At 37.5% G+C, this 144,179-nt stretch overlaps 6 protein-coding genes across 10 annotated transcripts in view; all 6 read right to left on the reverse strand.

Annotated features, from left to right (window-relative positions):
- Positions 1-12,796: 12,796 nt before the first annotated feature.
- Positions 12,797-23,720, reverse strand: LOC149831516 (E3 ubiquitin protein ligase DRIP2-like). 3 transcript variants are annotated; one of them, XM_090013932.1, is made up of 8 exons: positions 23,456-23,720; positions 22,099-22,198; positions 20,877-21,105; positions 19,893-20,326; positions 19,696-19,746; positions 17,250-17,322; positions 13,070-13,247; positions 12,797-13,002 (listed from the first exon to the last, which is right to left on the reverse strand). In XM_090013932.1, the coding sequence occupies exons 1-7, from the start codon at positions 23,568-23,570 to the stop codon at positions 13,074-13,076; spliced, it is 1,176 nt and encodes a 391-aa protein (XP_089870058.1). In that variant the 5' UTR covers positions 23,571-23,720; the 3' UTR covers positions 12,797-13,002; positions 13,070-13,073. The 3 variants fall into 3 exon arrangements, with proteins under 3 accessions (XP_089870058.1, XP_089870057.1, XP_089870056.1); XM_090013931.1 differs by having other exon boundaries at positions 19,893-20,323; positions 20,877-21,207; XM_090013930.1 differs by having other exon boundaries at positions 20,877-21,207.
- A 13,653-nt stretch (positions 23,721-37,373) lies between these two features.
- LOC149831517 (protein transport protein SEC23 G-like) lies at positions 37,374-47,311 on the reverse strand. Its single transcript, XM_090013933.1, has 2 exons — positions 46,178-47,311; positions 37,374-39,308 (listed from the first exon to the last, which is right to left on the reverse strand). The coding sequence occupies exons 1-2, from the start codon at positions 46,832-46,834 to the stop codon at positions 37,641-37,643; spliced, it is 2,325 nt and encodes a 774-aa protein (XP_089870059.1). The 5' UTR covers positions 46,835-47,311; the 3' UTR covers positions 37,374-37,640.
- A 3,416-nt stretch (positions 47,312-50,727) lies between these two features.
- LOC149831518 (photosystem II reaction center W protein, chloroplastic-like) lies at positions 50,728-52,086 on the reverse strand. The gene is made up of 2 exons (XM_090013935.1): positions 51,875-52,086; positions 50,728-51,166 (listed from the first exon to the last, which is right to left on the reverse strand). Exons 1-2 carry the CDS (start codon positions 51,975-51,977, stop codon positions 50,865-50,867), a joined length of 405 nt encoding a protein of 134 aa, XP_089870061.1. The 5' UTR covers positions 51,978-52,086; the 3' UTR covers positions 50,728-50,864.
- A 1,385-nt stretch (positions 52,087-53,471) lies between these two features.
- Positions 53,472-87,887, reverse strand: LOC149831519 (putative galacturonosyltransferase 6). The gene is made up of 9 exons (XM_090013936.1): positions 87,596-87,887; positions 87,430-87,464; positions 87,286-87,327; positions 87,098-87,176; positions 86,957-87,024; positions 56,022-56,251; positions 55,561-55,918; positions 54,787-55,332; positions 53,472-54,176 (listed from the first exon to the last, which is right to left on the reverse strand). The coding sequence occupies exons 1-9, from the start codon at positions 87,744-87,746 to the stop codon at positions 53,901-53,903; spliced, it is 1,785 nt and encodes a 594-aa protein (XP_089870062.1). The 5' UTR covers positions 87,747-87,887; the 3' UTR covers positions 53,472-53,900.
- Positions 87,888-101,793: 13,906 nt separating this feature from the next.
- On the reverse strand, positions 101,794-110,371 carry LOC149831520 (putative NAD(P)H dehydrogenase (quinone) FQR1-like 2). Of its 2 annotated transcripts, none has more exons than XM_090013938.1 (4): positions 110,255-110,371; positions 109,046-110,130; positions 107,062-107,421; positions 101,794-102,355 (listed from the first exon to the last, which is right to left on the reverse strand). In XM_090013938.1, the coding sequence occupies exons 2-4, from the start codon at positions 109,243-109,245 to the stop codon at positions 102,127-102,129; spliced, it is 789 nt and encodes a 262-aa protein (XP_089870064.1). In that variant the 5' UTR covers positions 109,246-110,130; positions 110,255-110,371; the 3' UTR covers positions 101,794-102,126. The 2 variants fall into 2 exon arrangements, with proteins under 2 accessions (XP_089870064.1, XP_089870063.1); XM_090013937.1 differs by having other exon boundaries at positions 109,046-110,135; positions 110,255-110,360.
- A 12,890-nt stretch (positions 110,372-123,261) lies between these two features.
- LOC149831521 (glutathione reductase, chloroplastic-like) overlaps positions 123,262-144,179 on the reverse strand; it is a 21,433-nt gene continuing 515 nt past the window's right edge. The window contains exons 2-10 of one of the 2 annotated variants that reach the window (XM_090012109.1): positions 143,110-143,335; positions 142,722-143,000; positions 142,455-142,631; positions 142,286-142,339; positions 142,037-142,185; positions 124,033-124,096; positions 123,785-123,955; positions 123,556-123,702; positions 123,262-123,363 (exon numbers count right to left, since the gene is read on the reverse strand). In XM_090012109.1, the coding sequence (XP_089868235.1) occupies positions 123,571-123,702; positions 123,785-123,955; positions 124,033-124,096; positions 142,037-142,185; positions 142,286-142,339; positions 142,455-142,631; positions 142,722-143,000; positions 143,110-143,335 (1,252 nt within the window). In that variant the 3' untranslated portion in view covers positions 123,262-123,363; positions 123,556-123,570. Of the gene's footprint in view, positions 123,364-123,431; positions 123,703-123,784; positions 123,956-124,032; positions 124,097-142,036; positions 142,186-142,285; positions 142,340-142,454; positions 142,632-142,721; positions 143,001-143,109; positions 143,336-144,179 lie in introns of those variants that run through there. The other variant, XM_090012108.1, reaches the window with a different exon arrangement.

Consider the following 144,179-nt stretch of genomic DNA (forward strand, 5'->3'; position numbering starts at 1 on the left):
ATATGCACCATGTCATATGCACACCTGCAATTGTGTTTGTATCTCTTTCATTCATTTATGGTTTGACATATGCATCTATTTATTCATGTATTTTCCATTGCTCATGTTTTATGATACAAATGCACAATTGGATATAAATTCACAACATACATGAAACATGAACAACAACCAATTAACACAATTATCAGCCCATTGGCATGCTTATTGTAATTAATCTCAAATAAGATATGTAATTAACAATTAAATAACCCATACATGACAATCTGTAATTTGAGTCACTTTTAATCAGATTTTAAAAAAACCATCGAGACTCACAGGGATCTGATTTAACTGTCAAAATTTAACAAGGGTTGCTCCAACATGTAAAGGATACAACTCAGGAAAAAGAATATTAAAATTAGTTTTAATAAAAAAAAAAAAAAAACTCTATGACTGAACCCTGTTCAAGAAATTTTATAGACCCAATAATCTATTGAAAATCCTCCAAATTTGAGAATTTTCTAGGACCTACTATTAACTCGTTTTGGAAAACCCTTTTTACTAAGTCTTTCTCTGTATGTGGACTCTCACCCAGTTTTTTTCATAAAATTAAATAAGTATTTTGAACTGGTTTATTGACTATCAAAATAATTGGTCAGAACAACCCTGTAATCAAAGCTAGAAAATAATACTCTATTACAGAGGGCATAACTCCCTCAAAACAGACTCAATCAGGATAAATTTAAAAACTAAAGTCAAGCCTAGGATGTGTAGAATATTCCACTATTTGTATTTTCTTTTTCTGATTCATATTCTAGGAGATATGATTTTTTTCTAAAACTTGATAAGTTAAAAAATTCGACAGTATCACAGTCAGTCCTGCTATTAGGGTAGAAAACTTATGTTCTATGGTAGAGGTTGTTTTGACCTCAAATAAAATAAATAAGTGCTCTAAAATCAAGCCTCAAATGTGTAAAATATGATAGTTTCTCTATTTTTATTTTGTGGACTCGTATTCACTGAGTTATCAAATTTTTGCCAAAATATATCATGTCTAAAAATGCGAACTACATAACAGAGATTTAAATACACAAATCCTTCATTAATCAATGTTAAGCATGGCACAAAAACTAATTTGACATGCTTATTAATTAAACTAACATGATCACAATACAATACAATAATTAATCATAGATTTTTTATGCTAAACTATATTAATTTGAGCACTGCTCATACATGATTAATGTAAATAGCACATAGGATTCAATTCAGGCATGCTCTCTTAACAAAATCCTAATCAAACAAGAACCATTAACATATTAACATGATTTGTAGCATGAATTTACAGATCTAAACAACCTAAATATGCTCTTTTTACATGGATCAAAATACACAGTCAAACACATAAACCGATTTTATTAAAACCTTTTTTCTAAAAATTGGTTTTTCATAAAAATACTTTGGTGATGTATTTTTTTAAAAAACGTTTTCTAAAACTTATGGAAACCAAAATTTTCAATCACTCTAAGGTTTGATCCACCATAGATAATTTATTTCATGCATTGGAATCAATTTACACTTATGTGATAGGTGAACCTACCTCTTTCGGGTTTTTGAATCGATGAAATCCTTCGTCTCCCGTCTTAGATTCGCAAAAATGTCTTCAAGCTTAGCTGCAACTCTAGTGGCTGCTGGACTAGCCTCCACCAAGAGGAAGAATAAAGAGAAGAAAAGAAACAAGGAAATAAAAGTGATTTTTTTTTAGAAGATAGAGGGGAAAAGAAAGGGTTTTTAAAAGAGAGGCAATGATTTTGGAAACAAGAGAGAGAGGGCAATGGGGGCTGGATGTCCCCTTTTGTTTCTCTCTTCCTTGGGTTTCCAAACAAAAAGGTCTTCTTGACTTTTTCACTCTTTCCTTTTTACAAAAAAAACTTCCTTTTTTTTCTTTTAAAATCTTTTGAATCATTTGTTGACTTTTTGAATTACGAAAACCTAGCCATTATCTTACTGTTTTCATGAAGGTGAAGGAGGATGGTGGGACATCCTACCAAGTTCTTCCTTATTCTTTTTCACTCTATGAATAGCTTATAATATACATTATATTATTTATGTATATCATATACTATACTTAGGATATTTTTATTGTTTTCTTAATTTCTTTCTACTTAGGGTTCTAGATGGCTCCATAGTTTAGGAAATAGTATTTTTCAGCCAAGAGGGATGGTCCCACCTGCATGGGATGTCCCCCCCTTGTGGTCTCAACCATTTATAAAATTTACTTTAGTTCAATTTTTATTCCACAATTAATTAATTTACTAATTAACATTTATTTATATTTTAGAATTTAAATACATAAGATTGTCTTCTAATTTATTGGAGTTACATTACATGCAAGTCTAATTAAATCTAAATTCATTTGAAATAAATTTCAAATCTAAATTCAAATTCTATTTAAGTCCTAATTTACATGAAATTATCCCTGAATTAAATTCGAATTTCATTTTAACTTTTTTAGTTAAAATTCTAATTCACTTGAGATTTATTTTTGAATTAGAAAACATGAGTAATTTTAATCTCAATACACATTCGAGTATCTAGAAATTCGTAATTGACATGAAATTTTATTATTATTTATTAAAATAACTATCGAAAACTTTTGGGTATTACAGTTCTTTATTCGCGCTTTCAACTACGTTAGATAAGAACTAAAAAAATACTCAAAAATATTGATTTAATGAATAATACTCTTCTCTCATATTCAAAATACATATCTCATAGGTATATATATATAGAGAGTTGTGAGGCTTTCCTATACACTTTTTATGTATAAATGATAACTTTTGACATCTCCTTTATGAGTCACGTCTCTAACTATGATTTTTTATCTTAATGACTGACTAATGACTACTAATGTGCACCATTGGAACCACTATATGCCTTAACACACATAACTCGACTCATATAACCTTCCTCTTGACTCTTCACACGACATATCGATGGCTCTACACTCACATGTCCCACTATATTACTTGAGAATTTCCCACTATGTGCATGGGTAACCTACACCTTAACACTATTTCCATAATCATGCTGCCCATATGACATTACGAGAATGCCAACTTTTCTAATGAAATCTCTATACACCATACTTTGACAAAACTATATGCAACTCCTAATTAAGTAACAAATTCAATACTTGACTTTGACTCCCAACCCAAAATGAGTTTACACTTTCAACAAATATCACTCATCAATGTAGTGCTAGAGAGTACCAAGAAGCAGTGTTGGGTTAGTAATGAAGTTTTCTTTTTACAACGATGAGCCTTTAGTGCAGTGAGGGAAGACCCCTGGTGGGGCTCCACAGGACCACAAGCCCACTACCTTATGTGGCCCACCTCTAAAAGCTACAGACACACTCGGGCACCAATGGGTTTTTTTCTGGCATCTTCAACTCAACCCTTCACAACCACCCCACTGGCCACGCGGGCGACATCAGCGGTGGTGGCCTAGTAATTAGGGTTTCAAACGAGTCAGATTCAAGAAGCAAAATTTGGCCTTCCTGGATCCAAATCGATCTGACTTCCCAATGTATTTTGGGATCCGAGATCCAATGCATTTGCAACCCTATTAGTAATGAAGTTAACTTTCTCATTGTCTAGTTTTATTCACCTGTTAGATTTATGATAATAAGGGTTACTTGTTTCATAACATTTTGTGGAAAATGTCCTTCTCAGGAAATGGGTTTTTTTCTGACGGTGAAACAAACATTCCCATGAGAAAAGTGTAGTGGGACATTTGTTTAATGCTCTTTCCTATTAAAATGGGTTCACACCTCCTCCCATGGGGTAGCACTTTGCCTCTTAGCTATTCCTTTCAAGGTTAATAGCTTCGCTTGGATGAAGGTGTGAAAAAACTATTCACTCACCAGCATTTTACGAATGTGGTTTCCCTTTTACCTTAATGGGGGTGATGATTCACCTCCCGTTAGTCTACATAATATGATCTTATGATCTTATTATCCATTTAATAAATTTTTTCCTTCGAGAGAGAGAGAGAGAGAGAGAGAGAGAGAGAGAGAGAGAGAGAGAGAGAGAGAGAGTACCATCAAAGGGAAGGTTCAGTTCAGAAATCAATTTCTAAAGAGCTGGACCAGCCATACGACATTTGATTTGTATAACAGATGATTATGAATAGTTAAACAAGTTTCTATTACGAATCCAGTGCATGATTTTGGAGAAACAAATTTCCAAAATAATTTTAATTTAGTGCAATTTATTGGCATTTACAAGGTTGTATCCAGAGGCGGAGCTGGGGGGGGGACTGGGCTGTAGCCCAAGTCCTGCCTCCCGAAACAGTTAAATTTTTTATTTTTTTTTAAAAGCCCAGTCCTAGCCCAGCCCTGACTGCAGCAAATAGTTTGATTTGTCCATATGAAATAGATTTTTATTAATAATTGCAGCCATTTTTTATTTTATCTAAAATTTTTTTTTTTGGGAGCGCTGCCCCCGAACCCCCGACTATCACACCAAATTTTTTTTTTTTTGCTACACCCCTGTTTGCCCCCCCCCCTGGCTGTATCACAACCATGACATTATATAGCAAGCCAATTCATTCAGTAATAATATATGGGTATGCTGTTACATATAAACGTCCCCTGCTAACCCAAACCCATATCCTATTGCAGCGAAAATCTTTAGGTATACCTGTATCTTCTTTAACAATAATGGCCTTCACATTAGGGTTCTCCCTCAATGGTGGTTGCTGTAATTTGCCCATACTCACCTACAGATGGTGTAAACCATCTGTATCAGGTATGTATGGCCATCCTTTTACAGATGGTGTAAACTACCCATGTATGTATCTGCAGTCCCCTCACCCTAGAGGAAAGTGGGGCCCCTGTCCCAAGCCATGTGGCTGCCACCTGGAGTGAATGGGCCCAACTCAGGCCACGTGGCAGCTACTTGGGGACGTTGGACACAACCTTTTAGGAATTACGGTAGCCACTTTTTGATACATAAATACATGGAAAAAAACACCCTGTATGGTAAAATAATGAAACTAATTAATCATAAAATCGAGAACCACTTTAGAAATAGAACAAAACATTTTATTATATGTATACAGGGGCGGCTCAAAAGAAGTTGAGGTCCTAGGCATATTTCATTAAAGGCCCTGTATATATATATATATATATATTATAACCTGACCAATTTGTTTGGGCTTGGGGTGCCTTTTGAAAGGCAGCCCAAGTCCGATAAATTTCATGCCAAGCTTGGCCCAACTAGTAAACTGACCAAGTTTTGAGTAGATGCAAAATGAGAAGACAGTGGAGCCCGGCTCTTTCAGCCTATGTCATACTGGCATGCCTAAATGGGCTACTGTCACGGATGACACGCTCAAACATGAAGTCCGACATGTTTTAGTGTGAGACACACTGATGACACACCAAAAATGTGTCAAACTCGTGTCTCAAGCATTGCAGTTAAAAACTAAACTTGTTGAAAAAGAAAGTTTGTTGTAGTCTCACTTAGGGATGGGAGTTGACCGGGGCAGGTGCGAGGACAAGGCCTCCACCCCCACCCTGTCTCAAAATTTTGCCATTCATTTTTGCACGGGTTTTGATTTTAATCTCCATCCCCGGTTCATTCTCCGTTCATGTCCTCCATCTTTCGTCCAAACGAGGCGAGGTGGAGCTCTGTTTCCCCATTCCTTTCACCGTTAGAGGAAGAAGAAGAAGAACAAGAGAGAAATGGAAGCTCACACGGCTCATTAAAGCAAAAATAAATTTAGAGATTCGAGAAAGGGTTTTATGTTAGGGTTCAATATATATATATATATATATATATATATATATATATAGAGAGAGAGAGAGAGAGAGAGAGAGTAATGTGCTCCTTAGGCCCCTTTTTTCATTAGGTCTCGTTAGGCCCCTTCAAAAATCATAATTTTAACTATTTTTCTCACGTCTAACACCGTAGATATGATCTATAGGTTTTGTTTAGTGGGAACCGACTTTTGGATCGCCGAAATCTGACCTATATACATGATTTTTCGGTGAACCAAAATCAATGGCTATGAAAGTACCAGTTTTTCCCGGCTTATAAAAATATATTTTTTGTAACGCCCCAATTTTGCATCAAAAAGTTTTGAGAATTATTATTTTTAAACAGAGCAAAATCAGATAAGTGAAAATCAATACATCATTGAGCAAGTTACAGTAATGCAAACTCATACATTGAGTTTAAAGCACTTAATTAAAGAAATTAACAAAATTCAATCCTTAATTAAAAGCAGAGTTCACACTACATATAAAAATCCAACTCAAGCAAAACACTCTAATAAAAAACTGGTTTTCCCTAGGAAAAAAGAAAGATGATGATCCATCTGATGTCACCGAGCAACTTGCCATCATTTCAGCTCATGCATTATCTGAAAAATATTAAAGTAGAGGCATTAATCCACAACCTCAGTAGGTTATATCAAAACACATGAACACAAATATAATCCAATTACAAAAGATAAACATTGACACATTTTCAAATAAACGACTAGATCATACAACACAACATATTAGAATAAGCATAATTTACAATTACATAATCAATCATGCTTATATTCAGATTTTCAGAACATATATGCTACAATGCATCATTCCAAAGTAATAACAATTTATGCACAAACTGAAATAATGCAATGATTCCATTCTTGATCCTTTGTTTTTATTTTTCTGTTGTTAAGGTATACTCTCAGGTTCCTAACTCTGATTCAACAAATTCAATGAGGTGTTTGTTATGCCAAGTATTTTATTAACCCCATTTATTAGAAAAATCTCTGAACTTTCACAGAGTTTCCACTGGAGCGATCCGCGTTTGAAAGAATCTCCTAGTAGTCTATACGAAATTGATTTTTACTAGGCACTAACACATGTCATATTGTATAGTTTAGATCCCTATTAATGAGATTTTGAAAAACTCATCAAAAATTACACGAGCCAAATTTGGCTCTAAAAATTTAATTGGGATTTCTCCAACTTCTCAGAAACACAGTCCAAGAAATGGAACTGCAAAAACAGTTATAACAAAATTACTAAAATTTTGACTTAACCCTATTAAGAAAAAATATAAGACAAATCCTGTCAACTACAAAAATTCATCCAGGATTGAAGAATTTCTCAAGATTTACAGAGAAATCTTTTGACAAAAACCTTTTTACAGGATTTTATACGTGTTACCTTTCCTTCAGATTTTTCATAATTTATTTTGATAAGTTTTAATTAAGTTTTTATAACTTTTAAAATCTCTGGTCAAAATAGTCCTGCTGATAAGGCAGAAAACCTGTGCTCTATAATAATAGACGTTTCAACTTCAAAACTGACTCAAACGGAACAAAACAAGATTCTAATTTCCACAAAGATATCAATTTTGTTATGAAACTAGTCAGAACAAAAAATGAAAATAGAATATCTAAGAGTTCATAGTCATCAAATATCGATTAAGCAAGATTAAGAATCATGTTATAATCTATTGAATCACAATTTTTACTGCTCTAAACGTATTTACAACATTATACAACACATCTTTAAACATATTTATGTTAAACTTTGTTAAAACATTAACTCCCATCATTCAAGAATCACATTAACTTTATGGAATATTTTAAATAAAATTCCATCTACAAAAAAATCACAAGAAACCTTAAACAACACCAATTCATAGTTTATTTATGCAATAACATGCTGATTAATCACACTAAATATGAACTAAACTACCATACATACTCAAATTAACCTTTCTTTATCATAAAACATTAAACCCTAAAACGTTTTTGCCAAACCCTTCTTCAAAAATGATTTTGCGTATAAAAACATAGATTTAAGCATATATCAAATTTTTAAAACTTTTAAATTTTATATTTTATCAATATTATCTAATATTAATATCTAATCATGCTAAAACAAATAACCTCTAACAAATAACAAGAAAATAACTCTTTCTAAATCATTTTTCATATTAGAAATAAAAAATAGTCTCGTTTTGATTTTTTTTATTCCATAGTGACATGGATCCACTAAAAATGAGTTTTCTAAATTAAAAACCAGTATTAAAAAGATGTTTTTAGGTCTGAACCTCATTTATTCAAATCTAAAAATTGATCCTACGCAGATCTCATTGTTTGGACAAATCTATGTCTACATGATTGATGCACCTACCTTAATCGAGTTCTCAAATAACTATGGCTTTTGTCTCCTGTCTTTAAACCTTAGAGTAGCTTGAGTGGCTACTGAAAAAGCTCCAAAAAGAAGGAAAAAGAAGATGAAATAAGAAAGAAGAAGCTACAAGAAGTTTAGTGGAATTGAGAGAGAGAAGACTTAAACGGCCACAATAGGAGAGACGCCCCCTCCTATTGGTTCTCATAATCCCTATTAGAAATAGAAGTCTATCTCAACCAACTCTTATGTGGGCCCCACTAGGTGGGACGTTCCACCTAGAAGGCTCTTTCATGAGACTTATAGCATTAGATAACAACCTCCTCTAAAAGACTTTTAATTTTCTAAGGTCTCTTAAGAGTCCTCCTGAAATACAATTCTAACCAAACCAACTAACTATGGAGTCTAATAGGGGGCATCCCACCCTCTCAAGAACCCTTCATAATTAGTTAAAACCCACACGTGTCAAAATCCAATACTTCAAGAGTTGATCCCTATAAAATCAAGTACATAGATCACATCTTTATGGTCAAATTTTAAAAATAAAATGAAAACCCTTGAAAAACTCATTTAGCACGGATCATTTTACATCTACCTATTACTTTATATATATATATATTATAGGAAAATGGATATGTGATAAACCAATTTGGTGCTAAACTGCATGCTAAATGGGGTTTTTGGGCTTCTCGGATGCTTTTTATGCGGTTCCGGCCCCATAAATGTGTTGGGCATAGTCAATTTACTAAGAATCCACACCTGGATCATGTGTTTTCTAATGTTTACAAGGATTTTGGACCCTTGATTTTTTGAACTTTATTAAAACCTACCCATGTATTGAAATCAAATGTTTCAAGAGCTGATCCCTATAAAATCAAGTATATAGATCACATTCAGAATTTAAAAATACAATGAAAAAGGCTCAAAAAACTTATTTAGCATGCGGTTTAGCACCAAATTGGTTTAGCACCGACCCATTACTATATATATATATATATATATATATATATATATATATATATATATATATATATATAAAGAGAAACAGAAAATGGTGAAGTCATATACTTTGGTGCTTTATTAATTGTGAATCATGTCACAAATCTCTTCAAAAAATATCGGTGAGGGAAAATCCCACAATGCCATAAGTTTAAAATAGGTGTTATTTTGAAATTTTCACATTTTTCTGGTATAAAATTGGCCTTTGAAAATATCGTGCTAAAATTACAATATTTTTTAAATATTGGTAATATTTATGACTACGGTATGACCTTCTAATGGTACTAGATGATCATAAACCTGGATGTGGTTACGAAAGAGCGGCTTTCAACCATCATGTCTGGATTACTTAGTTTTCTCATGGACCCCATAAAATTTTCAAAGCGATACATGTCATAGATAGATGGCATATAGAGCAATGTTTTCAGAATCGGCCTCTTCAGATCGAATCGGCCCAATTCAACCAACAATTTTTTTAATATTTTTTAAAAGAGTTAAACTTTTTTTAAATATTTTATTTTTAATGACACGTGTCATCCAATGATGAAAAAGTACTGATTCGTTAACGGTTCGATTCTATTCGATTCAGAGAAACCAATTCAACTAATGAACCGATTTTAACAACATTGATATAGAGCAACTCCAATGGATGGCTAAAAAAAGCAAAGGCTAAATCAAAGGTGATTGGTTGCCGTTTATTGCATGGATGAATTGCATCTGAGGGACACCTAACATTATAATACTGTTATGGATACCTCTTAATTACCTGATATACATGGATGAATTTAGGTCTGATTCCATTCGATTCTGATAACATTGATTATAACTGATGAATGTAGCCGTTACCTTCATTTCAGATGCACAGGTGTATGTGCGTGCGTGGATTAAGGCCAAGTCTGATTTTTTTTTTTCATGAAACTAACCTTACAGATGTGGGGATCTACATGGTTTATTTAGTTGAAAAAAGCACTTTGAAAGTTCGATTACAACACATAGGCATCATTTTATGAGTCTTAAAAAATCAATGGCCTACAATATGTGAAAATTTCTCCACTCATAAAATTGCATTTTTCTCCAAAAAAAATTGATTCAAAAGCCGGCTCCTAGCATTTGGATCATGTTGAATCCATCTATGATATATATATATATCGGGTTTATATTTGGTACAATCGATTGCACCTACAATCTAGTTTGAATCTCAAGATGTGAGTTGTTTTGACACAATCAAATCCTCCTCCATGTGTTCAGCATGCTCAATTTAATAGGAAACTATTCTTGGATCGTGTTTTTTGGATGAAAAAATATGTTTTTATGAGTCAAAAAGATTGATGTCTTCATAGCCGTTGATTTTTGGATCACCAGAAAAACCTATATACAAGTCGAACTCCGAAGATCCAAAAAGTCGGTTTCCACTAACCAAATCATGTAAATCACATCTATTGTGTTAGATGTGAGAAAAAAAAAAAAAACTGCACCTAAGGTAGAAGATAGAACCCGTCTACAACCACCAGTGGACATCCAATATGGATCTCAAACTACAGGCAACCAATACGGTCAGACAGAAACCGAGAAGAACAGTCCCTGCAAGAACCAAGACCCACTCAAATCCCGTTGAAGTGATGGAATTCGATTCACCAACCAGTAAGGATATCCCTGGCTTCCTCCCTGTACCCACGTCTGAACATCCTGAGTCACAAGAGCAGGTAGGTAACTATCCACCTTCTCACGACCACCAACAATTGGGCCAAATGCCAACTGGTGTCAAGGCCAATGCCACGACAATCGGCCACGCTGATGCCACCGAGTCGCCTTCGGTTGGATGGTGCAGGAGAAAATCGTGGCCGACAGTCTCAGCCAGGGTTCTCCTTTTCTACATGTGCCCATGCGATGAAAGAAAACGCTGTACAGGTTGGGACTTTGTTGACCAAAACCGCAGTGCAACCTTGCAGCCAGTGCCGTTACAAGTCCGATGATTTTGAAGGCATTAGACTTCCCCAGTGAGATCAGGTCGATCTGAATGTCTGCAAAAGCGTCGTGCAACGAGTCTGGCCTCTCCCTCTGTCAATGTGAATGTAAAATTTGTATGTATTTTCTGCTAATAAACATGTAGGGGTGCACCTAACCCCATCGTAAATAAAAAATAAAAAATTTGCACCTCGACTTTAGCAAAATGAATCATTTTATTTATTAGACTTCTGATGTTTTTTTTAACCACACTTGGATCATGCATTTTGGATGAAAAAAATGGCATTTGGAGCTTCAAAGATTTCATATGAAAATTGTAGGCCGTTTATTTTTGAAACCTTATAAAAAACTATCCATGCAATGTAATCAAATGCTCCAAGAACTTATTCCTATAAAAAAAAATCATATAGATCATACATGTATGGTCAGAATTTTAAAAAAAATCCAAAAATCCAATGGCATGTTTCATTTAATAACACACCCGAAAACGGGGCACGGTGCTGAATAAAACATGCTATTTGATTTTCGGTGTTTTTTTTAAATTTTTTACCATATAGATGTGATCTACATGATTGTTTGCATAGGCATCGTTCCGATGCATGGATAGATTTTTATAAGGTTTAAAAACTCAATCACCTATATTTTTCATAAAATTTTGAGGCTCCAAATACCATTTCTTTTCATCCAAAATGCATGATCCAAGAGTCAATTTCTAGTAAGTCAATCATGTTGGGATCAGAATTTTGAATAAAAAAACAAAAAAACCTTTAGCATGTTTCATTTAACACCGTGCCTATTTTGTATGTTTTCATTTCCCGTATAGGTAAATGAAAACACATATATGTATATTAACTAGAAACACGTGAACCGGAGTATGAGCAAAGATTTTCATGGATTTTTTATTTTTTTTAAATTCCACCGTATAGATATGATTTAGAAGCTTGGTTTTATAAAAACCGACTTTTAAATAATCAGATTATGATGCACAAGGATCTTTTGAGGATTGAAAATCAACAGCTCAAAATTTTCTTAAATATTAAAACAAAAAATTACTTTATTTTCATCGAAATGCATGATCCAACAATCAAACCCTAATAAATGGACTATGTCGAATACATCGGTAAGATTGGATTTGCAAAAAAAGTGTCAAAAATGCTTATAGTTCACATTGATTTACATATTCTAGTGGCCACACACACACACACATATATATATATGTGTGTGTGTGTGCACACGTTAAATAAAACATGATAAATGGGTTTTTTAAGTTTTTTTGTTTTATTTTTAAATTTTGACCGTACTTATGTGATCTATGTACTTGATTTTATAGGGATCAACTCTAAGAGTTCGATTCTGACACATGGGTGGGTTTTATAAGGCTCAAAAAAATCAACCTTCCAGAATCTTTGTAAATTTTTTAGGCTCCAAATATCATTTTTTCCTTCGAAAATACATGATCCAGGTGCAGATTCCTAGTAAATCGACCCTGACCAACACATTTATGGGGTCGGAACTGCGAACTAAAATTACCAAAAAAGCTGAAAAAACCATTTAGCATATTTCATTTAGCACGGATATATATATATATATATATATATATATATATATATAGAGAGAGAGAGAGAGATTCCCTACCAAAAGGAAGAATAACAGTAGGAAAGCTATTCATTGATAATACAATAGAAATTGACAGACATGAAGTGGGTGCGCGTGTATACAAGCACCAAGTAAACAGAGTATGCATGTGCCCCAAAAGGATTATTTGCCAGAGGTACAACATACATGTCTAAAGGCACAAGCATGCTCACGATATAATAACCATCAACAATAACCAGCAGCAGCATGAAATATCTCTGCAAGACAACAGGTGCAACCAATCAGAAACAAGGTAAGATTCATGGAGCGTATTAGAGGACAAACCTTTTCAAGATGCTGAGGACTTCCTAGCGTAGGCAAGCACCATGACCAAGCCCTTGGCTGAGGAACCTGAAGCAGCTGCTATCTTCTTTGAAGTGGATGATGTTTGTAGCCACATATCTACAAGGTTGTGCATTGTTAAGCTTTGGAGAACTGTTTGACCACAACATGTGATCTCCACCTGTTAGGAAAATTTAAAGCATCTCAATCAACCAATCAAATCATGTCCAACTTACGCTAAATAGCAATGATCTGCACAGGTAGCTAGATTAGAATGGTGAGATGGTTGTCTTGTCAATGGGGAATTAAGGGTTTTCCTTTTTTGTTTATTAAATGGAGAAACAGCGACCAGGACCAAAGACCTGGCCGTACCAGTCTAGCCTGCTGTACCTATGGTCGCCATCTTGGCAGTGTAAAATTTTGTGGGTGCCTCTCTCAACATTTCGGAAGCCTCTTGGTTCACCTTGTGGAAGGGGGTGACCACACACGGACTCGAACTCGGGGTATGGGGTGATCCAGACCATGTCGGTGACCCCTTCGGGTCAAGGTTGATAAAAGATTTAGTGGGAACAAATTATATCTGGATTAATTCTGTTACTAGAACAATTATGTTATGCATCAGTGAGACATTTACCTCATGGAGATAAACAAATAAAAAAGGAAAACCACTGTTAGCTCCACTAAGGAGTAGTGTTGCTTTCTAAGAATCCACCGAGGATAGCCTCATGCTGCATATGTGACATACATGTAAGATATTCAGCATGAGAGCCTCTCTTGTCTATGTTGCATAAACCCTAATTGGGCAGTTTTTGAATACTCATTTTGGTGTCGCAGCTGTTGCTGAAAATGGCAAGTGAAATAGATCTCAGAATCTTCATCAAACTCTAAAAAGGCATTACAATGAAGGACTAAAATTGCATCAGAACAATACCTATTCCAACAGCAGAGACAGGTAAACCATAATGTACATGCTGTAGTCTATACACTTGCAAGATATTGATTTTATAAGAGATTATTTGCCTATGGGCTCCCTGGTTAATATGCAATACCGTTAAGTGAAAAGTGGGAAAGCCACAAATATCAAAAGACGTATCAGAATCAGAATCAGGATTACTTAACCAGATAAATATAGATGAGAAACATATCTTAAGGGCCAGACACAGAGAAACATGCAAAATAGAGGGGAAGATTAATGATATTGGCCATCCATGAGACCAAAAATTGCCATTTATGACTTATGACAATCATGATATGATCCCATAAAAGTTGAGAATATGGAGAAAATAAATGTGTTTTGTTTGACAAGATTTTTGCAGCTACTCAAATTACAATGCCACCACCAGTACTAGTCTGTCACTGCAATGAGATATTGTGGAAATATAAAGAGTGCATACAAGCACTTACAACAATGAATAAAATAGACAATATCACAAGTCCACAAAGGGACAATACAAGCACAAGCCTTTAATAAGGCAACAATATAAAAAGCCCCTTATTGAGAAGAGAGAAAGCTCTCAAGAATAAGAAATATACAAGGGGTTCACCCCTATTTATACAAGAGGGAGATGAGCAAAGGGATGGCCAAAAGGCCTCAAAAGGAGAGCCAAAAGGGGGCTCCCATAGAGTCGTTAAGAGCCCCCAACGGTCACATTTGTGACCGTTGGGGGCTCCAACGACTCTAAGGTTGGAGCCCCTTTTAACCCTCAAAAGAAATAAAAAAAGAAATAAAAAAATAAGAAAATAAAATTACATTTTATCAAAAAACGAAAATAGTTGTTTTCTAAAACAACTATGTGAAATTACAAAAATACCCTTATCGGGTATTGATGTAATTTCACATAGTTGTTTTAGAAAACAACTATGTGAAATTACATCAATACCCTTATCGGGTATTGATGTAATATATATATATATATATATATATATATATATATATATATATATATATATATATATATATTAGATACATTTTAACAGTCACATGGGTGCGGGTGCGGGTGCGGCGCAATTTTAAAAATTTTGGACACGGGGACTCGGCTATATATATATATATATCCTGTGTGCATATATGTGGATATTGTCCTCTAAAGTTTGGCACCAGTACGAGTGTTTTTATAAACTTTGCAAATTGTATTTTTTTTCTGGGGCTTATGTTAGAGACTCATGCCATATATATATTTAAAAAAAAACATATAAAAAGATCATTTTTTTGGGTTTTTTACCCTAAAAATTGACATTTTTTGACTCAGTCAACATTGACCGAGTCCAAAACAAGGACGGACTCGGCCTTGACTCGTTGACCAAGTTCTACTCGGCATTGACCGAGTCCGGCTCGGCGTTGACCGAGTCCGGCCCATGTCCGCACACGTGTCGGGGCGTATTGACTCGGGTGCGGCGCCTCCCTAGCCGAGTCCGTGTGACATAGGTACTAGTCATTCACTCCAACAGCAATTTGGAAACCTCTATAACAATCAATAAGGCTATGATTGGAAGCCTTGCATTGGAATGGAAACATGGTTTCCATGTTTTGCCAAAATATGGATTTGGAATTGATGGTATGGTCAACTCCAACCAGATGTTTGGGAGCTCATCCAGTGATTTTGACACTTCCATGAATTGGTGTTGGCTCCCAAATAGGTGTGCATTTTTGTACAAACTACAGACAGAGAGGGGGGTGGAAAGAGAGTCACATTAATCTCCTTGTTTTATAAGAAAGAAAATGCATCTTCTCCAACTGGGCAGTAGTGGAGATGCATAGGAAAATCCAGACACTGGAAGCAGTGACACATTATGGTATGCCAACGAAAGTAATGGCGGTGGCGATGATAGAAATATACGATAGTGGAGGCGATTGAAACAGAGCTGGTGGTAGTGGCGAGTTATATAAGATTGGTGGTGGATAATGTGCCATTGATGATGATGATGGTGATGGCGAATAAACCAGCCAAACTGCTGGCAGGTGCTGGAAGGTTGTAGGCCTCAGGTGGTGGTGACATCACTGATGATGGAGGAGCATGGTGGTGCTCACTCTTCCCTTTAGGTGTGGGTTGTGGCAGTGGAAGGTAATGGGGAGGCAGAGTGTGGTGGGGATGGACCTTTGATTGGTTGGGTTGTGGTCGTGCAAGGTTGTAGGCCTCAGGTGGTGACGACATTGCTGATGATGCTCACTCTTCCCTTTAGGTGTGGGTGGTGGCAGTGGAAGGTAATGGGGAGGTGAAGCATGGTGAGAATGGACGTCTAATTGGTTGGGTTGTGGTGGTCGTGGTGGAAGGTGTGTAGATGGTGTTGGGTTAGGTAATAAGGACTTCAATGGAGAGAAGGCATTGTTGCATATGGTTAGGGAAGCAGCGGGGCATTATGTAGGGCTTCAAGGTGGTCATCCATTCTTGGATTCCACAAAAACCACCTCCGAAGGTGGGTGACAAAATTGTGTATTGGGGAGAGTTTTGAAGCTGCCAAAACCCTCCTCATTACCAATGTTTTGGTAAAACAATATTCCCAAACACAGCTGGGCATCACGGATTCAGCAACCCAGTCTCAATGCAGCATTCCCAAACACAGCCTTAATTATAACATAGGAAAGTTATGCCCGACAATTAACCTCCAACATTTTTCATAAAGATCTTCAGATCACAGGTTTGCAACTGAAAACCCATGTATAAATAGTTGTTAAAGTACACGGCCTTTAGTGAAAAGCCCAATAGAAACTGAACCTGGTACTCATCCAGCACGGGATCAAGCTGAGCTTGAGCTTCAGTGCAAGCTTTTCTAAAATGGCTGGCAAGTCCATAATGAATTTCACAGGCTTGGCCCAACCCAAGGCCCACTCCGACTGGAAAAGCCAATTTCAAACAGGGTAAGCTAGCAAACCAGGCATGCTGAGCCAACCTTGAGTACGCTCTTCCCTAGCTCTGACAGGCCTTTATTCCAACCCCAGGTGGGCCTGATCTGAAGTTCAACCCCTTCATAGGTCTAAGAGAGTAGTGAAGAAAATAATAACAGTGAGACTTGAGATGGTCCCCAACTCCTTGTATTTCTCACACAGTTTTGAAAATTTTGAAGCAAAACAAGAAAATGAGACTACCTCTCCATGGGTTTGTATTAGAAATTTAGAAGAGTAGAGTGTTGCAATAAGCTTCTTCTCAAGCTGCACTAGCTGGTGAAAAGAGTTGGAAAAACTCACCTCAGCTTCACTATTAAGGTCAAGTTTCTTGACCAGGTATTTCTTTATAACTGATACTGGAATATTTCCATCTCTGTCATAGGCAGACAAACACGTGATAAGCACCTTATAGCTAAAACTAAGAAATTGAACTTTCACAAAATATGTAGCAGAATCTCAAAGTTTGTGACTGATAGTAACAAAGATAAATAGTTTCCATTGCTTATTAACTTATCAGCACTAGAAAAATGTCTTAATTGGCTCTATCCCTGCTAGCCTTCTCCAGTAAAGGTTGCATAGATGATAGATATATCAAAGAAAATAAACTGGAAAAAATCATTAACCAAAAAACATCTTTCAGGAAAAAGTTCATGAAGACATTGCTACATCAGCTTAAAACAAAAAGCAAGTGCTTCAGAAGGTGATGAAAAGGAATAATAAGAATATGCTACGCTTTGCAATAAAAAATTTGTATTAGCACATCCTACAGAATTGAAATCCCTATGAGAAAAAAAGTAGCTGTTTAGAAAGGCAATGGCATGGAAGTGTCTGATAAACTAACATGCACACACATATCATTTATATTGATGAATATACATGTTTGGATAGTCAAAAATGAATACTGCTACTAAACTCAACCTTGCTGTCAACATGGTGTACCAATTATAAGTTCAGCACTCCAACCTCGACCTGGTGATCAAAATCTAGTGTCATGTATTGATTCTTATAATCTCCATGCCGTCCATTATCAAGTAAATCTTTAGGTCAACATAATGTTTTGTTTTATATTCAGCAACAGATTTTCCTGCTCCAATAAGCACTTTCAGTGCAATATGATATGAGAATCAGTTCCTTATTTGGGTCCTCTGATGTTCAGGAAGTAGGTGACGCATACTCAAGTTTAGATTGTATCTAGATACTGTATTTTCCAGAGTTGCCAATTGGAGAAGCATGAGCGGGAAGCAAAGCACTTCCAAAATTTTACGGAGCGGGAAGCGTGGGACGATTTAGAAGCGAACCAGGAATTGTCTCGGAAGCAAGAAGAGAAGTGACCTAGAAAGTGAACCGGAAGCAACCTACGAAGTGAGGTGGAAGCGAAAAAAAGGGGAAGCGAGCTTCCCAATTTTTTTGGCGCTTCCCAGCACATTTCGGAAGCACCATGTTTCGCGCTTTGGGAAAGTGCGCTTCCCCAAGTCCTATGGCGCTTTCGGTAATTCTGGTATTTTCTAAGGAAAAGTTTAACTAAAAATAAATGATAAAAATTTGTTGCTAAAATTAGTACTTTAGCCTGAAGTTGTATGGATTAGAAGACTATTAAGAGGTTGAGGCTATCAACCTGAAGTACCTGCCATTAATTGTGATAAAAAGAGTGTCTTAGCACTTGCACCCAATCCACTGGCTTATTGATGACTCAGAACATATTTTTATTTTTCTGACGAAAAAGTTGAAGCAAAAGAAGTAGAGACAAACTTTGCATGAATCAAAGTACAAGTTGTAGATGTGCCCACCAAAACACATTGCCTAGAGTAAGGTTCAAATCTTAAAAATTACGCTGTAAACAAATTAAACATGAAGCACAACCTGAGAGGGAGTATTGTAAGATATTATGAAATAAAATACTGTAATTTGGCAGAATTTTATGATTTACTATTGGTATAGCATTCCTCAAATATTTTTGTGTAATATGCATTTTGATTTTGTATTAAACTTGTTCTTTTGAGAGGATATTTGAACTATCATTCACATTAGCTGCTTGCCACACTTAAGGTCATCAAGTGCCAAGATCAGCATGTCACAAGGCTACAGCTTTGAGTTACATTTCTAGCAAATGACATGACAGGATGATATGGCATGTGACACCATGATGTGTCAGACACCACAGGAGTATTTTTTTGCCATTTTATATCATATTATTTTTTCACAAATACTTGAAAATTTTAAACCTTACCGAGTGATAAATATCTCTCTATATATAAAAATTAGTAGATGGCGTCTTTTTAATCAAGTATCTAAACATATATGTGCCTCATGTTCTTATTTTCATAAACATGAATTGCATGTGTCTAAATAGTACTCATGTATGTATCCATGCCCGTATGACAAAGATGACTAACTTTTTTAATAAATGAATTGTGACTAGAACCTTGTGCTTCAGTCAACAATTTGACAATATACTTAGTGAAAAGTTTTGTATGTTAACATTCCTTATGTCAAATATGCAATGGATCCGTTTATTAAATAAGAGAATTAGACCATATCTTCAGATCTGCGTAATAAAATTTTCCTAGTAAGCAATGATCTAGAAGATGGTTGAGATACTACTTTCTAGATGCTGCATCAATAATTCAATGAACAAAAAGAGAAAATAAAATGGAGCCATCTCTAAAACATGACAAATAACGCAAAACAAAGCAATTATAAGAGGCACTTTAGTAGAGCACATAAATGATGAATCCAACAAACTCACTTTATTCGTAAATAACAAGCAGAGATCTGTGGCAAAGCTTCATGACCTTCCCTGTATCAAACATTGACCAGCATCACTAAAAAGATAGACCATACAGGAATTATAAGGCTTTTAATCATAACACAACTTAAAGAAAGTTTCTCAATATTATTTCTTAAAATTTGAGTACTATTTCAGAAATTAGACAACTTCCTTACTGGTTATCAGATGCCACAAGGGAGAACCAAACAGGACTACTTCTTTCATGTTTTAAGTGGGCAGCAGTAAGAATGATTTGGCCTGTCTCCCTTGACATGGATGGTTGCTTCCGACTAATTCCATGAAGTCTTCTAGCTTTACCTAATCTTGAACAGGCAGGATTATTCCCTTTCTTATCATCATGGAACCTTGATTTTCGTGCATGCTCCTTAATCTTAGTCTTTTGAACATGCAGATTGGTATCAAGATTATCAGGTTTCTCTGCCTTGATAGCAGAAGTCTGAAAGGATGACTTAAAAGACTTTGGCCTAGTTGCAGCTTCAAATAGACAATTTAACGGTTTCCAAAGGCCAGCTTTACCAAGTCGATGTTCTGTTTCATTCTCCGTATTGCCATTATAAATATGATATGATTGCTCTCCACTGGATGGCTTCTGCCAAAAGGTTCACAAGTTAATTGATAAATTCCAATAATGTTACATATACACACTAAGAAAATATTCGCGTTTTGAATAATTGTGGAAATTTGCAAGAATTTATCCTTTCCTAAGAAGTAAATTTAAGGGCATTTTGCTCAATTGAAAAAATGAAAACACACAAAAACAAACAGAGTAAAGCCGCAACTTTCCTAAATTATTTCAATTGTGGGGATTGCTCTCCAATAAATCCTGTTTTTTCTATGTTACTAGCATTTTCTAGGAACAATTTCCATCACCATGGAGAAAGCTCCTTGAGAAAACTGTACAAGAGAAACTTCCCATTCTATTTTTGATTGCACAAACGCATCACATTTTGGGAAACTATTACACTAAACAAATGATGAACTTTTGAGCAGAGCAAAGAAAGGATAAACCCATGTGTACTATAATAGTTCAAACATGATATACTCGAGATTAAGCAACAAATCAATGCATATAACATCTATCAACTTACACAATCACATGTTAACCAACCCTGGTACATCATTAGTTCCTTACTGCTTACCTGCTTCTTACTTTGTGTAATCTCAGGAGTCTTGTGGGGACATGAGCTATCATGATTGTCTTCAGCATTCTCTACCTCACTTTTGATGGGTTGGTCAGTGACAAAATTGGGTCCACGTAAAGAAGCAGCCTTTCTAGCAACAAATTTAGTTCTCCTCCCAGTCAAGCCAGTTTGAGTTGTTACACGAGGAGTGCTGATAACCAACGAAGATAGAGACCTTTCCTTTCTCCTGACAGGTAATGTAATGGAAGGCATATTATCTGCTTCCTTAGCCTTTCTCTTTTTGAAAGGAAATATTTTGGCCCTTACATCTTGTAAATTATGATCTGGCCTGAAATAACAATGCATGTGCAGTGCAAAGCTAAGAAACAGGATTATAATCACCCAGCAGCAATGCATGAATAAGCCCACATGCTCTAATAGAAAAACTTCATATTCCATGAAGAAAGATGTAAGCAAGTGATGCAATGGTCTACCCAGATTCAAATTATTAACCAATCACATGTGCTAAAAACCTGAGAAAGATGTGACTGACTTCTCGTAAAAAATCCTTCCCAACAATGTTAAAAACCAGTGGGAGATTTGGTCTTGCTGTAAAACCCTCATCAAATATGCACCAGTCCTTCCATTAACTGAAACTACAATAGAAGCTGAGGAGAATATTTCATAATCCAACATCTCCATTTAATGTTAAACCCACATCATCCAAATAAAAATCCAAAATCCCATCCAATCAAGTCGGAGGCTTTCTCAAGATCAACTTTAAGAGAAAATCTCCTTATATACATGAATATCAAATATCAACAGTTCTTCAAAAAATACTCTTACAACTTATGACTATAATGCAAAAATATAAAGATTTGATATCAACTGCATTGCTGTGGTTACTGCCTCTCTAAGTATATTTTCCAACAGCAAGACAAATGTGCAGCTTCTAAGGATCACAATTGTAAAGGGAAATGTTGTCAAACATGAAATTCTTGAAAGAAAAAAAAGCCCAATTCACATCATTGGAATAAATCTGCCTAAGAAGCAAAGGTCTTCCTTAAAAACTGCTTATTAGTCTATGAATATTTTCACCTATAAAGTATCAAGAATTTGATTGCATGCAACAAGGTAGGAAATAGTATGGAATGAAACAGCAACACCAGCTAAAAAGAAAGGCATTGATAAAAAAATGAAAAAATATTGTAAAAATAGGAGTCAAATGAGGAAGGCCTACCTGAGCTTCTCCACAGGAACACAACCCAGATCCATATTGCAATTAGGGCAACAATCTACCTCCTCATTGGTGAGCTTTTCATAAATGCACCTCCTACAAACTAGATTAAATTGAAACAAGACCGCATCAGAAACAAACTATAAATCATTTCTATGTCGCAAAAATGCCTAAAAACGAAAAATAAGTGTCACAGAAACAAATAAGTTTTATTACTCAATACCAACAAAAGTATAGCAAGCATAATGCCCAAATTGCAATTACAAATGATCAACGTAAGAAAGTGCATACACCTTACTTCATTAAGTTGTAATGTCCAACTGTAACTGTTAGCAACTGTTCTGCTAAATAGCTACCATGGTACATGATCTTTAACAACCAAGATGACCAAAAGATAACAGGTGAGATTGTTAAGATCTGTCTTGGTGGAGACTTATTGCACTGCAATTTGGATCCTAGACGTTGATAATTCAAAAAGAGTTATTCTTTCCAAGTTATCAGTCAGATACTAAGATGGAATAGGATGTGCAAATGCATAGAAAGATCATTGAGTCCAATTATATTTTTGTAGAATAAATAAGTCATCCTCATATTCGTATAGCGTGATTTGGCAAACGGGCAAGTCCAAAAAATGTGGAGAGATGATTCCTCATCCGTGTGGCATAGAGAACATCTTCGTCTAAAATTGAAGCACATAGGTAAAAGTTTTTACTTGTCTCTGCTCATCAAAGAGTAGATAAAGAAACATTAATCTTGTGGTAGAGACTATTGGGCTCATACATAGGTGTCACAGCTGATAAGTTGATGTTACATAGTTTTCAATAACCTATTACATATTGAAGACCAAAATTAAATCTATATGCAACTGGATTATAGGAGACCAAAACATAACCTTCTTCCATGATAGGGTGAGAAGAAGCATTTGGTATGTCATTTGTGACTTGTGATGGTGGACCTAAGCCTCCACGCATACCATACAATGACACCATGAACAAATGCATATAAATACTTCTACGCACCCTCAAACTGCCCAAATTAATAAATCTACTTTCTTTCCACATTAATGGTTAAGTAAATCGTTAAACTGATAGCCTTCCTTTTCTACTATCATGTTCATTTAGCATGCTTTATTATTAATTATCTCCATTAGTTTCCGACCTTATTGAACTCGAGAAATTAAAATAAAATAAAAGGCCTCAATTTCTGAAGGTTGGTGCAAAGATCTAATTTGCTTATGAGCCATAAGCGTGCATAAAATGTGTATCTATAACACAAACACACGCACACGCACACGCACACACACACACACACTGTAAAAAACTACGTTCATGCAAGGAGCAGGAGAGAGCCAAAATCTCACAGGTGTGCAGGCACTCAGATATGGTGGTAGCTTCCCTCAGCAGCTTCTTGCAGAGAGGGCATGTCATGCAAGCAGCGAGGGTGGCCCTTGGAACCTTCACCACCTGGGCTGCCATCTCTACGCACAACCAACTTCAGAACCCACAAGGGACTCATCTTCTCCTACGTCCCTGAGACCATCTCTCTCGACGGGAAGATGGGCTATCCTCCCTCTTCATCTTACGCTAAGATTCAAGCTTACCTCCCACCATTTGGCAGTCAATAGGAGAAGAAAGAAGCGACTCAAAAGAGGGTAACTAGGGGTTGTAATACGAGAGAGAGAGAGAGGGAACAAGGCCCCCCCAATTCAGAAATGCATTTTGTACTTGAGTTGAGGGGCCGACTAATTTGGTGTAAATTGCAAGAGACTAAGCTGGGCAAGAGAGAGAGAGAGAGAGAGAGAGAGAGACTATTACTGAAGAAGCAAGAGGATGAAGGAAACAGTTAATGTTGTAGTTGAGAGGTAAAGGCTACTTTATTGTGAAATTACAAAAGGTTACTTAGGGTTAGGGGTGAGCAACCGGCCCATGGGCTGGGTTTGGGTCAGGCCCATTAGGTATCGGGCTAAAACCCAGCCCGTTATATACGTAAGCCGAGTTTGGGCCAGCCCGTTGGCCACTGGTGGTGGTAGGATGGGCATGAGTTATTTATTATTTTTTTAATAATATAAAAAGTTTAAAATTTAATTATTCCAGAATAACTATTATTATTTACTTAATTAATTGCATGAGAACTTACTATTTGTTAATCATTATTATTTATTTAATTAGTTGCACTAATTAGAAATTAATTGCATGAGAACTTGTTATTTTCTCATTAACTTATAATTTCAGTCAAGCAGTTTATGCATTTTAAGATTGGGACAGGCCGGGCCAGGTCAGATCCAACCCACTTCACATTGGCCCGTTGGACCAATGGGCTGGGCCATGTGCTTCTCTTCAAATCCGAGCCCGTTAAAAACCAGGCTAAAATCTGGCCTGGTCTTCCCGGTCCAGCAGGACGGGCTGGCCCGATGCCCAGCCCTATACTTAGGGATGTTCACATGATTACATTAATTATACGCAATGTGGTAAACATTTAAAATGGGAAAATAACGGCAGCATAATTCTGGTGAGAAATTGAACTTTTAAATCTCTCACTTTTATTCACAAAACCTTGGCAAAAATAAATTAATTAGATAATTCTAAAAGTTTGTAAGAAGAAACAAAAACAAAAATACATAGAAATCGAATCACATTTTATTAACTAGAAATAGTCATTAGAAACATAAATATTACCATATTTTAGCCATTTAAAATGGTGGCCAAGTATGGCCCACATTTGTCTCACTTCTTATAGGTGCCTGTTCTACGGGCACGTTTGGAAGTGGGAAAATAATAGAAAAAGTAAAGGTAGGAAAGAAAAAGTTGTAACTTTTATAATAGTTTCAAACAAGAGGAATTTTTTTAAAGACAAGGTTTTCTAAAAAGTCTGTTTTTTATAGGAAAAAAAGCTCCCTAGACGGTGAAAAATTTTCTTATCAACTTTTTTTTTTTTTTTGCATTAGGGCAACCATTCACGTACAACAAATCTCATTTCATGGGCTGCCATATAAAAAACATTCTTCGGTCTTCCGCCCACTCACCACCATTTTCAGCTCTCTCTCTCTTTCTCATTTTTCTCATGCTACGCCAACTAGAAAAAAAGTCATTTAGAAAAGTTATCATATCAAAACTTGTGGTAGGCTAGGGATGGCGGGGGATGGAGACCTTGTCCCCCGCCCCGTCTCAAAAAAGTTAACGTCCATCCCTGTGGCGGGGGAGGGGGGCTTTGGACCTCCACCCCCACCCTATCTCAAACTATTTATCCCCATTCCCATCCCCACCCCCGCCCCCGCCCATAATTGAACACTAATTCCTCAATCAACTCATTAAATTCTAAATAGGAATTAAGATTTTTCATTTTCTTAATCTAAAAATTTACAAAACATTTAAAAACAAAAAATACAAAATGAGAAACATCAAACATAGAATCTCAAAAGACCTGAACACCAAAATTTTAAAAAAATCTTCTTAATGCCAACAGTTTAATGGAAAAGACACAAGATTTCTACGCAAAACCATTCCGCATGATTTACAAAAAACTTGTGGAAGTTGCCCATTTTTATTACCTAGTACAGACAAGGATTATACGAAAAGAATAAAGATACTAGCAAAATCCAATGGTAATAACCATCTTTTACAAAACCTCTACATTGATTCAATCACAAAAAACATAAAAGTACAACAAACATAACTCTACATGACACATACATCTAAGGAAGAAAATTCTGGTGTCCTTGGTTCTACTGTCAAGGCAGCTTTCCCTTTGAAAATGGAATGTCCAACGAACAATCTTGCTAGTGAACCTATAAGAAAAAAAGAAAATTAAATAAAAAATAGTGGCATTGTTAATTAACCGTCATTAACAAAACTAAAAGAAAAAAAATGGAGGATAAATGTCGCATGATACAGCATAAGAATGGCAAATTCATTTTGCAATCTACATTCAAGAGAAATGAAAAAAAACAGTTCCAAATCAAATGGATAAATACAAAACTAACTAAACCAGACCAATTTAACATTAAAAGAATCCAAAAGAACAGATAATTCTCTTATAAATTCCACTAAGTAAATCAACTATCAACAAGACAATCACCATCCAGAAGTAGAAAACTAGATGGAGCTACCCAAGATGGTAACCAACGGTGATGAAAAACATTCATCGCCATTGGTGGACGAATCTGGCACCGACGATGATGGTCGCCGATGGTGGACAGAGAGAGAGGGCTAAGGGCCGACGAACATGGTGATGCAGCAGCTGCACGATTTAGGGTTAGCAAGTTAGTATATATTACTGTTGTTTTTTTATAATTTTATTAGTTAGGTTTAAGTATTTTAGTAATATTATTAATGGGGATGGGGTGGGGTGGGGGAAAGTGTAAGTTCATCCCCACACAGGAATGAATTTTGACCTTCATCCCCACCTCCATCCCCGTTTCATGCTCTTCATCCCCAGTCCATAGTCCATACGGGGCGAGGCAGGACGGGGCCCCGTGTTCCCCCGGTCCACTGCCATCCCTATGGTAGGCAAAAAAAAAATCTCATGAAATTTTTTCTTGCTTCCAAACGTGTCCTACAAGACTTATTGACTTGGTAGAACAGTAGAATCAAACAAAATAGTCCAAGGGCTTAGTGGGCCGTAAAGCTAAATGATTTCATAGCCTGAATCATGTCTTTTTCTCAAGACATGGCTAGCACACTCATCTAAACCAAGCTGGTAAGTTGCACTCTTGATGAGCCTGTGGCTTTTTCAAATATAATTAGCGTAGACGCTTCTGTCTTCGTTGAAGCAAAAACCCGTTAAGTTGCACAAGTAATCGTTTTTCTAGGTGTAACCAGCACTCAGATGTGGGTCTCCTCCCACCTAGCTAGGTGGTTGGGCTTAAAGCGTTCAAGCTGAAGGATGTCACGAGTTCCATACCCAAGATGTGAATCCCCTCGGACAAGGCCGAAGCTGCAGCAGGCCTTTTTCATGGATGAAAGTGGGACCAAAATGTTTTAACCGCTTAATGCTGGGTCGTAAGGCAGGGTATCATTCTCATCAGAGCCTATCATGTGGATTGGGGTTTGTAGGTATGATTCGTTTATGAATTAAGGGAACACTTGTTACACTTAGGGATGGCAGTGGACCCGGGGAAAACGGGGTCCCCCCCCCCCCCCCGTTTGGACTGGGGATGGAGGTTAAAATCAAAACCCGTGCGAGAACGGAGGTGGGGATGGACTTACGCTTCGCCTGCCCCGTCCTGTCTCCGATCCCTGTTAGTAAAATGCTAAAATATTCTTTAGGGATGACAGTGGACTGAAGGAAAACAGGGCCCCATCCTGCCTCACCCCGTTTAGACCGGAGATGAAGGACATCAAACAGTGATGAAGGTGGGGATGAAGTTTAAAATCAACACCCGTGCGGGGATGGAGGCAGGAATGGAGGGCAGAATTTTGAGATGGGGCGGACCCGCCTTGATCCACTGCCATTCCTAGTTACGGCAAGAGAAGTCTCTTTCCTTTGAAAGGGTCACTTTGGAGAAAAGTGGTTCTTCAGATAAGAGAGAAGAGAGAAGAGATATATATGAACCAAATTTGATAGGAAAATTATGTTTTTTTCCATTTACTAAGTGGGTCCCGCTATATGTTTGTCATAGATACCTTTGTTTCACTCTTTGTAGGAAAGAGGAGCATCAACATGAAACAAACAACCCCTTTAGATTTAAAAAAAAAAGTTCATGAGCTATACAGGGGTGCTAATTTACACACACATATATATATATATAGGGGGAGAGAGAGAAATGCTTTTAGATAAGATGCTTTTGCCTAAAATTGGACAAACCTAATTTTGCCACCCACCTTTTGCTTCAAAATGCATGCCAACTTCACATGTATGAGCTGTGAAGAACTTGTCAAACAGGTAAAACTTGCACAACATGGTAATCTTATATATGTGTCATCTATTGCATTTAGGCTGTCCAACAAAACTTCGTCTTTTTCTTTTTTTCTTTGAAAAGCACAAATAGTGGAGCTTATAAATTTTGAATTCCAATGATGTCAAAATTCACTTGAGTTGTAAATGGGTAAAAATTCACGTGATGACAACCTTACCTAAAACTTTGATGGGGTTGGTACAAAATTACAACCTTGCTTCTAAATGCGATAACCGACTCTTGTGGTTACCACTTGCCATCTGATTCCTCATGGGTTGGCCCTTACGTTTCCAATTAGTCATTCTATAATAAGGCGGACTGATGATGAATGGGACCAACTTCGGTTGAAAATGAGTTTCTTGCATTGACAATTGTCATGATTAAAGGTTTTTGTTGACGGAACAGACAGAGTGATCTCTCTCTCTCTCTCTCTCTCTCTCTCTCTCTCTCTCTCTCTCTCTCTATATATATATATATATATATATATATATATATATATATATATATATATATATATATATATATGGATAAATATTGACTACTAATGAAGGCAAGAAACCAGAAATCACTCTTTTTCTTCAAAAAAATTTATTTTTTTATAAATCAAATGTTACGGATGTGATCTACATGGTTTGTTTAGTAGGAAACTAGTTTTGAATCATGTTATTCGGCTGACAAGTAATTAAGTTTTCAAAAGAGTCTAAAAATCAACTCCACGCCCACAATGTGCTAAAACTTCATAACTCAAAAGATCATATTTTTATATTAGAAAAGCACAATCCAAGGCATGATCTTAGCAAACGAGCCATGTCAAACACATCGGTGTAAGATTGAGTCAATACAACTTGCACCTATAATTTCTAGCTCTTTAGTTCCTTTCCTTATTAGTAACAAATATTTTTCCTATATATATGAGGTAAATTATTTGTTATTATTGAAAGTATAGAACTATTGAGTATAAATCACTCTTTTCTTCAAAAAAAAAGAATTAAGTTTTTTTATATCAAATGATAGATATGATCTATATGGTTTGTTTAGTGATTAAGACCAGTAAGTTTTTAAAGGGATTCAAAAATCAATGGCCCACAAGGTGCCAAAACTTCATAATTCAAAAAATCATTCTTTTAGGTCAAAAGAACAATTCAAGGCTTAATCTTTAGCAAACAAACCATGTCGAACACATCTATATGGTTAGATTGAGTTGATACAACTTGCTCTTATGATTTCTAGCTTAATAGTTCTTTACCTTAATTAGTACCATATATATATATAGAGAGAGAGAGAGAGAGGTAGGTACTTGACGCTTTTTTGTGCCTACCGCATGTCTGTGGAGCTTTGAAAAAATTGTTTCTATTTTTTCTAAAATCTAACCATGTAGATGTGATTTACATGCTTGATTTTGTAGGAATTGAAGGTTTTTATAAGATTAAAAAATTAACAATCTACAATTTCAAAGATTACTCAATGCTTAAAAAATCATTTTTTTTCTCAAAAAAACATGATCCAAGTGTGATTTTCTAGTAAATGGATCATGCAGAACACATCTGTAGAGTCATTTAAAAAAAAAAACCTGAAAACCCCTATCGAAGCTCGATAGGCATGCAGTAGGCACAAAAAAGGTCAGGCACTTACCCTTTTTCCTATATATATGAGAACCAAAAATATGAGAAGTAAAGCGTGAATTGAGGATTTCATGTTTTTTTTATCCTTTAATTTGACCTACCCATGCAATCTATATACTTCGTTTTAAAGGCACTTGCTCTTGAATTATCTGATTGTGATGTATAAGTAGGATCTTTTAAGGCTTAAAAATAGATGGCTCAAAAATTTTGTAAATATTTAAGCATCCAAAAATCATATTTTTTTGTCAAAAAAACATGATCGACCATTCGATTCCTAGCAAATGGACTATGTTGAACACATCTGCAATATCAGATTTACAAAGGAAATTTTATATATATATATATATATATGGTTGTTTTTATTGTGGTACTACACCATATGGTGGTACACACTTGATTTACAAATATCTAAGATCTAAATGCAAAATCAAACCTTTGGATCATATTTAACATGTTTTATTTACTATTTTTTGTGTTAAAATGAACTAAAATATACTATTTTATACCATTTCTAAACCAATCTTATTTTCATGAATTGTGAACCCATCATTTTCATAGTCATATAAATTAAATCATGATGTATTAGACATGACAAAGCCTTCTAATTAATATAGTAAATACACCATGCTAAACACAATTTATGTCAAATATTATGTCTCGGTTTTTAACAGGTTTGAAATATCAAATGAGCATAAAAAGTTATAAAACTTTTCAGATATAAACTAGACACATAGAGGAAAAAAACCCTTTTTACAGATTTGGAAAATGATCTTCCGTTGGGGAGATATGACTCATACAAAATGAACTAAAAACCTATGTCACTCAAATAAGGCAGACTGATAGGGGTCTGGTTTTAGATCCAAACGGGGTATCAAATGACCATAGAAATCACTGACAATTTATAGGAATAAACTAGACTTCATAATGAAAACACCACTTTTTACGGATTTGAAATCCGATCTCTGGTTAGGGAGATATGACCCTGACAAGTTGGTCCTGATTCGGATAGCGATTTGTATAACAAATCGCTGTAGTGTTTAGCGAGAAACACTACAAATCGCTATAGCAAGATCCAGCAACACTATAAATCGTTGTGGGTCTCTTTAGAGACCCGAAAATACTATAAATAATAGTTAAAAGATCGAAAAACACTACAAATCGCTGTGGGGTTCGTTGGAGACCCCAAAGCACTATAAATCATAGTTAAAAGACCAGACAATACTATAAATCATTGTGAGGCTCGTTGGAGACCCAAAAATACTACAAATCATAGCAGAGACTCATTAGAGACCCAAAAAAATCATAACAACGATTTGCTGAAGAATATTGCCAATCAAATAACGATTTCTTGAAGAAGTGCTACAACAGTCATGATATGGGGGCCAAAATCAGAACATTTATAAAATTTGGATACAAGGTTCTTGTATTTAATCAAAATAAAATAGTAATTGACCATGAAAAATTTTGAAAATTTACAGGGATGAACTAAACACATAAACGAAGAGAACCCATTTTACAGAATTGAAAAATGATCTTCCATTACGGAATTACAATTCAAACAAAATGGATCAAAATCTGAGCCGTTAAAATAACACAGGGTGACAGGGTTATGGTTTTTGACCCAAAAAGTGTATGAAAACACCATAAAAATTGCTGAAATTTGGTATGACTAAACTAAATTCAATTTAAAAAACAACCCTTTTTACGGATTGGAAAGATCATCTCTAGTTAGGGAGAAATCAATCCCGCAAGTTGGTCGTGATTCTGCTAAAATCCTGATGGTGCAAAATAACAGGTTCTGAATCTCGATTTTTAAAGTGAGTCAAACAAACTCAGAATGGTCTGATTTTTGGTGAAGAGCATGAAGACATATGCATGAAGTTGCAGTAAAAAATTCAGATTAAAATGAGCTCTGGTTATATATAAATCGATAGATCTAAAATGCACCAGAATTCAAAGTATAATCTAGAAAACAACTGAACATGATGAAAACAAACTGACATGCGTGGATGTTCAAATATGAGATCTAATGCCTTAAAACATGAATGGGTAAAAACTTTGAATCAGACTCCACAACTCTTCAAGTTGAATGATGCTACCCACGCTGGGAGGAGCCCCTAAACCCCCCTCCTGTAAGGGAAAAAACTCTAAATCAGGCTCTACAACTCATCAAGTTGAACGATGCTACAGTCCGTGTGCAGGTCAGTTGGTGTTTGATGGAGAAATGTAGGATCGTTTGTTGGATGTACACAGAAGTAGAGAGAGAAGGAAGAGAGAGTGAGATGGTTGATGTTCATGGCCTTCTTCAGGGAGAACTCTTTGCCTCCCTTAATTTCTTCTCTAGAGAGAGAGAAGGTTTTATAGTGTTTTACGGAGAAGGAAGAAGAAGAAGATGACGATGAAAAGTTCAAACAAACATTTTTTATGGCTCAGGTTTGTTTCGTCGGATGACCATCGGGAGGAGCCCCCAAACCCTTCTCCTGTAAGGGCAAAAACTCTGAATCAGACTCCACAACAAATCAAGTTGAACGATGCTATCCACATTGAAAGGAGCCCCCAAACCCTCCTCCTATAAGGGTAAAAACTGTGAATCAGACTCCACAACTCATCAAGTTGAATGATGCTACCCACGTTGGGAGGAGCCCCCAAACCCTCCTCCTATAAGGGTAAAAACTCTGAATCAGGATCTACAACTCATTTAGTTGAATGATGCTACCCACGCTGGGAGGAGCCCTCAAACCCTCCTCCTGTAAAGGTAAAAACTCTGAATCAAACTCCACAACAGTCAATGTGCAGGTCAGCCGGTGCTTGATGAAGCAATGTAAGATCTTCTGTTGGATGTGCATAGAAGCAGAAATAGAAGGGAGAGAGAGAGTGAGAGGGTTGATGTTCATGGCCTCCTCCAGGGGAGATTTCTTTCTCAGATAATCCTGCAGTGCAGAGACTGGGTCTTAAATAATCATCTTCGGGGCACTTAAGTCTTTACAACCACTTCTTTTCAAGAATCGTCATTTTTTTTTGCACCAATGGAGGAGAGGGTACTTAAGTCTTTGCAATCGCATCAAACTCCAACGCTAATTAATGCTGACAAACATGGGGATACAAGACACACATGCTTACATACGTGGTGCTCTTTGGGACCCCCGAACATGAGATGTAGCTAACTGCCCTGTTCGGAGGGGGGGAACATATAACCTGCTTTGTGTTCCTACTGATGTGGTGTAATGTTAGATTACCATTTCCCTCTTGCACAAGTTTTTTTTACAGTTAAGTTAGAGAATAACCTGCCTCAAAGGGGTTTGGACCTAGGCCGCTAGGCAAGTAGTCTAGGTTCAAATCCCATGGGCGTCATCTCTTGTGCAAGCCAAAGCATGACAATTCCCTAGGGGCAAAGGTTAAGCCCGCAGAGGTTTACTCTGCCATGACAGTGGTATGGCAGGCAAAGCCAGTGTGGCTAGGTCTTTAATTTTGAGGGTGGTTTTTCCATGTAAATATCAAAAAAAAAAGTTAGAGAATAACCAACCATGGGATTCGACCCGGAAACCCTCGGAGTGCAACCTAGCCATCCGGCTTTGGATATCTTGACGTCATTGTGCTCATAGGCTTTGGATTGGTTGGTTGCTATATCACACGGACCTTCAATTTGATTCCTATTTCTTGTTCTCTTATATATTAGTTATATTGAAAACTTTATATTAATGGTTGTATCCCCCATATCCATAGCTGTATCCATGTGATATATGTTAGTTGATCAACTTTATGATTTTGGTTGCATGGACCCAAACAGATCCAGTCCTTGGTTCAAATAAATTAACTAAACATGAATCTCATAGATAATTTGTGTGAAGTTAGGAACTCGTTTCTAATTTGAACTGTAGATTTTTTTTTCTTGTTGACAATGCAAAGAGCCTATGATTAACTTTTGGACAACTTTCTAAATGAACAATTCCAATAAAAGATAGGCAAGCTGAGAACCCGAGACCTCTTGGTCATGATAGCATGACCTAACCATCCAGCTATGGCATTCGACCCCAATCTTGAGTATGGATAAAGCTTAGCAAGTCTTTTTGCCTGAATGAGTAAATAAATAAAATTTACAAGAAGCTAAATGGTCTTTTCGAAAAAAACATTAAAGGTGCATTTTATACCAAAAAAAACTCTTTTTTATGACGAGGAGCCCTCACTGAAGCGAGAAAAAACCTGGGTGGGGCCCCACAACCACACCCTGCCTTACGTGGCCCACCTGTGAGGGGCACTGTTTAGATCTAAGACCTAAGGGGGTGTTTGATTGTGCACCACCATGCACCCGAAGCAAGCATTGGACATGTGGAATGCCTGAACATAGGGGTGAGCAACACGCCGGGTGGCCCGATGGGCCAAGCCAACCTGGGCCGCCATGGGCTAGGTTTAGGCCAAGGTTTTAGGCTGGGGCCTATTAGGTACTAGGTTGAAACCCGGTATGTTATATACGTGAGTCGTGGCTGGGTGGACCCATGGGCTACCGGCCTCGCCCGATGGGCTTGAGTTATTTATTAATTTTTTAACAATATAAAAAATTGAAAAACAACTATTGCATAATAACTTGATAACCATTACTATTTACCTATTTAGTTACATTAATTTTATGAAAACTAGAAAGATAATTCGTTGGGTGCATGGGAAGTTGAAAACTTATTAATTATTACTATTTACAAATAGATTTGGGTCAGGCTGGGCTGAACCCATTGCACTTCACATTGGTCCATTGGACCAATTGGCTAGGCCATGGGTTGCGCTTTAAACCTGAGCCCGTTAAGAAACCTAAGTTTGTCGGTTGCAAGCCGGGAGCTCAAGAACTCAATCGGTAGCTAGCCGAAGAGTCAGGGTGACTATATCTGCCCCAATGTATCTCAAGGAGCTATACCTACCTCCAAGGTGTCTCAATGAGCTATATTCGCCCCCAAGGTTTTGTGGTTCATGCTACATTCTACATGTTTCTAGTAGGCAATGTTTTAACTCTTAAGGGTCACCTAGGAACGTCTAAGATATTCCCAAGTTACTCACGAGGCACACACCTCAACATTGCCTCAGACCATGCCTCTTAGTAGAGTTCTTCATCATGTTCTGTGTGGTCATCTTATATACAACTTTTTCTCAACATTCGCATCTTGAAGCCAGTGCGTTATACAATCATCAATGTATATCCACTAACTATTTTTTAACACATGTTCACATGTCTAAACTATTAAGGATGGCAACCCACCACAGATTAATTCACGACACTTATAATACTCCTCCAAAGGCATAAGTGTGACATTCTCCAGTGTAATACCTACCCTATGACTCTGAAACTCTACCCTCATTTTTTACATAACACATCAATCTCATACATGCAATCATGTCATGCCACATTTATTTCATAACTCAAAAAATATGTATGATCAGGTTTAAGCATCATACTTTAACTTTATAAGCATGCAAAACAATGTCTATTCACAATAAACAAAATTAACATACTTGAAGCACTTAAAATCACATTGAAGAATGCCTAAACAAACTAGTATGTGTTTTAATCAACTAAATAGGAATTTGCAAATGGCCTTTTTGCTCTTTCAACCACTGAACATTCTTGGATTTTGGACTAAACTCTACTAAGTCCACTTAATTTTGAATCCACTTGGGTGTTCGTGATCCGACTTGAGTTTTGGGTCTAAATTGGGATCCAAATTTGGATCTAATTTGTAATGAAAAAATTGAGGTCTTCGCTATCTCGATTTTTCTACCGCACTTGATCAATCATGCGCACACATATCTTTATATACCTCACAAGTCTGATTTATCTCAGTCTGGACACGCTCAGACTGAGCCCACCCGATCTGCCTTGACCCAGCTCAGTCTGGGTCGTTCAAACCGATGGCTGACTTTGTTTGCCGAAAATTCATACCGAGTCTGCCATCACCATGATCAATAGTTCTGGAAACCCCCCGTTGTTGGACTATTGCAGGTTTCTGCAAGTGGGGGTGGCACCGCTTGCGATCTTTGATCGTTGACGGGTGCCGACCCCCCTCTTTTTTAAGTGGCAATAGCAGAGAAAAATCCCTCTGCTACTCCATTTTTTTCAACCGGTAGAGCAGAGACAGGTTTCTCCCTATTTCTGTTCTAAGACAACTGATCGACAACTGTGAGGTTGTAAGCGACCCTCATATTAAAACAAAAGAGAGAGAGAGAGAGAAGGGGACTTACCTGTCGTCGGCGGGTCGCCTCTTCTCTCGCTCTCTCTCTACTCTCTCTCTCTCTCTCTCTCTCTGGGGAAGGGAAGGAGTCCTCCCATGGCTTTTATAGCTATGAGGAGTCAGTTACTCCCCCCATGGTCGCCCCATTTTCAAAATAATGGGGGAAATCGTTCCCCCTCCCCCTTTCCTCTCCCACGATCGAGTTCGTGGGAAAGGGAGGGGTGGCGGTTCCCCCTTCTCCCATAACCGCCCCATGATGGGGACGGTGTTACAAACCCCCACCAGCCATGCAGGTCTGACGAGTAGAGGTGTCAGACCACCTCATCGAGGCCCGCCCTCGCGATCGCGCTGGATTTGAGGTCAGCCACAAATTGGGCGACCATCCACCGACGAAGACCTTGGAAGAGGAGAAGCCCATGGCACGGAGAAGAGTCAGCTTTCGTCGGCATGGATGTCACCTTCGTGGAAGAGGTGGAAGGTAGGATCGTAAGGGTGCTTCTAGAGGACGCCGCAGCGCGAGAGTGAGAGCGAGAGGAGCAAGACAGGAGAGCGAGAGGAAGGCGAGAGAGTGACACAGGGTTTAGGGTATTCATATAGGGTAGACATGGACCGTCTGATCATAAACTGATCAGCATCATTGGGAAGGTTTTAATTTCTATATATATAATGAAATTTGCCTGCCAAAACGGAATCTTGCATCCCTTAAAGTTATCGGCATGTGAAAGTGGTGAATTTTGCAAAATTTTCATGATTTTCGCATCGAACACCAATGCAAAGCACTACGAAATTCACACGTAAGAGATTTTTTCAGACATTATCGTGATTTTCGTGGGGCTTTTGCGAAAGTGAAGAGTAGCCATTTTCGCAGCATGTATTGTATGAAAAATCATGATTTTCGCAAAAATATTATACAAATTTCATTGTTAGTAATATTTAGCGAGATTTGGAGAATGTTACAATGTAACACATGAAAATCCAAAGATCCGCTCGTGCTAAGAGTAAAAAGATACTTAAAAAGTAAAGAACCTGACAAATTGGACATACAATAGATTTCAAAATTAGCATTTGAGAAAACAGGCAAAATTTACCAGAGCCATCATCTGCTCCATCCGGCTGTACCATGTTAGGTTCATACATTACACTTTAAACCTATACGTTTTTATCTACCCAAGCTCATCCAAGCTGAACACCCTTTGTTACCCTTTGTTCATGCCCAACTCGTTTAAATTAAATGTGATGATCATCACTTGATTCACTAACTACAAGAACAAATTCATGACGAGCCAAACAGACTCGAGCCATTAACTGCCAGTTCATTTCCTAGCCCTACCTGGGTGCAAAATAATTTTTGGGCCCTTTAATGATAAAAATATTCATCTCATGCCCTTTAAAAATGAATCATTAATAAGAGAGAATAGAGGAAAGATCCTGTGCGCGGGCGTGTGTGCGGCTTTTAACTAACATCATTTTTGAATTATTGAAACCAAATAAATGGCAATCAATCCACCAGATACCTCACATAGATCCCACACAATTAAGAGCATCTAAAAGATATCAAGAATATTGTTGAAACACCATTAATAAGAAACCACTGCCTTCAGTTACTAACTTTTTCACAGAGAGAAATTGCTGGCCATGAAAACATCGAGAGAATTTTGAAAATACATAATCTTGTACATGCTTAGACTTCGAGCACCCTGCTGTATATTCCACAACTTGATTTCAGCTTCTAATGAGCCTTCGTAGATCAAAGATGATAGAAATAAGAACAAAAATGAACACCTCTCATTCAAAACTCCTTTACAGTGACTATTTTCATCAGAATTCAACAGCCAACTTCTGCAAATGATCTATGAAAACTTGAAGACTCACATCATCTGTGAATATAACCTCAGAACTATTACTGGCATGCAATGTATCATGTGTAACTGAAGGGTTCAGCTTGGCAAGCAGAAATCTGGCTTGGCTCCCGTGTTGATCGCATTTTATGAGCTTCGGGACTGGTATCCGATCAGCCAGCAGCGCCTCTGCATCGTGCACTGGTGCCTCCAATAGCTTCTTCAAATTCTCATGGTTTGGATCTTTATGATACCCAACCTTCCGCCACTGAGCAATCTGAGACCCATAGTGGATCACCACATAAAAGAACGAGTCAAAGAGCAGGATGCAATCTGGTGAGATTGAGCTAACATCCAAAAGAACTGGCACAGGGGGACCATCAAATGAGTACCGGAAAAGTGTTGGCTGGATCATGATCAAAGATCCGACCACTCCTTCCCGGTTAAGCATTAGTCGAAAAAATGCAGTCTCATCAGGGCTGCTGTTGAACACATCTATGAACTGTGACCTTCGGAAATAATACATGAACTGTGGGTAAAGCGAGAAGGTCGATGAGAGACGAAAAGATGTAGGATCTTCCTTTACATAATCGCCAAACTTAGCTGCAAAGCAGACAAGCATCTTATCAAGCCATCGGATAACATCATCAGTTTGATGATGTCCTCTCTCTATTTTGTCAATAGCAAGTCTTGCCATAACAGCTGCTGCTGCTTCCTGATCAAAACTAGCTGTGATCTCCGGAGATCGTGAACTCTCAGCCCATCTTCTGGCAGCTGTAGTCACCCGTAGCCGCACCCCCCCATCACCATGCTGGTAACGAGTCATGAATTGAATAAAAAACACAGGACCTGACTGAGATTTTTGTTCATCACCCACCTCAAAAAAGAATGCAGTGCACGTCTTGCTGGTGAGAGTGCCCAACTTCCAGGAGCTGGTGCCACCAAACCCAACCTCAGTCTCACTCACAGAACTATTCTTTCTCTGAAGTGACACACAAGGTCCAAGAGCGCCACAGATCTTCACCTCCTTTCCTGTCACTATGTCAATTGTCGCATCAAAGTTCATCTTTAGGTGGCCATGGTCATCCAGCTGAAAGATATGCTGCAAACATTTCTTGAACTGATCAGATGAAAAGGTTTCAGCAAAAACCATCAAGCCTCCTGAACTCTCCACAGCTGCTTGGAGCTCTGCAGCACCAACCTGATCCAGAGAGCTTGCAAAAACATCCAGAACTATAGATGCATCACACAGTCTCCGTGACAACCGTTTGTAGAAGTCGCATGACTTCTTGTAGTAGGGGGCCCGGTCCTTGAGTAGATCGCGGTGGGTGCGGATCATTTGACTAAGGTTTGTCCCAACGATCATCCCAGGACCCAGAGTTGCAGGACCAGATAGAAAAACCATTATTCTTGAGCCTACGTTTGGCAAGCTTGCTTCAACAAGCCCTGTTGCAACAGATATAGCAGCACCAGTAGACCTCAGGGACCGGTGGCCAGGGGCAGGTGGAGGTGATGGGATGAGTTCTTCAATTGCAGCAGTGAAACTAAACTCACACTCAGATATAGGCAAAAGAAACTTGAGTGCCTGTGTAGATGCCTTGCTGAATTGCCGGTGCTGCAAACGAGGCATACCTAGAAACTGCTGAAGCTGTGAACAATATAGCATGTGATTTTCAGTTGCAGAAATCATTATAGAGCAAGAACAAATAACTGAATTCAGTGTGTAGATTCCTGTCCATTTGAACCAGCCATGAACATATTATTCTGCAGATGAATGTCAACTCTCTCTCTCTCTCTCTCTCTCTCTCTCTCTCTCTCTCTCTCTCTCTCTCTCTCTCTCTCTTCTTTTAGTAGACTCTATAGATGTACATATAGAAGGAAGTTATTATAGTAGACACTATAGAGGTACATATAGAAGGAAGGTATTATAGTTAACTTGGAAAGCCAGAGAGAGAGTTTATGATGTTAACAACAAATAGAAAGAAAAAAATTTAACACAAAAGAATTACTAGCACCTTGCTTACACATTCTAAGCAATTTATCAAAAAACATGTGTTATCCTTATGTGTAAAATATATGGACTACAATCATGTGCCTACTACTAGAAAAGAACAATCAGATGCATGAGTTATAGAAGAAAACCACAAGACTAAAGATCTAGTGTAAAACAATTCAGCCATGATTAAATTGTCAACACGGAAGACTTCATTTACTTTCCTGACAAAATAGGCACTGAGAACGTAAACCTCAAGAATGTGATCATTCCTAGAAAAATAGAGATCAGCCAGATCTAGCACCTAACATAAGTCAACCCTTTCTAGGCTAGGCATGTCAAGTACATTTTCCAACCACAGATTCACTCTGTGCCTCCGGTATATGCAGACATCAAGAACTTCCCCAGCAAAGATCATTTTGATACAATAAATCATCATAAAGCAATGCTATAAGTTTGTCAATTTATTGTCACTTGCAAATGAGATAACCCACTATAAATATAAGTACAGTGTTCAATAACTCTGTCTTGATAGAAAATAACTTTTTGTGCCTTCAATATATGTACAGATATAAAGAACTGAAACTAGTTTTCTCACAACTCATAATGTAACAGTTCTCTGAAGTGTGCCAATTTTTTGTCACATTCAACCAAAATAACTCACCACAATGTAAGCAGGTCATACGTTCTCCACTTCCTACAAAAAGCCACTAGCATATCCTTGTTATTTTTCTTTGGGCAATTTTCCCCATGGATTAGCATGACATTCCACATCATCTTGTAATGTTTTGATATTCAAAGCTTTCTTTTCATCCCAAGCCCAAGGCTTCTTCACAGGGTTAAAGAACCTATTAAGAGAGTAAAGTACCACAACCATGCAAAATTGCTGCAAAAGGGTTAGCAACGTCCTTAACTCTGAAATCAATGTCATTCATGATTGTGAGGATTCATGGTTAGTTAAGTGACTCTTTAAAGCAGTTCCTATAGCACTTTCGTCTGAAGTGGCCATTGTACCATCAGCAGGTTCTCAGTATATCTGAATAAAATTCTTCAATGGATTTGTTTCCTTGGCACATACTTCTCAACTCTTGAGTGAGTTGATAATGCATTGCCTAATTCTCTTGTCTATAGACTTGTCTAAGGTACGCCCAAGTTTATTTTGCCTCATGAAATTTAGAAATATTCATGGTAATTTTGTGTTCCATAAACTCGAGAATCCATGCCTTGATTCTCGCATTGTTCATGACCCATTCCTTTATAAACTTATCAAAACCCTTATCAGAGACCTTGGGTTTTACCTTTGAACCATTCAAGTAACCTACCAAACCTTTTTCCACAACCACTCTCCTTTCAAGAAATCAGCCCAATATAAATAATTAGTTTCATTCAACTTTATTGGAATAATTTGAATCCTTTCCTTCTCCATAATCACTCAAACAACCAATATCATAAAACTACAAGTAAATTAGCCCAACAAAATCACACCAAAATCCAAATTAGGATCACAAAGCACCCCTTACAAAGATGGGTGATAAATTTGGTAGTAGAGGTAGTGGTAAGACTGGAGGACGAGGAGATTTGGGATTTGGTAAAAGAAGTAATCTTAGTTTTGTTCAGTGTCATTATTGTAAGAACTTTGGGCATATTTAAAATTATTGTCACATTCTCAAGAAAAAGAAAGGTGAGGCATATGCATTTTCTTCTGAAAGTGAGGGTGTAATGTCCAAGGATGAGCAGTCAATTGGCCTATCACCTTCTAACAGTGAAGTGATAGGTGTTGGGTAACTTTGAGGTTAGAACAAGCTCAGCATGAGATTCAACAACTGTAGCTTCTTACTCAGTCAATCAATGTTCCTGCTTCTGCCACTCATACCACCTTCTCTGGTACTGCTTTCTCAGGTATTTCAAGTCATTCTTCTGGTTGGCTAATAGACTCTGGAGGTTCCTGTCATATGACACCTCATGAATCTGTCCTCACTATATGTGTCTCCAAAGTAGGTTCAATTACTTGTGATCCTTATCCTAGTAGTAAATTCAATCTCCCTCAAGTTTATCATGTTGCATCCCTTGCTATGAATCTTATTTTTGTTGGTTAAACTATCAAACTTAACTGTAATGTTATCTTTTTTTCTGTCGGTTTGTTGTGTCAGATCAGTTGTCAGAGAAAAAAATTTGGGATTGGCCATAGAAAATGAGATCTATACTACTTGGACTGGATTGATATGAGGAAATAAAAGAAAACTGAAATCGAATATGGAACTTCAATTATAGATGAGTCTTTTTTGTGGCACCAGAGACTCTAGCATATTTTCAGCTCTAGGTTGCAAAAGTTAGTGTCCTCAGGAAGTTTTGAAAAATCCAAGTTAGTTGTATCAAATCATGTCAAAGATTGTGTGAGTTATAGATTGGCTAAGAGTCATGCTTTGGCCTTCAGGTCTAGTGATAGGGAATCAGGGAGTCCTTTTGATTTGATGCATTCAGATGTGTGGGGTCCTTCTCCTGTTGTGTCAAAAGGAGGATCATCATATTTTATAACTTTCATAGATGATTGTGCAAGATTTACATGGATATACTTTATAAAAAATAGAAACGACCTTTTTGAAATCTTTAAGAGCTTTTGTACCATGATTGAGAATCAATTTGCAACCAAGATTAAAACTCTTTGAACTGACTCTGGTGGTGAATATATCAGTTATATATTTGACAGGTTACTGTAAGAAAAAGGTGTGGTTTATCAAAAATCTTGTCCCTACACTCCTGAGCAAAATAGTATAGCTGAAAGGAAAAACAAACATATCTTAGAGACAGCAAGAGCTCTTATGTTTAGAGGAGGAGTACCCAAAGTATTCTAATCAGATGCAGTTCAACTGAGCATTTATCAGATAAATTGTATGCCTTATGGAGTACTTAAGGGCATATCCCCTTTTCAAAAGTTATAGGGAAAAGCTCCAAACTATGATGTGTTGAAGGTGTTTGGTTGTGTATGTTTTGTCTTGTTAGCTAACAGATACAGAGATAAGTTACCTGCTAAGGTTGTAAGTGTTGTTTTTTTTGTTTCACTAATGGTCAAAAAGGGTACAAATGCTATGATCTTGTTGGAAAGAAAGTGTGGGTATCTCGGCAAGTTGTTTTTAATGAGAATGTGTTATACTTTAGTTAGTATAGAGAAAAGGCAAAAAATGAGACTGACTTGTTCTTTTTTGTTCACTTTGAAGAAAAAGGTGAAAGAAAGGGAATGGAGTGGCATGGGGAGCAAGTCCTGGCTAGAGAAAATAGGTTTGGTTAAGCCTACTCAAGAAGACATGAAGATGTGATTGAAATTCTATTTTTAAATCAAGTGGAAGAGCAGGGAAGTGAAGAGGTCAATCCTGATCTCATTCCTGCAACAGATGATCTAAGACAACAACAAAACTTAGAGTTATCATTTTCTTCCACATCTTCTCAGGTACGTAAAAGTTCTAGACCCTCTGTGCTTCAGTCTTGTTTTGTGTCCTATGAGTCTTTTGTACCTTATCATTGTGCTTTCTTAGAATGTTGAGCTTGAGTCCTATACAGAGGCAACATGAAAGGAGGAGTGGCAAAGAGTCATGGTTGTTGAAATGAATGCACTTGAAAGGATGCAGGCATGATAATTAGTAAAACCTCTTCCACAAAAAAATATTATTGGAAGCAAATGGGTGGACAAGGCAAAGACAAAGGCAGATGGGTTTGTGTAGAGGTATAAAGCCAGGTTAGTAGCTAAAGGATACGGTCAACGATTTGGAATTGATTTTGCTAAAACATTCGCGTATGTGGCTCATATGACCATAATTCATACACTACTAGCATTGGCTGCCATACAACAGTGGGATCTTTGGCAGTTAGATGTCAAGAATGCATTCTTGAATGGATATTTGCAAGAGGAAGTATATATGAAACTACCTCAAGGATACTCAGATCCATAAGGTAGAGTTTGCAGAATTCGCAAAACATTATATGGACTCAAACAAGCACCTCGAGCTTCGTTTGAGAAGTTTAGTTTAGCAGTGAGATCACTTGGTTTTGAGCAGAGTCACCATGATCCTGCTTTGTTTGTGTATTTCTCTGCACTTGGAAGATGTATATTGCTTCTTTATGTAGATGATATAATTCTCATTGGAGATGACACAAAGAAGATTGAAGACACCAAAAAGAAACTGGCCAACATGTTTGAGAAGAAAGACTTAAGGTGTTTAAAGTATTTTCTTGAGCTTGAGATAGCTTACTCTCCAAAGGGACGGTACTTGTGTCAACATAAGTATGCTACAAATTTGGTCATGAAACCAAGATTAGTTGGTGACTCAAAATAAGTAAATTCCCCCATGAAGGTAAATTTGAAGATGGTCACTGATGGTGTTGAGGTAGAAGATCTTGTAGTATACATGCAATTAGTTGGGAGCCTTATATACTTGACTATATTCAAGCCAGATATAACCCATGCATTTTACATAATTAGTCAATTTATGAGTGCTCCCAGATCAGTTCACTTGGTAGATGTACTCAAAATCATTAGTATGTTTTTCTCGTCTTCATCTGGCACAGAGTTAAGAGTCTTTTGGAGGATCCACTAGATATAGACTTTCCACTTAAGGGATTTTTCTTGGAAGCTCTCTAATTTCATGGAAGAGCAAGAAACACCGGAGGATTGCTTTGTCTAATGCAAAAGCAGAATACAGAGCTATGGCTCAAGTTGTTGCTAAGATTATTTGGATTAGATGGCTATTAAATGAATTAAAAATTTTATGTGAAAAGAAAACTCAGCTATATTATTACAATATGAGTGCTATTCATATTACCAAGAATCCAGAGTTTCATGAGCGCACCAAGCACATTGAAATAGACTGACATTATACAAGAAGAGCTTATAAAGATGAGGATTATAGCTTTGGAGCAAGTTAGCTAGGGATGGCAATGGACCGACGTCAGGCCGGGGGGACAAGGTCTCTATCCCTACCCCGTCTCAAAATTTTGCACTTCATCCCCACCTTCATCCCCGCATGGGTTTTGATTTTAATCTCCATCCCAAGTCCATTCCCTGTTTCATGTCTTCCATCTCCGGTCCAAACAGGGCGAGGCGGGACGAGGCTCGTTTCCTCAGTCCTTCCGACGTTGTTTCCTTCCGCCCTTAGAGGAAGGAGAGGAGAGAAATGAGAGCTTATGCGGCTTGTTAGAGGAAGGAGAGAGGAGAGATTCGAGAAAGGGTTTTATATTAGGGTTAGTAATATATATATATATATATATATATATATATATATATATATATATATAGGATTTTATAATATGTATAAGGGTATAATAGTAATTTTCTTAACAAAAATCGGGAACGGGGCAGGCACAAGAGTAAGTCCATCCCCACACAGGTTTTGATTTTAACCTCCATCCTCGGTTCATGCCCCCGTTTCATGTTCTCCATCCCCGGTCCAAACGAGGCGAGGCAGGGCGGGGCACCGTTTCCCCCAGTCCACTGTTTACGAAAAGTCTTTCCCCCTCTCACTTCACTACTTTCCTTTCCAAACTTGGAATGATTCCTTTGCATCCTTCTAAGTTTGAAGGGGAGTATTCAGAACTATGCAACTATGTAATATAGTGTTTTACATTTTTGTGTAATACCTTTTGTATTAGGACTTATTGTAAATTACCTAATACTAGGAGGTATTTTAGACTTTTCCTTTTTCTTTATTGTACACTAAGTGGGGTCGACCTTTTTTTTATGTAAGGAGGCAAGCCCTCTCACGATATGTGAAAATAGCAAGCATATTTCTCTTGCTTCTCTCTTTGGTGTTCTCATTAAAACCCTAGTTCTTCTCCCTCTCTATTCTCTCTATTATCTTTATTCTCTCATATTTCAACAGTTCTCATATCAAAGAAGTAAGATTTTTGAAATCCTCAAGAAAATTCGGAAGTTTCACGAGAGACGTGGCACATTGAGTGTGTCAAAGTCGATCAAACATACTAGCCTTAATCATCAGAGGAGTCTATCTTGAACAAGTCTTGTAAATGTTCTGAAACTGCCAATCCTTTGAATTTTGCATAATATTTCTAACGTGCAAAACCTACATGAAGAAAAACTCTTAGCATATGGTACTCTTCAAAAGCAAGTTTGTCCATTATATTACATAATGAGGACCAAGTTCTATTGCCAACTAAGCATCGTTCAAATACCTCTACCAGAATAACATAATGCCAAATCCATCAATCATAAAATTCAAACTACCCATCAACTCCATGTAAAACTAGAGCAACAAACTAAAGTTTCCTCCACCATTCACAGATAACCAATTCAGATCAATATTTCAAACTTCCAAAGATAGTCAATAGCTCTTCTTGAAAACCATCAATTCAACTCAAGTGGATAATTCAAACAGCATTCTTCCCCTGTACTTCCTAATATCCAATCTATTAGCTATAAAAGCATTCAAACTAATTCAGAAACCAGACGCGAACATCAACTCACACTCCAAAGCATTCAAAGAACACTAATTTATTCAGAAAAACACAAAAATCACCTGATCTGAGGACAACTCCCGCTCGCCGTGGAACACAACCACCCTCGAGCAATCGACGTCCCCAAGAACATGAACGTGCACCATCGACCCAAAACTAACCAATCCCACCAAACAATTGTCCGGCAACTGAGTTACCACATGCAATATCTCCCTCTTCAAAACCTGAAATTCCTCCTCTGCTGTCGCCGTGTCCACAACGAACACGAAAGCAGGCCCTCCAAACCTCGAACTAAACTCGCTGCCCGAGTACAGAGAGGAGAACGAAGAGGAGGAAGATGGAAACTGCCCACTACTCCAATTGGGCCTTCCCCGATTGAGCCGATACTCGACCGTGCTGTACGTGGGGAAGAGCTCGGCCGGGAGATTGTTCTCGCTGATGCCGGCGTAGGAACTCGGGAATGGGTTCTTCTGGTAGCAGAAGGGGCAAGCCCAGAGGCGGGTCTGGTAGTCCACCCGTGCGTAGGGGTTCAGCACGGCTCTGCACCGCTTGCAAACTAGGGGCTCGTAAGAAAGGATGGGCAAATCGGCTATTTCCATTAACGGCGTGTGCATGATGCTAAGAGGGATAACCAGAGAGGCCGCCTCCCCCTTCGTCTTTGGCCATGAGTTCCACGACCAACGCAAGCCCTCGACGGCCTCGAGCTCGATAAAATCCATCGGAGACCAACAGAAAGACCTTGGCTTTGTGATCCTACATCAAATTCCTGAGATGGGTATCACGAATCCTTGAAGAAGGAAGGGAAGATGGGTGGGATGCGGGGTTTGGGGAGGCGTGTAGAGAGAGAAAGAAGGGGAATGAGGGAATGAGAGAGAAAGGAAGAAAGGGTGGGTGTGTGAAGGGAGAAATATGGTGGGAAGCATGTGGAGTCATGGCATGGAATGGGGGAAGAATCATGCTTGCTTCTTTGTGTAAGAAGGGAAAGGAGGTGGAAGCAGTTGTTTTATGTGTCAAAACAGGGTTTGTTGTGCTCTCTTTGGTACACAAAAAGAGTTGGTGGAGATGCCAATCCAATGTTGCTTTGGTACAGCCTTTGGTTGGATATCTGATTGATCCAATTCAGTTATTTGGGTTTTGGTGAGCTTCTGTAAAGTCTAGGTCTGGTTATCAAATTGGCAAGAAACTGTTGAAAGGCCTTCAGACTCAAATCTAATGAATAGCATAAAGAAAAGTCTTGAATTGTTTTTACATGTAAGTCTAGATTTAACAAGAGTAGGGAAGTGACAGGATTCTGAGTTTCTAGCTCTTGAATTTTGATGATTCCATCGGTAGAGGAATCCACTCATATTCGATGCAATGAGATTGACTTTTGTTATAGTTGGATCTTAATACTCAAGAGACATTTTTATATCGGCCTGAATCAGCCAATTCTTATGGTATCGGGCAGAATTGAAATGGTGCAAGACTGATTCGACTTATTTTTTTTAAATTAAAAAATAATTTAAATATTTTTAATAATTTTAAATATTTTTAATATTTTTAAATATTATTAAATTTGTATTTTAATTTTTTGTAATGCACATCATTTTTTGGTTGAAAGTTGGCCGATTCAATTCAATTGAGCTCCAAATCGTCGAACAATTCACCTGAATCGTTTTTTTTTTCTATATTTAGACAAAGAAACCATCTTAAGGATCAGAGACCTAGCCACGCTTGCTTTGCTTGCCGTACTTACGGTCGCTGTCCTGGCACTGTAAAACTCCATGGGCTTTACCCCTTGCCCCCAAGGAGTCACCACACTTAAGCTTGTGCAAAGGGTGATGGGCATGAGATTTGAACCTAGACCACCTACCTAGCGACCTAGGTCTCATCCCACTACGCCAAACCCCTTTGGAGCTACTTGTAAGTAGGGGTGGGCAACAGGCTGGGTGACCTGATGGGCCAAACCGACCTGGACCATGATGGGCCGGGTTTGGGTTAAGATTTTAGGCCCGAGCTTAAACATAACCTGTTATATACATGGGCCGGGCCTGGGTCGGCCCACGGCCTAAACTGGTGAGCCTGAGCTATCTAATTACTTTTTAGTAATATAAACATTTAAAAAATAATTAATTACATAGTAACTTGATAACTACTACTATTTAGCTAATTAGTTGTATTAATTTTATGAAAATTAGAAAGATAATTAGTTGGGTACCTATAAACTTGTTAATTAGTACTATTTACCTAACTAGTTGTACTAATTTTATGAGAAAGAGAAAGATCATTTTATGGGATTGGGTTTATTTAGGAATTAGGTTTTCTAAAAAAAAATCTCCATTACCTTCACTGTGCAAACTGCAAGTCATGCATAATGGGTTAAACCATATAAGTGGATTGAAGAATCCATGTTGTGTTTCATAAGACTAGAATTCAAGTTAGTGCTTTATGTTATTTTGCAAAATTGATGTTGATTTACTAGATCAAATGCTATGTCATGGAAAAAATATTTTGCTATAAACTTTTTATTTGGATACTTTGAACATTATCAAATATGAAATTTTGAATTTTATGTTTTTTTATTTAATTCATTTTTTGTATTCTAAGAATTAATTGATTAATTCTATTAAAAAATAATTTATTAGTATTTACCAAATTAGTTGCAAAGAGGTAACAAATACATGCAATTCTTTCCTATACCATGAGTGAAACCAACATCAAATTATCATGGTGGAAAAGTGTCATGCTGGCATAAGTTGATCTCAGTTTTTCCTACCATTCATATCTCCTTCTTACGAGAGCTTTAACATGAACAGAGCTGGCAAGAATTTTTAAAAATATGTACCCGTTATCATGTAAAGTCTTTCCTTTAGCATGTCCATGCATGCGAGTACAGTTCATGTTTTCAAATTTTAAGTAGCATTACTTGTTTTAAGTTGCTTGGAGGATACAAGAGCAATTTAGCATGGGATGGTTAAGTTCATTAGTTCCATAGAAGCCAAGGTGGTTTGGCAAAGAATTTATAAGTAGCTAAATAATTTTAAAGTTTTGGTTTAAGAAAACAAATATAGATGTTGCCCTTGGCACTAAACTCTATGCAGTTTTGCTCACTATGTTACACTAATATCAACTCAATGAATGTTATATTTGAAACCACCGTAAGCCTCGTGTGGCCAGCAGGGTGGCTGTGAGGGTGCTGAGATGAAGGTTTTGTATCAAATCCGCTGGTACATAGGTGTATCTGTATCCGTAGCTTTCAGAGGTGGGCCATGTAAGGAAGGGTGGTCATGGGCCCCTACCAGGGTTTTCCTGGTTTCGGAGAGAGTTTCTGGTCATTAGTTTTTTACCTTCATTAGTAGCCAATATATATATATATAGAGAGAGATATATGAAATAACTAATATCGAATCTAAACCAAAATAATGAAAATAAGAGGGCTGGATTGGTACAGATAAGGAGTCTTGGGTTTTTTGCCCATTAGCTTAGAACAGGAATTGTGATCATCAATGAATATGGCCTCTATCTCAGCGTTTGAGCCTGAATCTAGGCATGCACATGACCCGAGTTCGAGCTGAGCTTGGGCTCTTCGAACTTGGATCACCTCAAAATGTATGTGTTCAAGCTCGGCTTGAGCTTGAACAACATTGTTCAGATTTGGCTTGGTTTTAAGCTCGAGCTCTAGCCAAGCTGAGCTTGACTATTGTTCCAAAAAGACTTTAATCCCATTTGAGATTTACTCAAATGGGATCCTAGATCCTTGATCCTCATCTAAGATCCCTGTTTCCCTTTCAAAATCATGGGCTTCTGGGCCGACTTGAGGGTGTCGACCCAGAGATTCATGATCTGAGAACTGAGATTCTCAGATCGTGGGTTTCAAAGTATACCCGGTACTCAAATGGGAACCCTGTGTTTACCTTAAAACTGTCAGTTTTTTTTTCTTTTATAACAATTGAAAAGTTTGCCCATGCGCTCATCTGGTAGGAGTAACTTGTGAATGTTACCAAGTTGAAGGGATGTCACGAGTTTGAAACCTACAGAGTGCATCCCTTGCCGCTAAGCCAAGCTAAGTATAACCCTTGTAGGTAAGGGAGGCTTGTAGTTTTACACTAATGAGCTCGCTGGTGAGTGAGGTGGTTTTTTTCCTATTGTATAAAAAAATTGAAAAGTTTGATGAATCTTATTACAAAGGGCTACAAGAAGGTTGAGGATAAATCATTGAAAATGTTGACAATTATATTATTAGAAAATTCAAATTATTCAAAAAAGTGAATACACAAGATTTTAGTCTTCATTATGATAACAACTATCCCATTAGTCTATGATTATCATCATACTTGATTTTTCTAAGCTTGAGATAGATGCTTGGTTATAAAAGTGCATAGCACCACATTCTCTTGATGATGATTATGATGCTTGGTTATAATGTTGTGATTAATGATGATGGATGCCTTAGTCTCCCAGCTTGATTGTCAAAAAAAATAAAAAATAAAAGGTCTTGCTTATACATAATCGAAGAAATGGGAGAAGATAGAATGAGATAGATGGATGGTTAGGTCACACTATCATAACTAAGGGATCTCGGGTTCGATTCACACGGAGCTATCCCCGAGCTTCTATCAAAAGAAGAAAGAAGAAATGGGAAATAGAGAATAACATTACATCAACAATGAAAGATTCTACATATGAAGGTTCTCATGCATCATACATGTCAATCAAAAGCTCTAATCCTTTTTGAACAACAGTTACACTATTTACTTGTAAGAGATGCACTCAAAGTGATAGGCTAGACTCCTCATCCTCTTCAAGAGTGGAAGTGTAGACAAAGTAGAGGGCCCAAATGAGGGCAAACACACCAATCAGGACCCACCCAAGGAGGTTGTTGCTCAAGCCCAGGCTCAGGCCTGTCCCCTCTGTGCTCATCCTCTCATCTACAAGCGCCAGTGCTGGGCTCGAGGTGGCGGCCACATAAACGGAAGCCATTAAAGATGCTCCCAGGCCCATGCCATTGCACGCAACCGGATTCTCCTCCACTGAGCATTGAACCTTACCCCTCCTTGAGATTGCTGGTAGACCTGAGAATGGGATCAACATAATTCATATCTATGTCACAAACATTGAAGATATTTTGAAAATATCATGATTTTATCATGATATTTTCAAATACCAACCCTATACAAAAAAACAAGGTGACCTATTTTAAAAAAAATATAGTATCTATCATGATATTAATACCATAAAACATCTTCGTAGTAGTTTTATATTGCTATTTATATTTATCTGAATTTTTATGTTTTTGTGTTTCTACATATTCCAATAATCTTAAGATTAAAAAAAAAACATATTTTTTTCCAATAATCTTAACATTTTAACCATCCATTGGATCACTGGGCATCCAAGTTTTAGATTGCAAAAGATGCAATGTTTCTCTAATAAGCCTTGGAGAAAATTAGCATCAAATGGATCTTCCTTTCACATGGCATATACATGGCCACAGCCACAGCTAAAGAGCATAAGTTTGGCATCATTTCAAATTTTTTTTTTCATTTCAAAAACTTTGGCGTCCCATGAATCTGCAAAAAATCAATTCTAATAGTAAGCATAAAAAGTTCTCTTCCAATAGAATGATAGATAAAAAGTTCCACAATTCAAGTATGGATCATATATAGGATTTTCAAGGCAGTTACTCAGTGAATGAAGGAATGGGCATGAACATGTAGATAGATGCCTCATGAAATATCAATTTGACTGAAAGGATCCAATTCAAAGAAGAAACATATTACCTAGAACAGGAGATGATGGAGATGCAAGCCCAACATAGCTTCTAGGGGCTAGGCTGGCACGTGCAAAGAATGAAGCTGTGGTGCTTGCAGTGAGGGAGGCCATGGTGAAGAAACGAAGAAAGAAGAGGTGAGTCTGAAGTTTGTGTGCACTACAGTTAGGCAGTGTATAGAGAAATGATGTTTTTGTAATTCAGGAGCTTTTTCTCCATCCACCACACAAACATGGATAGCTGGGTACCCACCCAAATCCTCTATCTTTATCCCCTCCAATGACTATGATCCACGTGTCAAGTCTGAGTTTCTCGATAAATCCACAAGATGCCCATGGCCTTGCAGGAAATAACATTGAGCATTTGGTTGGTCTCCCTTAGATTGCAAAAATATCCCTTAAACACGTCACTTTTATTTGTTTTATTGTTTTTTTTTTATGACCGGAAGCAGAGTCAGGATCGGGTGCAATATGATTGCACAAAAAATGTGCATTAAGCATCCGATCGCCCTCCATCAGGTCTTGCGTCCCACACCTTACAGGCCCAGTCCCCAAGATGGAGGGTGATCAGGTGCTTAATGCACAAATATTTGTTGTGCAATCATATTGCACCTAGCCCCACGATCACCCTGCCTTAAGTGGCCCACCTCTGAAAACTAGATACACCCTTGTGTCTCAGAGGGATTTGATCCAGTGTCTTCATCTCAGTACCATGGTGGTTGTTGCCACCGGTCGTTGAGTATTACTTTTTTCTTTACTCGGAGAAACCACTCCAAAATCATAGACCTAGTCGCGCTGGCTCTGTCTGCCTAACTTACAATCGTCCCTGACAGCATAAAACTCCAAGGGCTTACCTCTAGCCCCAAAGTAACACACCTTACCGAACAATCAACCAAGAAGCATTAAAACTTAGTGGGTTTTTCAATAATCGTCCATATTCATCCCTGCCTTTTTACACTTCGCAAAAAGACACTGACCTTTTTCAACATTAGGATGTTACTTATGTCCTTCAATGATGCTTTTGGAAATGGTCATGAAAAAAATAGGGGGTTTCTTGAAAATACAAAAAGGTCGGATGAATTTGTCTATAACCCTATAAGTCAGGGATAATTTGTGGAAATACCCAAAATTAGTTTCATCATGTAGCATTTGTTTGGCTCGTGGCATATGCGAAATATATTCTTTAAAATTGCAAAAGGCCTCAAGTTGCCTTTGCTTAGTTTGACGAGTAAAAGAATGTAAAAGCTATCTTCACAATGACACGCTCATATGACTCACGCATAAGGACGATGCTTTAATATATTTAATAGTTCTTAAACAATTTTTAATAATATTTCAATAAAAATTATATTTTTATATTGAAATATTAAAGGACTGCAGTTTTTTCTATTGATTAGAAAATTAAAAATTTGTGTCCATGTTCCATTTGTCAAAAAACTTTGAACTTGTGTGGTCGGGTTGTGTCCGTGCCCGTGTCCTTGTGAAAAAGTGGTAGAGCATTTTTTTAAGGAATATTTATGCTGCAGATCATGTTAAAATTGTGGATTTCTACTTTCCATTAAACAAACCAACATGACCATAAGGACAACTCACATGATAAACAACCTTTAAACCAATGCCAAAATGCGCATCTTTATACAATAATGGTCTTTTCCATATCAAAAAACACATGTTCACTGCTAAATTGTACATTTAAGAAAAATACGAAACAAGAATAACTGCCACTTAACAATATGAAGAAAAGCTGTACAGAACAATAACTCTTACAGTAATTAGTAAAATTGACAAAGCTTCTAAAGATCATATAGCCAAAATATCAGGAAAATTGAATACACAAAGAAATTGTGGAAGGAAAATTCCATCTGCAATGGCAGATGACAGGTTAGCATCATGCAAATTGCCGCCATGATCCAGCATGTCTGAATATTCTATGGTTTGCAGGAATGAGCATGTTCCTAACGCACACTGGGGTCGCTGGGCACTTGGCTGCCACAGCTCTCAGCCGGTGACCCGAGATAATGGTGAGTATGAATGAGGCTATTCATGGATGTTGCACTGTAGCAAGTAAGGATGATCATATTTCAGAAATTTGGACCAGTACCCTCTAAACTTGGGTATGCTGATCTGAAGCCATGGTTTTAAGTTTCCATCATAGTGAATCACCGCTGCGTGCTCAATCTCTCTTCTACTCTTGCTTGAATCATAGCCAAGGCCAAGGACATGCCAGCTCCGGTCTAGCTTAGCCGTCAAGTTATAGAAAGTGACCAGTCCCACAGGCAAGCTTCCCAACTTCCATAACTGCCTTTCCTGGGCCTGCAGTGTTGAAACATGGTGAAGAAAACATTAGAAAAAAATAAACACCACATATTACATATTCATTTTCATGAACATCTCTTGATATTCACTTAGATCCCTATCTGGAGTGGAGTTTCCTGATGAAGGGTAAGGCGCAAGTAGGTCAGATAACTGAACAGGTCTGACCAAGATTTGGACCAATGGCTAGAGTCAGTTGCACGCTTGAGGGGCAAACTCAGCTCTACCTTGTCCAGATCCAGACTTGCATCTGGATCAGTGTGTTCGATGTCGTCATAATCAGACTTGACCCTTTTAATTTTTCCTCGAAAATGTCTTCCTTTCCCGGATCTTTACCAACTTCAGACTCAAATTTATTCGGCTTAGTAATACCATGCAGCAGTCATGGCTGAGTCTGCATTCTGGATACAGATTCTGGGCTGCTCTTCCAAGAGCCGGAGCCAGATATGGATCAGCTGTGGTCAAGCCCAGATCCAACACTGTCACACATTTCCATGGGAAAATAAACATACTAGTTCTACAGGTCTCATGGATCTCAACAACCCACAAAAACCTATTCACCTATGGCTAGAGATATAAGATCAAACAATCGCAGATATGCTTTTCTTACCAATACTTGCCATTTATGATACAGTGCTGTCATGTTCTGGTGTCTCCACTCACGCAGGTCGAACACATTCATACCAAATGCCCATGAACATGCACTGGCATTGAATGAACTCACCACCATTGGATCAGAGAAGTTGAGAAACATGCCAAGATGGTGCCGCAATTCAAGGTCGCCACATGTTTCCACAGCTCCAATTACCTTCCCATGCATGTCAAAGCTCCACAACCTGCTCAAATCTCTCTGCACTACCACATCATGGTCAAGGAGAACAATCCTATCCAGTGCTGGAAACAAGTCTGGTAGGAAAAAACGAAGGTGGTTAAGCACAGATGCATATTTTGGATTTTTATTCCTGGAGATCGAAGAGCTTGAGTACTCTGCATCCAAGTGTTGCAACAAGGAACGATATCTTGATGGCAGTTTGAGATCATCTATGCTCAAAATATCAATAGTCCCCTGGCCAGGTGGATTTGCAATGAACCACATCACCATGGCTGGATAGTTCAGTGCATCAGTCACCACATGGAACACTATCTTTTCTTGATTCTGAAAAAGTTTAGTTTGCAAGATTATAACTTATCAGAATCTCTCTCAAAATGCATAATGCAGACATTAATCAGTTGGAGCATATTTCTGCTCATAATCAATGTAACTGCCAAATACAAGGTGCATGCATATAAACTGCTAAAACCTGGTGGTAGAATGCATTATGTGAATTATACTTCTTTAGGTGCCCTTTGCAAACTGTTATAATTTCATTGTTCATGTCATTACCATTGAACTGGAGATGGTGGAATTGACAACCACTGCACAAGCAAGAACATTGTCCGAGAAAACAGCATAGTGATAAAGCTCAGGCAGCAACAATTTCTGTTTGCTGGGAAACTCCCGCTGATTGGGATGCAATGCAAAGTAGTCAATTGTAAGTTGCATTGAGAGGCAGTGAAGCCCCCTATGAAGAGTGCCTGCCACAAGCTTTGTGAGATACAAAGCCTGTTTATTTTGTGTGCGGACTTGTTCTTCACTGTTATATGCCATGGCTCGGAGCACAGTTGCCATAGCTGAGCAGTTGGAATATATTTCACTAGCTTTTGATAAGGTAGCATTCATGGCTCTCATCCGCCTCATTGCCCTGTTGCATGTCAGGATGAGTAGCATATAGTTTCTTTTCCACTTCTTCAGTTGATAGGTAAACGATTATTTCATCCAGGGCAAATACAGAGTGGTATCATTACCTCCTGGGGAGATCTGAATCCTTCATGGCTTCACCAACAACTCGTTCAACCTCTGGTATCCGCACTCTTAATTCTGTAACCAAATGAGAGTTGCTACCTGGTGGGAAAAAGGTCAAGTATGCCTTTGCTCTGATAACCTGGTCTTTCATCAATCTCACTGTTTCATCAGTTGGTTGTCTGGGGGTAGGGACTTGTCTATTTCTGGATCCAGGATGCCCCTTAGAATGATTCTGAAAGTACATACAAAAACTTTAGCATAACAAAAATGTAACCCATGAACTATAGTCTAAAGGTGGACATGATGAGACGAATAAGAAGGCACAGGAAATTTATGGGGACGTGAGGGTATGAACATAAATGCATATGCATGTGCTGCAGGATTTAATGGAAAGATAAAAGACAACTGATCTTTCTTACTCGAGGAAAGCACATAAGGCAAGCAACTAAATTCAGAAGAACAAAACACATTTTAATTCAAAGAAGCCTTTAAGAAACACATTTATTCCTCCCAATTATAACAATTCACAAAGGTTAGAGATCCAGAAAGCAAGGTTGTAAGTACTGTATCATTACCCATATTAGTCGGGCCCAAAGTAACACCATATCATATTGTATCATAAAATATTATGAATTCTTAATAAAAAATTCTAAAAAATCAAGAAAAATTAGCAAAAAATCTTAAAAAATTATAACACAAGAAACAAACCATGCACTTGATAACTGACAATGTAAATAAAAGGAAACTATATAATTTAAACACAACTAAAACCTTAACAATATTAAATTCACATTCAAGTCATACTAAAATGTCATAAGTTATAATTAAACTATTGAGAGTTCATAATAACTAAAACCACTACATTTAACCAATGTCTTATCTGCTAATCTTGTCTAAATTGTAAAGATCCTATCCTTTTATAGGCCAAGAATTAGGATAGAAAATCTTCATTGTTGCATCAAACTGTCGCGCCACAACCTTTTAATATTCACGCTCTTTTTTGAAAAGTAGGTCATCATCATCATCATCTTCAGAATTTAGAACAATGGTTGAAAGTCTTTCTTCGTTGTGTTTTTGCAACTTTTTCTTTCAATTGATTCTAGTTCAACAATAACATCAGCACGAAAAGTGGCAGGAATACATGAAGAATCACATGGACGTACTTTTTGACGAAGACATACAATATGTTTAAATCTATGCTGTAACGCCCCAAAATTTCAACTTTCGAACCTTTCATAAAACAGGCAAGAGACTAAAAGAATCTCTTTATTTCAGAGTTGGTTTAAGAAATAAGCGGAAGACCATCCTTTTGTTAATTTTAGAAAAGCAAGTTGACCACTTTGGGCACGTTAGCTGAAAAACCAAAACATACAACCCATGCCACTTGAAAAAGGCACTTTCATTAAAAGAAGGTTTCAAAAGTACAAAATTCGGATGTCCAAAGGAAAATCCGTTACAAGACCCAAAAACATCAGGACGCGAGCTAAGAGCAGGAAGAAGAAAGTCTTGAAGCCATCTTGCCATCGCGCCATCGCCCGTGAAGTACCTATTCATCACCTGTACCCATAGAATGGGTTAGTTTCGCAAAAAAAACTAGTAGGTGCACAAGAGAGACTACAAGGAAACTGAATTATGTACCTTTAATTCAGTAGGTTACGCAGTTTAAAGCAGATATGCAGTTAAACAGGTAAGCAATGCAAGTAGGTACATAGTGCAAACGCGTAAGTAGTGCAAACGAATAGGTAGTGCAAGCGAGTGCAAGCGAGTCAGTGGTGCAAGCGAATCAGTTGTGCAAGCGAGTCAGTGGTGCAAGCGAGTCAGTGGTGCAAGCGAATCAGTGGTGCAAGCGAGTCAGTGGTGCAAGCGAGTCAGTGGTGCAAGTGAGTCTCACTACTCAACAACCAGTGTGAACAGACTTTATGTTTCGATATTACTGGCCTGCGGGTACGCGCAGGCAAAACGTAGAAACAACTGAGACTAGTTCGGGCGTCTGTTATTCTATGTATTTTGAATAACCCGAATAGCTAGTTGAGTCCGCTCCAGAGGGACGGCTTTAGCCGAGAGAGGATTCCCCAAAGGAGGCAGTGCCACGGATGCATCCAACTTCTGCAGAAGTGTTGAGCTAACTATTGTAGCCCCTTTCCCCTAACTCCAATGACTGGGGAGGCCGGATCATTGCCCGTAGGGTGGTTGTTAACAACCTGTCCATTGGAGTTTGTACCGCTCTGTCCTCTCCCTTGACAGACCATTAGAAACGAATAGGTACGTTAGGGGTTGCTTAACTAACGACCCACTCTATGCTGTGGTCTTTAAACCACTCGAGCATCTTGCCTGTGAAGGCGAATGTGAGGCCATTTATGTGATTCCAGCATTGTGCATTTCGCACTGTTCGAGGTCGCACGACCGTCTCATCCGATCATCGCAGTACTAGACGTGTCGTGCACGACTACAAGTACTCTAGGATGAAGGGGGTATAGCTCCTCAAAAGAAGCATCAACAGGAGTGTTTCACAAAGATGTAAAGTTTATCAACTTTACTATATCCTTTGAAACAGCAGTACCTTGTGCCAACATTATGCCTGCGATTTTCTAGAACCTCATCCGCTATCGGGGTATCTACATGCCTCGCATGACTCGACACCGGCCTCGATAGACGGGAAAACATGTTTCTCAACATAAACTCCAACTCGTCTGCAGGACTGCATACTCAAGGAGTCAGGATCCTTGCAAGGTATCCCCCTCCTTAGACGGGGATGTTACGCTAGCTCCTATCTCAACTCTCGTCGCGAGAGAGAGAGAGGTGAATGCCTGAGGATGCCTTTAAGGCATATGCAAAGAGCAAAAACCTGCGCGGCATCTGCAATAGCAAAGCAGTAATAATACATACAAAAACAAGAGTCTAGGCGCAAAACGCGACGACAAGGTAAAGGCGGTAAGCAGAAGTGCAACGCTGAACCTCGCCACGATGCGTGACGGCACATACAAATCATAAGCAAGAATACAACACGAGATCTCGATGTGATACACGATGGCAAGGATAGACTGACATAAGGAAAAGGGCAAGGATCGCGAAACCGCGTCCTTGAGTTAAGTGCATACTCGTATAAATATATATATATATATATATATATATATTCATTTATTGATCATTTTTTAGTTTACTTGAACTTAATTCAATTATCCAAGTCTTCCGTACAATCTTCCCCTACCTTGGAGGGTTACGAGCTTGCTGACGTCTGCGGACGTACACAATTGACGGCTCGGGTCGCGGAGCGCGAGTGAGATCCGTCGTAGCTGCAAATATGCGATATTAACATGCAAGCCCAGACAAAAGCAAAAGCAAGGCAAAGACTCAACTTCTCCAATACATAGAGCTGGGACCAACCGTCCCAAATGACTCAAAAAAAAAAGATGGGGCAGGGCCAAATGAGCCTTGCCGCCCAAAGAGGGATGTAGTCAATGTGAGCAGATGACTCACGTTCACTAGGAATTCCTCGCTGGAGATCAACATTTGTAATGATCTGTCCCCATTACGATGTAGCTTGCAAAGATTCCCCGGGTCTGTCGACCAAGGGTATAGGCTCGCGCACAAAGGAGCAGGGGGGATCGGCCCCTGCTGGCAAACAAAAAGGCAGGGGCCGATGACCCCTGTTAGCAAACAAAAAGGCAGGGGCCAAGGGCCCCTGCTGGCACACAGAAAGGCAGGGGCCTATGCCCCTGCTGACAAAAGAAAGGCAGGGGCCATAGCCCCCTGCTGGCAAACGAAAGGCAGGGGCCTATGCCCCTGCTGACAAAAGAAAGGCAGGGGCCATAGGCCCCTGCTGGCAAACGAATGGCAGGGGCCAATGGCCCCTGCTGGCGTAAAAGAAAGGCAGGGGCCATAGGCCCCTGCTGGCAAACGAAAGGCAGGGGCCATAGGCCCCTGCTGGCAAACGAATGGCAGGGGCCCATGGCCCCTGCTGGCGTAAAAGAAAGGCAGGGGCCATAGGCCCCTGCTGGCGCAACAAAAAGGGGCAGGGAGGAGGGGCTCGACCCCTCCCCTGCCGTAGCAGAGAGCAGGGAAGAGGGGCCCGGCCCCTCCCCTGCCGTACGGAAGTAGGGAGGGGGCTCCGCCCCTCGCCTGTCGTACGAAAGCAAGGAGGAGGCTCAGCCCTCCCCTCCCTGTGTAACGAAGAAACGAGGGGGAAGGATCGGAGAGAGAGACGGAAAGAAGGAGAAGAAGAGGAGGAAGAACGTACCTGGTGGTCGGCGGCGGAGAGGGGTCGCAAGTGGCGGCTGCAGACGAGCGAGGGAGAGTCGGGAGGCGGTGAGGGAGAGAGACAGCGAGGGGGGGGGGTTCGTATTTGAAACCCCCTGCCTTATTTTCTAAAGAAGGCACGAGGGAGGCGGTGCCTCAATTGGGTCCGGGTCCGACCCGAATCCTAACCCTTTTTTTTTTTTTTTACGGGTTATTACATATGCAGCCTACCTCTAATAATATCACCACAAAACACACATCTCAATGATGACCCTAGTCATAGTACATCATCTATACTTCTGCAGCATCGCCATGCAGGATTATCTTTATGTGAAGACAACATCAAAATATCTAAAATAAAACATAACCAATTAATCACCAAATAAAAATATAGGCATACATACAAATATTCGGTAACAAGTTTACACACACAAAACAAACTTAAGTCCTAATAGTACGAATGTCAACAACCGCAACGTTCGCTTGCTCGACTAAATGTTGAGAAGTCATAACAGTACGACACTCGCCTGCTCAACTATGTTTCGTTATGCTCATCATTGTAATGAAATAGTTTTTTCGTTTAAAGAAAAAAGACCACCCAGCCACCAGCCTATGAGAACTCCCTCCTCCTCCTCTTTCTCCTAGCACCATCCATATTTTTCCCAAAAAAACTCAATAAGAAGCAAAAAATAGAGATTTTTTACCTTAACTCACTTCCTTGAGTGGAAAAAGGGTGAAAATGCACTCTTGCTTGAGAAAATCGTAAAAGCCCACTCCCTTGCGCACGGATTGGCCCCCAAATTGCTCTCACGGCTCTTAGGGTGTTTGTGTTCCCCTCTAATAGCCTCTACACAAATGAGGGAGTCGGTGAGGTCTTTAAAACCCAAAACTGTAAAATTATGATTCAGACCCTTTTTAAGTGTGTCGAGCCTGTATCGTACGATACGGTACAATACCCGCTTGTATCATGATACGAGTGTGTATCATATCATTTTCCTACATAGTAACAATATGTATCATACCATATCGTACAATACGGTATGATACTTACAACACATGCCGGAAAGGATACAAGAGAAATTAAACTGTGTATTGTACTTTTCTTGTGTTGATAATATTTTCTTGGAGTGAATGTCTTTATGTGTGTATATGGAGAGAGAGATGGATGTCAACAAGTTAACGGAATTGTCTTAAGTCTTAACCCTAGTGAATTCTGAAATACCATCATGGCTACTTACATTTATAGCCACTATGAAAAGCATTTCAGTAAATTTAAAAGGAAAATCCAAGATACAGGCAAAAAATGTGCCTTTACCTTTTATAAAATCACTTAATTACACATATTGATTAGAGCTAACATGTGGAACCAGTATGGAATCTCAAATTTCACATGGGTAAAAAGAAAATATGGTGAAATTACTAAAGACTGCAGCTCTTAATAACAGTGTGTGTATACATTTGTGTACATGCATGCACGTACATTGTGTGTGCCTTATTTGATTTAGTTCCCATTGAAATTCAACTCTACTCACAGACAAACATATTACAAATGTTTCAGCATTTAATTGTATGGTCAGATCACGAGTCACAAAGCTCACCAATTAAGACGAATCAGTCTGCTAGATACCCATCATGTGCTTGAGATCATGAACTGAAAATAGCAAAACCAGCACCTTGAAGAAGACCCCTTTCCTATGATTCTAGTTATTTCATTAAAAGTTGCTGTAACAATGCAATCTTTCCATAGTATTGAAAATCAAATGTCTCAAAACTGTCAAGATGGACTCATATTTACAAACATATTCAGAAACATGAGCTTCGACCTCAGCATGAAAAGAGGGACCAATGGCTAGGCTGCATGATGATTTTAGTGCAGATTCTCCTTGTGACTACATGGTAAAAAAAGTTTGGAGCTTAATCATATTCCTGATCCTTAGCTTCATTGATCCCTCAAACTAAATACCAAGGAACCTTTTATTTCTTTGACAGTGTGGTAGAGAGCTTTCTCCATCCTTGAAAGAGAGGACACTTTGTTAAAATACATTATACATATACATGTATATATATAATGTATATATATACTTGATATACGCATAATTATACAATATAAGTATATTAAGGGTATTTTGGTCATTTTATATACTGTAATAAATACAGTACAATAGGGACTGTACTGTCCTATAGTTTTTTTATTTTCTTTTTATTTTTTTAATGTAATCTTTTTGAACTGTTGGGAAGCAGTCCAACTAGTAGTTGGACTGCTCCTAACGGTCATATTTCTGACTATTGGAGGCAGTCCAATATCCTCCTTTTTGGCTGTATTCTCGGCTCTATAAATAGAGTCCCTTGTAACATGCTTAGATATGTTTTTAAGCATATTTGTTAAGAATACAAAGAACATTTATTTTTTACATTGTGTTCTTATGAAGTTCGTATTTTTTATCTCTTTTATGAGATTGTATTCAGTCCATTAGAGACTATATTGTGATTGTGCACTTGTGTAGCCCTTTGTTGGCATTGTGATTGTGCACTTCTTGTAGTGTTGAAAATTATCTTGGGTGTGCTCTCTTTGTGATGGTGGTCTTCAAGCTTTGTTCTTCAACCACGAGTCAATTTCTTCAATATGGGTGAAAGAGAATCTGCCTCCGTCACTCCTACCAGCTCAACAAAAACAACTACTTAATGTGGGCTACCGCAATGAAAAACTATATCAAGGGGAAAAAGCTTTGGGGTTTTGTTAGTGGAATCACTAATGAACCCCAACTAAAGCTAACGAGAAGAGAAGGAGATCAAATCAAAGCTTTCTCCGAAGAAGAAAAAGAGAAGGCTTTGCAAGAATATGAAGATAAAATAGAGGATTGAGAAGCTAACGCTCAAATACTCTCATGGTTCATGAATACCATAGACTTCAAGATTGCAACTAACATCATCAAGTTCAAAAAAGCTTGTGATGTATGGATCTTCCTAAAAAGTACATTCATTCAAAAGGAAATGGCTAGACTATATTACCTCCAAGACAAGGTACATACTACCAAACAAGGGGATAAAAGCGTAAGAGATTTTTATAGTCTCTTATCTCCTATTTAGAATGACTTGGCTATGTTGGAACCAAAATGGGAAGGTTCAATAATTGAGATAAGAAGACAAGTGAAAAGAGAAATTTTCTTTTCTTTTCTATATGGTCTTCGACCAAAATTTGAGTAAGTTAGGTTCTCTTTACTACGTAGGCATCGATGCCCTTTATAAGTGAGGCATTTGCTCAAATATGTCAAGAAATTAGAGTTAGGTGAATCCATGGAAGGTCATCATTGAGTAGCTTTCCATCCAAATAAATAATAAAATAATGCTTTGAATTTCAAAGAGTCGCTTTTTCTTTTTGAATTGATTTAAATAAAAAATTAAGTAAGCCCATGAATCTTATTCCAATAATTAATTCATGGGTAGCTCAAGATACCTGCTTGAGGAACATGATTGATATAAATATATTTATTTATGATATGTATGATATAGAGTAGGAAGAAAACAAGAGCAAGAGATATATATGTACGATATTAATATTTATTATATTACGTATTACACTACGGAATTGTAAAAAAGGGGGGGATTCAAAGTTTTTCCTAAGATCCCCTTTTGTCCTATTCATGTCATACATCTCCTTTATTTGCCCAGTCAATTACGACGATTCATAATTGGGGTAATAATTGTTACCCGTTTGGGGCGTGCGACGAAACAACAAGAACTATGTTCTGCGGAACCGTTGCTATTTCATTCCATTCTATTCAATAATTGACCAAAATTGGAATTAATTGCAATTGGATCAATCAATCATCAAATCTTGATATGGGATGATTCGCTTTGATGAATCTCTTCGTTTGTATCCATGTGAGATAATGATAAAGACAAGAAAGAGTTCACGAATAAGATTAAAAATCAAGTAGGTTAGGTGGGTCGAGCTACATAGCCGTAGCTACATATTATATGTGAACTCCGGTGTATGCTTAGAAGAATGATTCCAGGGTCCGATCCGATTCAATAGAAATAAGATGGCGATGGTTTACATTATGGAAGAAACACATGTATATGTGATAGTAGATATTCAATAGTTATATATGGACTACCCATGTATATTATTTCATTCCCCATATTACTACCGACTTTATATAGATATAGATTCAACTTTCTTTATATGGATTACGATATAAGCTCTTCCTTTTTCGTCTGTGACTGTATGTGTGGATTGAATATGAAGTCAAGCCTATGAATGCATATAAAGAAGATGAAGGAGAGAAGAATTGAAAGAATGGGTTCGGAACAAAGAAATAGAAGAACTATATTATATGGATTTACAAAGACTTGGGTAGGGAATAAAAACAAAAACGAGATATTGAAGTAGTTCTGATGATTCAGTAATATCAAATATCATCACTTCTCAAATTAGGTTCGGAGTTCTTAGTTTAGTTGTATGGATCTTAGTGATGGAATATGAAATAATAAGTAATGTAACTAATTAATATTATAAATATATAAATAACATTAATTAAGTAATAAATTAAGTAATATATAATAATTCATTGGTTTATTTGATTATATCATTAACCATTTCTTCATTTTTTGTTGTGAGGAGCTTACTATGAATCCCCTAATTTCTGCTGCTTCCGTTATTGCTGCTGGATTGGCCGTAGGACTTGCTTCTATTGGACCCGGAGTCGGTCAAGGTACTGCTGCGGGCCAAGCCGTAGAAGGTATCGCTAGACAACCAGAAGCAGAGGGTAAAATACGAGGTACTTTATTGCTTAGTCTGGCTTTTATAGAAGCTTTAACAATTTACGGGCTGGTCGTGGCATTAGCACTATTATTTGCTAATCCCTTTGTGTAATCCTAGAAACGTGAAAACGTGAAAAATACGTACTTCTTTTATTGCTTTGGCCCTGCCACTTCGCTTCTTTAAATTATATCAACTCAACACTTCACTCCTACAATCACTTCTTCCTTGATCCAATACTCCAGGAAAGTACTGATTTGAGGAATTAGTGGATCCGCTTCCGCTCGCTTTCTTCTTTCCCGCCCTTAGTCCAATGGGCATTTTCCCTTTTTTGTATGTCGCAATTGACACGAGACTTGGGACTTAATAAGTGTCTTATCGGGAATCTAAATAAGGAGTGAAGTGATACAAAAAAAGGAAATCTTTTTTTATTTATTTTGTTAGTCCTATTCCTATCCATAAGATAAGAGGAGAGCATATGAAAAATCTAACCGATTCTTTCGTTTTTTTGGGTCACTAGCCATCCGCCGGGAGTTTCGGGTTTAATATCGATATTTTAGCAACAAATCTAATAAATCTAAGTGTAGTGCTTGGTGTATTGATCTTTTTCGGAAAGGGAGTGTGTGCGAGTTGTGTATTTCAAGAATAGGCTGGAGCCAACCAGCTGCACTTTATATTTTGCTATTGTAATCTAAATAGATAATAGGGAAAGGTGCACGATCTCAACGAATTACTTCTGAATGAATCAATAAATCCTATGTAAGAACCATAGCATTTCGTAACTCATTGGTAATTTTGATTTTCTATTAACCAATAATGTGAGACCATTTAGTTAACATGGTTAAAAATGAACTGTTTGAAGTCTAATGCACAAGTCTAGTGATGAGGTGCTTGCTATATCTAGACCCAAAAGTTTTGTGAAAACTTATAAACCTCCTCACTTTAAGAAAAAATTCAATGGAGGACATAATGAGAGAGGATACAAGGGAAGATATAAGAGAGGCAAAATTACTTGTCACTATTGTAAAGAACTGGGACACATAAGACCGGATTGTTCCAAACTCAAAAAAGTGGCCGCAGTAAGTGAACAGCCGCAAGAAACTTCAATGATTTGACAATTGCTGCCCAAATTGCGGAGGCCGTTTCATAAATACTAAAAGCTACTCCCTCTACATCCGATGTCGTCGTCTTTTCTTCTTCTCATCTACATAAGTCCTCATGGATTTTGGATTTGGGAGCTTCTTTTCATATGACTCATAATGAGTTCCTACTTTCTGATTGTACTAATTCACATTTTTCATGTGTGTTAATCGTCGATGATACTTCTTTAAAGGTTAAAAGTATAGAAAATCTTAATAATGATTCAAAAAAATTCTTTGTTTCAAATGTTAGGGTTATTCAAAAACTTGATTTAAACCATTTTTCGGTTTCTCAAATTTTTTATTATAGGTGTAAAGTATTTTTCTCATCTAAAGCTTGTTGGATGCAGAATCTCCTGTCAGGGAAGCTGATTGGGCAAGGCCATAGAAGATGAGACATTTACTATATGGACTCTTTGTGTCTACCTAAAGATTTTTTTTATAACCATATCCAAGAAATTCATTTGGATCTTTGAAATAAAGATTAGGTCATCTAAGTATATCCAAACTATCTCTTCTTTCATTTTTTAAAAAGTTTTGTAAGGAAAAAAAATTGTATGTGAAGATTGTATACTTGAAAAAATGCAAATGATAACTTTTGAATCTAGAACTTCCTTGACTATGCAAATGATAATTTTATTTCAAGAATTAGGGATTTGATAAGACTTGGAACTTCAGATCGTTCTTTTATTAAAAAAAAAAACCATGATAACTTAGAGAAATCATCAACAATAACAAGATAATAAGTCCTAGTAGGAATCTTACTAGGACCCCATACATCTGCATGAAGAAGTTCAAACAATTTATTACTAGACTGACTCTGACTAGAAGGGAATGAACTTCGATGATGCTTGCCCAACTGACATGCTTCACACTGAAATGATGTGGTGGAAGGAATCTGAGGAAAGACCGACCGAAGTTTTGACAATGAAGGATGACCAAGACGACGATGCCACTGAACAGGACTGAGTGAATGTTCCACTGCAGCATTAACAGAACCCATTGGATGATGTAGGTAGTAAATTCCATTTTCTTCATAGCCTCCACCAATCTTCTTCCCCGTTAGCAAATCCTGAAAATGACAACCCATTTGATCAAAAATCACTCTACAGTTTTTTTCTTTTATAAGGCAACTAACAGAGAGTAAACTTTGAGGAAAGTTTGGGGCATGAAGAACATTATTCAACTGTAATGAGGAGGATATAGAAATATTTCCCTGACCAGCAACCGGGGAGGAGCTCCCATCGGCTAAGGAGACTCCAAGCTGAGCCTTAACATCCTTAAGATCTGAAAAAACATGTGAATTTCCACACAAATGTTTGGAAGCACCAGAGTCAATAACCCACTTACTATCAGTCGGATGAAGATGATTTCCGGTTGAATATGCAACACCAGCTACAGGAGGTCGAAGAGCTATCAGCTCATCATATTCTGCACGACTAAGGGTGATACTACTTTCATTTTTAGCGATATTCTCTTGTACATTTGTTGCCTCGAGAGTAGTCACATTTGTTTTAGGAGTATATGACTTTGATGAAGAAGATGTTGGCCGACCATGCTTATCCCAGCAACGATCTTCTAAATGTCCAGATTTTCCACAGAATGTACATTGAAGCTTTCCTCTGCCTCCCATACCACGTCCACGTCCTCGTCCTCTGATATTCTGAATATTTCCACGCCCATAACTAGATGGGACAACAAGAGCAGATGATTGAGTTATAGGCTGAGACTGTGGCAGAGAGATCGCAAGTCTACTCAGACGATTATAAGCATCAGCAAGAGTGGGAACATCTGATCCAGTCAACATTTGAACTTTTGCAACAGAAAAATCTGAAGAAAGCCCTATAAGAAAACGAGCAACCATGGTTTGTTCTTGATGATCCTTTTGCTTCGAGCAACAAAGAGGCCTGTGAGCATTAAGTCTTTCAAACGCAGCTTTGACAGAAGCATAATACTGGGCCAAGGTCTGATTTTCCTGTTGTAAATTATATATTTCTTGTTCGACTTGCAGGATACGACTCACATTCGTTTCTTGTGAGTATGTATCACGAAGATTGTCCCACATCAGTTTTGCTGAATTATAGTAGATCAATCCATCTGCAATATGGGGTTCAACACTATTCATGATCCATGACATAACTATGTCATTATCTTCATCCCAAGTAACATATTTTCCCAACTTTTCAGTGGGTTCGCCTTCCAACAAAATGTGTTTTCGACGATGTCCAGATACCGACATCATAAAAGTTCTGGACCATCGGGCATAGTTGGTTTCATTCAACCTAACGGAAGAGCCATATGAGAAGGGGTTGGCAAAAGCCTTATACTCCCCAATCTGTTCCATTTTCGAATCATATTTCGAACTTTCAGCCATACTGTTCTCTAGAACAACAAGTATTTAAGTAGAGTTTTCCACCACTATAAGGAAGCAGCCCTGCTGTTTCCACAAAACAGTCCACAACCAGCAGGTAATCACTCCTGCTGCTTCCACGACAAATGTATAGCTGAAACTAATACAGCACGAAACACAACTCACCCCAGCAGGGAGTTAAGACCATTGCTGCACCCAAACACACCACGACCAACAATACTATTCAGTTGCAAAGCATACGAATACGACAATTGCTGGTTCAAAAACATATAGAGCATAACTGACAATCAGTCTTCAAACAATTAAATAGATCAATCATATCTCGATGACACGCAGCAAAAAAAAAATCAGAATCACGGTAGTCACGCAATCAGCAAAGAAAAATATGACACTCTCGGCTGGCACGCAATATCACAAACACTTGCTGCGTGGCAGGAACAACCCGGAACAGCCAACAACTCTCGGCTGCGATACAGCAGCACAGAAGCCTGCTGCGTTACCCAAATAGCAGCACGTCAATCACAGCATGCACGCATCAGCAGGAACTCATCATGCTCCAGAAAATCACGCCAGGCGATAAAAAATCCAAAAAAAAACAGATAAAATTTGTTTACAGCTCCAGGAGATCACGACAGATCTGGGTAAGATCCATCCTTAGATCTGACGACAGATCTGGGTGACATCCCAGATCTGTTATCAGATCTTCCCACTAGTGCAACAGCAAACCTGATATAATTTTTTTCGCAGTCTGAATTTTTTTTTCTTCGTTGGTGACGATCAGTCCTCTTCGAAATCACGCTCCCGAGATCGCAAGCTCTGATACCATGTAGACAGGGGCAGCCACCTGTGTAGAGAGAGAGAGAGAGAGAGACGGCTGCACAGAAAACTCAATGACTTAATCTTGATTAGGGCTTCTCTCTATATTAAATAGAGAGAGGCAAAAAAGAGAAATTACATCTAAATCCTTATAAGAGTAAAATTTCAAAAAGACTCTAATATAAGAGTACTTAACATAAAACCACCTATTACTTAACATAAAACCACCTATTCTCAACAGTTTCAATAATATGGCGATGTTTTCTTTTGAAAATTTCATTTTGTTGAAGGGTCTTCGGACAAGATCATTGGTGCAAAATACCATTGGTTTTTAGATAGGATTCGAAATCATTTGAAAAAAAACTCTCCCCCTGAGTAAGAGTGTAATATCTTAATATTTGTTTTAAATGGATTTTTAACAAGATTATAAAAAAAAATTTAAATACGAAAAAACTTCAAATTTGAGTCTAAGGAAGTAGAACCAAGTGTGTCTAATAAAATCATCTATGAATGTAACATAATATGGATAACCACTTTTTACCATAACGGGAGCAGGACCTTATACATCCGAATGCACTAATTCTAAATTTTCACAAAAGAAATTCCAAAAAAAGTTTTGGGCCAAAGCCGCCCTCACCGCGGTGTATTTAATAAATAGAATGCATTCTCAAATTTTAGAAAACAAATCTCCAATTGAAATACTCTTTAAGATTTCACCGGATTTGAAAAGATTAAGGGTTTTCAGATGTAAATTATAACGCTTGTAAATTTTATCACATAAATGACTTAAATTTCATGGCCAAAATGTGATACGAGAGTCTTTTAATTTTAATTTGATTTATATTGAATCCCGAGTATTTTTCGGATCTTCGATATCGGATTCTAGAAACCATGTTTGGATATCCAATACTAGATCCAAAATGCATTGTTTGGATCTTTGACATCGGATTTCTGATATCTTAATGTAGATTTTACATCGAAATTGTAATGGTCCAATTAGAATTCTGATATTGGATCCATAGTATTTCATTTGGAACCATATCGAAGGTTTGGATCTTAAAATTTAATACAAGAAGATTTGGATCTTTGGGATAGACCCGAAAAAACTTATTATGGATCCGATATGTAATGGATCTTGGGTCTTCGTGAAGTAGATCCAATAAATATATATGTTGACGTCGGTTGGGTTCCTGGCAAAACAGTACCAGAGAGAGAAAAAAAGAGAGTACTTGTTATTAAGCATTAAGCCCTAATCCCTTCTTAAAGGAATTAGTTAATAATAAGTTACAAAAGTACTCTATCTATTTTCCACTAATTACGTACTACTACCCAAACTGAAAAGATATTCCCTTTTTCTTTTTAACACTCCCCCTCAAGCTGGAGCATATATATCTATCATGCTCAGCTTGTCACAACATCTAAGGAAGCCCACACTAGCAAGAGGTTTAGTAAACACATCAGCAACTTGATCCTCTAATAGATCTCTTATGTAGTGACAATCAACTTCAATGTGTTTTGTCCTCTCGTGAAACACTGGATTATTTGCGATATAGGTTGTAATACCCACGATTTTTATCAGATAAATAAACTTAGATTTTAAGTCATTAAGGTGATACAAGAATATTTTATTGTTTTAATTATTTATTCGTAATTGGATCTTGGATAACCTATTTGGATCTTCAATGTTGGATCCCAAATATCCTGTTTTAGAACTCCGATATTCCATTCGGATCTTAGATATCGGACCACGAACCTTAAATTGAATATTTAATAATGGATTTCGGTCAAATGGATTGTATTTCTGGTAATGGATCCTCATTATCGGGATCAAATTTGATATTGGATCCAGGATGAATGAAGCGGATCAACGAAGTTTAAATCAAAATTTTAATGGTAAAATTTCTATATTGGGTCTACAACACTTTAGTGGGATTGGTATAGCCTAGGTGATGTTCGGATCCATAACATTTCATTTGGATCTTCGTCGGAACTTCAATATTAATCTGAATCCTTGTATGGAAACCGTAAGGATCAATGTATATTTAGTTGGATCCATAAGAATTCATGTGGATCCATAGTTCCAAATCATATAATTAAAACTCTAGATTTCTGGATCCAAATTTATTAAAAAGATTTACGAAGCACAATGGATCCTGGATCCATATTAAGTTATGTCAATTTTTGATTAACGTAAACGGATCCATATCAATTGGGGGGGGGGGGGGGTACATATATATAATATCATACATACGTATTAGAAAATAAAATAAAATAATAAATAATAAAATATATTTGGATCCACAGTTAGATCCATATGGATCCAACCTGCAGACCCAAACGATGGTTGGGTCACAGATCCAAATCGCTACCGGATCCAGCGTCGCGGATCACGGTTCGGACCCGGACCCGGCCCACACCCTGCAAAAAGAAAAAAAAATTAAGGGTTAAAAGGGCAACCCGATATGGGTTGCCCGATAAAAACATATGGGAAGGGGGAAAACCCCCCTCTCCCGATAAATCGTGTTAGGGTTCAATTGAACCCTAACACATCAAGAGATGGAGAGGGAGGGGGAAACACAGCGCAGCCGCTGGGAATTGGTGGGGTTTCCTTCCTTTTCGGGAGGCCACCCTCCTACAAAGGGGGACCCCCGAACCCCTCTTCCATCCCTCTCTCGCTATCTCTTTTCCCTCTCTCTGTCGATGTCGTCGCCAACAACCTCCCAACAACCAAGCCGTGGTCCCTTGCAACTTTTCCCCTTTGCGAGCTCCGGTGACATCACCGCCACCTTCGCTTCCCCTTTCTCCGGCAGCACCACCCAACGACGACCTCCTCTCGTTCCCTTCCATTCTCACACTCGTCGGTGAACATGAGTTCGGCTGCACCCATATTCACGACAGAAAGAGGGGAAATCATCAAACAAGGTAGGATTTGTTGTGTGTTCCTTGTTTGGTATATCATAGTTCGAGCATGCTATGTGGGTGGCCAAAATCCCTAACAGGAAAAAGAGGATTTCAGGTTTATGGTGCCGAAAATCCCAAATCGATTGAGTTGGGGATTTCGGATATCAGAAAGAGGGGTTCAATCGGGCTAATGCCTTCCATGTTGAGATTTTATGTGTAAGTCAATAATATGATAGATGTCACCATGTATTAAATCATTGCTAGGTTTAGATTAATCATGTATTTTGGTATGTGGTAATCTGTGTTGAAACCCTAGTCCTTTGAATTTGATTGGGTATAATTGCATTGTACGTTTGATATCATTTTTCTGTTTAAATGTTGTTACCTGTGAGCATGACCAGTTTGTATCACTATATGCCTTGTAGATTCAACCTTTACATGCTCTAGTTTTGGATGCAGGTTAGCTCTACCATTTACTAATATGTATGCTTAACAGGGAAATTCGGGCATGGTATTGTCTCAGTTCTAATAGGGTAGGGGAGAGTGTTGCTATTAATATTAGGGGTTGAACTGGCATCGTTCTATACATAGTAACTTATACAGATTGCTCCTGACAGAAAAATCATTGGTTATTATATTATACTTTATGCTGTGAAAAGAAGAAGAAGAAGGGATTAGTCATTTGCATAGCTTGTCTGCGATATTCAAATATAGATATATATATTTATATATACCTCTGCATACTGAATTCTGCTAATAAAAAGGGAATTTACTTTGGAAGGATTACCAGTGGGACATATTGTGGTTATTCGTTGCTAATTAGTTCGATGTATAATTTGTTGCAATTCCGATGAACCATAGTGGTGCAATATTTCTATTTAAATGTCATTATAGCTCAGAATGTTGTTGCCTTTTTTGTGTAATTAGACAACAATAGGTTCTTTGATATATGTGTGCTAAGTGTGGCTCTGAAAATGTAGACTTCTTTTAATTGTTGATTCCTGTAAAATGGTCATACTAGCTAAACTATCATTGGATCTCAAAGGAGGATCAATGTTAATCTATGTTGTTGTTTCATCATAGGATTCTGAAAAATTTAGTTTGACTAGCCCTGTATGTGATATCAGTGATCTCTGTTAAATGAAATCTATAGGTTCACAACATCATGTGATAGGATTAGGAATCAACATGCTTATTTTATGGGATCGTTAAAATTGTTTGGAAACGGATTGAAACAATTGCTATTTCTGAATATACATACTTGGTAATCTGTTGTGGGAGAAATCTTGGAAGCAAGTATACATGAGAATCTAGTTGGATTCATGTTAAGTTGAATTTAAGTTAACATTTACATGCATATTCAGTTGATATGCAAATTCCTATTTAGATGCTTATAGGTGGATGCTCGGGTCCATATGAAGTTGCATATTAGTTAGATGCTCAATGCTTATGTAACTGCATAGTAAGTGTATGTTCAATTTCGTACAAAGTTGCATATTCAGTTGATATTCAATGCAAACTTAACTGCATATTAGGTTGTTATTCACTGTTACATGAAATTGTATATTAAACTAATGCTCAAATGCTTATTGAGTTGCATGGTAAAATGATATTCAATTTTATATACTAAGCTGCATAATTTAGCATGTTAAACTGCATATTTCTTAAAATAGGCAAAATGCCATTAAGTGTATATCATCTAGAAGGTTCAATTAACCATGAAGATGTTTATTTTCCAATGTTCATATGCTTGTTAAACTGTATATTTTTCTGAAATAATATTGCTTAACACTACATATTTGTTGAAAGTATCAAATGCCAACTAAGCTGTATATCTTGTGGAATGTTCAAATGAGAAGGTGTTTGGAAAAATGTATATAGTTGTATTACCAAATTTCTAAGATTACCCTGCATGCTCAATAAGGGACACCAATAGTGTTTTTGCTTGTTGGCAGAGCTTTTAATGCATGCCATTTTTTTTTATACATGGAGGCGTTGTGGCAATTTTCTATTAAAGAATAAATAAATAATAATGATGATGAATGATGATTTGATAACCGAACCTATGGGTCGGTTTGTTGTGAACATATGAATGTCGAGCCAGTGTGTTGAGGGTCATGCATAGACCATCGAAGTTATGATGTGAATCCACATGAAAATGGAAATATAATATGGTTGCCCGACTGGTTTAAAGGCACCGGGGCATTCGTGCTTGACTGGTTTAAAGGCACCGGAGCACTTTGGGTGGGTTATGCAATCAATATGACAAAGGATTGGGACTGGTTTATATACCTTGGTAAAATGACTAAGGTTGGGAATTCTACTGCTATGATAGTAGAAGGAAGTTGGGGAAATGCCCCATACTTCGGGAACATAACTAAATTAAAAAGATTAACCCACTCAGATTCGGGCTTACCTTGGAGATGGTAGGTGGTACAAAACTCCGGGGGCATGTGTTTTACTGTTTCGAGCTAAAGTGACTCGATGGTCCCCAGTCCTCGGAGTTGAGGGGACCCGGACTACCAATATGTCCTAGGTGGTAGCTCTTTGTTCTTCTGCAGAAGTTAGGGATGCATCCTGTTTTGGTTTTGGCCTTTGGGAGGTTCTCTCGGTCACTGGCCGCTCCCTTGGGATTTCAGTCACAGTTAGAATGTTTGGGTTAATAAAACAACTCGGAATAATATACCCCCGAATGTTCTCTTCTGTGATGGTTGTCTTGGCCCGTGTGTACCCACGGGATAAGATAAGATAAAATAATCATTTTTTTTAGAACAGTTAGGTATCACAGTGAGTGGAATCATTAAAGAGACATTTGCATATTTTTTTAGCATGCTTTATATTGTGAAATTGTAATGATCTGAAATCCTAAAATGGGTAAATACGAGGTGATTGAACTATTACGTGAAAGTTATGCATGTTATTGTTATTGCTGTTGCATCGCCTACCTCACTTGCTTATTAATGTTGCATATTATGCCTTACCTGCTCAGTTATTGTTATTGCGTAATTGTTTACCTGCTCAGTTTGTATATGATTGTTGATTTATGTTGTTGCTTACTTGCTTATATATATGTTGAAAATCACCCATGACACCCACATCTCATACTGGACTCATGATATACCTGCATTAAGAGTGACAGTTTTCCTACTTAGACGTGGTAGTCTAATTCCAATCAATTTACTATTTTTCAGGTAAAGAATAGGGTTTATGAGCGGCTGCGGGATGAGGCATCGGATCGAGATTTTTGGATTTATTGTTCCAGAGATCGCTTTGGTTCCTTTTATGATTTGAACTCTGATTATTTTCATTGATATTGAAATGAAATAAATGTGTTGGGTTTTCTCTCCACCGTAATGTCTCGAAATACTTAACCCTATATTCTTTCTTGTTTCTGCTGTTAAAAAAAAAAATCCTCTTAAATTTGGGTAAAAATTTTGGGGCGTTACATAGGTGGTTGCTCTGTTATCACATCTCATCACCATTGGCGTTGAGGTTTGTACATGTAGATCTCTGAGAACTTATCTAACCCATATCATTTCGGCTGCAGTTTGAGCCATGGCTCTATATTCTGACTCAGCACTCGATCGGGCTACTACGGTCTGTTTTTTGCTTCTCCAGCTTATTAAATTTTTGCCTATAAACACAAAACCCCGTAGTGGAATTTTTATCCCTAATGTCTCCTGCATAGTCAGCATCCGAATAGGCAACTATATCAAGAACGGATCTTGATTTGTATAGTAGTCCTTTACCTGGAGAAGACTTCAAGTACCTGAGAATCATCATTTCAGCCTGCCAATGTACTTGGGTTGGTTTATCCATGAACTAGCTAATCTTGCTCACGGCTAAGGAAATATCTGGTCTTGTCACTGTAACATACAAGAGTTTACCAACCAGAGACCCGAAACTTCTACTGTCAACAGGTTATGCTTCTTCAAACATGTGAAGTTTAGGATCCATTGGAATGTTGAAAGGTTTGGCTCCTAACATTCTTGTTTCCCGTAACAAATCAAGTACATATTTCCTCTGTGATAGGACTAACCCTTCACAGTTTCGAGCCACCTCTATACCCAAGAAGTATCTAAGAGGACCAAGATGTTTGGTAATGAAGTGCTTCTGTAGATGAGCTTTGGTATCTGAGATATCCTTGTTATTGCTTCTTGTGAGTATAATATTATCCACGTACACAACCATAACCACAACCCCCGTGGGAGTTTTCTTAACAAATAATGAGTGGTCTAATGCCGACCTGTTAAAACCAAATGCAGACACGCTCTCAAACAACTTTTGAAACCATGCACGTAGACTTTGCTTTAAACCATATATCGCTTTCTTTAACTTGCACACCTGGTAACACTCCCCCCTGAACATCGAAACCCGGAGGTTGCTGCATATACACAGTCTCAGACAAATCACCATACAAAAAGGTGTTCTTCGCATCCAACTAGCATAGGCTCCATCCATTATGGACTAGTGCCAAGATGTGCCACATGAGAAAAGGTTTCAAAGAAGTCTACCCCATACGTTTGTGTGTACCCTTTTGCCACCAATCTGGCTTTGTACCGTTCAATTGTGTCATCCGAATTGCACTTAATGGTGTAGATCCACTTACACCCAACAATATCTGCATAATAGGTGGAGTAACCAATTCCCAGGTATTCCGTGAAACTAAGGCATCCATCTCATCTTGCATAGCAGCCTTCCATTTGGAGTCTAAGACTGTCTGATGGTGATGCAGTGGTAGAGATTCAGCAGATAGAGCTATGATGAACTTCTTCATGTGACTCCCAAGTCTCGCTTCTGTAACAAACTTAGAAATGGGGTGTAAGGTGCATTGCCTTTGACCTTTCCTGATAGCGATTGGCAAATTATCATCCACAATAAAAGCTTCAGTCGTGGCTGAAGGACTTACTTCTGAAGAAGAAGGTAGTGTAGGTTCTGATTCCAGAGGAGATCTACGAGCATATACCAGAGGGGGGTCATGATACCGTGACTGAGTGTGAGAGGTAGGAAAGCTTGTAGGAATTGACTCCAAAGGAAGAGGGGTATAGGTAATGGCATAGCATCACCTTGATCACATAGTAATCTGGAGGCAGTACTTAAAAAAAGGAATGGACTCAAAGAAAGATACATTTGCACTGACATACTCTCTACGAGCGACGGGATCATAACACCGATACCCTTTTTTATTTTTTGGATAACCCACAAAAATACACTTTATGGATTGAGTCGATAGTTTGTCCCAATGAGGCCCTAGTTTATGAACAAAACAAACACACCCAAACACATTGGGAGAGATCGAGAAAAGAGGTGCATTGGGATATAGGATTTTCACAGGAATTTGTTCTCCCAATAAGGATGACGGCATGCGATTGATAAGGTAGCAAGCTGTAAGAATGGCATCTCCCCAATATGAAGGAGGCATACATGATTGTAACATAAGACTGCGAGCAACATCTAGAAGGTGTCTATGCTTCCTTTCAGCTACCCCATTTTGTTGGGAGGTATAGGCACAAGTCGTTTGAGGTTGAATGCCACGATTCTTATAAAACAGTAGTAACTCATTGGTTTTAAACTCGAGAGCATTGTTAGTGCGAATGATCTTGACAAGATAATCAAACTGAGTGTTTATTTCAATAATGAGAGACATAAGAATAGAAGGAACTTCTGATCTGTCTTTTATTAAAAATATCCATGATAATCTGGAAAAATCATCGACAATGACTAAATAATAACGACATTGGGACCTACTAGGAACTCTACTAGGTCCCCACACATCAACATGAAGAAGCTCAAATAATCTTTGATTGGATGGATTCTGACTTGAAGGAAACGAACTCCTGTGGTGTTTACCCAGCTGACAGGCTTCACACTGGAACGAGGCAGAAGGTGAAATTTGAGGAAGAATTCTACGAAGTTTTGGCAACGACACATGACCAAGACGAAGGTGCCATTGATAAGAACTGGTAGATGACTCAGACACGGTATGTGTGACTCCCAGTGGTTGATGAAGATAGTAGACACCTCCTTCTTCGTAGCCTCCACCAATCCTCTTCTCCGTCAGCAAATCCTGAAACATACAACACAAAGGATCAAAAATTACTCTACAATTGTGCTCTTTTGCAATACGACTAACTGACAATAAATTTTGAAGAAAGGAAGGGGCATGAAGCACATATGTCAGATGAAGTGATGGAGAGATTGAAACATTTCCTTGTCCCACAATGGGAGATGAACTTCCATCGGCAAGGACAACCTTGTGATGATCACACATGGGGTCTAGCTTAGAAAAATTTTGTGAAGACCCACATAGGTGTCTAGAGGCACCTGAATCAATAATCCATCTACTACCTTGGTGATTCAATCCTTCACCTGCTGAGTAAGCAACATCAGCAATGGGAGTAACTGCGTTCGAACTAGGACGATGAGACATCAATTTTTATAATCTGCACGACTAAGAGTAACAGAGTCATTGGAGGAGCCAGTGGGAATCTCCATGTCAAGCTTCGTAATTTGAGCCTTGGACACATTTGGTGTATGAGAAGAAGGGGGTCTACCATTTTTATCCCAACACATGTCCTCAAGATGTCCCAATTTGCCACAATAGGTACACTGAAATCTACCTCTACCTCCTGTACCTCTGCCACAACCTCTGCTATGCGAATTTAGGAAATTTTTTCTTCCTCGACCAGAGGTGACTACAAGCGCCGATGTTTGTGAATCAGAATGAGTTTGCGAAAGAGTGATGGCCAATCTACTCAGGCGGTTGTAGGCTTCGGCAAGAGTTGGGACATCTGATCCTGTCAACATCTGAACCTTGGCAACCGCAAATTCAGATGATAGTCTTGTCAGAAATCTTGCAACCATGGTTTGCTCCTAATAGGACTTCTGCGTGGTACAACATAGGGGCCTGTGTGCATTCAGTCGTTCAAATGCAGATTTGACAGAAGCATAATATTGGGCCAGCGTCTGATCTCCTTGTTGCAGTTGATAAATCTCTTGCTCGACTTGTAAGATGCGGCTTACATTAGTCTCGTGAGAGTACGTATCTCGAAGGTTGTCCCACATCTCTTTAGCAGTGGTGTAGTAAATAAGACCATCAGCGATATGAGGCAATACGTTGTTCATCATCCATGACATAACGATATCGTTATCTTCATCCCATGTGCTGTATTTCCTAGATTTATCAGGTGGTTCCGGTTCTAAAAGAATATGTTTTTTTCGATGACCAGAAACGGACATCATAAAAGTTCGAGACCACCTCGCATAGTTCGAGTCATCTAGCTTGACAGAGAACCCATACGAAAAGGGATTTGCAAAGGTTTTATATTCACCACTCAGCTCCCCTTTTTTATCACCATCTTTAGACATCTTGACTTAGTCTCAAACAACCACCAGACCTGACCTAGATCTGATCAGACTAGATCTAATTTGCGACCCAAAAAAACACGTTAGATCACTTTCGGGACTCGTCGGGTCTGATTTTGGCCAGACCCCCACCACGATAGTTTCACCACCAGATCTGACATTAGATCTGATTCCAGATCAGCGTCTGACACACAACACTGATTCCACGCCTTCTCTGCACCAGATCTCCACTCGATCTGGTCTTCTCCAGGATCCACACTCCACGAGCTTCACGACTGCATCATGCTGGAGGTTGCAGACCTGCTCCAACAATTACAACTTCAGCCATATTCAAAACCTGGTTGCATCACCTGTCGACCTGCTGCATTCAGGCCTCGACGGTGATCTCGACACAGATCTGAAACTCATATTTGTCTTCCACACGATGGTTCAGTCACAGCAGATGCAGCAGCGACCCCAGCGATAGCAGTGGCAGAAACGACCCCAGAAGCACCGGCCCGTGTCGCAGATGCAACAACAGCAGTTTCGTTAGCATCACGCAATAGCAGCAGTGTCACAGAAGCAACAGCAGCGACAATTGTCGCAGCAACGTCGACTCCTGCAGACAGAGGCGACTGCGGAGGCTGCTGCAGAGACGTCTTTGCACAACGACGTCGAGAGGACGACGATGTTAGTCACCCAGGATGGGTGGCTCTGATACCATGTTGTCGTCGGTTGGGTTCCTGGCAAAACAGTAACACAGAGAGAGAGAGAGAGAGAGAGAATAATCGTTATTAAGCATTAAGCCCTAATCCCTTCTTAAAGGAATTAGTTAATAATAAGTTACAAAAGTACTCCATCTATTTTTCACTAATTACGTACTACTACCCAAACTAAAAAAATATTCCCTTTTTCTTTTTAACAATATATATATATATATATAACAAATCACGATTTTTAGCTCACGCCATCACGAGTTGGGGCGTTGCAAAATTGAAAAAAAAAAGGTATAGGACTCGTGTTTGGCAAGTGTTGTTAGTGCACGTCACCTTGTGTTGGGACACTGCAGTTTCGAAACCCAATTGGGTTGGGTTACAAATCGGGTAGAGGCTTGCCAAATGCAGCATGCCTTATAAAAAAAAGAAAAAAAGGGGAATTAACGCAATACACAAACGGGGGGGGGGGGCACGTGAAGCTTCTCCACTCACGCACGCTGGAGAGAAAGAGGGAAAAACCGAACCCCTCTTCTCACCCACGATCTCTCTCCTGTTCTCCCCATTCTTCTCCAACTGCTCCTCACAATCTCTCCTTCTTCCTCTCCCAAAACCCATAAGAAAACCCTACCAGTCGTGATCTCTCTCTCTCTCTCACGGTTTAGAAAAAAATAAGGGGCTTCACATATCCACTGCAGCAAAGGGGAGAATACACGGGAGGGATCGATCCACCGCACCCAACAGAGGTAGGGTTTCTATGATTTTGCCGTATGTTTTGTTTAAGTGTGCAATGAAACAACAAAGGGGATTTCTTGTAATTTGAGGAACAACATTTTGATTTAATGGAACCTGAGAATCTCTGATCAGAATAGGCAGTTATCTTCTTGTGGAACTTTGAATTGCTGGTAGAAACTGTGTTATCTTAGTTTTGTTTTATTTCTGCTGGTAATAAGATATGCAATCTGGTATGAAAACTGCGTTTACTACTCAATGAATTTGGGGCTTGAGATCTTAGAATTTATTCCTAGAGTCTGAAGAATTCTGTTATGAACTTATATCAATTACTCTTCCAAAATTTTTTTCATAAGTTTGATATAGCAGATTGAATGTACGTCCTTCTTTTTGTGTCTAAATAGTTAGATCTGCAATGACAATAAACCCTTGTATATGTGAATCCTCATTAGATTCATTATGGCGGGTGTTCTAAAATCCCTGCAGTAACATCATTGCTTTCAAATCTTCTTTGATGTTAGTTCCTATCAATATGGTTCGTAACAGGTATATTTTTTTTTTAGCATTTCAATTATTTTTGCCTACTATGGTATGAGCCTTGACTGTCCATCTGTAATCACAGGACTTTTAGCCTTTGAAAAGTGTGGTTAATTCAACCGGATTACACTTGATATGAATCAGTACTGCTTTATATATATTTTCTTTTGTTTCTTGTTGGCTGAAGCCTTGAATACCAATTTTCAATACTTGGTAGGCACATCAAATTTCTCGTTTCTGTGTGTTGAATTCTGTCACACTAAAATCAGTTTTATCTGATTGTGAGTGTACTGAAATCAGACACATAGAAACTAAATTTCTTTTACTGACTATAGGTGTGATCGATTTGGGCGCACAGGAACTCATTCTAACTATGTATGTATGCTGAATTTTGTCACACTAAAATCAGTTTTTATCTGATTATAAGTGTACTGAAATCAGACACATAGAAACTAAATTTCTTTTACTGACTATAGGTGTGATCGATTTGGGTGCACAGGAACTCATTCTAACTATGTATGTATGCTGAATTCTGTTACACTAAAATCAGTTTTTATCTGATTATAAGTGTACTGAAATCACACTTGGAAACTAAATTTCTTTTACTGACTATAAGGGTGCTCGATTCAGATGCACAGAAACTCATTTTAACTACATACGTATGCTGAACTCTGTCACACACAGCCAACATATTTAAGCATGCGATTGTGCTGGATTCATGTACACACTTATAAAGTAAAATTTTATAGCAGTTTTGGTACCTGTGCTTGTATCAAATGCAGGTTCACAGTGAATTTGTCCATGCTTTGACTGGATTAAGGGCACTGGGCAATTTTATTCTCTTACAATGGAGAACCCACAGAACAATGTACTTTGTCCAGACTGGTCCCTGCAGACCAACCCTTGTCTTTTGACAAAGGGGGTGATTTTATTGAGTCCTGTAAATTAGTTGATGCGATAATATCTCTACACTGTTAGAAGAGAAAATTTTGTAGTGCACATCAGAACTTTGAGACTTCCTAATCATCATAAATGCTAGAACTAGTCATTCTTCGTTAGCTGGCATGCTATGAATTAGGGCCTTGTTGGGAAAAATTAATGAATCTGTAGAATATTCTTGCTATTCCCTATGTGTAAATTATCATAATCCCATTACAGCTGGTAGCTCTTGTAGGATTCATATCATTGCTTATACTTAGTGCGTCATTCAGATTTATGCTTTCTGTTGGTACCCCCAATTTGAATCCATTTAAAGTTAAATGCATAACCTTTCACTGAATAGATTTATTTACATATTGTTCATACGAAATTTTTAATATATGGCTTAGTGACAATGGAGTTAGGTCACTTGCAATTCTTGCTTAGATGCATGGTTGCATTGATGCTTGGCAATTGTTAAGTTTAAACTACCTGTGTTCTTCGTAAATGGGCTCATATTCGAGCCTGTTGTTTGTGTGAACCATCGTGGTGCCATGTGAACACGGGTTATGCCCTTATATGTAAGTAGATGTCATGTGTAGTAACGGTTTAATGAAGGCACATGGGTTGCCGAATCAGGAACTTGCAACTAAAAGATTTAAGGGGCATGACACGTACTCTTAAAAAGCCTTATAGATCTAATTCACATGAACTCATAACTCTGAGTTTTTGCTTGACTGGTTTAAAGGTACCAGAGCACTTGTGCTCGCCCGATTTGAAGGTACCGGAGCACACTGAGTGGGATTTAATAAATAAATTAATAATTGGCAACCTACCTACCTAAGGTGAAAACCTCCAGGCTTATGCTACCACGGTTGCATGATTCGTTGCATATATGAACACCTGTAATATTGAGCTATGGGGTTCAAATCAGGTTAAACCCTGAAAGGTCAGGTAAAAAAATTAATAAGATAACTCACTCAGAATCGGGCTTACCTTGGATAGGATAGGTGGTACACAACTCTGGGGACGTTTTTTTTTAGCTTCGAGCGACAATGACTCACTGGTCCGCAGTTCTCGGAGTTAGGAGACCTGGACTACCAATTTGTCCTAGGTGGTAGATCCAAGTTCTTCTGCAGAAGTTTAGGATGCATCCTATTGCTTTGGCCTTTGAGAGGTTCTCTCGGTTATTACATCGTTTCCTTAGAATTTTAGTTTCAGTTAGACGCTCGGGTTAATAAAAACATGCAACATAATAAACCCTCGAGTGTTCTCTTCTGTAACGGTTGCCTTGGCCTGCGAGTACCCGCGAGATAATTAAAGAAAATTTTAAATTAATCATATTATGTTTTTTGTATATGTGTAACTTATGATATACTTTTTTTATATTGTCTAGGTATTGAAGTAGCATATTCGCTAAGAGGATACATTTTATCTCAAGTAAAGTTAGCAGCTGATATTGTTGCGTGTTCGGGAATCACAAACACAAAATATGCTGACACTCCTGAAGTAATAAATGCTAAAATGAGAGTTGAAGACAAAGTTTTACTAGATGATCTAACTCCTTATAGGCAACTTATCGGATCACTCATGTACTTATCCATTATTAGACCAGATTTTGTGCATGAAGTACATACAACAAGTTAGTTTCAGCATGCACCTACATCAGTTCACAAGAGTACCATGTTAAAAATAGTTTAATACATCAAGAAGACTATCTAAAGGGCTATTCTTATCCTCTTCATCATCTTTAAATATCATTGCTTATACTAATTCTAACTGGGGAGGAGATCCCAATAACCGAAACTCAACAACAGGTTTATGTGTGTTTATAGGCGATTTTCTCATTTTTTGGAGATGCAAAAAGCAGCATAAAGTATCTTTATCTTTCACAAAAGTTGAATATAGGGTATAGGATGATGGCTACAACAACAACCGAGGTCATATAGATGAAATCCTTACTTTCAGATATGGGTGTTAATGTTTCAAAACCTTTTAAAGTTATGTTGCCATAACAAAAGTGTCATATATATAGCCAACAACCATATATTTCATGAAAGAACAAAGCATATCGAGATGAATTGCCTCTATGTTCAAAAAGAATACTTGAAGGGGATGATTACTTTACCATATGTTCAGTCAGAGTTTCAGATTGCAGACTTCTTCACAAAAGCTTTTCCTCTACCACGATTTTTGTTTCTTCTTAACAAACTTTCAGTGATCTCACAGTAAATTTGAGGGGAAGTGTTAAAATATGTTATATATATACATGTATATATATATAATGTATATATATACCTAATATATATATATACAATATATGTATATCAGGGGTATTTTGGTTATTTTATATGCTGTAATAAATACACCCCAATAGGGATGGTCTGTCCTTTAGTTTTTTTATTTTATTTTTATTTTTTTAATATAATCTTTTTGAACTGTTGGGAAGCAGTCCAACTAGTCGTTAGACTACTCCCAACGGTCATATTTCTGACCATTGGAGGCAATCCAACGGCTGTTGGACTGCCTCCCTTATCCTCCTTTTTGGTTGTATTCTCAGCTTTATAAATAGAGCCTCTTGTAACATGCTTAGATATGTTTTTAAACATATTTGTTAAGAATACAAAGAACATTTATTTTTAACATTGTGTTCTGTGAAGTTTGCGTTTTTTATCTCTTTTATGAGATTATATTCGGTCCATTAGAGACCATATTGTGATTGTGCACTTGTGTAGTCCTTTGTTGGCATTGTGATTGTGCACTTCTTGTTTCATTTCACACTTGTGAAAGCAGCAGTATATTCCTATCCCAATCTACAAATCTCACTAACAGATCATGTTGGACTTGACTCTCATGTGCCAAAATGCTTTCTTCCCCTGCCAATACAGCTTGTGGAGCAGGCTCCTCCCCTAGAGAGAAACCTTTTGCATGGCTTGTTTCCATTTAAAGACCAGCGGAAACATACTCTTGTGAATATACATTGTTGACCATCGCATGAAAAAAAATCCAATCCTCACCTCCTCAGAGCAAAAAGAAATATGATGATGAAATCTTCAACACATTCAGAATCCCTCACATGGCCATCCAACTTGGTATCATGGACCATCTGCTAACCTGGATTATTTATCATAAGATACATTGGTTATTGGAATTTATAAATCCACTTCGCTTGAGATAAAAGAATTGACCGCTCGCTGTCCCTTGGAGAGGGACTCCTTAGCACCATATCACAGAGTCGACAGTCCTGGATATTCCCCAACCAGTACTTATTCTGCGTGCTTCTTTATATTTTACTTGAAGAGAGATGGACAGATGATAAAAAATTGTCCTCTACTTTTCAGTTTATCTTAGTAAAAACAATATTGAAGTTAATCAAGGTCTATGTTTAGCTCTAGCAGTCAAAGTTATTTTCACAAAGAAAATGAGGTAAACATAACCATGCAGACAACCTTGGGATCATTATAGATTGGATCATATAACATTTATCCTGCAAAAACAGTTTTGTTTTCACAATGATATGTACTGTAACTTCCACCAGGAATACTCGATCCAAACTAATGAAAATTGCTTTTCTAAACATTGTGGCCAAACAGACTTGTTTAATCAAAGAAATTTTTAGTTTCGTTTTTTTTTTAAAATACCAAATCAAAATGACAAACATTTATAAGAAAAATAAGAGCACTAATTAATTTTGCCAATTTTACATCGGTTGAAGTACCTTAGCTTTGCTCAGTGCTGAAAAACAATGCACAACTACTCTTTGAAAAAAGGATATACTCTATGGATAAGGTAACTAGAATTAGTGGCTGTAAAAACTAGCAAAGGAAAATTTGCAGGTTCTGATCATGATATCAAAAGAATGAGTTTCACGTGTCCACATGGAAACAACCTGAATAGAGGCATTAGTGGTGGCGGAAAATCTTTGAAGTGGACCGTGAAGCACAAGTAAATTCCTCCCAAACAAAAAGTTTCATTCACAGTGAAAATCAAATGCGAGGATGGTGAAAGACAGAAACATTTGCTAAGGATGTGCTAATGATCAAGAGGACAGAGATAAATCCAGAAATAGTTTCTCATCATGTTTAAGGATTGCTTCCTACGTATGTCACACTAGAGAATCAACGAAAAGCTATCTAAAATACATAGTTTTTGGAGACCCATATACATAATCTATCCACGAAACGCTATCTAAAATTTAATATTGAACGAAAGAACATCTTAAACTTACTTCCAATTCTGGAGCTGCTAAATGAAATCAACATTTTCAGCATCTTTTTTTCAAAATTTCAGAATAGCTAGCTACGTTTGACGGCCAAAAAATCAACTTATATAATTCAACAAATTAAATTATGAAAGAATTTATCATCTTCCACTTTAAGATCATGCATGCCAGAAAGAAAATCAGAAAATAGTATCAATGAAGCTAAAGAAAATCAGAAAATGGTATCAATGAAGCTAACATGCACACCTGTTTTCGAGTTTTGGCAGGAACATTATCGCGAACATCTCTACCGCCATGGCCCCCATCATGAGACGCTGTACCAATGAAAGTCAACAACCCAATAAGAGAAAAGGAAAGGAAATGGAGACTAGAGAAAAACAAACTCACCATTTTCCGGAAATCGATTGGTATGATTCTCCTTTTCATAAATGACTCTCTTGGACTCTTTCACATCCACAACCCCTTCCTAGAATATCAAATGTCCGTGTCAATTCAAAATTTATAAAAGAAAATGAAAAGCATTACTAGACCAGTTAAACCTATACAGGGAAGGGGCAGAATGAGAAGCAGTTCACCTGTTGGATAGTATCCAATCTCTGTGAATCGGTTGTAAGTCTCTATATCCATCAAAACCCATATAGTAAAAGAGAATACCAACATTAACCCCATTCTCAAAATCAAATAACGAACAGAGCAATACAAGCTTGCTTGGTACTTACAATACTATTGAACTCTTCAAGAAGCTCATTGCGCACTGAAACAGATAAGAAAACATAGCTATAGGAGACAATTAACTACAACGAGCAATCTCATGTTGGTGTACCAAGAAAACGCATTCGACAACAAGGAACAGAAATAAACAAGAAAAGGGGTTGATAGATTTACCTATCGAGCCTGAGAAATAATTGGTTCTGTGATACAAGAACAAGAGGGGCGAGAGAACAGAGACGGATAGCAATGAAAGGATGATCACCCTCCGTAGTTTGATCCCCTGTCTCGCTCCACCATTACAGGACCTCTTTGTCTTAGAGAGCATCTCTCTCTCTCTCTCTCTCTCTCTCTCTCTCTCTCTCTCTCTCTCTCTCTCTCTCTCTCTCGTGAGAATCCCAACAACTAAGAGACTTGAGAAAGAAAACCATTAACCAAGGGACTTGAGACAGAAATGGGTTCAAGAAAATCTCTCTCTCTCTCTCTGTGGATAATCTTTATGGAGAGAAACTCATCAATCGATCAACCAAGAACTACGAAGGAGAGAGAAGAGACGGGCTCGGGAAGAAACGGCAGATGATTACACCACCAATAAGAGAGATGCGACAAACGTTCTTCATGCTCTGCGCCTCTAACTCCTTCAGATGGCTGCCAGTTTCTGACAACGTTTGATAAGGACGCTCACGTTGACAATGACGATGACGCTACTGCTGATCGTGGTGGGAGAAGGATCTTTTTTTATAGATGTCAGCTGGTCGGGTCGGATCTAAGCATTGCCGAATTCGATATAATCGGATCTAACCTAAACGGATTCAGATTCGAATTCGAATTTAGAGTAGGATTAAGAAAGACAAAACCGAATCTGGATCTAACTAGTCTAAAACCCAATATTCACACTTAAGCTGACAATCGAATTCAGATCTTAATCGGTTTCATATTCAAAACCGGATTTCAATAAAAATTTAATACCAAATCTGACTACTCAGATTCGGATTCGAGTAGAATATCAGGTTACATCCGACCCGCTGACATTCCTAAGGGTTTTGGATAACAATGAGCTTTTGAAAATTTTGTCCAAAGCATAACCGCGTTTTTCAGTGTAAGCATTAATGTCTTTGTTTTGTTTTTTCTTTTTTTCCTTCATTACAGTCAGACATATTATTGGCCGTGCAGGTAGGGATCTCAAGGGGCCGGATTCGAATAGGATCTACGCATTACCAAATCCGACTTAATCGGATCTGATTTAATCGGTTTCAGATGAGAAAGATAAAACCAAATACGGATCCAGCTAGTCTAAAACCTGATATTTATACTTTATCGGATTCATATCTTAGTTGAATTCGGGTTTTAATCGTATTCAAATTTGAATTTTAATGCAAAATTAATACCGAGTCCAAATCTGATTAATCTGATCCAAATTTGGCTATCAAATCCAATTAAGACTAATCAGATTTGAATTCGGGTAGGATATTGGGTGGCATCGCTACGCGAGGGTCCATCCACCTGATGCAGAAGGCAAACGTGCTTAACGCTCGAGCCATGCTTCGGTTTCTTAAAAAGAAACTAAGAATCGAATATAATGGAATAGCTTGTGAATCAACAATTTTTTATCATTAGATGACACGTTATTAAACAATAAAAATAATAAAATATATCTAAACATATGAATTGAAATGACAAGTGAATCGAATAAGGCCTGATTCAGACCGATTTTAACAGCATTGCAATTGAGACAAAAACCCAACAAATTAAAAGCATAAAATATACTTCTACAAGACACGTCTACCATAACTCAATGTACTTTTTCTTAGAAAAACTACCTCAGGATCATAACCCTAGTCATCCTGACTCTGGCTGTTGTATGTTTGATGCGTCTATCTCAACTAGGGGTGGCAATCGGGTCGGGTTGGCAGGTTGGCGGGTTGGTGTGTCGGGTTGGCGGGTTGGCGTGTCAGCATACCTCAACCCGAACCCGACCCGTTTATTAAACGGGTCGGCTGTGGCAAACACGAACCCGACCCGTTTAATAAACGGGTAACCTGACACGACCCGCCAATCCATTTAATAAATGGGTTGGGTCGGGTAAACGGGTTTTCAGGTTCGCGGGTCAGGTTGGCGGGTTGACGGATCGGGTTGGCAGGTAGTCAGGTTGGTGGGTCGGGTTGGCAGGTTGACGGGTCGGGTTGGCAGACGGGTTGTCGGGTTGACCCACCCGCCTAACCCGTTTATTAAACGGGTCAGCCGGGTTGGCAGGTTGGCATACCCCCAACCCGAACCCGACCTGTTTAATAAATGGGTTACACGGGTCGACCCGTTTATTAAACGGGTTGGCTTAAGCCCAACCCGAACCCGCCTAAGAGGCGGGTTGGCGGGTCGTGTCAGAAATTGCCACCCCTAATCTCAACGTGATTGGGACCAAAATATCGTTGGGAACGGCAATTTTTAACAAACGTTGGACGCGGCGGACGGCGTTTTGCCCATCCACCGCGTCTTTATATATGTGGTCTTTTCGTTCCACCCTCCTCCTGTTATAAAAATAACATGTATGAGGAGAACGAAAATTTCTTGAAGAACGTGCTCGCGAGCTCTTCGGTCTCCTCATTTTCACCTCATCTTCTCTCTCTCTCTCTCTCTCTCTCTCTCTCTCTCTCTCTCTCTCTCTCTCTCTCTCTCTCTCTCTTGACGAACGTGCTCGCAAGGTTTTGCCTTCTAAATCCTAACCTTAGTTCTCTCATCAAAGCCTTCTTCTATCATCTGTGTTGAAGACGCCCACTCTCTTTTTCTCACTTATTGGGGGTTTTTTTCGATTCCTTTGATTGCTGGTGCAGGCTCTTAGCAAGATAGTGTGCAACCGCCTCTAGAAAGAGCTTCTCGAATGGCAGGTCAGCCTCCCCTCTGAGTTCAAGCATAAGGTGTAACGACCCAATCCAGGGCCTCTCGAGCCTGGGTTCGTGGACGTTAGTTCCCAGAGGAAAATTACTCAATAATCTCAAACAACTCCAAACCATGCCAGATTTTTTATTTTTTATTATAATTAAAGGTTCATACATCCATTTTTTTTCAATAACCATCCAAATGCATAAACAGAATAAAATAGTAGAGTCAAACCATACTTATGATGTGGCAGAATCGCAGTCTAATACTAGGTCCTGTGAGTAATGGTAGCAGCCCCTGAATCTACAGTTGCAACCAAAAGAAGGGGGCGAGTCTACAACCCAGTAAGATTCTATTTACAAAGTGATATGACCATTGCAATTGTAGTGAGCTTTAAACTCCTAATCTTAATTTAGTTTGCTACTTTACACACATGTTATTTATGAGTTTTAATCCCCTCCCCCCCTTTTACTGCATTTCTAACATCATCATTAGACACCTCTATTCTATTCAGCTATTCTGGATATAGCCTTCTCGGGAGTAGCAACCCATATAGTCAACTCAGAGTCTACGATGTTGGCCAAACATATGAATCACTCACAACAACGTAGTCCAAACCGGCTCATACTACGAACACAGGTGTTGCAGCAGCTTGTCAGTTGCAAGTCAGGAGCAAAGAAGCTCAAACGGTAGCTAGCCGAAGAGTCAGGGTGGCTATACCTGCCCCCAATGTGTTTCAATGAGTTATACCTGCCCCCAAGATTTTGTGGTTCATGCTACATCATACATGTGTCTAGTGGACAATGTTTTAATCCCTAAGGGTCACCTAGAAACGTCTGAGATATTTTGAGGTTACTCACGAGGTACACACCTCAACATTGCCCCAGACCATGCCTCCTAATAGAGTTCTCATCATACACTGGGTGATCATCCTATAGACAACTTTTACTCAACATTCACATCTTTAAGTCAGTGCATTATACAATCCTCAATGTATATCCACTAACTACTTTTTAACATATGTTTACATGTCTGAACTGTTAAGGATGGCAACCCACCACAGATTAATTCACGACACTTACAACTCCCCTCCAAAGGCATAAGCGTGACATTCTCAAGGTAATACCTACCCTGAGACTTTGAAACTCTACCCGCAGTTTTCACATAACACATTAATCTCATACATAAAATCATGTCAAGCCACATTTATTTCATAACTCAGAAAATATGCATAATCAAGTTTAAACAACACACTTGAACTTTATAGATTCCTAAGCATACAAAACAGTGTCTATTCACAATAAACAAAACTAGCATACTTGAAGCACTTGGAATCATATATAAAAATGCCTAAACTAACTAGCATGTGTTTTAATCAACTAAGGAAGAATTTGCAAATGTTCACTTAACTGAAATGCTTAAATTCTAAATTCTTAGTTTTACGCAACCTTTGATCTAAAATCAATAAATACCTCATATTACCAAAATACCCTTAGACTTAACTGTCAAACTCTGACCCCATTCTTTCAGAGTTTGTCATCACATCTCCTACTAATAGATTCACCTCAAGCAGTAGAATCCACGGATTCAAGAATCACATGAATCTGACTTCGAGATACTTAGCTATACCTTGTATATTTTGTAGGCATATTAAGGGCAAAATGGTCTTTTTGCTCTTTCGACCAATCATAATGACCTCTATGTCATTTTGGTGTCATGTCACTTTAAGATTCACATCCAACTTTCGATTTGGACCCTAAATCTGATATGCTTGATCCAAACCTGATTTTAATGATTTGGCATAAGCATAGCATCCATGCTGGGCAGTCTTGGATTTTGGACTAACTCCACTTATTTTCAAATCCATTTGGGTATCCGCATTTCAACTTGCGTTTTGCATCCAACTTGGTTCTGGTGCGTATTGGAAAAATCAAAGTCTTTACTATCTCGATTTTTTCACTGCACTCGCCCATTCATGTGCACCCATATATATATATATATATATATATATATATATATATATATATATATATATATATATATATATATATATATATATATATATCAAAATTTAATTTCAATTTTGACCCACATCATAGCCCGACCTGGTCTAGACTGAGTCGGTCTACCCTTAATACCATTCAGGCTTGATCTATTCGAACCTGGTTATCAAGAAAACAAACCCTGACTTGGTCTTTCCAGACTGAACTGGTCTGTCCAACCTCGACGACCTAGCTCGATCATCCAGACTGAGTCCATCTGTCTCAGTTTGATTTTCTATGTTTGGCTTAATCTGGGTACGTCCAGACTGAGTCCCTCTGATCTGCCTTGACCGACTCAGTCTGGGTCACGTCCAGACTGATGACTGCCTCGGCCTACAGAAAATGCAGACCGAGCCTATCATCACGGCCTGAAATAGTTCCAGCAACTCCTACCGTTGTCAGACTGTTGCAACTTCCTGCAAGCAGGGCGGCACCGCTGGCACTCGCCGGTGGCTACTGACCCAACGATGGTAGCAGGGAAAAACCTTTTTTTTTACTTGTGTTTGCAATGACGAGGGCAGTGGCCGGACCTCCTGCCTCCTCGCGGCAGGCGGTCCGTCCCTCCCAATTTTCCGTCATCGACAGGTGGCAATAGCAGAGAGAAAAAACCCTTCTGCTACCCCTCCCCCCCCCTATAGAGCCAGACAGGAACAGGGTTCTCTCTGTCCCTGCATCTCTGCAACTCGCCGGCAACTAAACCTCTCGGTTGCCAGCGACCTTTGCTCTGAACATCAAAAGAGAGAAAAAAACTTACCTGATGGCCGACGACCAACAGAGCTCATCTTCTCCTGCTTTCTCTTTTCACGCTCCCTCTTTACTCCTTCGATGGTCGAGTAAGGAAAGGGGAGGAGCCCCTCCATGGCTTTTATAGCCATGGGGTCGGTTACCCCCTCCCTTCCATATTAAATGGGGGCACCCCTCTTCCTCTCCCACGATCTGATTCGTGGGAGAGGAAGGGGCTTTATGTTCTTGGGTGTGTGCTTTCATCTTTCAGATATACCTCTTTTATTTCTTTCGAGGGACCATTTCAAATACATCCCAGGCGTTTATCTAAGTTCAGGTTGATACCATAGGAATCCACAGTCGTCTCAGGGATGGTGGAGCTTAACATATATCTGTTTAAGGTAGCAATGTACCTTGGTGAAAATTTGTAGGAGGAGCAGAGTTGTCATTACTTTTTCTAAATCGTATAAATTAGCCTCCATTAAGGGTAATCTGAAATCTGAATGGGATAACAATCTGACTGAGGATGGCTGAAATAACGATATGAAGTATCGAGCAATGCATTGAGAATTTGAAATAAGTGTGTATGTTTTTTTTTTGAGGTATAGTTATAACTTGTAATTTCATATATTACAAAAAAAAACAAGGGATAATGGTGAATAAGTGGAAGGCTGAATAATAGCCGATGATGAGCATTCATTATATTCTGGTTAAATGTCCTACATTTTAGCTGTCCATGGATACAGCTGCGGATACGGGGATACGGCAATTTTTATGAATTTTCTAATATGATTTGTAATTTTGTATATAAGGGGATACAGAGCAGGAGTCAAAATGGAGTATCCATGTGACATAGTCACCCGCCAATGTGGTTTGACCCCATTTGATAGCTTGTTCTGTGTACTGATAAGCAGGCCATACTCGTAACAATGACCGCTCATTGGTTGTAGTTACCTGCATCAGATGCCTCATTTTTGTGCACTTTTCGGTCTTTTACTCTATTTAGTACTCCATTTCTTTTGTTCTGATATTAAAAACTGATGAATTTTAGTATGTTATATTCGTTAACCCACAAATGATCAGCCTTTTTTTTGTGCTTCTTTTAATGAAGGTGAGATTGTTCACTGAAAAACGGCAAGATTTAATTCAAGAATTGAAGTCAAATCACGGATCTTCAAGATTAATCTTACATGATGTTAGTCTGATTTGAGTCATATAAGACATTAGGACTGAAGAGCTGACACTATCTGCCTGCTCCATTTCTGACAATGAAAAAGCTCATGTTAACTTGATGGAACGATCTCTGCTATTGTCAATATGTTGGATATTACAATTCCGTGGAACAATTTTTTCAAATCGCCTACTTACCAGTTTTGCTGGTAGTTCTGGGTGCTTGCATTGATTACTTATAGGTGCTGTCATTTGATTTGTTAGTGTATTATATGCCGGGTTAAAGTTTGCTACAATTGTTTGTATGTACAAATGACTTAGCAAACTTGTTTTTTTTTATGGAACTGGCACCATGGATGTGATCTGCATCCTCTTTTTAATAGGAACTGGAATTTGAATCACTGGAATCAAACCTATGTACAGGTTTTTCCGGCATTTCATGTTTTGTTTTGCGGATTTTATAATTTGGTAAAAGTACATGTAGATGTTTTATGTGGATTGTAGTAATAAAATAAATATTTTTGTTAATAAGATATTATGTATGATTGGTGGTCTCCGGCCATGACTGTGAGTTCCATCTGTATCAACATTCTTTCCATGCTCTCAAGTTCCCTTGCAAAGGTTCTACTAAATTGTTTTCTCTAGTCATAAAAGTCCCAGTATTTTTTTTCTTTCTTAACTGTAAGGTTTCTCATTTTCTACATAGAAACGCTTTGGGGGTCGACGACCGCTATGTCAAGAACTGCCGCAATGGTAAATCGTCAAAGGAGACGAAATGGTGGTTCCTGTTGGAATAAAGCAAATATATATGCAGCAACAATATAAAATATTAACTTAACAATGAAGTAAAATATTAAAAATCTTTAACACAAAGTAAAAGCAAAAGGTGAGAGATTACACTTCTCGTAGAACCTCCAAGACCTCTATTTATAGCTAAAAAGGTAAACCTATAACTGTCACTTCCTCATTAATAGCCACTACTCATGACCCATTTATAACTTATGAATTACATAACTTACTTTTTAAGTTTAAGAACCACAACACAATCGTGGATTCTAAAACGTCTCTAACGCATACCCACTAACCCATGACTTATGGTTACCCGTTCACGTAACCCCCTTTTGCATCATATTCTATCAGTTCCATGATGGCAAATTGTAGATGATGCACAAGCATTTATCCTTCAGGCCATAAGCTTAGTAACTTTATTTCAAACTGCATACTCCTTGTTCTCCTGCAGTGTCAGTCTCAAGTGTGTTTGGGAATGCACGTGTTTCTGGTATTTGTAACGGAGAACAATGTATTTAGCTAACAAGTCCTTGTTAAGTAAAAGGTAATACTTCTCTTGGTAAATCTCATGACAGTATCACTGCAATATCCGGGTTGGTCATGTTTTTAGAGTTTTTCATGATATCGAGTTGTGTTTGGATATTTGTCCTTGAAGCGCCGTTGCCTACTGCAGACCTTTTTGTTAGGGAGATTCATAACTGTTCTACCTCTCGTGTATAAGATTTTAGGATTAATGTTCTTTTATATAATATCAGCCATGAATGTTGTGAAAAAGTTTATGTTTTTTTATATAAAAATTGGTCATAATTGATAGTGTTTCAGCAAACAAGTTCACACATCCTTCTGGGTCACCTGGTTTGAGCAATGTCACACATGTTGGTACCAAAATTTTTACCCCGAGAGAAGATCTTACAGTGAGAAAAAATCTTGCAAAAATATTCATCATCTCGTCAAGCTTTATCCCAGCTACATGAGGTTAGCTTCGCGGATCTTATTTCTCTATTCATATCATTTTTTAGTGCCTCCATACAAGTCTACGTTGGTCTTTTTCCTTTTCTAGCTTCTTTTACTTGTATCATAACAACCTTTTGCACAAGATTCAAATTAAGTGTTTGTGTTGAAACCATCTTAAACAACATTAATTTATTTTTTTTATTAGCCTAAATCTTAGACACATTTTAATATTCGAGGCAAAAATTCAATTCAAGATCCATATTCAGGGCAAAATCCTATTTGAGATCCTTATTTGGAGAAAAAATTCATATGAGGCAAAAAACTCAATTGAGATCCATATTTGGGGCAAAAATAAAAAATTCATGATTTTAGATATAATTTCGTAATTTAATCTATATTCAGGCAAAAAACCATAATAAACTTGTTAAAACATGTAAAATGTTAGACGGATTGGGTCATACGATCTAAAATGAAGTAATTTGAACCATTATCCATGATTGTCCAAAGTTGTCCGCACATCGTCATCAAACAACGAACATTTTGAACATAGCATTTGTGTACTTGGACTTGGAACAGTCATTACAGAACGAACATAACCAATGTTTTGTTCCATTCTTTTTGTTCATTTCATCCAACCCTAGACAAGCCTTCAAACATACCCTTAAGGTCGCAGCTTAATACTTTGCAAGCTTACCCCTCACCCGAAGATAACTCAATGTCTTGTCGTCAATATTCAAATAGAATTATATTACACAGTTGTGTGTGCACAATCAAACGCCCCTTAAAACTGCACTTTTAGCATCTTTAAACTCCATGAGCATGCATCCAAAGGAAGAAAGTTTTCAAAACAATCTCAAACACTAGAGCCTTCCTTATCCACCGGCTAGAGACATTGCAAGTAGGGCTGGTAAACGAACAGAACAACTCATGACTCGGCTCGGTTTGACTTGTCATGAACTCGTTGATGATTGGTTCTTATAGTTGGTGAGCTGAGCCACGAGCAGCTCGTTTAGCTTAAACATGTTGAGCTCAAGGTGTTCAGCTTGGCTCGATAATATATATATATATATATTTTGTATAATATATAAATTGAAGAATGCATAAAATATATAACAAAAAAGAAGAATGAATGAAAAAATATATACTTAAAACATAGACTGTTAATGTAATTTATAAAAAGTTATATATATTTTCAAGTATAATATATAAAAATATATATACTATGTATAAATGACATGAAATATTTTTACACGAGCCAGCTCGTGTTCGGCTCGTCTCATTCAAGGATGAGTCGAGCTCGAGCTTAATTCATTGGTAAATGAGTCAAGCCTGAACATGCCCTGTTCGGTTTGTTCAGCTCGTTTACCAGCCCTACTTGCAAGGGATCCTTGAAGCTGTAAAATTAATATTTTTTTTTTAAAGACAAGCCCGTAATTATGTGAATTTATCAGGTGCATTGATGAGACCTTGTCTTACGTGGCACACCTTCAAAAACTACAAACACCTCTGCGCCAGCACAACGCCTTCTCAATCACCCTGCTGGATACATGAGCAACTATGATGATTATAAAAAACAAATAATAGCAAAAAATGCCTTCAGGGGCTTCATTCTCGATTTATTTACGGAGTTTTCACACAAAAAAGAAGGAAACGTTTTGTAAAGGGCATTTTAGCTGATGACGAAGAATGAGCATTCTTCATTATTTATTAATTTAATTATTTCAATGCTATCACTATTTTTTTTTTATAAGCAAGTATATTGGAACCTCAAACCTTGACCGAAGAAGCACCATGTGCCCGTGCACACACTAGGGGTGTCAACGGCTAGGGTTTGGTTCCGACTCAGGTGAAACCAGACTTGGACCAGATTTTTGGGTATGGTATTGGGTTCAGATCCAAGTCTAATTGGGTCTACTGTAAGAGAAACCATACTCAGACCCAATAAAAACTACATGAACCAGACTTGAACCATACCCGGTAAAATAATATTTTTTATCATTTTTACATTGAAAATTTGTGGGTCTTAATCGGAACTCGGGTTGGGCCCAGGTCTGGTATAAAGTTTCACAAACCATACCCGAGTTCATGTATTAATCAGACCTTCGAGTCCGGACTCAGGTCTTAATTGGGTCTTCTTATTTGTCACCATACCCGAACCCTATAGAGTTTGGTCCAAGTTGGGTCCGAGTAAACCCGACCCATTGACACCCCTAACACACACACACATAAAGGCAATATTTCCCACGGTTGGCAACATATACAATCTAGTAAAAACACCATGTTTTTCATTTTTTTTAATCTACTTATATAAGTAATCAACATGATTTTTTTATAGGCCTTATTTCGTCATGATTTGTTTATTTAAAAACATGTTTTTCCATCATGTGATTGTGTCATATAAGCAAGTTTTGTTTTTAGTAAAAAGGCCGATGCTCATAATGTACTAAAATTTGACGACCTAGAGAAACATGTTTTAACGTCTGAATGATACAATATAAGATACAATCATTATCAAGCCAACCTTGTTGAATGCATCTTTGGGTTAGATTCACTAGAGAAAGTTGATTGCCCACGAAGGCTCAGCTCATCTGGTAGGAGCACTTGTAAATGTCACCAAGTTGATGAAACGTCACAAGTTTGAAAGCCAACCAGTGGGGGCTCCGCTTGTCCGGTAAGAGCAGCCCAGGTTCAAAACCTAATGGTATAGTTGTATAACTGGTAAGGTCTGCCTTTCATTAAAAAAAAAAAAAAGAAGTTTCAAACCCACGAGTGTAGGGATGGCAGTGGACCAGGGCGGGGGCGGGGGACAAGGTCTCCACCCCCCACCCCGTTTCAAAATCCGAACCTTCATCCCCGCCTCCAACCCTGCACGGGGATGGATTTTAACCTCCACCCAGGCCTCCATCCCGGTTTCATGTCCTCCATCCCCGGTTCAAACGGAGGTGAGGCGGGGAGGGACCTCGTTTCCCCTTAGTCTATAGTCATCCCTTAAATGATTGGGGATGGGGCGGAACAGGGATTGGGACGGGGATGGGGCGGGGATTGGGACGGGGATGGGGCGGGGAAAAACGTAAGTCCATCCCCGCCTCCATCCCCCGCACAGGGCTAGATTTTAACCTTCATCCCCGCCTCCATCCCCGTTTCATGCCCTTCATCCCCGGTCCAAATGGGGCGAGGCGGGGCGGAGCCCCGTTGTCCCCCGGTCCACTGCCAGAGTGGCATCCCTTGCTGGAAGCTTGAAGGGTGGTATCCCTTGGAGGAAGGTTGAAGCTGAGTGTACTTCCCATCTTACCCCATTTTTATCATGGAATACTTATTCAAAAAATTTATTATCATAATGGGAAAAAAAAGGGTTATTATGGGATGGGTTATTGTTTATTAATATTAGTATTAGAATCCATAGAAAAAATTCTTTGATTCTTGCATTTGGATTAAATAACTAATCTCATTCATTGATATACTAGATTGGAATTAAAAATCCAACTTGTTGATTTGTACTTAAAGGGACTCAGTAAAAGATCTACATTTTTTGATTTGATAATTAGTTATTAGTCTTTTTATGTTATTTTGTATCATACAATTCCTTTGTTGCGGGATCATTTACATGTGAAGGGTAATGAGAAGAATTATAAAATGGATTGCAAACTATGCCTAGATCTCGGATAAATAGAAATTTTATTGATAAAAACTTCTTCAATTGTAGCTAATATCTTATTATGAATAATTTTGACAATTTCAGGATTTACCTATTATAGAGATCGTATAATTTGATTCCTTTCTTAGTTACCACTCTATTTTTTTTTACAAAAAAGAGACAATTTGATATTGAAAGAAAAATATTGGTAAAAAACCTACTCTTGGTGAAGGTAAAGTTACACCTATAGGTTATATATTGCATGTCAATCCTACTGTACTAGTACAAATAGGTGGCATAGGGAAAGAATCACTACACTTATACAACACAAAAACTTTATTATATAATTCTAGGGATGGCAGTGGGGTGGGGCGGGGCGGGGAACAAGGTCTCCACCCCCGCCCCACCTCAAGATTAGAACCTCCATCCCCGGATGGGGATGGATTTTAACCTCCACCCCTGCCTTCATCCCTGTTTTATGTCCTCCATCCCCGGTTCAAACGGGGATGAGGCGGGGCGGGGCGGGGCTATTGCGGGGAAAAGTGGCAGGGACGGGGCGGGGAAAAGTGTACGTCAATCCCCGCCTCCATCCCCGAACGGGGATGGATTTTAACCTTCATCCCCGCCTCCATCCCCGTTTCATACCCTTCATCCCGGTCCAAACGGGGCAAGGCGGGGCAGGGCCCTGCTTTCCCCCTGTCCACTGCCATCCCTATATAATTCCCCCTTCTTATCGGGATCCAGGCTATGAAGAATGGTTAGGACAAAAACATCCACCCTGTTTGTGTACTTTGGATACCCGTATGACCATCAAAGATCGTTGAAGTAACTAATTCCTAAAAATATGGGCATTGAAAACAAAGAAATTGTTAGAGTAACCACTTCTATCTAAGAAATACCAACATATTTGGTATTAAGAAAAAACCTCTTACTCAAAGGTTGGTTAGAGAATTCTTAGAAAAACACTAGCCCTTATCAGTTCATAAGTAAAATATTTCAATCTTTTTTTGTTGGATTCTCTTTGTTATTACTATGCACAGAAAGGAGGATTCGTATGAGATGAATAAAGATTCTTGAAATGGAATGAACGACCGTAACAAATGCCAGCTCAATATAAAGAAAATTATGCATATGCGACCAGAAAATGATCCCTAAGATCGAAGTTATATACTCTATAATATATGCCTTATACATACAAGCGACAGAGAACGTACAAAGGCTTTGGAATATTATTTTTTAGCACTAGAACAAAATCCATTCTTACCACAATCTTCTAATAATATGGTCGTGATCTGCCATTACGTGCGGCTATCTCTATTATAGAAATAGAAAGAAGGAAAAAATATTAAATCCGCTACTATTAAAATCTCCTATTGCTAGTACTAGGAGATTTAAGAAGAAACAAATAAAATAAATAGGGTTTCAAAATATCCATTGTTCAAAGGGGAACAATTTGTATAAGGTATAGCAAAAAAACAGACTTCATAATATATGACCATATACCAGATTGTATGGATAAAAGATCTAATTGATAGAAGAAGCACGTAAAGATCAATTGTTGAAGTTTTTGGCCGATACAATAAAACCTACTTAATTATGTATGTCATAATATGAGATAAAAGTTGAAAATCAACTTATGTAATAAAATTGATCACTAAGGTATTGAGCAGTGCAGTCACTGCAGTGTCATATCCCAAAGAGAATCGGTCCTTTTTTCTTAGGGAAGAAAGTTTTTTTCAAAGATTCTATGTAAATTTTTAGAAGAAACTAAGATAGTCAACTTTCAGAAAACTCTAGCAGGAGAGGAAGATATCTATGCTTCCTTCTTCGGAGAGTGGCCTCTTCAGGTTATTTGATTTGGCTAATCTGAGAAAAATGGGATGGATCTGCGATAAATCTCATTCAGCTAGATGCAATAGATTAAGATGCAACACCAAAAAAAGAGTTGACTGCTGAGCTGTATGAGGCAGGAAACTCTTAAGTATGGTTCTAAGGGAAGGAATTGACCTACCTATTCAGTCCCAGGAGAAGAGGCCATCCAACAGGGAGATTCTGAAATTGTGGAGGCTTGGTTCGATCAAGCTGCTGAGTATTGGAAACAAGCCATAGCCCTTACTCCAGGTGGATTTGGATGCAATTGGGAGCAACCCATATATATATATATATATAGAGAGAGAGAGAGAGAGACGTTTTCACACAACAAAAGAATCATAGACAACAGTCAGATACAACGGTCTAAACAATTGGACAAGGGAATAAATCAAATCACAAACTGAACTAAGGGAGCAAATGAAACTGAATATAAGGGGAAAAAAATGGAAGACAAAACATTGCCTAATGACGCCAACACATAAATAATCTTCATAGTCTGAGAAATGTTCCCATCTGAAGTATTGCAAATATTGTAGAAGATTCGTTCTGACATGACAGTCTGTGAATCATCGCTTTGGTCCATTTAGGTGACTTGCACAGTAGCATGATCACTCCAATGCCGGGTGGAAGGAACTGACCTTTTGCTGTGCTCAAGCTAATGCAAGTCTCTTTACCACTCCAGCCATGTATTTACCTTGGTGCTCTGCTAGCCCTAGCTCGGTTTCACTTGCCTCCCTGGTGCCATCACCAGCAAACACGCCTGCACCGTAAGGAGAACCACCACGGACACTGTCCATCTTGAACATCCCGGCACCGAAAGTGTATCCAATTGGAACGAAGAGCATCCCATGGTGACATAATTGTGTGATAGCAGTCCAACTAAACACGTCATTGTTTTATCAGAGGTCAGTAGTGTACATAAATAGGGAATTCAGAAACAATGGTCATGAATAGAGATGAGGGAAACAGGATACCAGAATGCATCAAAATCAAAATCAACCAGAGAGCTCATTAGCAAGGACTTTATATCAAACAAGACGTAAAATGACATGTTTTTACATTACCGGACAAGGTATTAGCAAAGCAAATACACTAATATTGGAGGAGGATTGATGTGCTCTTTTGTGGAGTAAAATATATTTTTCAGTACCAATCCTTTTCCTAGTGGAGTTTGGTAGTATGGTGTGGAGAATTTTATATCAAATGAATTACATATTCAATAACTTCACTTTCAAGTACATCTAGACATAAACCACATAAAGATAATCTAACATCAACTATTTGAAAAATCAGAAACACTACTGTCATACATTCTGACCAGTGTAAAATTTCTCAAGCAATCAAAACTCAACAAGACTCAAAATCATGAATGAAACAAGAGCATTGCTTATCATGTTCTTTAGTCCTGTATTTTAAAGCATGTTTTACCATGCAAAATGGTGCCAAAACTAGCAACAAGTGCCAGTGAAAATGGCATAGCACTTCTAGGCAGTTGCAGGACATTGTCTTGCTCATCATTCTATCTGCTGTATTACTGTCACAAGCTACCAAACAGTTAACCTTTTTGGTATTGGCATTCTGGCATATCACAATCATGAAAATGATGAGATAGCATTCCCAATATGAAGGCTATCTCAACTTGATTTCCACCAATTTGTAGTTATCACCAACATTTTTACCACAAAATTTTTAGAACTCAAATAAAACCAAGAAAATCAGGGGCAAGCAAAACAGACTAAAATACATATATTAACTGTATCAGTTCTTATTTTCTTAGAAGTTTCAGAACACTGAAAAAAGGAGATGGAATACTGAAGCTAAGGAAAGATCCTCCTATCAAATTTTCATTCCTTGAGTGAAAACTAACCCAAATAAGGAAACCAGTAAAAAATGAATAAAAATAAAATTTTGTAAGGACATGGAAAACATTAATCTGGAAGACTACCTCATAACAACTGAGTAAGAAAGGGATGCTTCATAATAAGGCATAAAAGAAACAATCATAGCAGGACATGGGGAATTTCCTCTAATTCTCAAAATGAGGTAGATTATGCTTACTTAACTACTGCTTTGTCCTTGACTACATTAGCACAGTTCTAGCATCAAGATGCTCATCCTTAACTTGAATGGTTAGTTTTGTTTATGACTACATTACACAATGTCCTACAATCACCAGACTTATCTTTCACCTTATGAAACTACTAGTTAGTACCCACTTAAGTAGGTCAAAATCACAAGCTTCCCACTCTGGCTTCACATCATCTTGAGTGCACAGTAAGGTGGGTCATACTCATTTTTGGAACTCAAAAAGGTCATGCTTTCAGAAATGACATCAATTTTCATGAAGAGAAAATATAAGTACTGTATTGTCCACGACTACATTACCAAAGTCCTGCAATCTCTATATTTATCCAGAGGTGCTAATGCATGCTAATGTGTGAGTCTGCGCGTGCACGCATATGTGTACACAAACACATGCACGTACACACACATATTTTTCCACAAAAAGCAGCTTGGCCACCCCTTTTAGTCCCCACACAGCCTAACCTTATCACAAGCTATCATAAAATACAGTCAAGTGAAGATCCTACAAAAGGGGATGAGGCCCAAAGGTCGAAGTGACAAGTCTACACATCAGAAAATAGGCCGAAGAGGCTGGGCACATCTGGAGCCAGATTGCTGAAGCATATTCAGCCAGATCGACTAGTGGACCAACCAACCTTAACAGATAAATAAGCACAGTCAAAGTTTAGGTCAATTTAGACCATGTGGAGGCAACATCATACCAAGAAGCCTTATCTCCACTACATGGAGTTGGCTTTACAAGTAAAGCACAATTTTCCTACCATTCAGTAGATCTTGAGTGTTTGGGCAGATTTTCACCCATAGCACCTATTTGTACACTTTGCACCATGTTTCCTACTTGGGATAATCAAGCCTTAGCCTAATCAAGGTTAGGTCTTACAGAAAGTAAAGCAAAAAATTATTATGGAGTGCAAAAAGTAAATTTGGAAGTCCACTGATACAACATGAGAACTTATAAGCACATGATAATATGCATAACAGCATGCTACTTATTTACACAGAAAAGAAGTCCAAGCCAACATTATTTGCTGAATGGTTATATATGAAATGTCTCATTTACAGAAGATCATGTATATCATACAGATGATCTGGGGAAATCAATAAATTTTCATTAAACCCTGCACCTATAATCTTGCTCATTCTAGCCAGGGTTGTCATTCCCTTATTTAAAGGTTCTTATTTATTTGTAATTTACTTGTGAAGTGATACATCAACATTCTCAAATAATTGATTTTGTAATTGAAATATGTTGTAATCAAATCCAAATACACAACCGTCATGTCTCACGCAATGTTATTAAAAACGCGCCTCAAGGCGCAAAAAGCGCGCCTCGCCTCAAGGCGAGGGGCTTTGTGCCTTGAGGCGCAGGCATAAGGCGCAAAAGCCCTGAGGCGCACGCCTCATACGCCTTGAGGCGTACGCCTCAGAGCGAGGCGCGCCTCAAGGTGAGGCTTTTAATAACACTGGTTTTGTCCTATTGAATTTTCTCTCCAACTTTTTCTAACTTTTATGCAGTGGGAGTCCAACTCAAACACCAATCTTTTGCAAGTTGTATGAAAACAGTAAACCCCCTTATGAAATTAAGAACTAAGTGGGTAATTAACTTTATCCTATGTCATTAGCAAATTATACTCTCCAACAGCTAGCATATGCCATCTGAATCTCTCTATATATAATCCATAGATACATGCCTATCGAAGAAGGAAATTATATAATTGATTTTCATGCCCACTTTTCCCCTTCAATAAAGTGATCACTTATATGTTCATCATATCCACATTCACCTTTTTACACAGAATTAATACCAGGATTCTCTTATCGATCTATTATTATCTCCACTCCAAAGTGCTCCCTGTGGTGTGTCTGTTCATATGTGCTTTGTGAGAATCTTTGTATAGGTTTAATCGTTCAACTTTAATTAGTTTGTCCTGGAATTTACTATTCAAGTCATAAGCAATAAGTTAGATTCACTTTTAGTAAGATTAGAAGTGCAGTAGACTATTATACAAGAATTTAAAGATGGGCCAACAATAGGCCAATTTGCTGCTCAGACTTAAATCTTATTCTACAAAAATAATGGATATATAGGTATATATATAGAAACATCATCCCTAGGATTAGTTAAATAACTAGATCTTAGAAAAGGGTGTCACGTTAATGAAAGTGTCACGGTTGTTTCACTGCAGTTTATACAACTGTAACAGTTGGAACTGTTCTTGCTTTCTCAATAGCATCCACACTGGGAGTGTTGTATTTTGCACGCTGTCTCATAAAAAGATGCAAATCACAGTTGGATCAGTAAAGAGAACCATAGTTTCACTGGTTACTTAGCTTATAGAAACGTAGTTTTCAACACATAATTTGACAAGTATAACTAATTCAGGAATCAAATCCAATAGTCTAACTTCAAGCACATGGTATAGGTTTGGGAATATATAGGATTCTGGCTAATTGTATTGGTTCGCTTCTTATGTCATAAAAAAATATCAGATCTCTTTTCATGTTGGGGATCCCTCTCATGTCTTCTTTACCCTTTTACTTTACTTTATTTAGAGTTTCCATTCATTGGCCAGAACACTGTGTGCACATGCAAACAAACTTATTTTATGGCATAATAATGTAAATGCTCTTGATACTAAGTATTTAATCAATTTTATCAATCTTTAATTATTCCACAATACAATAACTAAGTTGTTTGTGGCTAAATTTACTTCTACTGCCATGGTTTGATGTTAGGTGTATGATATACTATCATGGTTTGATGTTTGGTTTTATACGTTAATCTCATATTTTTTAGAATAATCTCATATATTTTAATTTCTTTTAGTTAATCTCATATATTTTCCAGTTATGTAATCAATTTTTTAGTTACTTTTATATGTTAATCTCATATTTTTTAGAATAATCTCATATATTTTAACTTTTATAGGTTAATCCCATATATTTTAACTTTTGTAGGCTAATCTCATATATTTTTTAGTTATGTAATCAGGTTTTAGTTACTTTTATATGTTAATCTTATATTTTTTAGTACTTATTTGACATTTTCTATTTCTTATTGGTTGTCAATTTCATCAATAACGCATTTCTTTATTTATTTGTATTTTTAGATATTTTTTTATAATTTTTTAAAAGTTTTCAAAAAAAATTTTTGAGGCTTACGCTTTACGCCTCAAGGCTTACGCCTCGCCTCGGTTTTTGGTTGAGCGCCTCGCTACGCCTCAACGCTTTTCACAACACTGGTCTCACGTTTAAGTGTTAACTTTTGGACTTGGTATCAATTGCCAACTGGCACTGAAATGCTGATATATGCATATTTAAAACATATGCATATATCAGCATTTCAGTGCCAGTTAACAATCGATACCAAGTCCAAAAGTTGACACTTAAAACTACTTATATGGGTGCATGCATGAACTGTGCATGTTTCTATATGCAGCCAGAAAGGATGCTTGTAGCCCACCAGTGTAAAGAAACTATGAATGGAGAGAGAGGCTTACGCAGTAGTTTCTTGTCCACCGCCTTGTGTACCAGTGCTGACAAAGAATCCCGCTGGTTTCCCTGCCAGCTTCTGCTCTTGCCACAATTGACCTGTTGAATCAAAGAAAGCCTTCATTTGTGCAGCCATGCACCCATACCTGGTTGGAAACCCGAACAGTATCCCATCAGCAGCAACCAATTCTGCTGCACTTATAATAGGGATGTCATTAGCTCTTACAGGTACTTTCATCTGCTCTAAGACCTCAGGAGGCAGTGTTTCTGGAACACGAAATAAAATCCCTTCAACACCTTCAATTCCATCCACACCTTTCTTCACCCTTCTTGCTAACTGCTCCACATGGCCATACATGGAATAGAACCTGGCATGAAACAAAAAACAATCACCAAGAAGACAAAAAGGAGGAGGCTTAAGGAGGTATAGAAGGAACTTGAACCATAGGACTCAATTACTAAAATTCAAATACCATCTGGTTCCTGATCAAGTCAGAAAGAAAAATACAAAAGGATGACAGACAACTTGCCAAGAATGACTGCTAACTTATTAGTGCTAGTCATTTCAAACAATAAGATTTACTTCGCAATATGGATATAAGGCACAACTAGGAAAAGAAAAGCTCAAAATCATTCCATACATTGATAAGAGCATCACAATTCCAGTTTGCTTAAGGGTGGTTCCGTTTGTAAACAGATTTACACCAGAAAATACTAGAAAAAGAAAAAATTTGGCCAACCCATATGTTAGTGCCTGCGTCTCAAAAATGAAACATTTACTTGGCAACATGGATATAATGTGCAACTGCAATGCCCCAAGGGGGGTTGGCGTAGTGGGGTGGGGCCTTGGCTGCTAGACGGGCAGTCAAGGTTTGATTCCCATGGGAATGCATAGCATAGGCCCCGGGGGGCAGGGGTCCTAGCCTCAGAGTTTTACACGACAACCGTAGGTATGGCAGGCTGAGCCAGTGCGACCAGATCTTTGGGACGGGTACAGTTTCTTTCTGGAACAAAAAAATAAGAACACAGAAAAATTTCATACAATAATAAGAATACTGAAATCCCAATATAACTTATTTTGTATGTAAATTGGTTTAGACCAGAAAAATTATTAGAAAAAGCAAAAAAGAGAAAAATCTAAATACATCATCTAATGAACAATAAGTAAATTGGTTTACACAAGAAATAGTAGAAAAAAACAAAAAAAAAAAAAAAGATAAATCATAAAATGAAACAACAAGATGGAACAAGACAGTCAAAACCGTGGTTATCAAAAGCTTCTACCTATATTGAGAAGCCACTTTAGAAGCCGGAAACTAACTGCTTCTAAAGCTCGATTCCCTTGTCATGAGAAACACAATTCTAAAGACATCAGATTTTCGGGATGAGAATCAGATTTTTGATAAAAAAACAACACTTACATAATTGTGAGTCGTGATTATTATAATAACAACACTATTTTTATTAAATTGAATATTAAGTTTTAAAGGATGATATATTTCCTAAAATTGTACGCAATTCTAATAGAATTTCTTAATACACTTCTTAAATGCATCCTTTTAACTTTCACTTCCCCCTTTATATGTAATTATAAATCCCTTGTTATTTGCCTTTGCTTCCCGCATCGCTTCTCCATCCCACTTCCTTTGGTGGCAACCTTAGTCAAAACCAACAATTTATATAATGAAACAACAAATCAAGATCTCAACGCAGCATAACTATGCAAAGCAAACACATCAAAAATTGAAACGGACATTTTGCACGAGAAAAGAGAAAGGGAAAAGCCGTCTAAGAAAGAAGCACTTGGTAATAAAAAAAAGCAATCAACACAATAAAAGGACCCCGGTGGGGTAAACAGAGTTACTGTAGTCACGTGAATGGTTCTAGAATTTCATTTTTTTCATCTTAAAGAGCCAAATGAAGCGAAGGGAAGTAACCAAGTTCTTCTCCACTCCTTTGCTTTGGACTATCAAGAGTAGGAAGAGAGCTTACACTATGAAGATCTTCAGCTTCCGAGCATTGACAAGGGGCGAAGAGGACGCATCTTCGAAGGCGGTGGTGACTTCTTCAGCAGCAGGTGCGCTAGGGCTTCTTGTTTCGAACGGGGCTTCTCTTGCAGAGTGCTGAGCCCCTTCAGAAACAACCGTCGGAAAGCGTTTCTTGCTCGGAACGCATCCTCCTCCTTTCCCCATTCAGAAAACACGCATACCCCAACTGGAGATTCAAAGCGTGTGTTCTTCCTATGCTACAGAAACCCTAATTCTTCCTCAATAAGTTCTCTTGTTATCTTATCTGTTTGGATTTGCGAACCTACAATTTCAGTAACCCTAATCTTGTCCTTCAGTCTCTTCCTTGGGAACGTTCTAACTCAATTTCCAGAAATTCTCGGCCTTTACTCTGGAAAGATCTTTGCAGAAATTGAGTTTTTCGTCTTTGGGGTTTCCGATCCGAGCTTCGACGTTGCTTCATACAATCAAGAACCGTTTCGGAAAGATTCCCACAGAGAAAGCCCGTTGGAGTCGTCTCCCTAACCCGGTCCGATCTCCTTCCCTTAGTCCAGACCTCGTAGATTGGGAATTCACGTCGAAACCAGTTCGTTTCACTCAAGAATCAAGATCCTTAGTTGCTTCGAAGAATTCGGTTAAAATACCTACCCACTCCGTCGCCAAAACTGCTTTCTTTCTAATATCCGAGCCGTTCTTCTAAAAAATCCCGAGTTTTCCCCGTGGAATACGGCTCGTTCAAGCCGAAACAGTGAAACCGCCACTCCCCTTCCAGATCGAGAATCTCTTCACGATTTAGCTCAAAAATCTCCCTTTTCCTCAAAGATCAATCCAAAAACCACACACTACTTCTCTCAAAACCCCCATTTCCTTCGAAATTTACCGATTCTCTCAACTGAAAAAACCGATTCTCCACGCGAGAAACCTCGTCGCTACTCAGCAAACCACATTTCCACCCCAAGATCGCGAAATTCCCTTCAAATTACCTCAAAAACTCTCATTTCATCGACCCCCGTTTCTCTCAAACAGAGTCTTCTCGCGCACAAACCCCGCTTCCTACCGAATTCCCGCCTACTACACTTCAAAACAAGGAAAAAAAACGCGATTTTAACCACGAGATCTTGTTCTTTAGCAAAGAATGAAGAAAAAATTACCGAAAATTAGGGAAATTTGAGTCGGGTGTCGGAATCACGCTTACCGCAGGCCCTCGATCCGTACTATTCTGCAGAAGGAACAGAGAGAGAGAAGGATTCGCACTTCGAGATGAGGATGATCCTCTGCGGAGCCCTTTATCGTCTTTAAGTATGCTGACTTTGACCGTATGATCACCTTCCTCTCCGTATTTATACTTTTTTCTGTGCGCTGGGATTGCCTTCACTCCCTCTTCCAGTAAAGTCAGTGAACACTCTCCACCAGTGGATCGGATTATCTCCCTGATCCGATCCATAATGAACAGCACAATTTCGTTACCGGAATTTTCTCGGCACAGGAAATTAAATATCCCGGTGAATTGAAAGTTTTTTCCTCATGAAAGTATATGTATATAAGAAAATATATAGAAATATAAGAAGAAATTAGAGATATAAAGAGCTTATTAGAATATAAATATCACGTTAATAATGTGACGATACCGATAAAATGGTGATATTTTCCTAATAAGCAGTATTTTGAAAGTGTCACATGTTTTGGGGTTATATTGGTTTTTGAAAATCTTGAAATAAAATCGTGAGATTTTCAAAAAATAGCTGATATTTATGACTAAGCACCATACCCAAGCTCGCTTTGTCGGTGTCCAGATTGGGGCAGAAACGGATCAGATAGGGCCCGATCATGATAGAATTCGAGATGGATGCAGGGGACCCAAATCCGAATTCAAGTGATATTTGTCTTCACGTTGAATACGGATCTGAAATATGATTTCAAAAAAACAAATTGAAAAAGAAAAAAAGAATCCGGGTCAAAAACATATGTGGAGATTCTGGATCTGGTAAACAAAGGCTAAAAAAAAGTTTTTTACAAGGAAAACCCACAAAGTTAATGGATATGATCCAAAACATAACATTGATCCAAATCTGACTTAAATGTGAAAACAATTTGATTAATTTCATTTAAATATGATCCACATGCACTATCATTATCTTTTTTGAAACAAAAAATGATGGTAGTGTACAACAAAAATGACACGTTTCCTGAAATGCCAACTTTTCAAATTCATCTCTTGTCTAAAATCATAAATATTGTTATTTTTAAGATCATTTTAGCCTTTTTGTGCAAATTTCTTCCATTTGTGAATTTCCTTGGTCTCCATCAGAAACGCCTTAACCACACATATTTTATACGAAGGGTGAGTTTCTTGTTTACGTTCAGCGTGAAGCTGAAGGTCAATTGATTTTAATTCCAAATCACTACATGACTCAACTATTTATGAGGTTTCTTGATTCGAGTTTTAAAAAAATGTATAACTTGTTTATGCGTATTTTTGAATTTTCTATATAAAGTAACTCAGGTATTTGTTATGTTTCTCGATTCGAGTTTAAAAGAAATTTCATAGATTTTTTATGTGAAGTAACTCAGGTATTTAAGATGTTTAGATGTTCTAATTTAAAAGAAAGTTCATTCAGATTTCATAAATTTTTTATACTAAGTAACTCAAGTATTTACGAGGTTTGTAGGAAAGAGTTTGTAGCACATTTTTTCTTAATAAAAGAGAATAGCCTTGGTTTCTTTTCTTAAATTAATTCACAAATATATGCGAGATTTGGAGGTTCGAGTTTAAAAGAAAATTTGCTCGCACATATTTTATACAGAATTTAATAAGTTTTTTATGTGAGGTAACTCAACTATTTACAAGGTTTGGAGGTTTGAATTTAAAAGAAAGCTTCCTCACACCTATTTTATGCGAATTTCATAAATTAGTTATGTGAGGTAACTTAAGTATTTGCGAGGTTGGTCGGTTCAAGTTAAAAAACAAATTCACAGATTTTTTATACGACGTTATTATATTTTTTGTGCGAGGTAACTTAAGCGAAGAAACCCAAATCATTTCCTTTTTATAATGTACTACCAACTTTTCCCTATAAACCTCACAAATATTTAAGTTATCTTGCATAAAAAAATTATGAAATTTGCATAAAATAAGTGTGAGAATTTTTTTTTTAAAACTAGAACCTTCAAACATCACAAATACTTGTGTTACTTTGCATAAATAATTTCTAAATTCACATAAAAAATCTATGTTTTTTTTTTAACTCAAACTAAGAAACATAGCAAATATCACAAATACCTGAGTTACTTTACATAAAAAATTCTTAAATTCACATAAAAAATATACAAAATTCTTTTAAACTCGAACCGAGAAACATAGCAAATACTTGAGTTACTTTGCATAAAAAATTCAAAAATGCGTATAAAAAAATTATAATTATTTTTTAAACTCGAACAAAAAAACCTCACAAAAAGTTAAGTTACCTCACATAAAAAATTATTAAATTTGCATAAAATATGTGCAGATAAAACATTTCCGGTGGAGGCGGAGAAAATTAACATATAGAAGAAATTGACAGTGAAAATGATAGATGCAATTGCTAAAATGATCATAAAAATAATAATATTTGCAATTTTGGAAAGCATACGGATTTGAAAATTTTCAAGGCATTTCAGGAAACATGTTATTTTTGTCGTACACTATGATCATTTTTCGTTTTTGAAAGATATGCATGCATAAATAATGTGTCAAATTTGGATCGAATATCCAACTAAACCAGATCCATTTGCACCCCTAGGTCCAGGGATATATGAGTTGTTTGGATTCAATTTTCAAACCTAGCTTGGAACTTGGTCAAGTGAAATGGGATCTTTTTTATTGTTGGAGCCCTTCTATGTTGGACTAAGTGTATCCCAATATATAATTCTTGAGAAAATCTTAATCTTAAAATAAATTAAACTTTTTTTTATTCTTTTGAAGAAAATCTTGACGAACTATTGGTATATATAAACATATAAAAACATAAATATATATATATATATATATATAAAGAATGTATAGGAATACATCAATTTATTAAAAAAATTGCTTTATCTAGTTAACCTTGGGATAGAACTTGAATATTTTCAAATAACCGATATTTTTAAAATATATGTTATTTTCAGAAATGCATCAAGTTTTCAAAATATTGCTATAAAATTGCCGACATTTTCAAAATGTCACCGATATTTTTAATGTCGGTACAAAGCAACAATGAGGTGGGGTGTGCTGTCTTTCTCCCACAGTTCTCAGTTTCTGAGCTGTACTCTGAATTCAAAGTAAAAATTATTTAATATACAATTACATATTATCCTTCAACTACAAGACAAGAAATAAATGTTAACTAAATGAGTAAATAGAATATTAATAGCCATTAATAATGCTTTTTCGAGGTAGCTAGTAGGCTGGTAAACGACTCTGAGCTGTACTCTGAAGTGAAAGTAAAATTTATTTAATCTACAATTACATACTATCCTTCAATTACAAGACAAGAAATAAATGCTAACTAAATGAGAAAATAAAATATTAATAGCCATTAATAATGCGTTTTGGAGGTTGCTAGGAGGGCTGGTAAACGAGTCGTGTGAATCAAACAAAGGGTTTTTTTTTTATAACTAGGGACCCTGACCGAAGCTAGTAAAACCCTGGGTGGGCCCCATCTAAAAGCTATGGACACACCTGTGCACCAATAAGGTTTGATCCGGTTCCAAACAAACAAAAGGTGTTAAAGTTCAGCTCATTATTGTGGTGAGCCAAGCCAAACTCAAGCTCATTGCAAGCCCGAGTTAAATGAGCCAAGCTTGAGTTGACTTATTTTATAAAAAAATGCATTCTATAAAATTGAAAATAATAGAATGAAGACTTTAAACCTACTGAAACAAGTTTGAACCCACCACTCATTTACTAAATAATTGCATTATTTCAAAGTTGTAAGCAACTTGTAAACCAAGGATTTCAATCATTTGCACTCTATGATATAAAATATGTTTTTATTTGGTTCAAAATTATGCTTTCGAGTCACTGCTTTTGAACTTGTTTTTTTGCCGTCTTTGCCTAATTTTTTTTTTAAAATAATTTTTTGAGGAAAACTCTATTATATTTAAAAAGTTATACTGATCATTTTTTTAGAAACACAAAGAACCTAGTTTAGAGTTGGGCTTAAGGTCCATGCCTTTTTGGGGCTCGTCAATTTGGATTTGTATTTGGCCCAGCTTCGATCGGTTCAATCTTTGATTGTTGGCTATTATTTTATTATTACTTTTTACCATTTGAATTTAGAAAAAGGTATTTAAAATTATTAAATGTCTTTTTTTTTAACGGGTCCACCTTTCTGTTTCTAACATTTGGGAATCTTGACCATTTGGCAAAGGTCTTTTTCATCTCATTTTTAACCTTTGGTAAAGGTCTTTATATACTGCAGAAAAAAAAAAAACAGTTAGGCTGCAAGTTCTCAAAATGACATTTACGTTCGGAAGGTGCTGACAAGCCTAATCAATCACATGATAAAACCCTGCAGATCACGACGGACTCATGCGGTTGACTCTGGTTGGCCGATCGGGTATGGTTCGGTGACAGCCACCCAATCGGCCAACCAGATCTGATCCGGTCACTTGGGCCAGCCGACGATCTGACTTGTGTTATATGGCCTGGTCAGATTCTGATGGGGGCTGATCAGAATCGGATCAGTTAGCTTGTCATATAGGCTGGATCGAGGATTGCACTGGAACCCGACCAGGTGTGTCACTCACGGCATATCTGAAGATCTGGGCTAGATTCAATGTGAATCATGCTGCAGCCGCATATACTAAAATAAAATAAAAACAACCTAATGACAAAATAACAAAAAACTAACTATACAATACTAAATCACAATCTGCGTTATTCAGCATGCAATGACACGATAGAAACTAAACTACGCTATATGCAATGCTAAATATATCTTTATATGTTTTTTTTCTTTTTCTTTTTTCAATGAATAAAAGCAATCTAAACTAAATGCAACAAATATATGAAGATTAAACTATGCTATATGCCATAATGAAATATGATGCATGTATTCTACGAAATAAATAAAATCTAATTTAAATAATATGAAAAGATGGGAAGAGAAAAAGCAAACCTCATAATTTACCTTCGATAGAAGGGTTGAGAAGAAGAAACGATCTTTCCTCCGAATTGCACGAGCCTCCGACGATGCGGATAAGAAGAAGCTGACGATAGCATAGGTTAGAAGTAGGACGAAACGAAGAAGGAAGGAAGAAACGAGGGAAAAATCGGCCAAGAACGAGATTGGGGAAGAAGATAAGAGAGGGAGGAAGACAGAGACTGCGCTTTTCTCTAGAGGGAAAGACGCCCCCCTTTGTTGAAAAAGTGGTTTTTTTATTATAAATCTAGGTTAAAACTAAAATTTCTAAAAAGTTCAACTAAGTTTTAAAAATTCTAAAAACGTGCTTTATAAAAAAAGACACTTCTAAACAAAATAAAAAATGTTAGTTGAAATTCCTAAACTAATTAAACTACAAATTAAAAAGTCCTAAACTAATCAAAATACTAAAAAATGCAAGAAAGACTTGAAAATTGGCGATTTTAATTTTATTTTGATTTTAAAGCAGTTTCTCAAAAATGTTGACAAGAATGTGTTTTTAATGCAATTTTTTAATAGATCATGCATAAAAATATATGTATAAAATGCAAAATTTATGCATAATCAATATATATTTATAATGATGATGCGTGCTAATTTTTATTTATTGAAATTATGTAATACTGCAAAAATAATTGTTAAATAGCATGTTTACATGATTCATTTGTTATGAGAATGCATGTGGTGCTATGTGATGCAGTATTTGTGAAATGCATGCAGGATGACAGAAATCCCACAAGGTTGCATGGGCATATGAGTGTTCAATAAAATGTTGAATTAAGGTCCCATAATAGGAACCATGTGATTAAAATGCACTAACTTAAATGGTAGTTGCATTTACTCATGGCCTAATTAATAAGATAACGCTAATCAGGATTCCGGGTATGCCTTTACTGAGGTGTACTTAACCAGAATGGTCCTTCGTCTACCTTAGAGAGGGTAAGCAGTATAAAACTCTTTAAACCATTTTCTTTTATGTTTTGAGGGGCAATGCCTTGATGCCCCCGGTCTAGAGAATTTATGGGATCAGGACTGCCAAATTTTATCCTAGGTAGGCATGTCCTTAGGTTTTCTGCAAAAGTGAGTGATCGACCACCGTTATGACTAAAAGTCATGCCTCAGACAGTATCTCTCGACGTAATGTCGCTCCTGAGGAATAACTCAATCAACTACTAAAAAAATTAAAATATATAGCATAATAAACACCCGAGTAGTTTAGTCTATTTCGTAGAGGGCCTACACATACCCTAAAGTTTTTTTGGTAATCAAGTAAAATATTAAAATAATTGCTCACTCTTTACTTTTCTGTAAATTTATTATAAATTCATATAATTATGTGAATGCATGCATATGATTAAATGTCGCGAATTTGAAATATATTGTTGTTATGCATGTCTAAAATAAGATATTATAATTATGCATATATTAAAAATATAAATTTTTGAACTTAAATGTTTAGTAATTCAATTGCATAATTAATATTGAATTTTGTATAATGAGAATGATACATGTTATGCAAGTTTAGTGTATTATATATTTGCATTATTTGCGTGAATCTTACTCAGACTCTTCAAAGTCTCATGTTTTTAAAATAAAATATTTTTCAGGTAACATATGATCTGATGGAGTGGATGCAGGTTGTTGTGAGGGTGTTGTGTGAGACTGATAATTTTGAGATCCTAGGGGCTATTTATCAAACTTTGATTAAATGTTATTTGTTTATTTTAATTATCAACATTTGGATAGATGCATGGATGGTTTGATAATTAGTTAGATTGTTTAAAATTTTAATTAATTTCTTTTATTAATAGTTGGATTGTGTGCTTCATAATGTAATGTGTCTGAGAGGTTTAACCAAAAATCCTGAATGTTTGACTGATTTCAAATCAATATTTTTCACTGTGTTTTTTCAACATAAATAAAAAATATTTTTTTATTATTTGAGTGTTTTTTTCTCGAATTTTATTCTAAGGAGCTATTAAATGTCGGTGCATGTGCAGACTGACTTTTTAGAGCTTAATTTGGTTAAGATAATGCCAATGATGAATTATTTAAATTAATGATTTTTTTATGTGATGTGTTCAATCGGTTTTTTAATGGTGGTTCTGTACTGGATCTGGCACTAAGAGGCTAAGGCACGCTCGCGCTTGCGCTCAAGCGGGCTGTCTAGTGCTTGCTACAGTTAGAACATGTCTGCTTGTGAAACCGTTGCATTATTACATATTAGAAAAAAATTTATATTTTTGAGTTAAAATATGTTGGACTGTTACACATTGATATGCCTAAGATACAGTACAATAGCCAACAAAATTCAACATGTCCTGTATCTAAAAACTTAATCCCTCAATGTACTTAGTGATGAGTTGTTCCTTGTCTTACATGAGATTGTTTCGTGCAACGAGTTCATGGAACTCACCGGTGTACTCATCAATACTGCGAGTACCCTGATTAAGATTCGGGTATCTCTAGTATAACTCATGATGGTAGTTATGCAGCAAGAATTAGGCTTGGAGCTTACGCTCCATATGTGCCTATGCAGTGATGGGGGCCTTACCTTGGTTTTGTTGGGTTTGTCGAACCTGATGCCACCATGTTGCGGCCTCGCCCTTGAGGCGTATGCAATGAGCCCTACCATCTTATGATCCAGGACTTCTTTAAAGTCCATGATCTCGTTGACATTGTTCAACCACTCAACGACTTCTTCTGAGGTACAGGTTATGGAGAATTCAGGAATTTCAAACTTGATTCTCGCAGCCTAGTTGTTTGGGCAGTTCAGACTACGTGTTCTACAAGAGGATGACCCAAAACTAGAGGAGAAATGCTCCTCTTCTTCTACATGATGATGATTTTGCCCCATTTGCAGCTTCATGATTTGTTGTGCCATCATCTTCATTTGACGGCGAAGCTTTGTGTTTTGACAACGAAGTACCTGAGTTACGTAGTCCTCGTCTCGCTCTATATGAGAACCTCGACCATGCCTTCCTTGAGGCATACTTATGTTGGATCGTGCCTAATTGAGAAACTTAGCAAACTAAGCTCCGATACTGACCTGATGGCGAGGCCATATCAATGGTGATGCTTCTAACTAGACTAAGCACTAGGAGACCCGCTTGAGCGAAAGTGTGAGCATATATTAACCCACTAAAACCAAGTTCACGAATGAAACACCCAGAATAAATTTTTACATGGGACACAGAACACAGGTCACAGTCACGTGTCCAAACTATGAACCTACACAATTAGCGTACACATCTTAAACTAAGCCTTAACTAAATGCTAACAAGACTCACATGAGACAATGCCAAAATTACAAAATGACTACAACTAAATTTAAGACGTATATCCAGATGTCAGATGAACCCAAAATAAAATTTGTGCAAATATAATATAAAATTAATATAAACATGTAGCAAAAAATCAGATTAATCGGACATGTGTTCGTTCATTGAGACATTTCACTGAACATTTGGTGAGCGCCTCCCAAACAACTATTTGACAGTATTTCCTCTTAAAATTCTCAACACAAAAATTCGTGAAACAACGAGATATATTATCTAAACAAATCTACAAATCAATCAAAATTTATTTTCATATCCATATGCAAATCTGTCCGGTATGAGTTGAAAAATTCTAAAATTGCATATAGATTTCCTAACAATAAATTCCTACAAATTCAAAATTTCATGCACAATGATAATGACTTGATTCAATTTAAACAAAATATGCAAACAATCCATACAATAAACAGTCCACGATAATATCAAAATAAACAAAAACTGAAATAATTTTTACTAAAACAAAAAAATTCTACGAAAACTAAATTTACACAAGATACATAGTTGATTAAGTCCCAATCAATAACAATCACAATGGAAAAAAATCAGATTCATCAAACCATACATACGAATAACAAAAACTGAAAAAAATAACAAAACAGGGTAAAGGTGGCATCGGCCAAGGGGGTTTTAGATTTCTTAGCACCCACGACAAATGCTGGCCAAATCCTTCGAGCTTCTTAGCTCTGACACGACTCCGACTAGACTAATGGTCACACAGTTGGTTGTCTTCCCGCGCAGCAGCTCCTTCACATGAGGTACCACGAACAAGAGGGAGGAATGGATGCATCTCCACAGCCTCCAACGTCTTCAATGGTGTTCTTTCAAGGAAGATTTTCATATTTCAAAACAGCAAACCCCTTTCTTATGGTGGGGGTTTTCTTTAAAAACTAAAAGGGCAAAGGAGAGAGAGAGAGAGAGAGAGAGAGAGAGAGAGAGAGAGATTGGGTGTGTAGAGGAGAATGTTGGAGAAGAAGGATAGTGGGTGGATGTCTTGAGCGGTGGTTGGTTGAGAAGGAAGAAGGAGATTGGGAGTGATGGGTGATGAAGTAATGAAAAAGAGGAAAATAGTGGGGGGGGTCGAGCAAAGAGGAAAGAAAGAGGAAAGGGGAAGGGTGTCGATCTCCTTCTCCTTTCTCACTAACACTAACGGGTATGGGTTGAGATCCGACCCATCCGGGTCGAGTGGACCAAAAAACTTGTTCCAAATGTTTTGGGCAGGCTTTGGGTTCAATGCTTACCAAAATTGGCTCCAAAAATTTATAAAAACTTAAAGCAGAAGCTCCTCCATTGATTCTACATCATCATAGTTCATGATGAGAATGAGTTTTTAGATGATCAAATGCATTACTTGCGAACAACTTGTAGACTTTTAGTTTTTTATCTCACCCATACCATAAGATGTGCTTACCAAAAAAACTCGCCATTGATAATTTTTCGTTGATGAAGTGTCGCTAATTTTCTTACCGTTGATGTTTGACCCTTAGAAAGTGACTATAATTTTTCACTGGTTGGAGATCACAAAAAAACCTAGTTTCTATTATACCCTAGTTTTGCTTTTATTCTATGCTTGTATGAAAATCCATAAATCTGGAAAAAAAATTGCATCATCTCATGCGAAACTATGCAATTTCTGCAAGCCTTTTAGTAATTTCGCAACCATCAACACGAAACTCTTGACAAAATTTGCACTCTAATCACCTATATATATTCATATAAATTCGTAAGTTAAAATGGAATGTTGTAGCGCTTAAAGTTGGCAGTATGCGAAAGTTCATGAATTCTACAAACTTTTTATGAATTCTGCATCGAAAGTAGACTTTCACAACAACCAACGTGAAACTCTTGACTAAATTTGCACTCTAATTGCCTATATACATGTAAATTCACATTCTAAAATGGAATCTCACATCGCTTAAAGTCAACTGCATATGAAAGTCCATGAATTCTATAAAGATTTTATGATTTTTGCATCGAAAGTAGACTTTCGTAACCACCAACGTAAAATTTTTGACGAACTTCACACACTAATCGCCTATATATACAATGAAATTTGCATACTAAAATGAAATCTTGCATCGCTTAAAGTTGACTGCATGTGAAAGTTCATGAATTATGTAAACTTTTCATGATTTCTGTATCGAAAGTAGACTTTCACAACCATCAATGAGAAACTCTTTATGAAATTTGCATGTAAGGGTTTTTCGTATGCATTGTTATTATTTTCGTACTATAGATGCTTAAATCATGGGGCTTTTTCAAAAGTGAAGAGTAGCCATTTTCGCATAAAAATCAGGAGATCTGCTCATGCTAACGGTAAAAAGGTCCTAAAAGTAAGAAAACTGTGAAATTGGACATTTGCCATATTTTGAAATTTGTGAGGCATTTGGAAAAATGGGCCAAATTTTCTGTATAGAGTGATCATTTTCGCTTAAAGTTTAGGTCCAAATCTTATTGGTTTCACTCTTGAAAATACATGCACCATTTTTACATGAACCATCCAGTCTAGCTCGATCACCTTTGTGGTAAATGAGTGTTTGGCCTCGGCTGGTTTATCAGCCCTAGACTTAATAAAATGTTCACAGTAGAGATGGCCGTAATGGTATATGAGTGGATGTGTACGGTAGAGTTTTTTTTTTAAAGGCAAGCTGGGGTTTTGGTAGAGCCCCCCGTTGGTGTGTACAATAGAGATTGCTAAAGGGTACCCGAGCAAGGGCCCTTATAGTAGGGGTGTCAACGGGTCAGGTTTGGTTGAGACCCAGGTGGAATCAAACTTGGATCAGATTTTCTGGTATGGTATCCGTCACAGGTCTAATCGGGTCTACTATAAGAGAAACCAAACACGGACCAGATAAAAACTACATGAACCAGACTCGGACCTTACCTGGTAAAATGATATTTTTTATCATTTTTACATTGAAAAATTGCAGGTCTTAATTGGAACTCTAGTCGGGTCTGGCTCTAGTATAAATTTTCGAAAACTATACAATGGTCCATGTATTAATTGGACCTTTGGGTCCGGACCCAGGTCTTAATCGGGTCTTCTTATTTGTGACTGTACCCGGACCCTACAGGGTTTGGTCCGGGTCGGGTCCGGGTAAACCTAACCCGTTGGCACCCCTACCTTATAGCACTTTGATGCCTACTTTGAGCATTTGCCTTCGTTGGTACTCCAGTTACTGAGGTGTGCTCTATGATGTTAAAACTAGCTATTAAGTTGAGTCGTGCTACTGAATCAAGCCAACTGAATCTGGAACGTTAACTCCAGGAAACCAAATGATCTCAGTAGATTCTAAGTTGGAAAAGAGTCAGTCATGACCTCAGCTGGCTTAGAACTCATTCATGTCGCACGCCAGCCCGGGCTTGGAGATAATTGGATGGTTAGGTTGGAGCATCATAACTGAGAGGTCTTGAGTTTGAATCACATGGGGCTATCCCCCTGTTTAACTATCAAAAAAAAAAATAAGTTGCACCCGTAATCAGCCCAAACTGTCACATGGACACGCCCAAAAGACACGGACACACCATTTTTGTGCAGTTTTTAGTTATAAGGGGACAAGAGATGGGTGTGAGTAATATCCAATTATGCATTTGGGTCAGGATTTGAATTTGCTAAATCGCATTATTTCCTTATTCGGATCAGCATCTTGATGCAATTTTTAGATGTAAAGGACTGGTCTATAATATTTTTTTACTGGATCTAGTACTACCATATTTACTTTGGATCCGGATTCAACCCTACCTCATCAGATCTGATTTGGATCCCAATTCAGATTCTGATTCCAATCTTGCACAACCTGACCTGTATCTGATTCATTTTTACCCCTATATAGGGATATAAATGATTCGGTTTCAGGTCAGATATCCAACTGAATCCGAGTCCATTTAGTCAGACTCAATAAGCAAAACCAGATCTGCATGATAATCGCACAATTCAGTCTTAGAATTTTCACATCTGAGTCCAAATCCATATCCAAGTCTGAAGTGTGGTCTGACAAGATGCATATAAGATGGATCTATTGGGGGCATATATCCTGATCAGATTTGGGTTCGGTATATATTCTAACATTCCGGGTCCAAATCCCACTCTGAATCCCAATGTCTTATATCTGACAAGATCTAACCTGAGTCCGACACTTTTACATCCCTACCTATGGCAGTTTCAGGGAAGTGATTTTTTCTTCTTTTTTCAAGTTTCAGTGAAGAGTTGGGAGATAAATTTTTAGAAAAAATGGGTCTCTTTTTAAGTATCAGGCATGATATATATATATATATATATATATATATATATATATATATATATATATATATATATATATATATTAGAAAAAAAATTATCAGACATATACATTTGAGAATTCCATTCAAGATCTGGAACCATGGCGTAAATTTAATGCAACCAGACGTGTGCAATAAGGATTCACCATACCATACCAAGCTTGATACGAATAGATGAGAGCAGGAAGAGAAGATGATGAGCAAATGAACCTACAGTTGAAAGGAAGAAGTGGTGCTAAGCTACATCACGGTGTATCATAGTCTAAGAGACAATCTATAGTAACTAGAAAGAGGTTGGACAAATTGGTTAAGACACATAAAATGGTCAAATGAGTCGGATAATGTGAATGGTTGTGTAGAAAGATTGCTTCTGCAAATTGTTTCTATGCTTATACTAGAAAGAATTTAGCCATTTGTAGAAAAAACAAGTGCTTCGAGTGTATTATTACTTTCATCTTTCTGAAAAACTGATTCTGCCTTCATGTTTATGGTGTTACAGCAGCTTTGAACGTAACATCAGTAGCACCCTGGTTAAATACACCAAAATTAAAATTCACAGAATAACATTTTGAAAGGGACAAAAATAAATAGGAAGCTTGTGCACCCAGAGTAATGTTGCAGCAACTGGAGGGGTTGTTGGAATTCAGTAACAAGTATGTGTGGATGACCACCTAATTTTGACAATGCTCAATAATAGACCACATTACTCAGTTACAGACCTCAGAGTTGGACTCCTAGTTTTCTCTCCTAATCTTTCGAGTTGGACTCCTCATTGTAACGAACTCCTCTGCTGCTGTAGGGTGAATACCAACCGTGGCATCAAAATCTGCCTTTGATAGACCCGCTTTAACAGCGATGGCAATTCCCTGAAAACCATTACTAAAATGCTTGAAAGAAATTCAGAGTGACAGAAACCAAACTCGCTGAGAACCAAATAAAGCAGAGGACCTGCAAAATCTCTGGAGAATCATCTCCACACATATGCACCCCTAGTACTTTGCTTGTCTTTGCATCAACAATGATTTTCATGAAAACCCGATCAGGAAGCCCAGAAAGAGTGGCTTTCAAAGGCCTGAAATTGGCTGTGAATACATCAATATCTCCATATTCTTCAATTGCCTGTAACAATTGACAAGTTCATGGGTACCACAATAACATCATCAGATCTTATTGAAAAGGTTGATACTTTAACTCACCTGTTGTTCAGTAAGTCCAATTGTTCCAATTGGAGGTTGAGAAAATACAGCAGATGCGACCGCTCTGTATTAAAAATTAAGGATTATATCAGAAAGCCACGAATGAAGAGACTGTTAAAATGTAAACTTATATATATATATATATAATACTTTTTTCCTTTTTCCTTTTTCTGTATTTTTTATTTTTCTGTTTTTTCTGTTTTTTCTGTTTTTTGTTTTTTGTCATCTAGTTCAATTTGAACTAGAATGACATAACTAGTCAAGTCTTAGTTAAGACTTGACTAGCAATAGAGTCGTTGGACTCTAGTCTAACGGCTCTATTTAGAGCCGTTGGACTGAGTCCAACGACTCTATTGAGTCTCTCATTCTCTCCCTCTCTCATACTGTGTATATATAGGGGTACAGCCCCTCTTGTAATGCACAGTGAATGCTTCTTAAGCATTGCCTTCTCCTTGTTCAATAAAAGAATACTTTTATTCCTTTTTTGTTTCCTTTTATACCATTCTTAAGGGTTATGCTTAAATGTCTTGTTAAGACATCATTTCGAATCTCAGTTCGTGTTTGAAAGATCATCATCTCATTTCATGGTATCAGAGCCGCGGAAGTATTAGATCTTGAAGAAAAGCTGCCTCAATTTTCGTGTCCATTTGCAAAAGTGTTCGTCACTTGAAGAGAAGTGTTTTATCACTTCGTTGGAAAGATTCCACGTCTTGTTATATTGTATCTCTTTCTTTTTCTCACTTCTCTTCTTGTTTCTCTTCTATCCCTATTCTTTCTCTCTCCTTGTAATCGATGGATGACAATGATAAAGTCACCATCATGCCTATGAAATTGAGCGATACAAACTATATAACATGGGCTTCAATCATGAAGCATCATATATGGGGAAAAGGCCTATGGGGGATTATGGATGGTTCTGATTCGGAACCTAAGCTATCTCTTAGTAAAAAAGAGGGAGATAAGGAGGTTCCTCTATCACAAGAAAAGAAAATCAAGGCTCTAGCCTCTTACGAGAAAAAATGGAAAGAGTGGAGAATATCTCATGCGAAGATAATGTCATGGCTTATCAATAGCGTTGACATTAAAAAATGCTCAAGTCTTGCCAAGTTTGATCATACCATATGTTACTTCAGAATATCAGTTAGCAGACTTCTTTACAAAGCCTCTTGTTGCTCCCCAATTTCACTTTCTCTTAGACAAACTTTCGCTCATTGTACCGTAAGTTTGAGGAGGAGTGTTAAAATGTAAACTTGTAAACATATATATATATAATAATAATATTATTATATATATAAATAATACTTTTTTCCTTTTTCTGTATTTTTTATTTTTCTATTTTTTCTGTTTTTTGTTTTTTGTCATCTAGTTCAATTTGAACTAGAATGACATAACTAGTCAAGTCTTAGTTAAGACTTGACTAGCAATAGAGTCGTTGAACTCTAGTCTAACGGCTCTATTTAGAGCCGTTGGACTAAGTCCAACGACTCTATTGAGTCTCTCATTCTATCCCTCTCTCATACTGTGTATATATAGGGGTACAGCCCCTCTTGTAATGTTCAGTGAATGCTTCTTAAGCATTGCCTTCTCCTTGTTCAATAAAAGAATATTTTTATTCCTTTTTTGTTTCCTTTTATACCCTTCTTAAGGGTTATGCTTAAATGTCTTGTTAAGACATCATTTCAAATCTCAGTTCGTGTTTGGAAGATCATCATCTCATTTCAGAGACCACCTGCATCCACATTTGAAATTAAATTCGACTAGGTTTTTTTCACCAAACCCTCGTTCAACATTTCCATCAAAAAGATTCAGTTCTAATAAGAATGGGACTCGGAGATTCAAATGAGACATGTTGAGAAATAATTTGTAAGATATACAGACTTGGGAAGATTCGATCACTTCCAGTAGACACCCATTCTTGGACCTATTGTGGTGAATTTGAAGGGTGACATGTTCATCAATTAGCTAACACATATACTTAACATCAAGTTGTGTTTGGATAAGCCTCATAAAATACATAAAGGTCCATCTTTTTATCACTTTTCAGGTTCTACTCTTTCCATCATCAGTGGAACAAGAGATCTGAAGGATTCCCAATGGAGTGTTATACCAACAAAGGTCCATTAGAGGAATCCCCATGACCACCTGTATGGGTGGTAGCAAGAATCCTCATTTGTATGTAAAACCCTTGTTGTCCATCTTCCATAAGAATAGGAAAGAACTCCTTCACCTTCAACTTATCCTCAGTCAACAGGGATTCAAGAACACAATAAAGGTATCTTATACTAATGCCAAACATTCCAATCAACAATTGTTTCCAATAATAAGTTTATCCCTTGAGATGACTCGTGAATATCCAAGTGCATGCTTGCTCGGAGAAAACTGTGATACTGAATTGCTCATATTGCAGAATGCCCTCCATGACATGGTTGGACATTTTACTAGAGAATTTTACATAAATTAGAGGCACAAAAATAAAAAAAACAAGAAAAAAATAAAGAGACTATGTATCATTCTACTCTGAAAGCACAAAGATACCATTCTTGAGATTGAAATGCATATAGAATAACACTACCTTTTCAATTATTTATCAGTCATACAATTTGTAAAGAATTAGAGATCAAATAAGGTTATGACCTTGGACAAAACTATCGTTTGTATTTCAATTTACCACTATATGGACAAGTTTGTCCAAACCTAGGTTGCATTTGCAGAATCAAACAGGTAAAAGATTTGGAACAATTAAACCCACATGGCCAAAGAAATCATGTACAATATTCTGGATAGAATGGACCATAGATGGTCAAAAGAAAATCATGTTCAAACTTCTAGTTTGATTGTTTGGCAATTGACAACCACGGTGTTTGAAATTCGTACCCAAGATCTGTTCGTTAAGATGCATGTGCATGTGCTTCTACATTTATTGAACTGAATTCAACAAACAAAGGTGTGCGTGAATGTGCAATTATCAAAGAAGAAATTGTAAAATAGTTGGTTTGACGTACTTAAATGAAGCAAATTTGGAAGTTACAAACAACTTTTAAGCAGAAGTACGCTGAAACATAACGGTAACACTTAGAAAGCAATCACTAAGGACAATCTGAATTACTATCATTGGAGAAATCTGAAGCTTAGAGTAATGGCAGAGACAGATTGTACAAGATATGTGATCAAGCACTTCAAGGTAATAAGTTATTGATGTTGCTCATCCATGTAATTACTATTCCATTAGCATAACTATTGAAGTTAGAAACGCTTTGTGACATCCACACAAAAGCATGATGAAGTACTACAGAAAAGTATCTGATACTTGGTCGACTGCTGCATTGCACAAGACTTTGGTTGTCTTTGAAAAATTCATGAAACTGGATATGGAAGAGGCCCTTGTAATGAAAGCAAGAGAAATACAAGAGAGCCACCAGGGGCATACAAATTTAAAAAAGAGAGTGCACAATCACAAGTCCACAAAAGGACAAAACACAAGTCAATCAATGGCAAATACATAAGATCACAAGAAGCACCAATGGGCATATACAAAAGAACACATAACATAAAAAATAATAGATCTTTATTGAGTTAAAAATTAAAATGCTTAGAAAAAGCATTAAAGAAAATAGGGACAAGAGGTCCCTTTTATATCCAACATAGGAGGGCCAATGGAGACCCATTATAGTTGTTGGGAACTCCCTCCCAATGGCTATAAATATAACCGTTGGAGAGCCCCAACGACTCTATGGTCTAAAAGGCCAAAAAAGCCCTAAATAACAGTACAAAGACAAAAATAAAGAAAAGTAACAAAAAGTCAAATCTGTCCCTAATGGGCGGGACCTATTGCAAGTGTACAAAATGACTAAAATACCCCTAAAGAGCATACAATAATCATATATATATTATGTCACATGGACTCTTCCATAGGGTCGCCGCACCTGCATCGATGCAATGCGGGTGCAGCACCCGGTGCGGCTACCATAGGAATCATCCGCACCGGGTGCGAACAGGGTTATAAATGTTTAGAAATGGACGTGGTCGGTCCAAGAAAAAAAACAACAAAAACGTTGTTTAAGGAGGGGGGGGGGGAGGAGTAAGGCACAAATGCGTAAACCTCCCCCCCCCCTCCCGACCCATTCCTCCCCTTCCTATAGGGGCAGCGTTCTCCTCCTCCTTTTCCGACAGTAGCGACACTAGTAAGCCTCTCTCTCCTCCTATCTTCTTTCTCCTCTTTCGCCTTTTCTCTTTCTTCTTCTTCTTCCCTCCTCCTCTTTCTCTTTTCTTCTTCCTTCTCCTCCTCCCCTCATTGTTGCAAGGGTCGAACCCAAGGTTGGGTTTGGCAGAACCTAAACCCATGCTTGGGTTCGGCAGAACCTGAACCCAAACTTGGGTTCAAAAGAACCGATCTTAAGCTTGCTGGGTTCGGCTCTGTTGAACTCAGGCTTGGGTTCAGCAGAACATGAACCCAGGGTTGTTGGGTTCTGCTCTGTTGAACCCAAGGTTCCTAGGTTCGGCTCTATTGAACCCAGCTTGTTGGGTTCAGTTCTGCTGAACCCAAGCCTGGGTTCGGCAAAACCTGAACCCAAACCTGGGTTCAGAACAATTGAACCCAAGCTTGCTGGGTTCGACTTTACTAAACCTAAGCCTGGGTTTGGCAGAACCTGAACCCGAACCTGGGTTCAACAGAACTGAAACCCGAACCCATCATCGTTTGCTTGTTTGCTTTTGTATGATATAATTTTGGTATGAAATTCTGCATTATTTGCTTCTTTTCTACTTGACATGTTTGCTTCTTTTCTGCTTGACTTGTATGATTTGTTTGATTGGTATGCAATCTACTTGACTTGACTTGTATTTCGTAGTTAATTTGATTTATTGCATAAATTTATGCATGGTGAATTGATGATATGATAATTATTTTTATTTCATTAGTAATGCTAACTTAAAACTGTTAGTATTTTCATTTTATTAGTAAGGCGGTGCACCGCTAGGTAAGGATACATCATGGTGGAATGAGGATGTCAAATTAACTATTAAGGTTAAAAGAGAGTGCTATAGAAATCTAAGTAAAAGTCGTGATAATGAGAATTTGGAGAAGTATATGATAGTAAAGAAGAAAGCTAAAAAAGTAGTTTGAAACGCGAGGGATAAGGTATATAAGGAGGTTTATGACAAGTTGGATACCAAAGAAGGCGAGAAAGATATTTATAGGCTTGCAAAGATGAGAGATAAGAAATTGAGGGATCTGGGTATGGTTAGATGTATCAAAGATGAAACGCAAAGGGTTTTAGTCAAAGATGAAGAGATTAAGGAGACATGAAAATATTATTTTGATAAGCTATTTAATGGAAGTCATGCTCAGGATCTTGGAGACCTCTCTATTCCTTTTCATGAGATGAATCGTGACTACATGCACAAGATTCAAAAGAAAGAAATTGTAGAGGCTTTGAAGAAAATGAAATCAAGAAGGGCAGTTGGCCCAGATGGTATACCTATCGAGGCTTGGAAATGCTTGGGTGAGAAAGGTTTAGAATGGTTGACAAATCTTTTTAACAAGATTTGGCGGACAAATAAGATGCCTAATGAGTGAAGGAAGAGTACTTTGGTGCATCTATATAAGAATAAGGGTGATATACAAGATTGCACAAACTATCATGGTATAAAACTCATGAGTCATACTATGAAACTTAGGGAGAGGGTGATTGAGTATAGGTTGAGGAAGGTTGTCATGATATCGGAGAATCAATTTGGTTTTATGCCTGAAAGATCAACTATGGAAGCTATACATCTTCTTAGACAACTTATCGAAAGATATAGAGAGAGGAACAAAGATTTGCATATGGTTTTTATTGATTTGAAGAAGGCATACGATAGAGTACTTAGGGATGTTCTCTGGTGGACAATGATGAAGAAAGGTGTTTCTCTCAAGTACATTAGTATAATTAAAGATATATACGAAGGACTAGTAACCAATGTCCATACTTGTGGAGGGGTGACAACCAATTTTCCTATAGCGGTTGGGTTACATCAAGGATCTGCATTAAGCCCTTTCCTATTTGCTATAGTGATGGATGAGCTTACGAGATCAATTCAAGAAAATGTGTCGTGGTGTATGTTGTTTGCTGATGATATTGTTTTGATTGATGAGTCTAGAGTTGGGGTTAATGCTGAGTTAGAATTATGGAGACAGACATTAGAAGCAAGAGGTTTTAAGTTGAGTAAGAGTAAGACAAAATATATGGAATGTCGGTTTAGTAAGCAACGAAGTAGTGATGGGAGTGTAGTGAAGCTTGGTGAGCAAGAAATACCGATGGATGACTGTTTTAAATATTTGGGATTTATCATTCAAAAGTATGGAGAAATTGATGGAGATGTAAATCATAGGATAAAGGTTGGGCTGCCAATTAGGCCCGCTTTACTATATGGTACGGAATGTTGGGCTGCCAAGAGACATCATATTCAAAAAATGAGTGTAGCTGAGATGCGTATGCTTAGATGGATGTGTGGAAATACAATAAAAGATAAGATTCGAAACGAGGAGATAAGTAAGAAGGTAGGCGTTGCATCCATTGAAAATAAGATAAGAGAGAATCGTTTACGGTGGTTTGAACATATTCGGCGAAGGCCTAATGATGCTCCAGTTAGAAGGATGGAGAAATGGAATAATATATTAGTTAAAAGAGGTCGGGGTAGGCCTAAGAAGACTTGGATGGAGATGATAGGAAAGGATATGAATGCTTTGAACCTCACCGAGGACATAGCATTGGATAGAAATGATTGGAGGAGAAGGATTCATGTGGAAGACCCAGAATGATTTTCTTTTTTGGTTCATATCACCGACCCCAATTGTTTTGGGATGAAGGCGTAGTTGTTGTTGTTGTTGTTATTAGTAATGCTAACTTAAAACTGTTAAAATATACATATATACTTTCCCCGCACTCTCGCACCCAAGTTTTTTTAAAGTGCCACATCACCGCACCCGCACCCGCACCCGCACTTATATGACATAGAACATATCTATATATCTTAACACCCCCAACAAACTCAGGGTATGTTAACCGAAAGTTTGTAAATACAAGTTTTTGAATGTATTCATTGGTAATCTTCACCAAATGCCTTCATCAGCTATCTCCATCTTCATGATATAATGTATCAACAAAAATTACTTTCTCAACTACACAATGGAAAATATCCTAAATAAATAGTTTTAAGAGAAAACGAAAAAGACTTTAACACAACGAAAGGTAAGAATACTTATAGATTATATGTATACAGTTTCAAAACAAATATATATTTTGAACAAGAACATCACAAATTAAAGTAGATCAATAATATATATATATATATATATATATGGAGAGAGGATGGTTAAGTACGCCAAACAATTTTAAAAGCAAGTATCAAAAAATAACTTTAATCAATAATTTTAAAATTTTAGAAAAATGAACAACAATTCAAGCAAGGTACAATAGTCATTAAGATAGACACAAGGAATATACTTCAAAAACAAATTTTAAGAATTCTCGTTTAGACAATCATAACAAAAAAATCAACACATTTTTCAAGAAAACATAAATACTGATCATAGTAAAATTTTGACCACTTAAGTCCAAAGACAAGTACATATTAGACATAAAATATCAAGATATAAAAAATTATGCATAAATAAAGTCCCAAAAAACTTAATTAAACATTTCAAATAAAGATATAAATCATTAATTATACTAAGCAAAATACGACAACATGCATATTAAATGCAAGAGCACAAAGGAGCTTACAACAAAAGGACTAATTAAATTCATAAAAAAAAATGCAAGATAACCAACATGAAACAAATCTAAATATACTCAATATCTATATCCAACATGCAATTAAAATACATTTAATGCACATAATAATGCATGAAAATTTTCCAATGAATAACCATTTTCCATTCAAATACGAAGAGGCAGCGGAAAAGATTAAAAAATACAGACACATTTTTAAAAATCCCACATACAACAAGTCATAACAAGAGGAATGACATTTGCAAATCTCAACAATAGTTTGCTCACGACAAGCAATCACCTCTTTGACCTCCAACTCAACATCCTCAAAATTCAAGTGTATCAGCGCAGAGGACAAGAAATCAAACACAAATAAGAATAATAACCATACCAGTGACCATGCACCAACAATACCAGCTATCTAAACTGACAATAAATATCAGCTACAACCACAAAAGGTGCTCACAACTCACCTCACAAATGGTTGTAAAACTGTAAACAATACTATCAGCTATAACGGTTGCACATAACTCACTACACACGTAGTTGTAAAACTGATAAACAAAATCTCTTATCCAAAGAAAAATCATTCAAATAAAAGGAAAGAATGGAGAAAACAAGAGAGGTAAAAATATTGTAATGAAAACAAATTGATGTTAATAAGCAAGAAGATTTGAAAACAATATTCAAATAAAGGAAAAAGCAATAAATTTTGCAATATTATGAGATTTAATCCATAGGGACAAACATGATCACAAAAAAATAGTAGTTTAGTTATCACAGGTAAAGATAGAAAACAAGCATCCAACATAATAACAACAAGGGCCAAATGAGTGATACAACACACTCACAAAACCATAGATCAAACAATCGTCAATTAGAGCCAAACTGAGTACCAACACCACACTCATAAATCGGCAATTTAAACTGACAAAACAATAAGGTGCACACAACTCACCTCAACAGACAAACATCTCTGGCTCCACAACAATGAGGTGCTCACAACTCACCTCCAAAAGGCTGAACAAAATAATGGATGCATCGAATAACAAAAGGATGGACTAAGCCAAAACAAAGAGGCAATAAGAAAACCTTGAAAATCTCTTTCCAAGGATGAAGAAAACAAGAACCGATTTGACAATAAAAGTTTTAAATCAAGTCAAATAACAAGAGTTTGAATCCTCAAATAAGTTTAGTAAGTCCATGCAATAAATGCAATCATATAACTAGATACAAGCAAATGTCCACCAAAGAATCCAAAGTGGACAAGCACAAAGGCCCACTAAGGGCACACTCACAAATGCCACTAAGGGCACACACCAAAGAAGGCACACACAATATAAAAGTAATATTTTATTGATCAACAAAGTATGCAAGAGGCATAATATTTAAATCCCCATGTGAGGCAGCAGGAAAACATGTAAGATAATGTTAACTAAAGAGCCATAAGACAAGAAATAACACAATCACAAAGCACAAATTCCACAATCCCAAGGGCCAACAAGAGAGCACACAATAATTATTTTTAATAATCTTTAAAAAGCACATTAAAATGCATCCATAAACCTCATAAGGGTTTATAAATTCCACAAGAATGAGTGCATGATTCCAATAAGGAACAAGCCATGCATGAAGAAAATATGTTCAAAAACTTATGCATGAATAAACAAAATGAGTATGTAATCTATAAGACAATCTCAAGTGCAGAAAGATCATATGTCAATAGGGAAAAATCATGTATACAAACTCAAATTTACAAAAATAACAAGATACTCATGATTACTAAGAACCAACTACACATAATCTTAATACTTCTCAAATACATAAAGTATCTAAGTTTCACATAAAAGCATGTCAAAGAAATTTCAAACACAAGTTAAGCAAGATCTCATAAGATCACGCAGGTGAATAACACACAAAACCATTATACAAAATAAAATAAAAAATATTTCAAATCATTTTAAACTATTTAACAAGATTGAAAAACAACACCAATGAGTTCAACTAAGTCCAAGATAAGGATAAAAACACAATACATTTTGAAAAAACAAGAAAACATAAAGATGTTCAAAAGAGCTCAATCATGTACTTATGATCAACCAAGAAACAAACAATGTTTAAAAAAGATTTCAAAGCTATGTCACAGGGATTCGGCTAGGAGGGTGACGCACCCGCGTCGACGCGACTCGACGCGGGTGCGGGTGCCGCACCGGGTGCGGTCAACTCGATCCTGGGTGCGTTGACCGCACCCAGGATCATTAATGTCCATTTTTTTTAAAAAAAAAAATTGCTCAAATAGGCTTCGAAATTTTTTTAAAAAAACTTTATGCTAGTCTGTCAGCTGCTGACAGACTAGCATAAAGTAAGTTTTTCACGCACAGCTGCTGACAGCAGCTGTCAGCACAGCTGCTGACAGCAGTTGTCAGCTGTGCTGTCAGCACAGCTGCAGCAGCTGTCTGTCAGCTGCAGCAGCTGCTGTCAGCTGCTGACAGCTGCAAAGTTTAAAAAAAAAACCCCGCCTATTCCCCAACCCCCTTTATGTTAAAATGTAAAACTGTACATATATGTATATATAATAATATTATATTATTATATATATATATAAATACATTTTTAATTTCTTTCTTTTCTGTATTTTTTTTCCTTTATTTTTATTTTTTGTCTTTATGTCATCTAGTTCAGTTTGAACTAGAATGACTGTTGCTAGTCAAGTCCTGTCCAGACTTGACTAGCAATAGAGTTGTTGGACTGACACAGTCCAACAGCTCTTAATAGAGCTGTTGGACTGACACATTCCAACAGCTCTAAATAGAGCTGTTGGACTGTGCCCAACAGCTCTATTGAGTCCTCTTTCAACTGTGTATATAAAGGGGTGCAGCCCCTCTTGTATTTCACTCCAATGCTTCTTAAGCAATTGGTTTTTCATATCAATAAAGAATACATTTTTATTTTTATTTTGTTTCCAGTTATACCCTTTTTAAGGGTTATGCTTTAGTGTCATTCTTGACACTTGCTCTTGTTAATCAAAGCTCGTGTTTCGAAGATCCCCATTTCATTTCATGGTATCAGAGCCGCGGAAGTACTAAATCTTGAGGAAAAGCTGCCTCGGTTTCCGTGCCCGTTTGCAAAAGTGTTCGCCACTTGAAGAGAAGTGTTTTATCACTTCATTGGAGAAGATTTCACATCTTGTTGTATTGTTTTTTTTTTTCTTTCTTTCTCATTTTCCTTCTTGTTTCTCTTCTATCCCTATTCTTTCTCTCCTTGTAATCGATGGATGACAATGATAAAGTCACCATCATGCCTATGAAACTAAGCGATACGAACTATGTAACATGGGCTTCAATCATGAAGCACCATATATGGGGAAAATGCTTATGGGGGATTGTGGATGGTTCCGATTCGGAACCTAAGCTATCTCTTACTAAAAAGGAGGGAGATAAAGACGTCCCTCTATCGGAAGAAGAGAAAATCAAGGCTATTGCCTCATACGAGAAGAAATGGAAAGAATGGAGAATATCTCATGCGAAGATAATGTCATGGCTTATCAATAGCGTTGACATTAAAAAATGCTCAAGTCTTGCCAAATTTGATCATGCCGATAAGGCATGGGAATACCTTAAGAATATGTATTCCCTTAAAGATATTTCACACGTGTGCAACCTCCAAGAAAAAGTTCGAATGATGACACAAGGAGACAAAACTATTCGTGAATATTACAATGGGTTGTCCGAACTTTGGGAAGAACTTTCCCTTTTAGAACCAAAGTGGCATTGTGCCGAAGACATCGAGCTTCGTCAGAAACAACTCGATGTTGAACATTTTTACCAGTTTATCACTGGATTAAGGCCGGAATTTGAAACCACTAAATCGGCCCTACTTCACCGGGGAAAAATTCCTTCTATTGTTGAAACTATTGAAGAGTTAACAATGGAAGAAAATCGTCTCCGAAAAGGTTCTTTAAAAATTGAAGATGATTCTGTTTTAGCCGTGTCTAGACCAGGGAATCATGTTCGATCATATAGGCCTCCTCACTTTAACCGACAAAATGGTGACTATGATAAGAAGAAAGTTATTTGTCATCACTGTCATGAACCGGGACACTACAGGCCACAATGTCCCAAACTTAAGGAGCTGAGAGAAAAAAGAGCTGCAATTGCTGGATCGGAGCCTAAAGATCAGGATGCACCAGTTTCCCTGGCCCAACTAATGGAGATCCTTCAGCCTCTCATCAAAGGTGCCTCTTCCTCATCTGAAGCTTCAACCGGCGCAGCAGCCTCATCTTTTTCTGATTTAGGTAAAATTTCTTGGCTTCTTGACTCTGGTGCATCTTTTCATATGACCCCAAATAATCAAAGTCTATCCAAATGTGTTAAAAATAAAACAAGTGTGTCAAAGGTCTTTACTGCTGATGGGACTTCTCTTGAAATAGAAGGAATAGGAGATTTTGAAAAAATTTATAAAAAAGAAAAAAATTTTATTCCAGAAATTAGACATGTTCCCAAATTAAATTTAAATCTTTTATCTGTATCTCAAATTTCTGATTATGGGTGTAATATTTCTTTTTCTTCTCATGGTTGTTGGGTACAGGATCGCCAGTCAGGCAAGCTGATTGGGGAAGGCCATAGAGAAGGAGGACTCTATTACATGGATTTTTTGGAAATGCCGAAGAAAGCTTTTTGTTATAATATTCAAAAAATAGAGTTGGAACTGTGGCATAAGAGACTTGGTCACCCACATATAGCCAAAATCCAACATTTTCCAAATCTAGGGAAATTTTGTAACTCTGAATCATTTGATTGTAAAGATTGTATTCTCGGCAAAATGAAAAGATTACCATTTCAGAACAGAACCTTTTTCTCTTCAAGACCACTTGAATTAATACACTCGGATGTTTGGGGTCCTGCACCAGTAATTTCTAAAGGAGGATTTGTTTACTATGTTATTTTTGTCGATGATTTCTCCCGACATACGTGGATGTACTTTCTCAAACATAAGTCTGAAGTATTTTCATACTTTCAAACTTTTCATAATATGGTTAAAAACAAATTTCAAAATGATATTACTATTTTTCGCACAGATTCAGGGGGAGAGTTTTTATCCACAGATTTTCAAAATTATCTTAAATTGCATGGCATCACACATCAAAGATCTTGTCCTTATACACCTCAACAAAATGGACTGGCAGAACGAAAACATCGCCATATTATAGAAACCACTAGAACTTTATTAATAGGAAATCAAGTCCCTAAAGACTTTTGGGCAGAAGCTGCCTTAACTGCCACCTATCTCATTAATAGGATGCCATCTTCTTCGTTACAAAATATCACTCCCATTGAAAAACTTATGAACATTTCTCCAGACTACTCTAGATTAAGAATATTTGGGTGCAAATGTTTCATATTTACTGACAAAAATGATAAACTTTCCCCTCGTGCGATTCCCTGTGCCTTTTTAGGATATGCTGAAAACCAGAAAGGTTATAGATGTTTTGACTTCAAAAATAATAAACTATATGTGTCTAGAAATGTTTCCTTTCTTGAAAAGGAGAGCTTCTTTGATTTTAGAAAATTAAAAGACGTCACTGAGTACTCCTTTTTGCTAGATCTAACATCAACATCTGATGAATATGACCTTGATTGTAACTTTGATGATGATCCAAGAATTATTGATCTTAATGTTGAAAATGAAGAAGTTCATAGAGATACTAGTATTCAATATTCCAGGCGACAAGAGTCTAATACTCCATGTGCACTTGAAAAATATTCTAACATTCCAACTAGACAATCATCCCGAATCTCGAGGCCTCCAGAAAAGTTTGTATCATACGAGTCTTTCTCACCCACATATAGGGCAGTTATTGCATTAATTCACTCATATGAAGAACCATCCACATATTTTCAAGCAAAAAATGATATCAAATGGATAGAAGCCATGAAAGTTGAATTAGATGCACTTGAAAAGGCTTCTACATGGAATATTCAAGATCTTCCTCCAGGGAAGAAAACTATAGGATGTCGATGGGTTTATAAAATTAAAACCAAGAGTGATGGTACTCTTGAAAGATATAAAGCCCGTTTAGTAGCCAAAGGTTATGCCCAAGAATATGGGATTGATTATGAAGAAACCTTTGCTCCGGTGGCTCGTATGACTACTGTCCGAACCTTAATTGCCTTAGCTTCTATCAAAAAATGGTCTATTTTTCAAATGGATGTCAAAAATGCTTTTTTAAATGGAAAGCTAGTTGAAGAAGTATATATGGAACCCCCTCCTGGTCTAAGTATTCCTAAGGGTAAAGTCCTTCGCTTAGAAAAAGCTCTTTATGGACTTAAACAAGCACCAAAAGCTTGGTATGATAGGTTTAGTCGTGTTATGATTGATATTGGTTTTCAATTCTGTTTAACTGACACTGCTTTGTTTATTAAGAATTCTGATGCAGGAATCATTGTGCTTTTTCTTTATGTGGATGATATGATCATCACCGGAAGCGATAAACAGGGAGTTGAAACAATCAAAACACTTCTTAAATCTCATTTTGAAATGACTGATTTGGGCTTGTTGAGATATTTTTTAGGCATTGAAGTTGCTTATTCTCCTAGAGGATATTTATTATCTCAGACTAAATTTGCTTTTGATATTGTTTTCAGGTCTGGTATTACTGATGATAAGAAAGTTGACACTCCAGAAGTTGTTAATGTTAAAATGAAGATTGATGATGGAGAACTTCTTGCAGACCCTACTCCTTACAGACAGCTTGTCGGGGCACTTTCCTATTTATCCATTACCAGACCAGATATAGCACATGTTGTTCATACAGCAAGTCAATTTCAACATGCTCCTACTTCTGTTCATATGGGAGCAGTCATGCGTATTATCAGATACATCAAGTCCTCTCTTTCACGAGGACTTTTCTTATCTTCCTCCTCTTCTCTTGATTTAATTGCATATACTGATGCTGATTGGGGAGGTGATCCCAATAACAGACACTCAACCACTGGCTTTTGTGTCTTTTTAGGGGAATCATTAATCTCGTGGAGGTGTAAAAAGCAGCAGAAGGTATCTCTCTCATCCACCGAAGCTGAATACAGAGCCATGGCAACCACGACCATGGAAGTAGTTTGGCTCCGACGACTGCTTGCTGACATGGGAGTTGAAGCAACAAAGGCTTCACAAATGTGTTGTGACAACAAAAGTGCGATCTACATTGCCAGTAACAGAACATTCCACGAACGCACCAAACACATCGAAATGGATTGTCACTACGTCAGAGAGGAATATCTACACGGGATAATTGATCTGCCATATGTCACTTCAGAATATCAGTTAGCAGACCTCTTTACAAAGCCTCTCGCTGCTCCCCGATTTCACTTTCTCTTAGACAAACTTTCGCTCATTGTACCGTAAGTTTGAGGGGGAGTGTTAAAATGTAAAACTGTACATATATGTATATATAATAATATTATATTATTATATATATATATATAAATACATTTTTAATTTCTTTCTTTTCTGTATTTTTTTTCCTTTATTTTTATTTTTTGTCTTTATGTCATCTAGTTCAGTTTGAACTAGAATGACTGTTGCTAGTCAAGTCCTGTCCAGACTTGACTAGCAATAGAGTTGTTGGACTGACACATTCCAACAGCTCTAAATAGAGCTGTTGGACTGTGCCCAACAGCTCTATTGAGTCCTCTTTCAGCTGTGTATATAAAGGGGTGCAGCCCCTCTTGTATTTCACTCCAATGCTTCTTAAGCAATTGGTTTTTCATATCAATAAAGAATACATTTTTATTTTTATTTTGTTTCCAGTTATACCCTTTTTAAGGGTTATGCTTTAGTGTCATTCTTGACACTTGCTCTTGTTAATCAAAGCTCGTGTTTCGAAGATCCCCATTTCATTTCACTTTATATATATATATATATATATTACTTATTACATTTTTGCCCCTGCCGCACCCCCGCACCCGGGTTTTTTGGAAGTGCCGAATCCCCGCACCCGCACCCGCGCCCGCACCCGCACCCATGTGACATAGTTTCAAAGGAACAACAAACACTTTTTAATAATTTTCTTTTTAAAAAAACATGAACAAATGCTTTCTTATACAAAATGCATGAGATAGGCAACAAAAGCAAAAATAAACAGATTTTAAAATACTTACCGGATAAAGATTCCCTTATCTCCACGATCAAAGAAACCCGAAATCATCATTAAAAGCCAAATACCAAGACGATCATATCCTTGCTCTGATACCATGTAATGAAAGCAAGAGAAATACAAAAGATCCACCAAAGGAATACAACGACTATAAATATAACTATTGGGGAGCCCCAATGACTCTACGGTCTAAAAGACAAAAAAGCTCCTAGATAACAGTAAAAAGACAAAAATAAAGAAAAGTAAGAAAAAAGTCAAATCTGCCCTTAATGAGCAGGACCTATTATAAGTGTACAAAATGACCAAAATAAGCCTAAAGAGCATAACTTATTACAAATCAATAATCATGATATATATCTGTATATCTTAACAGCCCTCACGCTATGAGGTTTGCAAGTACCATTGTTGCCACTATGAGTTAGATGCAGAAGTTTGTGCCTTGTTATAAAGTGGCCTTCTTCTTCAACCCACAGCCATATTTTGCAGCAATCACAAAGCTGAGTGCTGGCTTTGATGAAGTTTACATGTGCGTTTAGAGCATGTTTACTAGTACTGTGACATAAGGTCCCCTACTTAAGGACAATACATTCAGTCCATTAAGGTTTATGTCACACGGACACTCCTTTTTGCCCTTTATACCCGTGTCGACACGCGTCGACACCTGGACACGCCATTTTACCCTCTGTACATACAAGATTACAAGTTTGTATTCAATTTAGAATTTATAATTATATTTTCAGTTTAGAACTTTATATTTTCATTATATAATATATATTTTAGATATAGCATATATATTGAGATTATATTCAGTTTATTTTGAATTTATTTTGTATTTTTGTGATATTTAATATATATATATAGTCGTGTCCCCGTACCCACATTTTTTTGGAATTGTTGTGTCGTACCCACACCCACACCCACACCTGCACCCGCACCCATACCCAGGTGACATAGATTAAGGTCAGGTTTGATTCCAGACTCCATAAGCAGGACTCCAAGAAACACTGTCTCCTGCTTCTCATGAACACAAATCACCAGAATCTGGCATCTCTATTCCAAACTTTGCCCATGAATGCAAAGCCCCAGTTCCAATACCCACATCTAGTGCCTCTTTGAGGGTGTGGATGAAGAAGGGAAAAGAGATTGGGATAGAAATTATTGAGTCTTAATCCATGATGGTTCCGAGCAGTTCAATATGAGAAAATAAATATGTCCTTTTTGCTCCTAACCATCCCCATCTCTCTTCAATTGGACAAATCTACCTTATTCAACCTCGTTTATTCATTGGAATACCATCATAACCAAACCAATGGTGTGGAAGACTCAATGTGTTCCACAAAGACATCTTGTTAGAGGATTGATAACTGAAGGTGTGCTTTGGGAACCTATGGTGAGAACTTTCATTTAGAAAATTGTCGCTAGGGACCCTAGAGTTTGGGACAGAACTAGAATTTGAAAGTCATGTTCCAGAGAATTCATGTGGTCAAGGATTTTACTGAGTTCTATTAACTTCCAGGATTCCAAGAATTCCAAAGATGCAACAACCAAACAGGTACCAAAAATCTGGTTTATTAATTGTTTGTCTATGTGTTCATGCTTTTGTGAATGTGTGCGGAAAGACTGTAGAAGACTATGCATATATCAGGACCAAATGGTCCTCAATATTCAAGTCTAAAGGAAAGCAAATGATTTCCACACTTATTTAACATAATCTTATACAATCTTCCAATCGTGTATTAGTGGACCAGATTTTCCAACAAGAGAAATTCTTAATAAAGAAAATTTCTCCTGCCATGAACTTTTGAATAACTTTGGAGAGGCACTGGAGTTGCAACAAGCACTTCCTGTTTTGCATCTATGATTGAAGTATTAGAAGTGAAATTTGAGCTATCCGCTTGTTTTTAATATAAATACAATCACCAACACTAATTAGTCGTATGTGATATAAGGTCACAAATTTCTCACTATCCATTTTGTTCTTTCTTTGACATTTTACATCAATAATCTCATTTGCTAATCAAGAGAGACTTTATTGCATGAACAAGACACAGAACAACATTTGTATATGACCAAATGTTTCTTGACAAGTTCAAAGATTCACCTGTAATCTGGCTTTGTGGGTTCATTTCCAAACACAGTTTTTGCAAATGCCCCACCTTCCATCAATGCAACTGGAGTTAAATTCAACCTATTAGTGACATCACCAACAGCCCAAATGGAATCAACTGATGTCCTAGAAAATTCATCAACCTGAGACAACCATGAGATAATGAAGGAAACTGCACAAATGATTTTAAATAGCCAAGCAATGACATATCCCATTATTAAGAATAGAAGAAAATTGTGTAACCTCAATTGCACCATTGCTTGTCATTTTCACACCAACTTCCTCCAGGCCCAAGTTCTATAGTACAAAAAAAATTAATACGGCATCAGCAAATAACCACAAAATTTTAAAAAAAAAATGGATTATAAAATCTCATAAGAGAACAAGAATAAGCTATCTACCATCTTCAAACCTTTGTATTTGGTCTTCTACCAGTGGCAAACATGACATGTGAGAAACCATCGTAAGTGCCCTTGTTTGTTTTTAGTGCTAGTGAACCATCTGCCAATTTTGTAATGGCTTGTGGGGACTCCTCAGTGTGAAACTCAATTCCTCTTACAGACATCTGTTCTGCCACAAACTCCCTAATCTGTAGGAATCAAGATAAGATAAGAATGATCAACCCTGTCATTGTAACTTCAGCACTTAGTAGTCTAGGTGTCACACACGTGCAACAGACCTCCTCATCAAAACCTCTTAAAACCTTTTTCTGCCGAATGAAGACATGAACTTCACTTTTTAATCCATTGAAAATGCCTGCAAACTCCAAAGCAATGTATCCACCACCTACTATTGCAATTTTTCCTGGTTTTGATGGCAAATCCAGAGCAGCATCTGAATCAACAGCATGTTCAATTCCCAGAATATCAGGCATGGAAGGTCGTCCACCAACTGAAATAAGTATATGCTTTGCAGTGTATAATTTTCCATTTACATCAACAGTATGCAGATCTACAACCTGTGCAGTTCAACATTCAGATTTGTACAGAATGAAAGTCCAGTAAACAACTCTTAATAAAGAATTCACATAATTTTAACCTGGTCTCAGAAACTAGAAGTGACCCAACCTTTCCACGACCTTCAAAGAGTGTTACATTAGCATTTTTTAGAATATTCTTGTACACCCCTGTAAGGCGTTTCAGCTCAGCATTCTTGTTAGCTATCATAGTGCCCCAGTCATGCACAGGATCAGAGTCATACTTCCATCCATAGCCTCGACTCTCTTCAAAATCATGAGAATATTTGGAAGAATAGACAAGTAGTTTCTTGGGGACACATCCACGAAGCACACACCTGTTCAATGAGAGAGAGAGAGAGAGAGAGAGATTGTAAGCTTGAATTTCTAAAAGGCAGTGTATTGGGAGAAAAAAAGGGAATAAACTACTATAAGCCCATTCATCAATTCTATGCAATTCATTCTGCACAAAGGAAAAAGGGTCCATAAAAGTACTCAGAGAAAACATGGTTGTTTATTCTGGATAAAATGATAGACTATAACATGATATCAAGAACATAACTGAAAGGATTAAACCATGGATTTCTAAGTCCTTGCTGTCATGCCCTTCATTTACCCAAAACATTTACTGTTTCGACTTATTAATGTTTCCATGAGAATAAGACAGCAGGTGGGAAGAAAGAAAAAAGGAACCATAATACAAAAGTTCCAAGCTACGTGATCAAAGAGAGCTCTGCACATATGGGCAGTGCAACTATCAACCTCTCAAAAATGCCAGATAGTGGAGAAGACCAATTACAAGTAGTATTACTAATTGCAAGCGGCCAAGTTAGCCATACCATCATGAAAAATCAACCATATTTCTTAAAAATTTATGAGAACCGCATTCATAAAACGCTTAGAGAGCCAGCTTCATAGAGACCAAATTTTGCATTCTAAAGTTCATTGTTTTCTTCAAAAGATGCTACATCTACCCCAAGCACCAGATATAACATAACAGCAAACTACTGTTTCAATGAATGCTTTTGAAATAATCAACGTAACATAAATCATAACCACGCCATTCTATCTCTCTGAAATCCAAAAACTACATCTTCCTTTTTTCCTTCACAAATGACACCAACTCCTTTTGTATTAAAAACCCATAATAAGAAAGAATGCGCATAAACTAATTAAATTTAT

This window comes from Nuphar pumila, chromosome 7, assembly GCF_984573655.1.
Source record: "Nuphar pumila chromosome 7, dmNupPumi1.hap1.1, whole genome shotgun sequence".
NCBI classification, from domain to species: Eukaryota; Viridiplantae; Streptophyta; class Magnoliopsida; order Nymphaeales; family Nymphaeaceae; genus Nuphar; species Nuphar pumila.

Coding starts and splice junctions, on each gene's coding strand:
- LOC149831516 (XM_090013930.1), bottom strand. CDS start 23,570: ATGGCAGCCCAGGTGGTGAAGGTTCCAAGGGCCACCCTCGCTGCTTGC. Junction 17,323..19,695: donor GCTTGTTATTTACGAATAAA/GTGAGTTTGTTG, acceptor TGCCTATGACAG/AGATGGAAATATTCCAGTAT. Junction 13,248..17,249: donor ACCTTAATAGTGAAGCTGAG/GTGAGTTTTTCC, acceptor TTTTCCTAACAG/GTGGAGATCACATGTTGTGG.
- LOC149831517 (XM_090013933.1), bottom strand. CDS start 46,834: ATGGATTTTATCGAGCTCGAGGCCGTCGAGGGCTTGCGTTGGTCGTGG. Junction 39,309..46,177: donor GGGAGTTGTCCTCAGATCAG/GTGATTTTTGTG, acceptor TATTGTTCACAG/CTTCAGCAGTTTCTAGGTAT.
- LOC149831518 (XM_090013935.1), bottom strand. CDS start 51,977: ATGGCCTCCCTCACTGCAAGCACCACAGCTTCATTCTTTGCACGTGCC. Junction 51,167..51,874: donor TCCATCATCTCCTGTTCTAG/GTAATATGTTTC, acceptor TCCCATTCTCAG/GTCTACCAGCAATCTCAAGG.
- LOC149831519 (XM_090013936.1), bottom strand. CDS start 87,746: ATGCTCTCTAAGACAAAGAGGTCCTGTAATGGTGGAGCGAGACAGGGG. Junction 87,465..87,595: donor TTATTTCTCAGGCTCGATAG/GTAAATCTATCA, acceptor TATCTGTTTCAG/TGCGCAATGAGCTTCTTGAA. Junction 55,333..55,560: donor CCACCATCTCCAGTTCAATG/GTAATGACATGA, acceptor AAACTTTTTCAG/AATCAAGAAAAGATAGTGTT.
- LOC149831520 (XM_090013938.1), bottom strand. CDS start 109,245: ATGGGGAAAGGAGGAGGATGCGTTCCGAGCAAGAAACGCTTTCCGACG. Junction 107,422..109,045: donor AAGCTGAAGATCTTCATAGT/GTAAGCTCTCTT, acceptor GTTTCATGCCAG/GTTCTATTCCATGTATGGCC. Junction 102,356..107,061: donor GGTGGACAAGAAACTACTGC/GTAAGCCTCTCT, acceptor TGACGTGTTTAG/TTGGACTGCTATCACACAAT.